Here is a 144179-nt window from a genome sequence, read left to right as displayed (position 1 = left end):
GTTTTTGAATTGACAGTTGCGTATTTTGTAATGAACGACTTTGGACTTTAGGAATGTGCATTAGCTTTGCAATAAGTCTTGTGTTTGCATCTTGAATTCCAAACAATCACCATGAGTGAATCTTTTTTATTGCATATTTGAAATGACTTTTGGTATCACGGAGGAATTGTGTTTGAGAATCTTAAACTATGTCACTCGAGGATCATTCCTCCTTTTCTCTTTTAATCTCTCAAGAACAAACGACTTCTTGCAGTATCGGTAACATACATAAACCAAAACCTTGCACCGACTCCTTAATATGAAGACCATAGCCATATGATTTGTGAACTAAACAATAAGTTGCTTCTTTGAACTGATGAAAGATGACCTCCATAAAACTTCCATACACAATGGGATAACCCTTGATACAAAACCAAGAAGAAGTATACGTCCTCTCGCAACCCTTGAGTTAACAAGAAGAAAGCCATATGATCCTTGAATCAAACTTAGTTCACTTACGCTTCCAACCATGTTCTTGATTGATGAGAAATGCACTCAATGTATGCAGAAGGCAAAAACCCTAATTCATGAGATCCCCATTTGGAACAACGTCAAGCTCAAGTACAAGGGATTAGAAACCCCTAATTTCAATAATTCTTGATCCCATGCTTCTTATTGATTAATGAATGTATGATCTATGTCAGATGACCTAATGGAAGTATGTATGTGAATGTAAAGCCTGAACCAGATGAAAGTGAAAGAGTAGGACAAATTTGGGGTATGACAGCTGCCCCTATTTAATCGTCTTAAACCTGAAGGTGAGATTGGCGCTAGCCTTTCGAACATTCGAGGTAGAAGAAGATTAAATATCAAAGTACCAGAAATTTGTCCTGAAGAGAAGATGGTGTAAGTGTTATCTTTATTTTCTTTATTTTGATATCTGCTGGGGAAAGAGAAATTTATTGTTTTTTCTTATGGAAATATTTACAGTGAGTAATTGGAAGAACGGTGATAGCTTGTAACGTAGCCACAGTGCCAATACAAGGTTCTTAATGAAAATGATTGTTGTATGAAACTTTGATCGGAAAATACGGGTTTGATGGAAAGGTAGGACCTACGATCCACAAGAATGAAAAAGATGAGGATAAGGTTGACAGACCTACGATCCATAAGGAATGAAAAAGACGAGGATAAGGTTGACAGACCTACGATCCACGGGAAATGAAAAAGATGAGGATAAGGTCAACGGACCTACGATCCACAGGAAATGAAAAAGATGAGGATAAGGTCAACGGACCTACGATCCACAGGAAATGAAAAAGATGAGGATAAGGTCAACGGACCTACGATCCACAAGAAATGAAAAAGATGAGGATAAGGTCAACGGACCTACGATCCACAAGAAATGAAAAAGATGAGGATAAGGTCAACGGACCTACGATCCACAAGAATGAAAAAGATGAGGATAAGGTCAACGGACCTACGATCCACAGGAAATGAAAAAGATGAGGATAAGGCCAACGGACCTACGATCCACAGGAAATGAAAAAGATGAGGATAAGGTCAACGGACCTACGATCCACAGGAAATGAAAAAGATGAGGATAAGGTCAACGGACCTACGATCCACAGGAAATGAAAAAGATGAGGATAAGGTCAACGGACCTACGATCCACAAGAAATGAAAAAGATGAGGATAAGGTCAACGGACCTACGATCCACAAGAAATGAAAAAGATGAGGATAAGGTCAACGGACCTACGATCCACAAGAAATGAAAAAGATGAGGATAAGGTCAACGGACCTACGATCCACAAGAAATGAAAAAGATGAGGATAAGGTCAACGGACCTACGATCCACAGGAATGCAAGGGATGAGGATAAGGTCAACGGACCTACGATCCACAGGAATGAAAAGATGAGGATAAGGTCAACGGACCTACGATCCACAGGAATGAAAAGATGAGGATAAGGTCAACGGACCTACGATCCACAGGAATGCGAAGGATGGGGATAAGGTCAACGGACCTACGATCCACGAGAAACGAAAGAGGTGAGGATAAGGTCAACGGACCTATGATCCACAAGAATGCAAAAGATGAGGATAAGGTCAACGGACCTACGATCCACAAGAAGATTATTGAAAAGCACTTAGACTGGGGATTGGGGATTGGTAAAACCAAGTATCGGCACCATGGGTGGAGGAGATTTGTAAAGGAGTAGCAGATATCAATTGGAGTTTGTAAGGACATTTTATGTGGGGATGTATCATTGTCTTGATTGAGGGATGATTTACATTATCTGGCTTATGCTTTGTATGCACGTTTGACTTTTTCAATGGCGTAATGTTCCACTTTTGACGGGTATGCTACGCTTTTGAGGATGCAATGTTATATGCAGTGAACGCTATATGCAGAGTGCCAAATAAAGGCATTAGTGATGTAAACACCAGGGAGAATCCCCTTAGTGTTAAGGACCATGTGGAGGTGCCAATGGATATTGGACTTTGATTCGTAAGATGCACTTTTCTTTGACTTGAAGAATGATTTCTGACTTATCACCATGTGCCACTGCTTGAAGGATTTTCAGCTTGAGGAGATTCCCTCGATTCACCATGTTGGGAATGAGAAATCCAGATAAGGAGCCTTGATTAGGGAAGTAGGACAACTCTTAGGAGAAATAAACTCCTATGCTTGAGGAATGGAACAAACTCTCGGGAGAAATAAACTCCATGCTTGGGGAGAGACCAAGGTTCTAGGAGAAATAAACTCCTATGATTAGGGAGAGGACAATAAAACTCAGAAGATCGTGCCCCAAGTTTCATGACCCATGAAGGAAATTGCCTCAGTGGATCCTTGGAGAGATTTGTCGAATCTCGACGTAACTGCTCCAGATTGGTTGAACTTAAGAGAGACTCCTTGACTTGATTGCCCCAGATTGATCAAAGCTTGAAGAGATTTATCGACATGATTGCCCCAGATATGCTGAATTTGAGAGGTCAAACCTCGATTTAACTTCCCTTGATTAGGTACATCTTACTAGAATCCTCGAGCTTTCATTGTTTTGAAGTCAAACAAACATGGAAACAACTTTACCACGCTCAACGGAATCTTCAAACTCTTCCCCTCAGGGTAATCAAAGAATGCATCGACGGTTCATGCCCAACGGAGTTCTTTAGAGAATCTGCCCCTTGATGGTAGACATTTGAGATGATTAGCTTTTACTCCTTGGAGTTCTCAAGTCTCTTGCACTCTGACATGACCAAGTTACTCACTACTTCTCATCCTTGAAAATTTCCTTGATGTTAAGCACATACTTTGTATGCAAAAGAATGTTAATTCTAAGAATGATGATTCTAATGCAAAGCCTATGTTAGTCTTGAAGTTTAAAGAAACTTTTTATGAAATGAGATTGCGACCTCATGTGAATGGATCACTAGTTGACACAACCTCGATTTTTGCATATGGAAGATAAAGCAAGCATACGATACCAACATGGATATGAGTCTCGCTTCATTGGGAGTCAGTTGAACGCTATCTCATCGGAGTGTGTTTTCAAAATAAACCCTACTTCAATTAGGACTTTTAAGGGTTGTAACTTGGTCGGGTTCACGGTTTTTAGAAAACAAAGGATTTTTAGGCTCAAAATTATTTGTACCCACCCCCTTCGTGATGTTCTCCATTCCTATGTTCAATTAACTCGACACGAGTGTTCATCCCTCACAAGGAATTTGGAATGGTTGAGGAATCAATAAGGTTCTTTGGACATGGCGGTCGCTTACCTTTTATTCTCCTGATTCATTGTCACACGACTTTGTTCTTGCTTGGCAGTTTCATCGTCTTTTTTTTTTTGCTTATGCTTCTTTTGCCATTTTCTTTTCATTCTCCTTTTTTTTTTTGCCATATTATTTTTTCGCCATTTTTTTTTGAACAAGTCGTGTGATCTTGTGTTGCTTTTGATTCGGTTGGAGTGATTGCGACTGCCTGAGTCCTTGATTTGATGAAGGATTACCATTGTGGTATCATCATCTCTTGATCTCTTGATGGAATAAGGATAATCATTGCGGTTTTGACATTCCTCAACCTTTTGAAGGATAACCATTGTTGTGTCCTTAGATGCGTACCCTTTTGGTGAGTTTTGAACACTCGATCAAGTTAAATGAACACTACCCTGCCCCAAGGTTAGAATAAGGGTTTTTATGATTAGAAAAGAAACTCCTACTTCAAGGCTCGAAGGGGTTGACAAAGGTCTATCTCCCTTATATCTCCGGTGTTTGGGGATTTGAAATAATGCCTGTACATCCTCAGTAGGGTTTTTTATTCAAAAACACATGATTAGAGATTTTTGCGTTTTTATTTTTCATCATTCTCCCTCAGCTTTTGCCTAAGCAAGCAATTAATAAAGTTGGTATCGTAATGCCAAAACATTTTATGAGTGATAACGAATGGATTACTTCAAGACGAACATGAACAATGTATTATGATTTTCATTCAGAAATTAACAAGTTTTTACATGCTATAAATGCTTAAACAAACAATGAAATGTTACGAATGAGAATGCAATGAAGAACTGAATGGCTGCCATTGTTGAGGAGACTTGACTCCGTCTGGACTTGTTGATCTCGAATGCTTTCTGCAGTTCCTTCCAAACTCTTCAGATTACTTCAAAAGAGAACTCCAACGAAGTCACCCATGAGTCGTAAACTTTTGCTTTGCTTTAGGGATTCGAGCAATGCGAGTGATGCAATGCTCAAGATAAAAGTACGTCTTGCTTATCCCTCGTGCGGGAGCCCCAAGCAACTTCCACACATGTACAGGAGGTGATTACCAATTTAGCTTCAATATCCATCACTAGGAGTGAGAGTGGATGATCCTTGCATTTCTTGATATCAGGCATTAGGCACAAACCAACAACATCTGAATCAATGGCGTCACGACTTTTTATGGCTTCCAATATTTTCTCCAAGAGGTGGAACCTTTTGTCAAATTCAATACTTGGAAACTTGAAGACTTCAATGATGTGAATTCTCTTTACCAAGAACAAGAATCTCACCATCATTTCAAACATTCTGATTCATAAGACCTTCCCATGGGTGAGATTAACATTTGCATTTGGCCTCTGAGGAATCTGTCTCAAATCTTCTTGTCAAAGAGAAAAGGCTTGAATAACATCCATACACTGATTCACTTCAGTCTCCATTCATGTTCTTATCTCAGTCAAAACCCCACGGAGTTGTTCCATTGTTAACTTTTAAGCACATAGCGGTGAGAAGTCAATTTTGTTGTTGGAGTCGGAATTTGAGTAGAAAAGGCCCCCACAAGCTTCTGATAGAACCATGAGATGCATGATAGTATGAATGCATGTTTCATTTATGAGAGATCCTAAAGCTTTCCACACACTTTTGTTTTTTCTTTTTTTCCTTTTTTTTGAATCAAAGCCTCATTTTTTGTATAGAATATCTTTTCTATTTCCTTTTTCTTTTTCTTTTTTTTTTTAGAAATAGACTTTAGAATCCCCCACAAATGAAGTGGATAAAGCAATGATGTTATGCAATGCAAAGGCATGGGATCAAGGTCCATATAATCTTAGTAGCATATGTACAATCTCTGGATAACTGATGTAGAACCTCTGCATAGGTCAAACGTCTCAGGATCAAAGGTTCGACGCCTTCTTGAATACCAGAAGATCAAGCACCATGAGAACAGACCAAATAAAGGTCCGACCTCAAATATGAAGGAGCAATGGTATGTAGGAGCCAAGGTTTCCTGTCCCACCCCAATCTCACAGGTATGTAGTCTAGACACAGACAGGTGGTCCCTAATGGTCACTAGGGTCTACAGTTCCCATGGGGTACAAAGTGTTTGAGGCAACAAGCGTGCCAGACACAGTGTTCCATGAAAGAACCTCGCCCAGTTGTGGTACCCCAAGTCAATCTCAGCCATAGCAAGCGCTACGGGAGTCGACATGAGCATCCACGCTAATCCTATGTGTCACTTGGCCTGGGTAGTGGGCCTTTTACCTCATACAAACCCCCCACCTGCAAAACAGAACAGAAGACCCCAAGGAACACAGAATATAATCCATATGCATGATGTGCAAACAGAAATAAACATGATATGCAAGCAGAAAATAAACATGCAAACATATATACAAGATATAGACATAAAAACAAGTAAACACCCAGTAAATAAACAAACAAACGCAGGCTAGGATCGACTCACTAAGGATGGACCAGCAACAGGTCTAGCAACATCCCCAGCAGAGTCGCCAGCTGTCGCACGCTCGCGAAAAATGAACAGAGTCGCCACCAATATATTTATCCCACAAGGGAAAGGAATATCAGAAAACCTAACAAAGGAAGGAACAAGGTCTCGCGACCAGAGAATCAAGGTACGGGAGTCGGTTACGCAAGGGGAAGGTACTAGCACCCCTCGCGCCCATCGTACTCGATGGTATCCACCTATGTTTGTTTCTATCTAAAGGGTGTGTACTATGTCTATGTCTAAATGCGAAATGAATGCAAAATGAATACGGGGAAAAGAAGGAATATTTACAAGTGTGCTCGTTCAAGCCCCGCGACTTGATGCCTACGTATCCTTTTCAGGAATCAGAGCGCCGTAGTTCGGCTCCATAGTTTCTGTTTGTTTTTGTGTTTTTTAGTTGGGCGGCGTTAACGTTCGCGCTCTTGCACAAGGGGACAACCTAGGATGCAATGGAGCGGAAATAACGGTGCCCTTAAGAAAGCGAGAGAAGAGAGAGAGAGAGAGTTTGAGTGTTTCGAGGAAATCCCTTAAGCAAGGGAAACTCGAGTTACTCTTTGGTTTGTGTTTTTTAGAAGTTGGGAACTTACGCCTGAATGGAACCCTTAAGCAAGGGAGCTCCAAGCACTCGAACATCCCTTAAGCAAGGGAAGTTACAAGCTTCCATTCCCTTTTTATTAGTCAAAGTATTTATTAGTCATTTTTTATGAGTTTTCTTGGTGTTTTTTATGGGAAATTTATTCAAGCATTTATTAGATGTTTTATGGTTGTAAAAGAAAAAGAACTAACCTAAGTATGAAGGGAATTTCTACCTAATGTTATCATGGTTTCTACCTAAGGTTAGGAATAGAAGAACATGGAAATTAAAGCGCTAAGTGGAATATTGAAAATAGCATGAAAAAGAACAATTCAAAATATAGCACAAAAGTGAATTAAAAGTACTATTATTTTTATAGTTTTTATGAAAGAAATGAGTTCAAAAGATTAATGTCAAAATCTACTTATTATATGAGCCCTTTTTTAATATCATTTTTTATGAGTTATCAACCAATTAGAAATCAAGAAAAACTACCAATTAAAATTCTAATAAAATTCCTAAAAGTTAATTGAGTAGAAAAATGTTTTTTGTCATTTTTTATTTATTTAAGAAAATGCGAATTAATGTGCCAAAAAGAATTAGAGAAAATCAATTTTTATTATTTGAGAAGAAACTATTAACAGAGGGGGTGTCAATTGAATTTAAGGTGTGAAAAGTAATTGGGGCGCAGGCCCATGGAGGTTTTTTGTTGTTTCAGAAATCAATCTAACAAGTGATGTTGTGGGCCGTATGAGGGTGTAGTTAACAGAAGGCCCAAGAGGTTATTATAGCAAACAGAAAAAGAAAAGAAGAGGGTGTATGGGCCTCGCGGGGGTGTGAAATAGCAATTTCGTGGATGAAGCCCAATGGAGTATTGTTTGTTTGTTCAGCCAGCCAAAGCAAAAACGTGGTGTGATGGGTCTAGTGAGGGTGTGCGCCTAGCAGTGATTCGGGCCCAAGGATCCAACAGACTTTATTATCAATTCAATTAATCAGCAATTAGCCCTCACTAACAAAGTTAATCCAATTAACTACATCATTATATCCTAATTAATCTACATAATAATAATAGAACAAAAGAGGCGTTTAGGGTTAGAATTGTGACCTTTCGAGTTCCACACCGTCTTCCTCTCACTCGCGACCTCGTCTCTCCTTCTGTTCTCTCCCTTCTTCTCCGATCAACCAAAATCAAGCACCACCGTGAACCCTATCGGACCACCATAATGACCACCCCTATCGCCTCAACCTTTAGTCTTTTTCTGATTAGATTCGACTCTCCTCACTCGATCTCATCTTCCCGGTTTCAATAATCAATCATAGCAAACGCATAATCAGAACATGGCGGCAATAGGACTCACCGGAGTTTGCGAACGGAGATTGACAATCAATAACACCAGAGAGGAGGTCCCGATAAGCAATCTAAGGAGATAAACGCGGAGTTCGGCGAAGTTCTTCAGGTAACTTCTTAAATTCTCTCTTTCTTTCTTGTTCAACTCTTCTTCTCCTTTTTATTTTCTTGCTTGGTTTGCGAAATTCTGAATTGCCGAGAGAAGGTTAAAGATGATGCGTAGAGAAAGGTTCAGAGTTTGAGCTCCATTGATAAGAGCTTCAAATGTTGAAGCTCTATCAATGATGGATTCACGAGCTTTTGAGTGAGGGTGAGTGACTCGGAAGAGAGGAAGTTGTAGAGAGTCAGAATGAGAGTGAAGCAGAGTTGAAGATGATGAAGATTGTGGAGATTGAAGGAGGTGCAAGATGAAGGAGGATGGTAGCAATGGCGTGTGTGAGAGAATGATGAAGATGATGGTGGATGAAGGTGAAGAATGAAGCGTGTGTGTTGGTGAGGAGTGAAAAAATGGTTCAGGCCTTTGAATTATGGAGGGAAGGGAGATTATATAGGGATTAGGCTCGGGTGAGTTAGGTTTGGAGTGAGGTTTGGGAGGTGGTTACTTAGGTTCGGATTCAGTTAGGATAGACTCACTGAGTTAACTGACAGACTCAATTAGTTATGGTGAGTCGAATTCTGTTAGGGAACTGAGCCTATTAAATGATGCAGCAAGTTTGCTATTGAGTTGGATTGGGTTAATTCTATCAGGAGAAGTTAGGTTGGTTAACTCAGAACTGTTGTAGTGAAAACTGTTAGTTGAAGTGTTAGGGGAAGTTAGTTATTTCTGTTTCGGTGGTTGTGTGGCAGTTAGGAAGTTAGTTAGGTGTTGAGAGTTAATTATGTTGATTTAAATTCTGCAGGGGTGGTTGTTTCAGTTGGCGAATGGTGATAGGTTTCTGTTAGGAATTTTGTAACTGATTTTTCTGTTAGAAAGTTGGTTATTCTGTTACAAAATGGTGGTTACAGGTTAGGAAATTAGTTGAGGGTAGTTAAGGGATTGTTAGCCATTTGATTGAGGTTCTGTTAAGGATTTTGGAGGGTGTTACATTCAGCCGGCTGGAATGTATGGGCTTTTTGGTATTGATGGAGGGTTGTACAGTGTGAATACGATAGCTTGTAAGTGATTTTTGAATGCTGAACTGAATGATGTGGATTTAGAGTATCTGTTTGGAATATGAAGGTTATGGCATTGAATTTGTTGAAGTGTATATGTGCAGGGCTGTTTTCCTTTGGTGATAATTTTCTTGTTTGCAAAATCGGTTATGCAGAGCTGGTATAGGGTTTGTGATGCAGGGCTGAATGTATGTATTTGGTTTTGACTAGTTTTTGGGCTCTTGTATGCTTGCAGGTTATGACTTTGGTGGACAAGGAGCATAGGGCAGAATTGCTGCAAGTACTTCAAGCTTTTGACACGGTTTGTGGATGTCGGTTTGAACTAAATGTATGACTGATGGTTTCAATGTGAACCGAATCTAATCCATTAACACATGTGCGGGGCTGTAGCTTCCTTGGTGATGACGGGTGCTCGGAGTTAGAAGTGGGACTGTAGATTAAAGGCCGAGACCGAAATTGTTGCGAGGTGAATGATAGTCTTTTTCCTTTCTGGATTTGAAATTGATAGCCTGTGAACCTGTTGCGAAACTGCTTGAACATGTTGCGGTTTCCGTTTTTGTTTGTTGCAGGCGGAGTTTGTTATAGGTTCAGTTAGGAGGTTTAGGGAAGTGGTTGTTTCTGTTTGGTTATTGACAATTAGTAGTTTGAGAATTGGTTAGAGAGAATTTTAAACAGTTAGTTGGGTGGTTAAAGGTTAGTTATGTGCTGTTAGATGAAGTTATGGAATTCTGTTTGGGAACTGTTAAAAGGTTTAAGAGGTGAGTTATGGAAGATAAAAAGCGGTTAGGAAACAGTTAGAGATTATGTTGAATTTTGTTGCAATCCGGTTTTGTTAGTTATAACTGTTTGATGCTAAGACTGAGTATATACAGGGCTGAATTGTTAGAAGTTTCTTTTGAATCCTGTTAGGAGGTCAATTGGTTAAGATGAGATCGTTGGTTTTGAAGTGTGGGGCTGATATGTAGAACTGATATGTATTTGTTATTCTGAGCTTGCTTTACATTAGCCTTGCTGAGTAGTTTTCATGAGGAGGATGACATAATCGTAGTGCAGCCTTGAACTGATGCATCTGTCTTGTTTTTTTTAGTTGATGTGCTGCAAGTTTTATGGTATAGAGTTTGAATGCTTTCGCCTTTTCCTTTTTATGCAGATTGGTTTATGAGTTGCAGTTTACACGGCAGACTTAACATGGCACCAATGGAAATGATGGAGATCTTTTGATATCGGTTGGGCACGATTGGAAACATGAAGATGAAGTTTTGAAGAAACTTGGAGGTGACACAAAGATGGGATTGTCGAAGGGTCGGTTTGACCCAAAAGTCAACAGTTGACCAAAAGGCAACTATAGGCCAAATACTTGTTTTTGTGTGGTTTCCTTTGTAATGGGGTTTTTGTAATCTTATTTGGATTTGGAATTTGGATGGATAGTAATGTATATTTTTGTATGGAAATTGAATGATGTAATGGTTTTTGAATTGACAGTTGCGTATTTTGTAATGAACGACTTTGGACTTTAGGAATGTGCATTAGCTTTGCAATAAGTCTTGTGTTTGCATCTTGAATTCCAAACAATCACCATGAGTGAATCTTTTTTATTGCATATTTGAAATGACTTTTGGTATCACGGAGGAATTGTGTTTGAGAATCTTAAACTATGTCACTCGAGGATCATTCCTCCTTTTCTCTTTTAATCTCTCAAGAACAAACGACTTCTTGCAGTATCGGTAACATACATAAACCAAAACCTTGCACCGACTCCTTAATATGAAGACCATAGCCATATGATTTGTGAACTAAACAATAAGTTGCTTCTTTGAACTGATGAAAGATGACCTCCATAAAACTTCCATACACAATGGGATAACCCTTGATACAAAACCAAGAAGAAGTATACGTCCTCTCGCAACCCTTGAGTTAACAAGAAGAAAGCCATATGATCCTTGAATCAAACTTAGTTCACTTACGCTTCCAACCATGTTCTTGATTGATGAGAAATGCACTCAATGTATGCAGAAGGCAAAAACCCTAATTCATGAGATCCCCATTTGGAACAACGTCAAGCTCAAGTACAAGGGATTAGAAACCCCTAATTTCAATAATTCTTGATCCCATGCTTCTTATTGATTAATGAATGTATGATCTATGTCAGGTGACCTAATGGAAGTATGTATGTGAATGTAAAGCCTGAACCAGATGAAAGTGAAAGAGTAGGACAAATTTGGGGTATGACAGGTACCTCAGTACACAAGAATATCCAGAGGGGGCATCTACAATTGATAAGAAGACTCTGCGGAAATTGTCATCCAAGTTCTTTCTCAATGGTGATGTATTATACAAAATAAACTTTGATTCTATTTTGCTTAGATGCGTGGATCAACATGAAGTAGATAAAATCATGAAGGAGATACATGAGGGTTATTTTGGAATGCATTCTAGTGGACCTATCATGTCTAAGAAAATCCTGAGAGCGAGTTAGTTTTGGTCTACCATGTACGTTGATTGCTTTCATTATGACAGAACTTGCCACAAATGTCAGATTTATGCTGATAAAATGAAAGTAACTCATGCACCTATGAATGTCATGACTTCTCCTTAAACCTTTGCTATGTGGTGCATTGACATGATCGGCCGTATTAAACCAATTGTTTCTAATGGTCTTTGTTTCATTCTGCTTGCTATTGACTACTTCACCAAATGGGTAGAGGCTGTTTCGTATGCCAACGTCACCAAACAAGTGGTTTCCTGCTTTCTTAAGAACCAAATTGTTTGCCGATATGGAGTCCCTGAGAGGATCATTATTGATAATGGATCCAACCTCAACAAAAAGATTATAAATGTGTTATGTCAAAAAATCCAGCATCACAACTCTTCTCCTTATCTCTCAAAGATGAATGGCGCTGTTGAGGCAGCCAGTAAGAATATAAAGAAGAATGTAAAAAAGATTGTGGTAACATTCAAGGATTGGCATGAGATGTTTCCTATCGCTTTGTATGGTTATCGTACTTTGGTACGCACCTTAATAGGGGCAACCCCTTTCTCGCCTGTCTATGGAATGGAAGTAGTCATACCAGTCAAAGTAGAGATTCTTTCTCTAAGGGTTGTGATGAACGTCAAGCTCGACGAAGCTGAATGGGTTTAAACAAAGTTTGATCAATTAAACCTCATTAATGAGAAGAGGTTGACAACCATATGGCATGGACAATTATACCAGATGAGGATGAAAAAGGCTTTTGACTAAAAGGTTTTTCCTCAGAGCTTCCAAGTTGGAGACTTATTGTTGAAAAAGATCTTGTTGCCCAATAGTACTGATACCAGGGGAAAATGGGCACCAAACAATGAAGGATCGTACATTATGAAAAAGGTTTTATATGGTGGAGCCTTTCTACTTACAACCATAGATGATGAATATTTTCCACTCTCTATGCATTTAGACGCAGTTAAAAAATACTCCGCATAAAACAGATCTGCTAAGTTAACGACTTAGGCAGAAAATGGGCATCCTATGTTAGAACAAGATTTGTTCTGATCAATATTCTATGTTTTGATGATAACATTATATATGAATTTTGTATAAGACAATGTGGTACTCTAATCCTTTGCATTTTCCATTTCAGGCAATATATAAAGAGTATGCACAAAGCAGCGCTCAGAAGCACTGACTCAGAAGGTTCTAGATGGCTACATCAGAACATGCTCTGGAAAGACATCAGAAGATGGTCAAGCAGAATCAAAACATGAACTAAAAGCATCAGAAGAACGAAGTCAAAAGCAAAAGCACTGAAGTTCTGAATGGTATCACGCTCAAGCTCTTCAAAGTCAGAAGACAAGAAGATGCTCTGCACCAAGCTGTTGACTCTGAAATTCAAACGTTGTTATCTACAAATCTGAGTCTAGAAGAAAGTATAAGATGACAGGCTACTAAGTCTAATCTCTGACTGACAAAAGGAACGTTAGAAGCTACAAAAGGCAAAGTCAGAAAAAGCAGCAAAAGCATCGCTCGAGGTAGTTGACAAAAATGTGAAACATTAAATGCAGCGTTGTGCTTTTCACGTAAAGCATTAAATGCAATCCAACATTCATCTTCTCTCAACGCCTATAAATAGAAGTTTTGATCAGAAGCAAAGTAGAATACTTGTGCAATATACTAAAACGCTGTCAAATTCAAAACTCACGAACTTCATCTTCAACCTCACAATTTCTTGTAATATTTAGTGAGTGTTAAGCTTAGAACTTAAGAGAAATATCACAGTTGTGAATACAACTTTATTAGAAGCAAAACATACTCTTGTAAACGTTATTTTTACATTGATTGTAAAATGATTCCTAGAATGATCAAGTTGTGATCTGTAGACTCTAGAAGACTTAGAAGTTATCTAAGTGGAAAACCATTGTAATCAATTAGATTAGTGGATTAAATCCTCAGTTGAGGTAAATCACTCTAAGGGGGTGGACTGGAGTAATTTCGTTAACAACGAACCAGGATAAAAATATTTGTGTTCATTGTTTTTATCTTACAAGTTTTAAAGTCACACTTATTCAACCCCCCCCCCCCCCCCCCCCCCCCCCCCTTTCTAAGTGTTTTTCTATCCTTCATCCTAATAGATCACAAAAGGAAAAAATATGGGCAAAAATTAGGGATAAAAATAAAAAGAAGTAAACCCACTAAGTTGAAAATCTTAAAAAGGCTATTTAGGCAACAAAAAAAAAGGGTATCCCAGTGGACTGAAAATCCTAAAGGGTGGTCCAGGAAAAAGTTATGGATTTAAAGTGAATGACTGGGATCTGGGCGATCTGGGATCTAAACCCCCAAGCTAAATAGTTAGGAACCTAAAGGATAGGAATCAATCCAATCTCCCTCTTCTAGAAGCAAGATGTCGAAACTTTGAAGATATGGTGGTTATAGCAGAATTGGAACTCTTTAGAAAACCAGATTCCTTATTGTTATGTTGTATGTTTCTTTGTTATTTTTCGCAATTACCTCTTTTTAGGAATTGCTTCCTCATATGTAAATGCCTATTCACATGCCAAATTCAATAAATACTTTCCATCCAAAAGCTCTCTTTTTTACTTTTAATGCTTCGATTGAAAAAGTCTAGTATTTATTGATAATAACATTGCATCTAAGTTTTTTTTAGGTCTAACAAGAACATGTTTAAACATTTGAAATATACTTGGATTTTTTAGTGACTTTTTTTACTAACGCATTTGTTTGTGCCTGGGGCACGAATGTTGATTTGGCTATTTACGAGGACCGTCATAAAATTTATGTTCCCCACTGAGTTTGTAAATCCTTTTAGTCATTCTCCAACAGAGTATGCGGCACATTATTGTTTAACACATTGTTGGTGTTCTCCCCCAGCAAAAGCATTACTCATACATTCTTGCATGTAGTGACCATCATCACATTACAAACAACCAAAATTGTGTAGCATTTCCATTTTTATGGAGCATTATGAGATGGAAAATTCAAACATGCATCTGAAGCATAAGCCAATTTGTTCCTTCCCACAGAAAACAAATACATACATCATTTCAACTAGTGGAAGTATTACCCTTCAAACAAAGTTTTGTGCCCTCTCACCTCTATTTCCCCAGTCGGGTCTAGAGCATCCTCATTACCACTCCCCATCAGTATTTTACATAAAGTTTTCCCTAGCAGAGTATGTTATGGCCTCTATCCCCATTAGAGTCGTATACCTTTTGCTCTGTAAGTCGCATCATCCAACGTTTGATAATTATATACTTTATAAATCCATATCATTTGGCATCTATACCTTTCTGCTTTATAAGTCCATACTAGATGGTGTCTGTTATCAAATGGCTTCGTAAGTCCACATAAGTTGGCGTTTGTTCAACCTTTACTCTGTAGGTCCGTACCATATGGCACATGTTTATCCGCTTTACAAGTCCACCTTTGTTGGCGTCTGAGATACCTTTTGCTCCGTAAGTCCATACCAGATGGCGTGTGATATTTGTCCATTTTATAAGTCCATATTAGTTGGCGTCTGGGACACCTCTTTACTTTGTAAGTCCATATCATATGGATTCTGTCATTCTCCTTCTCTGTAAGTCCATATCAATTGGCGTTTGATCACCCTTTACTTTGTAAGTCCATGCTAGATGGCGCCTGTTATTTTGTTGTTCTTTAAAGTCCACTTTCAGTTGGTACCTTTTTCATATTAAATCCCCAGTTGGATCCTATCATTAGAGTTCAGTTCACTTGGGTAATATCAATACACCATCTCTTCTCCACAAAGTGCAAATTTTCTGGTTATTTTGGTATTTAATCCTCTTCCACATCGAACTTTAGAAAGGAGAAAGCCAATCTCACCTTCAGGTAAAAGATGATTGAATAAGCGCAAATGTTACACCTCAAAATTTACCCTTTTAATTTCAATCACAACTGACTTATGCTTCACATTCATCTGCATTTATCCATTAGTGCAATAACCTCACAATCATGCATAAAAGATATGTGATCACATTATATTTCTTGTGATTTGGGTGTTCCATTTAAAAAGGAGAGGACATGTCTGTCAAGGTTTGATTCATCATCATCAAAAGGATCAATCTCTCCTCAATGCTAAGGTTTAATCAATTATTTCACCAGATACTTCTATGGAATTAGGGTCTTGAAGCTATCAATACATCAAGTCATCATTGATGGGATTTAGGGTTCTTAAGCACCTCAAGATGCTCATTGCTCAAGCATGAAATAGTTAAACAGACAAAGCATATATTAAGGTAACTAAGATAGTCGTCATTAATGTCCTCGTGGGTATAAAATGTCTATTGGATATGAAAAGGAAAACATTTAAAGTTTCTTTCAATGTAAAGTTTCATTCAATGAAATTTATGTTTTCCTGTCATGAAGACTAACACAACCATCACAAAAAACTTTAAGGATAGAAAAAGTCTACACTTATATGATACTCCCTCTGTCCCAAATTATAAGAGAAATTCTCTTTTTTGATTCATTGAATAATTAATGTATATGGTCTATATGCAGACCAGATACATTAATTATTCAATGAATCTAAAAAGTGAATTTCTCTTATAATTTGGGACGGAGGGAGTAAGTTTTAACTAATGGTGGTGATGTAGAACTTGGTTAAATTCTATATCAATTTCTAAAGCATTGATGAATTAATCAGACAGAGTATACATTGGAGAACTAAGAGAGTAGTCATTAATGTCTTCGTGGATATAAAAAGGCATACCTTTAAAGTTTCCTAGAACATAGAGTTTATTAAATGATATAATGTTTTCGAGTCATGTAAAGACTAATATAACATTCACAAATGCCTTCGAGGATAGCAAAATTTAATGTGATATGATAGGCTTTAATTAGTGGTGGTGATGTAGAGCTTGGTTAAATGCTATATCAATTTCTAAAGCATTGAAAATTTATTAATGACAAATCATACATTATTGAAAATAAGAGAGTTGTCATTTATGTCCTTGTGGCTGTAAAAGGCCTACATTTAAATTTCATTAGAATGTATATTTTAATTAAATGATATAACGTTGCTGTGTCATGGAGGCCCGTAATTATATTTTTCTCTTGTTCTCTCTTTAGAATTATTTCTTTTTCACTTAAAGTTGCCTTAGTACTTTTGAGTGAAATTTTACTCGTGAAGAAGAGTTTGTAAGCGGTCATGCAGGTTGTTTAATTCTTAAGAGTGTGATAATCTTAAGAAATTTAGTTTGTTTTGTGAGATAAAGCACTCATAAAATATTTGCCTAGGTTTCTTAAGCTTTGCCCGAAAAAGCTCTTTTGTAAATTAAGAAAATCCTAAAAATCTCTAAATGGTTTGTTAGCTTAACTTAGGGTAAAAGCTCTCCTTAGTTGGGGATAATCCTGTAAAAATATCAATATCATATTGTATTAAGATTCGCGGGAATAACTTGTAAAAGCTCAAAAGTTTGTAGTAAAAATCTCAAGGAAGATCTCTTAGGGACAAGATTAGACCAACGGTCGGTCAAACCTAGATAACTCTCTAGTGCATTCTCTCTAACACTTACTCTTTTATATTTTATGTTATTTACTGTTTTTATTTCCACTACTATATAGTCTTAAGAAACTACTAACATAATTTCAAGTTTAATCGAGAAAATACAAAAGTAATCACGAATTTTAAATACCACAAATTCGTCCACCCTATGCTTGAAGTCATTTGTCCACAAATGGCATTAGAGCCTAATTTCTGTTAAAGACTAATCATCCCAAGAGACAAAATTACTTTAAGCTATTTACTAAACAAATCACAATTATTTAATCTAGAAGGGTATAGTTTGTGGAAAGAGAAAATAAAGTTTTTCATAGAAGGGGTGGATCGTGGTACTTGAAAGGTTATGAAGGAATGCTTGTTTGTTCCTACATACAAAGTTAATGGTGCTGTAAAAAAAACAAACATAAAAAGGATTGGACCAAATATGATAAAAAAAATGTGTTGTGCAGTTTGAAGGCGAAAGTTGTCATCACTACCACTCTAGGTTTTGATGAGTTTTTGCGAGTTGCTCACTATGAGACTGCAAATAAAATATGGTGTTGGAAGAGAATGTGATGTTAGAAAACATTCTAAATGGGGTGTGAATAAACTTTTAAAATTAAAACCAATTGATTCTTCAAATGAGAATAACCAGAGGTTTTTCTGAGTTTACGCGTGGAAGTTTATAAAGCTAAAATGTGAAATTATACTCATTTGACAATTATTTGCGTACCAACTCAATATTAATTTACAAATATCGCAATGTCTAAATGAATAAACACAACATATGCAATTGAACAAACTGAATAAGTCATGAGGTGTGGTTAAGTAAATTAATCAACAAGCGAATTCTAAAAGCAGAATATTTCTCAGATTTTAATCATTACTAAAGCTCTTGTTAGGTCTTCAATTCCAACAAAATCTAAGCTTATCAAATAAATCGCAATGAACGAATTTAAACCTAAGCATGCATGTTCTACAAAATTTAAATTCAAGAGTAAGGGATATAGAGATGACACTAGGATTTATAGTGGTTTGACTCTGTCGTCCTCGCGTGAGTCTAAGTCCACTTCTTCCAATAGTTTCCTTTTATTTAGACATATATCTCAAGAGTATATAATATGACCAATCTATAATAATGTTGAATAAAAATAAAAAATAGAATCTTTAATTTGGATCTTGACTTGTAAATCGCTTAATGCTAAACCCTTATCGCAACCTCTACTCGATCAACGCTTTGAATCTTCCAATATCACCAATCTGCTCTAAGCCTTCATGTGTAGCAATTAACCCTTTGATCCTACTGATTCCTTATGCATAAGTTGTTTGAAGATTTGAAAAGAACTTTGCCCTATTATGTAGCTTTCGACACAGTCACTACCAAGGAAATGTGGAGAGGAGAACCTCATTAATTTCACTGAAATTTGTCAGCACTAATGACAACAACCTCAATCTTGCAATAACCAGAAAATCTTTTACCCAATCTTCAACAGAGATTAGTTTCAAGACAACATCTCCTTCAATCAATTATCAATAACTCATGATCAAGATATGAAATTGAAACTGAGGTTGAAAATGAAAGAACTTCTAATGCAAGAGTTTTAAAAGAGGTGGTTGATTTTTCACAGAAGTTCACAAAAAAATTATGAAATTCCGCTCATAAAAAAGTGTTGACAAAATATTTTATGTGCTTCAGATTAAGCGCAAAAAGATTATAAAAAGTTAGTTAGATTCGAATCAAAGAAAATTTAGTTATGAGTCAAGTGAGCAAGTGAAGTGGAATAAATAAAAATTATATTTTTGACTCATTTTTCAGTTTATTTGAATCAAGCACAAAGTGTGATTCGAATCATGTACCCCGTGATTCGAATCATGTTAAAAATTTGATTCAAATCAAAGCACACCGAGAATCCTGAAAAAATTCTGAAAAAGGTGTCTGATTTGAATCATGTTGAAAGTTTGATTCGAATCAAACTGAGTAGAAGATCACAGGAAGAGTGTGATTTGCATCGTGTTGAAAATTTGATTTGAATCAATCAGCTAAAAAATTCTTGGAAAGAGTCTGTCCCATTTGATTCAACTCAGAAAGTATGTTTAATTCTTATGATTCGAATCAAACATGTAAAATCCCAAATTTTCAAGTTTTCAAAAGGCTTTTGAGATTTTAAATTATACTTTCTTCAAATATAAAACACATAATGTTCTTATTCCACCAACTCATGCAAATGATTAAGAACCTCATGATGAAGTTTGAATATTACCAATGATTTATACATGCTAAAAAGATCTACAAATCAATTTCAAACTTGATTCCCGATGTGCAATTTATGAGGGAGACTCAATAAAAGATAATAAATTAAAGCGATAAGACAAATAACAAAATAACAGTATCAGGGGTGCTCCCCCTACATAGGATAAGGACATGCAAACAACTCCCCCCAGGGATTTGCAACTACATATGGGACATCCTCCAAATTAACCATGAGGGAACTACTGAGGCAAAGATAGTAAGGTTAGCACATTAACTCATGAGTATGAACTCTTCAGAATGAAACCTGAAAGAAGCTTAATCAAATGCAAACACGGTTTATCCATATCATAGGTCATATCCAAAGTGATTGTGATTTGAACACACTTCATTTCATACTTCACTCATTCGTAAGTGAATAACATTCTCATTTTGCCAAAAAAAATGAGTCAAATTATATCCACAAATACATCTTTAATTACATGAAATATGGTCATGTTTGTTTATTTTATCAATTTATCTCATGATTCAACCAACTTGATACTCTCATGATTGTGCAGAACTAATTGAATGAAGATTCTGTTTCTTTTCATGTTTGTTGCAATTTATACACATAAAAAGAAAAGGATAACATGATTTTGCAATCACACTTCATTGCCGGGAAATTATAACATTAACATGGTTTTGCATATATCATGAACATTGAAAGATAACTGCTAGTACACAATTTATAAACTATCTCAGATTTTGGCCCATAGAGAAAAACAAAAACTCCTCCTGAATTATTATTAGTCAAATAAACAGAAGTTTACATGTGGTTGAATTCCTCGTACACAAAGATAATTCCATTAGCATTTGGAGCTTCATTCTTGTATCTACAAATTTCGCACATTGAATTGTCATTGTGTTCAGAACTCTTGAATTCTGGATTACATATTTTACAAATTGAAACTCCCAATTTACACGGCTGTAATTTCTAAGTGAGCATGTTGTAAGATGAGATAAAAAGCATCCTGGAACAATTTCTGGATCCTCCCACGTTTCGTCACAAAAATCTTTCAAAAACTCAACCTGATATACAATTGAAAAATTTTAAAAATATATAAAAGAGAACTAAAATAAATAAAAGTACCAATACTTACATTAGAAACATCATCAATAATAAGAGTTTGAAGCTTGGGGAAATTTTGAAGCAGTTTTATGAGCCAGGTCCATTTCAGCATCCGCATTTCCCACATAAAGTCGAATATAATCTCCATGCGAGTTAAATTGTGAAAAATGCAATCTACTATCGAGGGTTCATCCTACATGAGTTACAAAGACAATATGCATATGTCAGTAGTTCATCTGTGTGGACGTGTCAGTGTCTGGTACCTGAGATATGATATGATATCTGGAGTGATTGAATAAATGATGCATACCACTTCAAGACGGAGATGCTTGACATTATGAAGCCAATTAAGATTAATGTGTATATCAGAAATGTTAGCTCTGATTAAATTGGATAAGCCTGCAACTCCTCGACACCGGCGATCAAGTGTATTTACTATTAAATCCTTCACTTCCAGCTCTTCTAGAAAGGGACATCCAAAAAGAAGTTTGCAGAGAAAATCATGATTGCGGAACGTTACGTTTTCCAGGTGAAGAAATTTGAGCGAAGGAAGATAAACGAACGGAGTTTTATCGAATGTTATCGTCCTCAGTTTCAGAACTATCAACGTCTTCGCAGTGACGGAAGACGAAAACGAGTGACGGAGATCGATAGTTAGGTTTTGAACTTTCCTTTTAAGTGCCGAAGAAACGAAATTGTGGAAATCCTTTTTGGGATAGAGGCGGTGGCGGCATTTGAGGTGGAGAGAAAGGATTGGGAGAGAGGTATCACGATGAGATAAGAAGGAGTAGAAGAAATGGCGAAAGGATAGAGCGTGTGGGAATGTTTTGTCGTCGAAGTGGAGGAGGAGTTGCGAGAGGTAGAGAGGCTTCCATCGCTTTGAGAGGAGGGTTGTGACGGCGGCGTCTTTGATGGGGAGGAATGAGAGGATGTGGTGGAGAATTGAATCGGGGAGAGGGCTGATTCGATCTTTTTGCCGGGAGAGAGTGAGGCGTATCCGCTTGGATATTGCGGCGGTGATGAAGGAAGATTTAGGATTAGAGGAATCCATTGGCGATTGCGATTGGATGAAAGGCGGCTAGGCAAGGCCAAGGCTAAAAGTTTACTTGAGAGAAATTGGGAGTCAACTTGCTCAACTCGTTAACTTGTGTTGTGTGACTTAGTTTTTATAAATTTATAAATATGATTTTTTATTATAGTAATTTGATATATTTTTATGAGGTTAAAGGTAGTGCACTGTCATTCAGTAGAAACAAATCGTTTTGCCATGTCATATAATTTTTTTAAAAATTAAAGTCTGATTTATCCTGATTCATAGTTGTGATTGGTTGACAGTGTAAAACTTTTTCACACTGTCAGTGCATCACCCATTTTCTCTACTTTTATTTAGAATTTAAAGGTAATTCTGAGTAAACTAACTTTACACATACAACCAATCAAAATTCTTATACTTATTATGTCATAATAAATTTTTTAAATTAAAATTATGTTTTAATTGGATACATGATTAACAGTGTATTTTACAATGTCAATGCATATCCTTTTTCTCTTTTATTTAATCATTGAGTTTTAAAAAAAAATCAATTTATAAATTGATCGTACCTGATCAGAAGAATCGTCGTAGGCTGCTCGGACTGGATCTTCTAGGAAGGAGGAGGGGGGGTGTACCTGCAAGGTACTCCAATGCCAAAGTAAGTTGACGAGCAAAGGAGCGCAAGTACTAGCTAAGAGTGAGTAAGAATTGAATACCTGACCCTCTACTGAGAGAGGGTATTTATAGCCCCCAGCGCTGGGCCATGATCACGCTAGTGGACTGGATTTCCAGGCCCAACTAGGAGACTGCCAGGTTTCCTAGGCGGAAATATCGGAGGTGCGTGATGCCCTCTGTCCTGGTTAACCGCTCCGGAATCCCAGGGAGACGCGGTCTTATAAGGGCCACGTGGACTCCGTAGTATTCGGAGGATTGGGTGTGAAGGACCACTGCGCGGAGCAGGGTCCTCGGCAGACAAGTGCTCGTAGAAAGCTGTGTGCCGAGCATCCACCTGCTCGTGGAGAGCACTGTGCCGAGCACCAGCTAGAAGACGGAGAGCGGTGCCGGGCAAAGCCGAGACGAACATGAAGCATCCTCTGCCAGTAGCTTAGGTTGGTTTGGGCCTTTAAGCCTAATGGGTTGAAACTAGGTGGGCCGAATCTCGGCCCAGCCCAGAACAGGAGCCCCCCGAGTCAGAGTTCCGAGGAAGGAGCTTCGAGTTTTGCCTCTGTTGGCCGGCAGCCCCGAGCAGAGTCACCTCGCGGAGAAAGTCGGAAGGTCGCGCGTGGGGGGCACGCGCTGACGTGGCAGTGTAATGATTGCCTAGGGGTAGGAGGCGGCGCCTAGGGAATCTGTGTCAGCCGACGTGACGTTTCGTATTCCGGGCAAAATCTCCTATAAAAGGAACGAGGCTTCTCATTAGGGCATTTTTTCGCCTCTGTTCAAGTGCTCGGCGTCTGTGGTTGATCTTTAAATCTCTCATTCAAGAATTTCTTCCAGCAATCAAGTTTCCCCAACATCATGTCTGGATCAGGTACGACTGTGTTCTTACTGGACTTTGAATGATTTCCTGCATTTTTATGATAAATTTAGTAATGAGTTTATGCCGTTTTTTTGCCATCTAAGTCGGCATATTGCTGCGGAGTAGGGTATCTTCCTCGGGTTATTCATGCGATGCCCGGGGGGAACCAATGTAAACGTTAGATGATATTTGTTTTCCGCCCGGCTTTTTCATGTCTCAACTCGTCGTATTCATGGAACGGACGGCATGTTTAAGTTTCTAATCGGTTTATTCCTCAACGTTGCCGGCCTGATTGAGGCCAGTTTGAGTTTTGCCGAGGTGGACCCGAGCGTCTTGGCCGCTGTCTTGGTTGATTCATTGAAGGGGTTTGGTCGGTGGCTTGATTGCTTGCTGTTCCACCCTTTCACTTGCTTCGCGGTGGAAGGGTGGATTTGATGACCGGTCGAATTCATTTTTTCCTTCTGCGTGCAGGTGAATCAGGTTCGGGGTCTAGCTCGGAGTCAAGCTCAGAGTCTAGTTCGAGCTCGTGGGATGAGTCTCAAAAGACGAGTGCGAGCAGCTCCGAGGTCGAAGGGGTAGAGGCCGAGAGCGCACCTCTTTCAGTGATAGAAGAGGGTGACGATGAGGGGGTGTCCCCGGGGTCCGACGAGGAAGCTGGGTCTGATGAGGAAGCCGGGTCCGACGAGGGTGTCCCCGTGACCCCCTTGTTTGAGTATGACTTTGAAGTGGACCTAGATTGGGTGGCCGAGGAGCCCCAGCTGGAGGTATCGCGATACACCGAGTCGCTGTCCGGTGCGTTCCGTGAAGTTGGAGAGCGAGGGCCGAGCGATGAACTGAACTTTCAGGTGGTATGCCCGTCCGCCGACGAGCGCATTTGCTCTCACTTTCATGGAGATAGTTTCGCCATGTACGAGTATGTTTTTCGGGAGCTCGGATTTCGTCTGCCGTTCACCAGCTTCCAGGTTTCGCTTCTGGCTTGTCTTGCGCTGGCGCCGTCTCAACTACACCCGAACGCTTTTGCTTTTATGCGAGCCTTCGAAATTGTCTGTGAGTATCTGGGCATCGGGGCCACGACCGACCTGTTCTGCCGTTGTTTCAGAGTCCAACGGAAGGTGGCCGACGGGCGGTATGGCTGGGTTTCCTTCAAGAATGCCGACCGTAAGCTCTTCAAAATGTTTGTTGACTCGGTTAAGGACTTCAAAGACCGGTATTATGTCATCCGTCTGCGCAGCCGGGCAGCTTATACCTCGCTGTCGAAAATGGTGACAGTGCGTGGCGAGGACGGGGCCCCGAAGAGGGACGAGGAAGGGAATGTTCATACCAGACTCTGCAGTGTGTTCCCCTTTGTCTGGTGGAAGGCCCACTTCAGTTTTCCCCCCAAACATTATGCTCGGGAAGACGGGGACTTGGACGAGCAAGATGCAGCATCGTACCTTCGTCTTTGCCAGTGGGTGGACAGCTTCACCCTTAGTTCGTGGGTATCGAGGACCGGGGAACCTATTTGTGACGAGGATGGGGTCCCGATGACCGAAGCTAGAGCCATCAACACCCGGGCTCTTTTGATGTGCCGGTCGACGGCGGAAACGAAGGCGTTGTTAGGTGGACTTTTAGTCTTTATTTTGATTTTTCAGTTAATGTTCTTCGCTAACTGTTTGTTTTGTATTTCAGATGCTATGCCCGTGAAGGAGGACAAGGTCCTGAAGGCGGCCCAGGATGGAAGGAGGATCCGGGCGTTAAAAAACAAGAATCGGGGGGTGGGTTCAGGTGAGCATTCCGGCTCTGCTGGTTCTCCTCTGGTGATCCCGGAAGGGGGGACGCCGAAGAGGCAGCGTCGGTCGGAGATGTCCCGGGAAGATCCACCCATCACGGGAGCTGAGCGCGGATTTGTACTCCCTCCTTGTTTCAAAGAGGGTCAGTTTTTCGAGAAGTTTCCTCTATCCCTCTCCCCGGATGAGTCTCGCCGAGTTGAGGAGATGTCTTCCCCGGCCCGGCTAAAGCAGTTGGCCAGCGACAGCGCTGCTGTAATGAGGGTTGTCGGGATGGCTCAAATGTTTGCCCAAGGGGGTGCTGCTTCTGCTGAGGTCCTGCAGAAGGCGGAGGATGATAAGAAGGCCGCCGAGGAGGAAGCTGCCCGGCAAAGATCTCTTCGGGAGAAGATAAAGAAAAAGATGGAGGATCTTTTGAAGCAGAAAAACGAGGAGGTGGAAGAGGAGAAGAAGAAGGTCGCTGAACTCGAACAGGCTTGGGAGCCGACCGCCGAAGAATCCTCGGATGTGGCGGCCTTGAGGTCGAGGGCCGAGTTTGTCGAGAAGATTGACGACTTGAAGATCGAGCTTGCTGACATGGCCGAGGAGGGGTTCAAATGTGCCGTTCAGCAGTTGAAATTTTTGAATCCGGGCCTGAAGACGGACAACATTGGAGTGTCGAGCAGGATTATGGATGGCCAACTGATCCCCGGCACACCTGAAGACGATTGAGTTTTTAGGGCCTGCGCGTCCTTGTTTTCTCGGCCTGCGTGCCATTAATTTTATGGTGATTTGTTGGGCTGAAGCCCGGGATATTGGGGGCCTGCGTGCCCGTTTTTGGTTGTAATATTAGAACATCGTCGGCCAATTTGGTCGGCAGTAATGTCCATCAATTTTTCTATGTTTGTTTTAGCATTGTATGCTTTAAGTTATTTTCGCTGTATGTCCGTATATCGTCTTTGATTGTAGGCTATGCTCGTATGCTCCGAGGATATAATCCATACTTAGAATATTTTACAGCGTTTTGACCATGATCGTCCGTTCCGATTGCATGTTTTATACAGTATTTTATGGCGTTCGGTTGTGCTCGAATTTTCCGGGGACTTGCTCCAACACTTGATTGTTTTGATAGCAATATGCCGCAGTCGGGCATACCGGGGAGCTGCCTCAATATTTAGAATATCCGAGGGTTGTTGGTTATGCTCGGACATCCCGGGGGTATATTCTAATATTTGGAATATAATTGACAACAATGGAAATGTGCTCGGCCCTGGTTGGTTGCCCGGAGGTGTGGGGAACGATCCGGGGGCGCAGAGCAGGTGTGCGCTATTAGCGAGCGCGAGATCGCGGTTGCGGCCAAGCGTTCGCGGCGTGAACGATCCCATCGCGAGCTGGGGTTCTGCCATGCAGGTACTTCCACGGAGGATCTAGGTGTAAAACCCGCCGAGGGGCCGGTCCGTCCATCCGACGAGGGGGATCGACAGTTGCTGTCGTGGAATACTCACGTCCGTACCGACGACGTGGATCCGTGCCCGTCTGCTACCTGAGTTTGGGCCAGGTGCCGGGCGTTTTAGTTTATGTTTTAACTGTAATAACGTCTGAGTTTTTCGGCGTTCCAGGGTCGAGCAAGTTTTTCGCCGAGAAGATTCTCGAGATAGTAGGCGCCATTCTCGGTTTTGTCATAAACTCGGTATGGGCCTTCCCAGTTTGGGGCTAGTTTGCCTTCGCGCGAGTCTTTCATGTTTCTGCGGAGCACTAGGGCGCCGATTTCAAATTCGCGCTTTATAACTTTGGCGTTATGGCGAAGAGCTATTTGCTGTTTTAGTTTAGCTTCTCGGAGGGAGGATCCTGCTCGGATCTCCTCTACCATATCGAGTTCCTCCCTCATGGCCTCGTCGTTAAGTTCTTCCTCGAGGGGGGACTCGGTTCGCCGAGAAGGTTCTCGGATTTCCACGGGGATTACGGCTTCGGTGCCGTAGGTTAATCTGAAAGGAGTCTCGCCTGTGCTCGTATGGGGCGTCGTTCTATACGCCCAAAGTACACTATGTAGTTCTTCGACCCAGGCTTTTTTAGCTTCGCCGAGCCTCCTTTTCAGTCTTCGGAGGATGACTCGGTTGGCTGCCTCCGCCTGCCCGTTCGTTTGAGGATGTTCGACTGAGGTGAAGTGCTGTTTTGTGCCGAGCTTGGCCACGAATTCTTGGAATTTCCTGTCAGTGAATTGGGTGCCGTTGTCGGTGATTATAGCCTATGGTACTCCGAACCGAGCGAGTATGTTTCGTTTGTAGAAGCGTAGCACGTTTTGAGACGTGATCTTGGCGAGGGGTTCGGCCTCTATCCATTTCGTGAAGTAATCTACGGCGACCACCAGGTACTTATTCTGGTATGATCCGACCGGGAAAGGACCGAGGAGGTCCATTCCCCAGGTGGAGAAAGGCCAAGGAGAGGAGAGGGATTTAAGCTCGTTGGGGGGAGCTAGGTGCATGTCGGCATGCCGCTGACATCTGTCGCATTTTTGAACATGTTCTTTGGCGTCTTGCTGCATAGTCGGCCAATAGTAGCCGACTCTGAGGGCTTTCCTCGCCAGCGACCGGCCGCCGAGATGCTGGTCGTTGATCCCTTCATGAAGCTCTTGCAGTACTTCCAGTGCTTGCGAGCCGTCGATGCATTTAAGGAGGGGAACGGAGAAGCCCCGTCGATAGAGTTTATTTTCGATGACTGTGTACGAGCAGGCTCTCCTCTTAATGGCTGAGGCTTCCTTCGGGTCGTCGGGGAGCTCGCCGTTCGTGAGGTATTTGTACACCGGGGTCATCCAGCAATGGTCGTCTCCGATGGCAAACACTTGTACGGCTTGCGTGTTTTTGCCTATGCTTGGATCGGACAAGATTTCTTGTATCACCGACTTATTCCCTCCCTTCTTTCTCGTGCTCGCAAGCTTGGATAAAAGGTCGGCCCGCGAGTTGTGTTCTCGAGGGATGTGTGCGACGTCTGCCTTTGTGAATCCTTTCATTTTTTCTTTGACGAGCGATAGATACTCGGCTAGTGTGTCGTTTTTGGCCTGGTAATCGCCGCTAACTTGGGACGCGACCAGTTGAGAGTCGGTATAAATCATGACTTCCCGAGCGCCCACGTCCTCGGCGAGGCGCAGGCCTGCTAGGAGGGCTTCGTACTCGGCCTGGTTGTTCGATGTGGTGAAGGATAGAACTAAGGATACTTCGATGACGAGCCCCTCGTCGTTCTCCAAGATGATACCGGCTCCGCTGCCCGCGTGGCTTGAGGCGCCATCAACATAGATGGTCCACTTATTCTCGGTGGGTGTTGGGGAGTTGGAGATCGTCGTCATCTCGGCCACGAAGTCGGCGAGTGCTTGGGCTTTTAATGCTTTCCTGCCCTCGTATTGTATGTCGAATTCGGACAGTTCGAGGGACCATTTCAGCATTCTCCCGGCCATGTCTGGTCGGCGGAGAAGTTGCTTGATCGGTTGGTCTGTCCGGACGACGATAGTGTGGGCGAGGAAGTAGTACCTCAGTCTTCTGGCAGCCGTTATTAGGGCCAGTGCGATTTTTTCTATCTGTTGATAGCGGACTTCGGGCCCTTGTAGGGCTTTGCTAGTGAAGTACACTGGCTTCTGCCCGTCTTCCGTTTCTCGGACCAGGGCCGCGCTGGCCGCCTCGCCTGAAACGGCCAAGTAGAGATAGAGAACCTCGTTGCTGTCTGGTCGGGATAGCACCGGGGGTTTGGAGAGTACTTGTTTGAGGTGGGATAATGCTTGTTCGCATTCCTCGGTCCACTCGAAAGCTGCTTCCTTCCGAAGAAGCTTAAAGAATGGAAGTGCATGCTGGGCGGACTTCGCGACGAAGCGGGATAATGCCGTGAGCATTCCGTTTAGTACCTGGATGGATTTTTTATTGGTGGGGGTAGGGAGGTCTGAGAATGCTCGGCATTTATCAGGGTTGGCTTCTATTCCTCGTTCTGTTAAGTAGAAGCCGAGGAATTTGCCCGCCCGTACTCCGAAGGTGCACTTCTCTGGATTGAAGCGCATCCTGCAGGACCTGGCCTGCTCGAAGACCCGCTTGAGATGTAGCGTGTGGTCGGAGTCTTCTCGAGATTTGACGATCATGTCGTCCATATACACCTCGAGCGTGTCGCCGATTTCTCCTCGGAAGACCTTGTTCATCATCCGCTGGTAAGTTGCCCCGGCATTTTTGAGTCCGAAGGGCATTACGTTGAAGTAATAATTGCCCGATTCGGTCATGAAAGCCGTGCATTGCTTGTCGCATTTCGCCATGGGAATCTGGTTGTAACCAGAATAAGCGTCCATGAAGGACAACAGTTTATAGCCGGCCGAGTTGTCGACCAGTCTATCAATATTAGGTAAAGGGTAGGCGTCTTTTGGACATGCCCGGTTAACATCAGTATAATCAACACACATTCTCCATTTTCCATTAGATTTTTTAACAAGTACAACGTTTGAGAGCCAAGTTGAATACTTGGCCTCGGAAATAAAATTTGCCTCTAGGAGGTCTTTTACAGCTTTCTCGGCAGCCTCCGCTTTCTCGGGAGACTATCGACGCCTACGTTGTACTACGGCCTTGGCGGTTGGATTGATGGAGAGGTGGTGGCAGGCGACCTCAGGGTCGAGTCCGGGCATCTCTGCGGCGCTCCAGGCGAACAGGTCGGCATTGGCTCGAAGGCAGGCTACGAGTTGCTTCCTCGGCAGGTCAGGGATGCCTTTGCCGATCTTCACTGCTCTGTCGGGGTTGTCTCCCAGTGGGATCAGCTCGAAATCTCCGTCGGGGACAGGCCGGACGGGATGAGGGGCTTTTGATTGTGTTTCTTCCCCGGTCTTCAGTTCTTCTTGTGTGAACCTTGCATCGAGGTCGACTGAGCTGACGTTGGCCGTTGGAACCTGATCTTCCCGAGGATGCTTGTCTTCGGCTCTTGGTTTTTTGTTGGAGCTGGTCGGAGGGGCGATCAGCTCTAGTCCTTTGACGGATGCATCGAAGATCCTCCTCGCAGCTTCAATGTCGGCGTTGATGGTGGCCACTTTCCCTGTCCTCGTGTAGAACTTCATCTTCAGATGGACCGTGGAGGGCACGGCGGTTAGCTCGGCCAGTGTTGGGCGTCCGATGATGCAGTTGTACAATGTTTTGCAGTCGATTACCAAAAACCTGGTTTTGACTTGCCTGGACGCTTCCCCTTCCCCGAAGGTGACAATCAGCTCGACGTAGCCCCATGGTTTGGTGGTGGCTCCGTTAAAACCTTGGAGGTCGGAACCCACATAGGGAGTGAGGTGCAAGTCATCCAGCTGAAGTGTTTGGAAGAGGTGGGAGTACATGATGTCGACCGAACTACCTTCATCTACCAGGACCCGTCGAACATCGAAGTTTGCCATTCTGGCTCGGACGAGGAGGGGAATGGTGGCGTTTGGAGCTCCGTCGGGCAGTTCTTCGAGGTAGAAAGTGATTGGCTCTGACTTTCCTCGGAATTTCCGCAGAGTAGGGCCGAGATCGGCATTGGCGCTGAGCAGCTCGTCGAACTTTCTCTTGACTGAACTGACGGTGAGAGAGCCGGGGTCCCCGCCGTTGGAGATGACCATTGCGGTGGGGAAATGTTCCCAGGTGCTGAGGGCGGTCGTCACGCCGACTGAAGGGATGAAGTCTTCTGGTCGGGTTACGGACAGTGCGACTTGAAGCGGTCTGCTGTCTGGTGAGTTCCCCTCGTCAGAGTTTCGAGGGATGTCTCTTCTGGGGGGTTCTCCCTTCTTGGTGTATCTTGCCAGGTGGCCCTCTTTGATCAGGGTCTCTATGGCATCTTTGAGATTTATGCATTCGTCGGTCATATGCCCGTGACTCTTGTGGTACTTGCAGTATTTGGACTTGTCCGTCCCCGGTCTTGTAGGATTTGACTTCGGGGGTCTGATGTTGGATTTTTTGAACTCGGCGTTCTGGCAGTCGGCCAGGATTTTCTCCCGGGAGGTGTTCAAAGGAGTGTAGTCGTTGAAACGCCCTGCTGGTCCTCGCCGTTCTTTGACATCTCGGGACCTGTCGTCCCTTCTTTTGTCTTGTCCTCGGCGTGACCCCGGATCTTCGAGGTTTGAGCTGCGAGTGGCATCACTGCCCCTCGAGGCTTTGATCGCGGCTGCCTAGCCTTCCTCAAATCGATGAATGCCTTTGCTTTGCGGAGGAGGGCATTCATCGAGTGCACCTTCTCAATCTTAATGGCCTTCTTGAAGTCACTGCCGGGGAGAAGTCCTCGCTCCAAGATGTACCTCTTCATGTAGTCTTCTGTCTGCACTTGGACGGCCTCCTTGTTGAATCTTTCAAGGTAATCTCGAAGAGGTTCATTGGGTCCTTGTACTACGGCCTCGAGATTGGCTTCCGATTTCGGTTGTCGTCGGGAGGCTGTGAAGTGGCTCAAGAAGAGTTCTTTGAGCTCGGTCCAGGAATGGATGGAGTTCGAAGGGAGGTTCCTGTACCAATTCATCGCTCCCTTCCTGAGGGTGGTCGGGAAAATGCGGCACTTGATCGAGCCTCTGACGACGTGATAGTCCATGACCGCTTCGATGCTCCGAATATGGTCGTCGGGGTCAGTGGTTCCGTCGTATTGGTCCAATACTGGCGGTTTCTCCATCCCCCGAGGGAGGTGGGCTCTCCGGATACTGGCGGACAAGGGGCTGCGGAAGTCCTCCTCGTCGCTCGGTCCTGGTGAATGGTAGTGCCTGTTTCGTCGGGAATCCTCTTGGTTGTCACCCAACTCAGCTTTGGAGGGGCCCCGACGGCCCTGTTCGGGGGAGGGGCTTCTTTGTTCAGCGGTTTCAGGTTTCTGGTTCTTCCTGTTCTTTCTGTGTGGAGAACGGGAACGAGTCCTCCGGTGGCGATGTCTTCTCGGGGGAGACCTTGAAGAGGACGGGGAACGCCGACGGTATCTTCTCGGCGGTGAGCGCGAGGGGGAATAGGAGCGTGACCTGTAGCGCCTCCGTGGAGAGGGGCGACGTCGCCGCTGTCTTTCCAGTTCGTGAATTCGGTCGTCCTGAATTCTGAGGAGGCTGTTCGTCAATTGTATTTCTTTGAGCAGGCGGACGGTGATGGGGTCAGCATCCTCGGGAATGTTAAGCGGTTCCTCTTCTTCTCCATGACGGGCTCTCCGCCTCTCGGAGGTGTGGGTGAATGAGGAAGCATGTTGCCCGTCTCGGAGGTCGGTCTCATTCACATTCTGGGCATGTTCCGGCACGTTGGTCGTTCTGACCTGCTCGCCGTTCTGAACGTGCCCTTCTGGAGGAACATGGTCAACATTCTGGACCTGTTGTAGGACCTGCAACAGCTAAGTGTCCTGGGTTTCATGCCCGGACCTTTGTCGCCGACGATCCCCCCGACGATGATTAGCTAGCTCGCGGGAGGATTCCTCGATCAGCTCGTGAAGGAGGAAAGGGTCAGCGTTTGGGATGTTGTTGTTGTTGTCAGCCATGACGATCGGAGATGATTAGCTTTGATCTTTGTTCTTTAAAGATGGGGAAGCAAGTTTCCCACAGACGGCGCCACTGATCGTACCTGATCAGAAGAATCGTTGTAGGCTGCTCGGACTGGATCTTCTAGGAAGGAGGAGGGGGGGTGTACCTGCAAGGTACTCCAATGCCAAAGTAAGTTGACGAGCAAAGGAGCGCAAGTACTAGCTAAGAGTGAGTAAGAATTGAATACCTGACCCTCTACTGAGAGAGGGTATTTATAGCCCCCAGCGCTGGGCCATGATCACGCTAGTGGACTGGATTTCCAGGCCCAACTAGGAGACTGCCAGGTTTCCTAGGCGGAAATATCGGAGGTGCGTGATGCCCTCTGTCCTGGTTAACCGCTCCGGAATCCCAGGGAGACGCGGTCTTATAAGGGCCACGTGGACTCCGTAGTATTCGGAGGATTGGGTGTGAAGGACCACTGCGCGGAGCAGGGTCCTCGGCAGACAAGTGCTCGTAGAAAGCTGTGTGCCGAGCATCCACCTGCTCGTGGAGAGCACTGTGCCGAGCACCAGCTAGAAGACGGAGAGCGGTGTCGGGCAAAGCCGAGACGAACATGAAGCATCCTCTGCCAGTAGCTTAGGTTGGTTTGGGCCTTTAAGCCTAATGGGTTGAAACTAGGTGGGCCGAATCTCGGCCCAGCCCAGAACATAAATATTAATAATTTATTCATATTAATATTTTATAATTGAAATTTTGAATAGTATATATAAGTGTTTATCGTGAATTTTAGTATATACTCCCTCCGTTTTTTATTATAAGTCGTTTTGGGAAAAAAATTGTATTTAAATATATGTCGATTTACAATTCCAATGAATAATTAATGCTATTTTTCCTATTATATCCTTAAATATTTATTATTCTGTCTCCTTTCAATTATATAAATTTATCTTCCACATGTCATTAATGAAGGATAATTTTGTAAAAACCTTTATAATTTCTCATTTTCATACAATAATTATTATTTTTCTTAATCTGGGTGAAAAGTCTAAAACGACTTATAAAAAAACGGAGGGAGTAAGTGTTAATCTTTAAAAAATATTACTCGCAGGATTTTAATTAATATTAGAATATATGTGCATAAATTTTTAAAGTGTATTTAATTATTGAATCTAGGGTCGACTTTGGACTCGGATAATCAGGTCCACGATCCAAGATTTCAAAAATTAGAAGCCTCAAAATCATATATTTTTTAAATTACAATATATAGTAAGTAATAAATACAATGTTCGTTAGAAATTAGGCGTGGCTTGGGAATAGGGCTGGAAATGAGTCGAGTCGAGTCGAACTCGCCTTAGCTCAGTTTGACTTATTAAAAATTGGCCGAGTTCGAGTTCGAGTTTAAGACGAACTTAAATTCGAGTTTAAGACGAACATTTTTTTCAGCTCAAACTCGACTCATTAAGAATTGGCCGAGTTTGAGTTTGAGTTTATCACGAACATTTTTTCAGCTCAAACTCGACTTGTTAGAAGTTCACGAACGTCTCGGTTCAACTCGTTTATTTCACGAACTTAAAAGTAATTTTTTAAAGTCTACTTTTATATATATATATATATATATATATATATATATATATATATATATATTTGACATTTTAAATTAATATTTCTTAAATAAAAAATATAGAAATAAAATAAAAGTTATAAAATTGGAATTTATACATGTTAATTTTATTTGTATAATTATTTGTAGAAATATTTTTCTTACTTAAGAATATAAATGATCAGTTATAACTGTTAGATTAAAATAAAATATGATACTAAGATTTAGAGCAAATCTTCAAACCTACTCTTAAAGACAATATAATATATCTCATATATAATCGAGTTGACTCATAAACCTAATGAGTCGAGTTATGTATAGTTCAAGTTCAGCTCATTTAGTTAACGAACTTAGTTTTTAGCTCATACTCAGCTCATTTGGTTCATAAACCTAGTTCAACGATTTAATTTTCGAATCGAGTTGCGAACTATTTTTGAGTTAGTTTGGTTCATTGTCAGCCCTATTTGAAAACATGATGGTTGTGGGTCTGAGGCATTGCTTATTTTTCCAATTTTAGAATTTTATTTTACTAAAAAAACTTGTGCTAAGCTGTTTTTACAATTTTAGATTTTTATTTTACTAAAAAGACAACTTGTATGAATATAATTTCAAAAAATCGTATATATATTCCACGACCTTTTTAATTTTCAATAAATTTTAAATAATATATAAATTATATTTAATATATATTTAAAATAGTTATTAAATAATAAATTCATTTATTATTAAATTTATATAGTAATATATAATAGTGTGCGTGTGTGTGGTTTAGCGGTGAAACGCTTGGATCCGGAGAGTGTGCTCTTCTCAAGGTCTCAAGTTCAAATCTTGGATTTTTTTACCAGAATGCCACATATATGAGATTCAAATACCAGAATGCCACGAACTGGAAAAAAATACGAAAATGCCACACTTTCAGTTCACGTCCGGCCAGGCCTTGGACGGACTGGAAAAGAGGTTTTTTTGCTAGTTGGGGTCCGGCCAGGGGTGGGCCGGACGCTAACTAAGGCCTTTTTTTTTTGTTATTTTAATTGATTTAAAGAATTATTAATTACAATAATAGTTTTTTTTATTAAAAATAATGATTAAAATACAATAAAATATAATAAAAAACATTATAATATAATAAAAAAAATTATTTGCCAATATTTATTTTAATTGAATTTAAGGATTTATTAATTATAAAAATTGTTTTTTTATTATAATTAATGATTAAAGTATAATAAAATATAATAAAAAACATTAAAATATAATAAAAAAAATTTATTTGCCAATATTTATTTTATTCAATACATAAACGGGTACAAGGAAAAAAAGCCTATTTTTTCTTGGGCTTTGGTTGGACCATATGACCCATAGTGAGACATTTTTTTGGTTTCGGTGCTCTTGTACTCTTGCGTAACGGTTGGTCATTGTTTGGTGGAGGTTGCCTTTGTGGAGAATCGTCGCTTGAAAGATCATCGTTTTGATGCGACGGACCATCATCCATAAATCTAGCCAGTTGTTCTGGAGTTATTGTCGGTAAATTATCAAGGATTTCATCATCGGTGATGTCAACGAGTGGTTGATTTGAAGCCACAAAAGTTTGTGGCACTTGTGCTTGAATGTCTGGATAGTAGGCATTTGCGGTGTCAAATGTATATTGTGGTTGGGAGAGTGAAAGCGGTTGAGATTGGGAGTATGACAGGTCGAAGTCGGGTTGAGGGATTGGGGTGTTATGTAGCGGTGGTCGAAGTGTGGATTGTTGTTGATATTGTTCTTGGTGGTAGTAGTAGTTTGTTTGGGGGGTTGAGGTGTAAGGGCTTGGTGTGGCAAAAAACGTGTGTTGTTGTGTGGTTTGAGTGTGTTGGTATGTTTGTGGAAAGGAAGAAGTTTGTTGTTGGAATTGTGTTTGTTGGAATTGTGTTTGTTGGAATTGTGTTGTTGGTTGGAATTGTGGTGTTGGTTGAAATTGTGGTGTTGGTTGGAATTGTGGTGTTGGTTGGAATTGTGTGGTTGGTTGGAATGATTGTGGGATTTGTTGATGAAAGGTTGTTTGTGGGGTTGATGAAGAGGAGGCATAATGACGAGGGTCTGCCAAATACGTTTCTTTCGACAAATATATTAATGGAATATTTCTTAACCATTGCATATATTCATCGGTGTGGCGTAAAGTAGTACTCACCTCACCTGTCATTATTAAGTTTCTTCTAACTTTCCACTCGTTGTTCTCGTGAATGTTCAAATCTCGATAATTACAATCCTTTACATCATTCTTCGTTACCAAGTGATGATCTCCAAGACACCTCGGAGGTTGAGGGATGTTTTGAGTAAACCCAAATTGAAGCCTAACCCTGTCGGCGTGATGCATTTCCACAATATGAAAACAAATAATATATGTAGTTGCACTCCACGCTCGAGCTTCTCGTTGAGTGCCACGAGGATATTTTTCGTAAGGCCTCCACAAAAACTGTAAGACATAAATAAATATAAGAGTCGTATTCACGTAGATGAAAGATTTAATATATGGCTTGGATAAAAACTTACACCTCCTTGGACCATGTGATCCAAAATGAAACGATATCCATCAAGATAAGTATTTGGAGATGAGAAATACTCCATACCTCGTTGTGCAAATCTTGCATATTTAAAAAGTTCAATTAGAAATATGCGTTAATTTAGTAGAAAAATAAATATATAGAATAAAGAATTTACCTAGTGGCGTATGGATAGGATGGAGCAATTTCACTCATTGGAGCAAGTCGTGGAATGCGATAGTAGGTCCACACAGCGAGAATGAGTGAGCAGCCTGCGACACTCATGCATCCTACACGACATGCTTTGCACATCTCCCTGTAAAGGTAAGCCAAACACGCAGACCCTCAACTATATTTGCCACATTCATCAAAATCTTTGACAAATTTGAACCAAGAAGAATGCAACACATTATGAGATTTGTCAGGAAATAAAACTGCAATCATACTTAAGATATATAATTTTGCATGCAGTATATTTTCCTCCTCGATTTGTTGAGAATGTTGTTTTAACTCATTCAACTCATCGTGGATCCATCTCAATTTTACCGCACCCTTCACCCTATCACTAAAAGGTTCTATGCCTAAAGCATCGATACATGCATAATCAGGACCTTCGGTTTCACCTACTACAGCCCTCCCATCTATGCGGAGGCCAAACAACATATTTATATCCTCTAATGTGATTGTACATTCACCGGTTGGCAAATGAAACATGTGTGTCTCAGGCCTCCACCTCTCAAGCATCGCAATTACAAGTTTAGAATCAACACTTCTAAAGTTAATTTTGGAGACATGTCCAAAACCGGCTCTTTGCAAGTAAGGCTTGATAGCCTCACTTGGCTCCCTATCAAATATATGATTATGTAGTCTAAACCTTTTAGAATCATCCTATAAAAAAAATATATCGTTTTGTTAGTATACAAAAATAATAAACTGTGAAAATTACGTATAAGAAATACTAGTAACAAAACGTACCTATGCAGCCACGTTCTCCCTTGTTCCTCTATGATTATATCCCAAAGCAAGCAAACCAGACATGTTGTGCGATTGTGGTAGTGGTAAACAAATTGTGTGTTTCAGATGAATATGAACTTTAGAATTTGGAAGATGTGATGAGTTTGGAGTGATAATGAGAGGTTGAATTTATAGTCAAAGTGAATGCATTGTATAAACCATTGGACTAACAAGTGTAATGCATGCAAAGAAGGGGCATTCTATTATCCAACTTTATTAAAGATCTCTTGCATGCTTCTACTGGTTGATGGGATTGCACACTGGTTGATGGGACGCATGCATGCAGCATGCAACGAAAATTGTGCCTCCTTGTGGTCCGTCCCACCCTTGGACGGACGCCAACTATGCATTTTAGGGTTCGGCCAACCCTTGGACGGACGCCCTTGTGGTTCGGCCAGCCCCTGGTTGGACTGCAACGTGATTCGTCCTTTGACTGGACGGACTCCCTACGTGTCCATTTTTTGGTTGGCACAGTTTAAATACCACTTTGACTAAAACATATATAGCAACACACATTCAAATACAAAGAAAAATTATTTGTTCAGAGAAACATTGTATTAAAACTGAATGGCTCAGAGAAAGATTATTTGTTCAGTGCATTACAATGGTGTTATCAGTAACGATCTAACCAACGGTTTTTCGTTTAGCAATACCGAAACAAAACGTTTCAAAGTCCATTGTAGAGCCGATTTTATGCATTTGAAGGAACGGATCGAAACAAAATTGCAACTTCCTGTAAGTGAAATTATTTATCGACTTCCGTTGTTTAATGGAGACAGCGGTATCATTTTTTACGTCATGAAACCAATAGAGGACGACGATGGCGTTAAAGTGATGTTTGAATGTCACAATTCGTTTGCTCCTCTTGACGATATCGAGCTATATGTTCATATTGTTAGTCCTCCCATTAACCAATCGCAAGAGTCGCATTCGCATCAATACGGTATGAGCCAACCCACTGATGAAGAGCCAACACAAAACAACGAACCATTTATACCCGACGAACAAGTGGACGAGTACAGTGAAGATGAAATACAAGAAGTGCAATATGAAGATCTTTTTGGTGATGACAATGACCCTGATATTGTTGAGCCGTCGCAGCCTACAATTGCACGACCGATTAGCATGTACGCCCCACCGGATCACATGCGAAATATCTGTTTAGAAGAGGCACAGTCTGAATCAATATTTGGTTCGCACATAACAAACTATAGTCATGTTGATTTATATGAGGAAATGGAGTTTGAAGACAAGGAGGAGTGCGTTGCTGCTATACAACATTGGCATATCACCAATAATCTTGATTATTGGGTATACAAATCTGATACGAAGAGATATGTCATCAAATGCACAAATCCAACTTGCCAATTCAAATGTAGAGCATCAGTTCGCAAGAAGAATTCTAAGTGGATGATAGGTAAGTTGAGTGGACCACATGTCTGCACAACCCTTTCAATGTCGCAAGACCATAGACAACTTACCTCAGATATTGTCTCTCACTGCATCAGAGATCTGCTTAACACCGACCCATCAATTAAGGTAAAGCTCATAATTTCTCATATAACAGGAAAGTATGGTTATAATATATCTTACAGGAAAGCGTGGATTGCAAAGGTAAAGGCCATATAATCCTTGTATGGAAACTGGGAGACATCTTACAATGACCTTCCACGATGGTTACTGGTAATGAAAAGGTAATGAAAACATATCTGCCTGGAATGATAATAGACTTGGAAACGTTACCTGCATTTTCAAACGAAGGAAGCCAGTTGGGTGATAAGATGATATTCCATCGTCTATTTTGGGCTTTTCAACCATGCATCCATGGTTTTGCCTATTGCAAGCCAATTGTTCAAGTCGACGGAACATGGTTGTATGGAAGGTACAAAGGGACATTGTTTATGGTTGTGGCGCAGGATGGGAATGGTAACATTTTTCCAATTGCTTTCGCTATTGTCGAGGGTGAAACCAAGGATGCTTGGAGTTTTTTCCTTCGTAATCTAAGAAGCCACGTGACACCCCAACCCAATCTATGCCTAATATCAGACAGACATCCATCGATTAAAAGTGCCTATGATGATCCTGCAAATGGATGGCAAAATCCTCCGTCTTCACATGTCTATTGCATCAGGCATATCACGCAAAATTTTATGCGTGCGATTAGAGACAAGGAACTACGTAAAAAACTCGTCAACATGGGTAATAGTCTAATTGATCTTTGTGAAGTACATTTGTCAAATGATCTTTGTCGGTTTCTTGACATGTTTATTATTTGTAACAGGATATGCATTGACGGAGTCAACGTACAATTACTATAGAACCGAAATTCGTCAGACAAATAGAGATGCTTTGGAGTTGATTGAAAATATCCCCAGGGAGAAGTGGGCAAGGGCGTTTGATAGAGGGCAACGATGGGGACAGATGACGACTAACCTTGCAGAAGCAATGAACTCTGTGCTAAAGGCAATCAGAAATCTTCCAATAGCGTCTTTGTTTTCGGCCACATATTTTTGGATGAGAGCATTATTTGGTCAACGCGGACATGAATGGACAAAGAGGTTGACATCAGGCCAAACTTTTACAGACAAGTGTATCAAGGGGATGACTGAAGAAGTCAATAAAGCAAGCAGTCATAATGTTTACCAGTTTGACCGGGAGAGGTTCTATTTTATGGTGGCCGAAAGAATAAACCGCAACGATGGTCGACCAACTGGTACTTACGGTGTTGATATGCGAAAAAGAACATGTGATTGTGGAAAATTTCAAGCGTTCCATTTGCCTTGCTCACATGTGATTGCAGCATGTGAAAGTATACGCCAAGACTACACCATTCACATACCCGACGTGTTCAAGATACAGCATGTTTTTAAAGTCTACCAACAAAGCTTCCAGATCCTCCCACATCAAGACAATTGGTCGCAATATAGAGGGCCTACTCTTTGTCATGACGAAACTATGCGTAGGAAAAAAAGAGGCCGCCCTAACAGTACTCGGATTCGAACCGAAATGGACGACGTGGAAAAGGAAAAGAGAATGTGTGGGATATGTCGTGAAGTAGGCCATATCCGAAGTAAATGTCCAAATGTAGTAGGCCCGTCCAATAGGCCTACTTAATGTTTACTTCAACTAGCTTTATTTAATGTTTACTTCAACTAGCTTTATGAATGTAATATAATGTCTTTTTAATTGAGTTTGCAACCATCAATGACTAAAACAACATTTCACATTAAACATAACTAAAACAACATTTCACATTACTAAAACAACATTCAATGACATCGAAATAAAGACAGCCACAAATAAAACAACCACACAGGAAACACTTAAAACGACATCACAGGAAACAAATAAAACATATTCTAAGAGATTACAACCATCAACACAATATCATGTGGTCCTAGCATCATCATAAGGACACCAACATCATTTTTCACGGCTCTCCAAGAACGAGTTACTACTCCATTTGGGCCTTTCTCCGTGACCTGCCTTTCAATTTTCCTTATCTTTTCACCCTCAAGAATGTTTCCGTCTAACCATCCGATCAAGTGCCTCTGTAGATGCTCGAAAGTTTGGGTGTTCCATAGTTTGATCTTCAACGGAGCCTTTGTTGCTGAAAAAAATAATGTTGCATCTCTCTTCATAGGTGGAAACGTTGGAAGGGGTTCAGAAGACATCTCCAATAGTAACACTAAACCTTCAATTGTAACTGGTGTGAGTGGAAATGTGGTTGTACAGTCTTATTTATAGGCAAAAAAATAATAATAAAATATATGTCCTCGTTCATCTATTGGCCGAACCTACACATGCTCGTCCATCTATTGGCCGAACCTACACATGTTCGTCCAACCCGTGACTTACTCATATTTTTAATAATTAAAATAACATTTTTTATTTTTTATTATATTTTAATCATTATTTATAATAAAAAAACAATTTTCATGATTAATAAATCTTTAAATTCAATTAAAATAAATATTGGCAAATAATTTTTTTTAATTATATTATAATGTTTTTTATTATATTTTATTGTCTTTTAATCATTTTTAAAATAAAAAAACAATTTTTATAATTAATAAATTCTTTAAATCAATTAAAATAAAAAACAAAAAAAAAAGGCCCTAGTTTGCGTCCGGCCCACCCCTGGCCGGACCCCAACGTGCAGAAAAATACCTTTTCCAGTCCGTCCAAGGCCTGGCCGGACCTGTACTGGAAAGGTGGCATTCTGGTATTTTTTTTTCACTTTGTGGCATTCTGGTATTAAACTTCCATTTTTGTGGCATAGTGGTAAAAAAATCTCAAATCTTGCTAAATACAAATTGCTTTTTAAAAAAAAAAATAGTAACATAATACAATATCATTTGTTTCTAATTCTATTATTTTTTATTTTATTTTATTTTATAGGAAAATATATTATTAAATTTTATTTTTATAATAATAAATTAAAATTTAAAAAATACAATATTATTTTTTATTAAGTCAATATAGCTAAGTAGATAATAAATTAAAAGGTTAAGTATATTTTTTATCCCTATAAATAAGTACATATTTTAGTCCCTATAAAATTTGTATGCATGTAATTTTAATCGAAAATTTCTTTGCCAACCTCCCTACCTTCTAGTCCACCTCTGGTGAAAACCCCATACTACCCCTGACTTCGGAAATGCATTTCCGAAAATGCAAGAAAAAGGTGTTTTCGGAGATGCATCTCCGAAAACGCCTTTTTTCTTGAAAAAATTGTCTTATTTCGGAAGTTCATTTCCGAAAACAGTATTTCGGAAGTTCATTTCCGAAATGCTGCGCGTTATGCAGATTTATCAAAACACTCCCCCTCCCCCATTCATTTACCCTAACTCAAATAAAAAACAAGCAAAGGCGAAAATTTGTGCAAACACATTTCCAAGGCTGCATCAAGGCTCCAATCACATTGCTATACAACATTCAAAAGCCCACAAACCACTCAATTTGTAAGTTTTAAATTTGTTAGATCCATTATTCAAATGCATGTTATTTAGGGTTTCAATTGCATAAATGATATATGGACTGGTTGTTAGTAGTATTTAGGTTGTTTAGAAGCTTTTTGAATTGGTTTTATGTTTGATTTTGGGGTCTGCCATGGAAGTTGCAGAAAACTCCATCGCAGGGATGTTTCGGAAGTTCATTTCCGAAAACACCTCCATCCCAGTTTTCGGAAATGAACTTCCGAATTGTATCAAAAGTTCAAATTTTTTAGTTTTTTATTTTGTCTCGCATATTAATCGATTTCAATTGTTTACAGGAACATGTCAGACAACCAACCAGCACGCATCAGACAGGGTAGGGAGACCCAGACTGCGTCGGCTAGAGAGGGTAGGGAGTGTCCGTTTTAATTTGCAAGTACTTTATTTTTAACGCCTTTGTTTATTGTGCCTGTTTCTTTGAAGTTTGTGTGCATGCGTTCTGACTTCTTTGATGGCGTGTCGCTGGTTTCCAACGTCTTTGTTCAGGCGTTTTTGTCCCCTTTCTTCTTTTATAAAAGGAGGTCTCATGGACCTTTCTTTCTTCATTTTTACGCAGGAATGGGTGGCGCTAAGGGAAGAAAGGGTTCTTCAACCTCGTGCTCTCGCGGAGTGAAGGAGGTGAAGGAGAAGAAGAAGGTTTTGACTAGTTCTGCTTCTCGTCCCCTGGGGGTCCATGGCTCGGACGTGCAGGCTCAGTCTTCAGGCGTGAGAGTCATGATCAACGCTGATGGTTCTGAGACTGAGTGGGATGAGGATTGGTATAATTATCTTCATTCGGAGGAGTTCGCTCGTCGGGCAGAATAACGTGTTTTTGTTTTGTTTGATGTGTATTTTGTAACGCTCGTCGGGCAGAATAACGTGTTTTTGTTTTGTTTGACGTGTTTTGTTTTGTTTTGTTTTAATTTCGGATTGTATCTTTCGCACAGTGTTTTTGGATTGGATTTATCATCTTAGTATTTTCAGTTTATCTGTTGCTTATTTTTATTTGGCGTTTGCGGTTAATTAAAATGCGAGACAGTTTAAGAAAAAACATAAAAAAAAACACAGTTTCTGCATAATTCGGAAGTTCATTTCCGAATTCACCCCCATGAGGTGTTTTCGGAAGTTCATCTCCGAAGACACCCCCCATGAGGTGTTTTCGGAGATGCACTTCCGAATTGTGGAATTTTTTTTTATAAAAAAAGCGCTTCGGAAGTTCATTTCCGAAGCAGGGGTATTTTGGGATTTTCGCTGGGGGTGACCCCCATAGGGAGGTGGCTAAAGAAATTTTCTTTTAATCTATGCTATTTTTAAATATTTTGAAAACTGTTTAATTACCTTTAAAATTTTAAATTTTTGAATAATTTTTTTCATACGTTTTTAGAATATTATAAAATATTTCTTTATCAAATTATAGAATTTTTTATAATGATAAGAATTAAATATGAATTTTTTAAAATTTAAAAGATAATGATAAAAGTAATGCAAATCTCGACTTAGAAATCAAATTTTGAGTTTCTCTTTTTTCGAGGAATTTTTAATAACGTTCTAAACATGTCTGTAAAATAATCATTCAAAAATATACATCGATTTAACAATAGGAATTAAACTATGTGCATAATAATTTTATGGGGACCAAAATATGTGATTTTTTTAATAGGAACTAAAAATGATATTTGAGATATTTATAGAGATCAAAAACATATTTAACTCTAAATTAAATTATTAAAATAAATTTTTTTAAACAAATAAATTAGAGTTAATCTAATTTGATTTGATATAGTGTTAAATTTTATAATTTTTAGAATGAGAAAATGGGTAAAAAAGTTTTACATTATCAACCAATCACGATCATGTTAAGCGCCAAGTCATACTGTAAATTTTAAATTATTGATATGATATGGCAGAATAATATGTTTCTATTAGATGATAGTGTAAAACTTTTTTACACAATGCACTACCTTTTAACTCTTTTAAAATTAATTTGGCTTCCTTTATGCTTATATATATTTTAATAAAATCTTGAGGCTCTTACTGTTATGCTTTTATGCTTTGACGGGTTATATTTTTATTTTATAGTTTTATAAATTTAATGTATTAATTTTATTTTATATCTCCAATGAAAAATGATTTTTTAATATATTATTCTAAAATTGATAATGGATCATCAAGTCGAGCTTTGTTCTTGATGAATATTTATTATAATTTTTAAATGTTATTTCAATTTTTTGTAAAAATTATAATATTATTTATAATTAAATATTTTTTATTTTTGTTTTTGAATTTAGCCAACGAGTTCTGATTCATATAGTGATCCAATCAATCTGGTTTCGTGGTTCAGTCAAGTCTTTTTTCCACCAAGAATCGAACTCGGGTAATACCCGAACGATTCATCGTTAGTGGAAGCTTCTTTTCCTCTAGAGCCCAAGTACTTAGTTATTTATGATTAAATATTTAAAATTTTATAACACAACCATATCATTTATTATAAAAAAAATTATAATTAAATATAATTCATTATCATTTGTGGAAGTGAATCTTCAACAACTGTTTATGTGTAACACTCTCTAACTTAATATATTAATTTGATTTAATTGCATCAATGTCAATATAAAATTCACTTCTCCTTCCCCAATATGTTTTCACATTTTCACGCATCTATCTCTTTTTTAACTCTTCATCGTCCAACCTTTGTGTCTCATGTGCTAGCCACCGCACCGCCATCGTATCACGTCACCTCCATCTCCGGTGACAACCACAATCAAAGTCCTTCTTTTTGATTCTGATACAGTGACCTTCTCCTCTCTCTCTCTCTCTCTAAAACAAAAGGAAAAAATAAAATCCAAAAGAAAAGGAAAAATGAAAATTCAAGGTTGGTTGCTCAATTTTATTATTTGTCCATGGCCTCTAAAAATCCAGTATCAGCCCTAATTGTAAAAGATGTAAATTGACTCTAACTTTTTTCATATAACAAAGAAAGTAAATTTTCAAAATTGGTAAAGGATTTTGACACGGTCGAAATCTTTGTAAAAGGAATGTAAAAGAAAAGTCAAATTGCTCAAAAAGACCAGTAAATGTAAAGGAAAAACTTTGCTTTAATATGTAAAGAGTGGTGTTCAAAATCATACATACTCGCTTAATTGACTCGTTTATCACTTTTCGCTTGGGTACTTTTAGTATTTAAATTTTTGTAATGAATTTGGCACCCCTAAATCCTAACGGTAGAATTCTTATTTATATACAAGATTAACTGTTTGTAATGGCTCTCTCCTTAGAAATTGGCACGTATGTCGCTGCATGCTTCTCGTCTTTAGATTAGCTTCCACGTGTCTTCTTGACTTGGATAAGACAAAAAAATAGTTGCCTTGAACTTGCTATTTGCTCCAAGTGCTGATGTCGAAGTCTTAAGTATATAACTTTAAGAAAAAAATACTAAGTCCTAGCTTCAATTTCAGAGTAGTGACTTCGACCACTTGGGCTGAAATATCCATGTCGAAATACTCTTTACTTCGACTTCTTGGGCTAGAACGTTCATGTCCAAATACACCTCAAAAATATCAAAATTTCACTAGTATTTCTCTGAACTCCTTTCTTATACGTCGAGCTCAATGACATCAAAATTCCATGAAAACAAATTGCCCCACAAAAATTTCACTTTCGACTAACTAGAGATAAGGGCATTTTTTAATTTTCTCACCACTATTTCAAGTATTGCGTTGACGTAATTGTCATTATGACAATTTTATCTAGACGTCACCTCAAAACTTGCAGCCCCTAAAACTCATCATGGCTCCGCTTTCCCAGGACGACATGGGCCACAATGATCAACCATTTGATTCCACCATTACATAAAGACCATGTGTCTCTGAATTTGGAACCATTTGTCAAAAAAGGCAAACTGAAGAGTTTCTCTTTTCCAGTATAAATACTCTTGTTCCTCATTTCTTTTTCTTCTTTCAGCTTTCGATTTCTTCGAAACAAAGTCTCTTCTTCGAACGTCACTTTCATCATCTACATTAATGGCTTCTTCCACAAACCAACGAGTTCAAATAATTCCTAAGAATATTTTCCCTTTGCTGCCAAACTCAAGGCTCCTACTGTTGCTAGGAATCAAGAATGTGTTCCAGAAAAACCATTGCAGAAAGAAAAAGCTCCCATATGGAAATCCCATGTACTTATGCCTTTATCAATTTCAGGAAAAAATCACGCGCTTATGGGCCCACTCCCCAACCCTAATGTAAACATTGATAAACTAAAGGAATTTGTCCCCTCTTATCACCAAACCAAACTCATTGTTAGTATAAAAAACCATTGACTTAGATTACATGAGCGCTACTTTCTGTGTTTTTCGTTTTGTGCCTCCGACCAAGACAATAGAAGACTATATTACTTGGTTAGACAAGGTCGAAACCAAGAAGGCGCAAACCTGGAAAGACAGAGGAATCTACTAGTTAGTGTAACTATCGATGGTTGGCCTTCCATATTGTCAAAATATGTTATTCACATCATTGTATTTTTGCGAAAGCACAACGAACATATTCCAACTTCATTGTGGGATGGTCACACCCACCTTATTCGACATAGCAGCTACAGTCGTCCTTCGCCCAACTGGAGAAGTCTTCGAACCAACTGAGAGAGATGAAGACACTATTTATTTCAATAATAGGTTCTCTCTATGAGGCATTAAAATTGTTCTCTAAATCCATGAAGAAACTTAAACCTAGAGAAAATTTGTTGCTTGTTGGCCCTTATTGGTTACTTCAACTGTGGCTGATTGCCATGTTTGAACCTTCTCTACAAATCAACATACCCAATGATGAAGTCGGGGAAATCAAGAACATGAAGATTGAAGGTACTCGACTTGCCTTAATGACTCCAAACTGATACAGGGCATACGATGCAAAAAGCTTTCACACAATATTTCATGATGTTTGCCAAGTGTCATTCTTTTAATCCAACAATGGCTCCCTTTGCAAAGCGAAGCTATGGGCCAGAGTGATGCAAACGAAAATCTCTTGCTATTGCTACTGAATATGAGGCCGAATCCATTTAGATATGGGAAGACTTTCTCACCCCAAGACTCATGTCGGCAAGGCGTGAGAATAGTAAAGATGTCATGAAAATGGTTGGCTATCAACCCAACTTGGTATCTTTCCAGTTCGGGATTAGCCAACTTTTGTCTAAATCTTATTTTAGTCGAAAAGCAAGCTTTGTCTGTGCACCATCGAATTCACTAAAATGCAATATGCTGAGCGTTTGAATAGACAAGATGATGTGGGTGTTGAACTTCCACCATTCTTATTTCAATCATCCATAGAAATAGAAAAGCGTTGGTCAAGTTCCAACCCAAAAAGGATGCTTGGTAGAAAGAGTGGGATTTGGCAATTGCATCCAAGAGTCAGATTGAAGACTTAGAAAATACCTTCAAAAAGGAAGATGAAGAAATTAATCCTTATGATGCTAACATCCTCAAGTGGAAATAGCAAATAGAGGAATTGTAGTCAAAAGTGAAGAAGGCTTGAGATAGAAAGGCTGAACTCCGAAGCATTATTCAACATCAACTAGTTGATGAAGCTTTAAGTTGAGTTGAACACTTTGACAATGTTAAAAATTTCGATGCAGAGATTAAAGACATTACTTCCATCATTTCTCTGACTGAGCTTCGGCTAGAGGCAACAAAAGCTTAATATGAAAGACTCAAAGCTTATCTTCCTTTTTAAAACTTGTATTCTTGCTTTTAATTATGAATTTTGTCTTTCGATTGATACTATTTATTTTATAATTTTAAATATGCCTCTTGTGGCATTTTGATATTTGAGCTATAAAACCCTTAGTCTTTTTGACAATGTTAACAATTTGGATGCAGAGATTGCAGGCATTACTTCCACTATTTCTCTGACTGAGCTCCGACTAGAGGCAACAAAAGCTTAATATGAAAGACTCAAAGCTTATCTTCCTTTTTTAAAACTTGTAATCTTGATTTTAATTATGAACTTTATCTTTCAATTGATACTGTTTATTTTATAATTTAAATATGCCTCTTGTGGCATTTTGATATCCGGGTTAAAAAACCCTTAGTCTTTTTTTTATTGAAACATTATTTTCTATTTTTCCTTTATTTTTATTTTCTGCAACGCATGCTTGTATCTTTGAAAGTACTTACCATTTATTCGCAGGATTTGACCTTTAGGGGCTAAGTCTTTGACTTTATACGCATTCTTTGTAAATCCTTACATGATTTGGAATGGTCCTTCCCAATTTGAGGACCATTTTCACAGGGTTCGATCATTCTTATCCATAGGCAAAATGAATTTCCAAACCAAGTCTCCTACCAAAAAGGTTTTTGCTTTAACCTTTTTGCTATAAGCCTTAGCTACTCGTTCTTTATTTCGTATCAAAACGTCTAAAGCAACCAATCTTTCTTTGTCTAGGTTAACCATTTCATCCAACATCATAACCCAATAACAATCACTTGGTATTTTAGTTTGCCTTTGAATTCTGGATGATTGGAGGTATATTTCTACATGTAGCACTGCATCGTTTCCGTAAGTGAATCAAAATGGTGTGGAGTTACTCAACTATGTATGGGGATTTCGACATGCCAAAAGCACTTGGTCTAGTGTTTTATGCCAATTTTTTGGCTTCTTACCTATGTGTTTTTTGATCAAATGAATTATGACATTGTTGGCCACTTCGACCTGGCCATTGGCTTGAGCATAATAGGGTGTTGAAGTCAACAAATTAAATATTGTATCTGAGGCAAAATCTACCACCTTTCTATCTATAAACACTAAGCCTTGATCCGTGGTAATAGTCTCAGGATTCCCAAATCTATATATAATATGGTTTTGGATTAACTAATCACATCCTTTTGATCGACGTTGGGTAGAGGGATAGCTTATATCCATTTGGTGAAGTAATTTAATCCGACTAGGATATATTTATGCCCCTCATCGACAATGAAGGTTTAATCTCACTTATTATGTCTAAAGTCCATTCTCTAAAAGGAAATGACTTGATTATTAAGTGCAATTCACTTGCAGGCACATGCTAGATACCTGAAGACCTTTGACATTCTTGATAACCCTTGCAAAATCTATGCAGTCTTTCAGCATGGTTTTTCAGTACACGCCGAGTCGAAACAACAACCATTTCATTTTTTGGCTAGCTTGATGAGAGCCACATGATCCTCTATGAACTTCAGAATTGGCTTGATATGATTCTCTTTTGCCAAGACACTTAAGAAGAATTCTCTTATAGGTTTTCTTAAATAATTTTTTCCCAATAATCACATAGCTCAAGGCCCTATACTTAATATTTTGATATATCCTTCATGTTGGATTTTCCAAGTATTCGACAATTGGTCTTCGTCAATCATTATCTAACATTAAATCAATGACAAAAACTTCAAAACTTTCAAAATCATCAAAAATTTCAGAACTCTCAAGGTTTGGTATAACTCCAAACTCATTTTCCCCCTCCATCCCCCCAAGTTTTGACATTAATGATATCTCATGCTAGCAGTTAGTCGTAATCAGTTTATCCTTGACCTCAACCAACTCTTCCAGTCTCTATTTGGAGACTTTGTAGCCTGAATCAATTTGTGCTAAGTCATTCGCTTCCTGGTTCTCCAATCGAGGTACATGATCAATATCGACGAAGTGGAAGAGTTTTAGGAGGGTGTTTGCTTTGACGAAGTACATCATCAAGTTTTCCTTGATGCATTTATAATATTTTCTTAGTTGCTTCACCACCAATCCCGAGTCACCTTTTACCATTCAACGCTTTTCTAGATGTGTTTTTTTAAAGATTATTCGATGCTCTTTTGAATGTCTTTGATGATGTGTTCAAGATTTTATTCAATCTTTTCTGGATATCTCTGATGTTTGTTTCTCGTACATTTAATGCTTTTCTGGATGTGCTTGATTATTTTCTGAAGTTCATTCAATGCTTTTCTGGATGCCTTCGATGATTGTTCATGTTGCTTTCCAGAGTTTATTCAGTGCTTTTTTGAATATCTCTGATGATTATCACCTTTTACCCAACTGTCTCCTTCATTAAGTCTTTTACTCATTCCATTTATAGTTTGTCTCACGTGGCGCTATATTTCCCACAGAGATCTGAGTCTGTCTCATATCATATCATACACACAAAAATAAAAAAGGAGTTCATACATTCATATTATTATTAGGGCATCTTAGGTTAAAAATTGGTTTTTGTATGTATTTAAGTATATCTTATCTTGTCGAGACGAAGTTTTCAATTTTCATATCTCCTAATAGAAGAAACTTAAATACGTACAGCTGTTGCACCCTGATTTTTACCCTACGATTTCATCATATTTTTCATTATTATATTTTATCATATACTTTTCGTTTACTAATCCTTAAATTAAAATTGCAAAAATATGTCTTTTTCTCTTTTACCATATTTTTAGTTCTTATTCAAAAATCTTCTTAGAAATTATTATTAAAATTAAACTAATTATTAATATAAAATCATTTTTTTATTTTATTAAAATTTTCTTATTCTTATTTCATATTTTTATTTCATCTTGTTACTAACTATTTCTATTGTTGTTTTTTATTATTTTATAATACATCAAGTGGTCCCATGTATATTGTTTCATTACAACACTACATGCCAACAAAAAGAAGAAAAAAGATATATTCTTTCCAGGCGGTCTAGCGCATCAACACCACCATCCTCATAGTCATTGTACAACCTGCAAAAAAAAATCAGAAAAAAACAAAATTAGTACAGCCACTTTACCTCCCAACTACTCTGCTTAACTGTAACAAAAGTGCTGCTGTTTCATACACTAAAATAGCTAAAACAAAGCCTGCAATGTAAAAAGCAATAGTAAAACAGAGAAAGAGAATTGCAAAGCTGTACCTCAAAACTTACTAACCAAGTTTGTTGTTTGATCCTATCCAAGATGCCTTCTCTCCATCTATAAAGCAGACAATAGCAAAGTCAAATGAAGGAAGAAAAAACTCTGCCAAAATCATTGTCTCTTCCTCCAATTTTCCAAATCTTTATAACTGAAACCGAAACCTTCATACCAACATCATTCATCACTAAATCCAGCAAACAATCCCTCTTCAACATTACTCAACCTTACCTCCTCAAACCCATCCGCAAAACAATATTACAACATCAAGACACTTCAACTCACGGTATCACAGATCACAACGCAAACAGAAATTCATCAAATCACAGCAACAAGAAACTCAATCGGAGCATCCACTTGGAAAAAGCTTCAACTCGGTTTGGATCTTCTAAATTTATTGTGCTTGTGCTAATGTTCTATGCTTGATTTATTGCTTTCTGTGTATCCTTTGCTCCTAGGTTATGTTTACTTCAATTTTGACATTGGGCCGGGTTCCATTGTTTTAAGAGGCCCCAACGGATCTCCTTGTTATAAACCTTCTTCTCCATCGACACACCCCCTCCTGGGGAGGTTTTATTTGACTATGGGCCTGCATTTGAGCCCATTTTTTTTTATTATATCTTTTGTTCTCTTTATATATTACTCCTTTTGTTAGTTTATTTCTAGTTTTGCTTTAGTTCATATAATTTCAAGAATATTTTGTTTTATAATTTAATTATTATTCCAAATATTTTCATAAAAAATCCAAAAACATGTTCTTTTTAGATTAGATTTTATTTTTCATAATAAAAATCCTAAAAATATTAGATAGATGTACATGATAATATTAGTCTAATCCTTCAATCATAATATTAGGTAGATGGTACATAACAACATTAGGATAGTTTTTTCATTAGTTTTTTTTTCATTTCCATTCCTTCTTTTCTTTTTCAATCCTAAAACACTATAATCATAATTAAATAAAGTATTCAGATCCCCATCTTATGAGGGATCATCTGAGTACAATTTCCATTAAAAAAACATTAACACATTCAATTCTAAAAAAACACTCTAAATCTATTTGAATAATTAAAGAAAAACAGTCAAATTCCTCTATCCTATGAAGAATCATTTGACATACTTTATTCAAATAAAGCATTCAGATACCCACACCCTACGAGTGATCACTGGACATGCTTTCACCATAAATAACACCAACCAATTCAATTTTTCTTTTCCCTTTAAGAACATATTAATTCATTTCCACGACAATTGTTTAAGTCTCCAAAGGTCGAGCAACAGTGGAATGCGACGTTTAACACCGTTCAATTAAAAAACACAAAACACATCAAAACTTATAAGCCCAACTAGGACTGCTCTGATTCCTTAAAAGGGATATGTAGGCATTAGTCGAGGGGCCTAAACGAGCACAATCTTGTAAATATTTTTTTCTTTTTCCCGTGTTTCTTTTCTCTTCCTTTTTTGTGTGTTTCCCTTTAGCTTTTAGCTTTAGACTTTTAGATAACATCCATAGATTAGATTAACAAGAGCAAATCCCGTCGAGTGCGACAGACGTGAGGGGTGCTAATACCTCGCCCCTTGCGTAAGCGACATCCTTACCTTTTCTCTTGGTCGAAAGACCTTTGTTTATTTCCCTTTAGGTTTTACTCGATGTTTTCCTTTTCCATCTCTTGGGATAAATAAACAATCGATGACGACTTCATTGATTCATGATGATTTCGATCTGGTTGTTTCACACACAAAAAGGAAGAAATGGATGGCTATTGTAGCAGATCTAGAATACGGTTTTCCACCCGGTCTGAGAGGAAAAGTTCTTCGTCCATGTTGCTAAATGTGTTTCTATATTGCTATATTTGTGATTTATATTACTAGATTTGTATTAGTTTGTGATTTATATTACTAGATTTGTATTAATTTGTGATTTATATTATTAGATTTATATTAATATGTGATTTATATTATTAGATTTGTATTAACCTGTGATTTATATTACTAGATCTGTATTGATCTGTGATCTATTTTTTCTGTCGCTAAATTAAATCTGATGTTTTGTATTTAATTATGGTAGGCTTTGGTGGATGCAAATTGCAGCCTTGAGCCAATTAATGGGGCAATTAGATGTGTGATCTAATTATGCTAAATAAGAACTTTTTACATTATGCTAAATTAGATCTACTAGATGTGTGATCTGTGCTTCCATATTGCTGGATTAATTCTAAAATCTATATTAGTCTATGACCTGTTTTAATTTTCTCTACTACTTGTAGCTCAAATGGCGGTCTCTTTTGAATAATGATCCAGGTTTGTCAATTCTTTTGGGAACCATCTCTTGAGGTGGAAATTATGTTGGGCCTTCATGTTGCACCTGGACCGATTGTCCTTGTTGGTAATGAAGTCCCTTGGTGGTAATCCTGGTAATGAAGTCCCGACTGGTTATCCTACTGTCCCCCTGCTAGTAATCCTACTGGTAACCCTCTCGTCCCTCTGGTAGTAAGTAGGATTACTAGGGGTTACCAGCAGAGGAAAAAGTTGGATTATCTGGGGTTGCCAGTAGGGGACAGTAGGATTACAAGTAGGGACAACCGGTCCAGGTGCAGCACGAAAGCCCAACATCACCTCCGCCTCAACAGATGGCTCCGCAGAAGAAATGACAGACCTGGATCACTGTTTAGAAGAGACCGCCATTTGAGTTGCAAGTAGCAGAGAAAATTAAAACAGGTTACAGACCAATATAGATTTCTGAGTTAATCCTGTAATATAGAATCACACATCTAGTAGATCTAATTAAGCACAATGTAACTAATTAAGCACAATGTAAAAATTTCTGAAGCACAATTACATCACACATCTAATTGCCCCAATAATTGTCTCAAGGTTTGAATTTGAATCCACCAAAACTTACCATAATCAAATACAAAACATTAGATTTAATTTACCGACAGAAAAAATAGATCACAAATTAATACAGATATAGTAATATAAATCATAAATTAATACAAATCTAATAATATAAATCACATTTGTCAAAAAATAAATAAATAATATAAATCACATATTAATACATATATAGTAATATACATCTAACAAGTCACGGATCTAGTAATATAAATCACAGATTAATACACAGATCTAATAATATACATCTAACAGATCACAGATCTAATAATATAAGTGCATGTTTGGTTTGGCTTTTGAAAAGGCCAAATGCAATTTTTGAGGTGTAGAATCAATTCTGGACAATTTTAAGATGTTTGGTTTGACAAAAGTAGAATTGATTCTGTCTCCAAAATTGATTCTACTTGAAGCTAGAATTTGTAGCTTCTGCCTCCAGAATTGAGTCTAGATAATTTTTACACTGTAATTTATTACTCAACTCACTTTTACAAAAATGTATCCAAACATAAATCAATTCTGCTAAACTCAATTCTGCTAGAATTAATTCTATCAAACTCAATTCTACTCGAATCAATTCTGTCCACCGCCAATCCAAACACACCCTAAATCAGATTAATACAAATCTAGTAATATAAATCACAGATTAATACATATCTAGTAATATAAATCACAAATCACAGATATAGTAATATAAATTATATTAATACAGATCTAGTAATATAGATCACAGATATAGCAAAAAAGAAGCAGATTTAGCAACATACTGTCATACCCCAAAATTTGCCCATCCTATTCTAACATTTAACTTTTTATTTTTATTTTATTTATTTATTTTGGTTTTATGAGAGTTTGGTTTAATTTTACTAACACTAGCCTTTTTAAATAGCTTGTTTAAAATATTTGTTTAGTTTAAAATAAGTTTATCTTTACTAATCTAAATTCATTTATATAATTGTTTGTTTTAAATTATTTTTAAGTTTAGTAATTATTAGTTTGATAATATTTTTATTTCTTATTTTTATAGTTATTATTTCTACTTTTACTTAGAATAGAGTTACCTTATTGTTATTATTTTTAGATTCATATTATCATTATATACTATTATTATTATACTATGTTTTTTTTATTATTTTTTATTTGTCCATTATAATTATGTTTAGTCATTAGGAATATCAAGAGTTTTTATTGTCATTAAATCAAAATGAAAGAGAGGCAAATGGTAACGTGAAAAGGACCAAGAAACATCCAAACATGCCAAAATCAAAACCTGCATCTTCAACTTCTTCAAATTCAATCATTCTAAAAATGCAATAAATCTCAATCAAATTTTAATCTGATTCAATCAAGGATTATTGGGGAAAAAACCTAAATGGACATTATAAAAGCATAGGATTTACACAGTCACAGGGGATTTTTGGGCAGCCCTAAAGATCGTGTTCAAGCTCTAAAAAATCAAAGAAAAAGAGTAACTCGGTTCTGGAATTGGAGGCTGGTTCAAGAAAAAGAGTTTCTCTGAAGCGATTCCAATCATCACTATCGTCCAAGGCCTTCAGAAGCGTGAGGATTCGTTCATGGTTTGCTAGTTTCTTTTCAAATTCGGGTTACATGATTCCCACGCTTTTGATGTGATTTGATTACGTATTTGTGTTCATAGTGATATCTGAAAGCGATCTGGATAGTTCAATTTGGTTTTTAAGGCAGGTACAGGATTCCACCATTGTTAGGGTTCCAAGCTCTGAATTGGGGTTTTCTATATTAAAGGGAATTGGACCAAACTAGTGATGCCATCATATTCGGACCATGATTTGGAGTCGATCTATGTTATCATATTCTGTTTATTCATCGTACTTCTTCAAATCATGAAAATTTATAATTTCTCCTCTGTTATTTGATTTTTCCTCTGTTACTATGGGTAATATTTTATTTTAATTAAAAAATATCTCTTTAAAAGACATACTGATGAACACGATAATTTGAATAGTTTCAAATTCTCTTATGTATAAGTTGTTTCTTGGAAAATATCTTATTTGTTTGCTTAATTTCTCATGATTTGTCTGCAATATATTAACTATATTTTATTTACTTTATATTCGGCAGAGATCAAATCTAGATATCAATGCATAAATGTGACTTCTGGTTGCAAATCTCACGATGTTTTCTTATGAATCAAGGGAAATTCATTTTAGGTGTGTACAATATTCTTTTGAATGTTATTTTTATTACAATATACGAATTATATAGAAACTATAAAAAAATTATTGTTTTAATTGCATATTTACAATCAATATTTATATATAGCAAAAAAAATTGTTAAATATGCAATAATTTCTAATTAAAAAATGAGAATATTTTAAATTGTAATTAAGCTATATTTCTGAGAAGAATAAAGAAAATTTATCATTTTAAATGTATATTTATGAATGATTGATATTCAAAGCATTTTCGATATTGAAATAGAATTTTTTTTATGATCAACATTTAAAATAATTTTCTAAAATGATCGATAAATTTAGTTTATTTCATGGTCATTCAATAAACTTATCCGACATTATAATTTTAGTAGTAAATTATTTTAATTAAAAGATATACATTAATAATTATAATGGTCAAGAATGAAAACACATTAGAATTATTAATGGTTTTTAATTTTATGCTACTTTTATATTTATAAATAAAAAATAAGAAATAATTGTAAATTATAGTTATTATTAATAAAAGTACCTCCTATAAATATACCTTGAATAATTGAATTTTATAACTTCTCTTTTCACTTGAAGAAATTAAACATGAAAAATATATTTTCACAAATGTATTATTTTTTTATTCTTATTACATTTTAGAAATAAATGTGTGTGACACACCAATACCCCTACGAATGCACGGGTATCCTGACCAAAATTATTGATAAAAGTAAATTATATTTTAAAAAATTAGAAAAGGAAATTTTTTTAATCATAAAGTTTCGTAGTGAATTTTTATTCATTTCTGGTTATTATTATTATTATTATTATTATTATTATTATTATTATTATTATTTTGAATTTGAACGGTTACATGTTTATTATTTTTCTTGAGTTTTAACCGAAAATGTTTGTTCTATTTTTTTTATGTGTAATTTGAAGGGAAGAACAAACAAGTCTTATGGGTGTTGTCCAATGTGTGGATGCAAAGGAGTATACTATACTGTCTAGAAAATTGTATTATTATTTGTGAGTTCCAAGAGTAATAGATGCAAAGGAGCATACTATACTGTCTTGAAAATTGTATTATTTTTTGTGAGTTCCAAGAGTAATAGATGAGACGAGACATTATTATAATTATATTGTAAGTAAGTTTATCAACTTTTCATAATAAGTTTGCACGAGACTAAAAGTGTTTACGTTTATTTTTTGGTTAAAAACATTAATGAGATATCAATGCAATTATTTTTCAATTACTCTTTTTTTTTGTGCATTTAAAATATTGATTGAATTATAATGTTAACTAAATCATTATTACTGTTAAAATATTGATTCAATTACTCATTTTCAAGTTTAACGTTTGTGCATACTTTTTAAAAAATTTTGGTTTTAAATTTCTTCCTATTTTCTATTGGTTAAAAAATTTAAATTTTTTAGATCTCATTTTTTAATTATTTTTTAAACTTTTTTTCTTTCTAAAATAATATTTTTTGTTGTTTTTAAAATGGTTTGAAAATTTTGATTTTGATTATTTTTTATTTACCTTATTTATTGCCTTTATTTTTCTTATGTTATTTCTATTTTTGATTTCTACCGATCAAATCTTTTTAAATCTATTCATTTGTCTAATCACCTATATATTTTCATCATCTTTTCTTTTCTCCTTCCCAATGTCATACTGCAATTTTCAACCACTCTTCTGCTATCAAATCATTTCATTTATCCTCTTCTCTCTCCTACCATTTAATTATTCTGCAAACAAATTCAAATACCCTTCTTCTATCATCAATTTCTTCATGAGACTCCATAATCTTCTTCCTAATATCTAACTTGATTTATTATTTTAATGGTCACTTAATTATTATCATTGCATTTTCTTTATTTGATGGCTTAAAGGGACAAATACAACATATTCATATAATTAAAAGATAAATTTATTAATAATTATATGTTTACAACAAATATTTACGATTTCAAAAGGGAGAAAACTACTTATGAATTATATATAATAAAGATGCCTTTTCATATATTATATTTTTAAAAAATTAAAGTACTACATATAATTTATATATTTTACGTTTTGAATCAATTAAATATTACATTAATTATTCCATTATTCAGTATTATTATTAATTATGTTGTTCATTATTTATTACTATTGTTCACTACTCTTTATGGAGATTTATGGTGGACTATTATTTTTAATTAGCTAATAAAATTTTGTGATTTGATTATTGATGAATAAAATATCATATATTATTAAACAAAAAATATTGTGTTATTTACTTACATACATTTTTTTAATAGAAATATTAAGTATTATAAGACAAATGTGTGCATAATTGTTTTTGTTATAAATAAAAGATAATAATGATATTGGTTAATAAATAATTTGGCTAATTTGTTAGATAGAAAGTGTAGGATAAAAATGTAATAATAGGTAATCATGACATTGTCATGGTATAACCACATCAATATTTTATTTTTAATATCTTTTTAAACCTACTTATAACAACGACAGTCTATAATATAGCTTTTATGTCATATCTTTAACTTTTTTATCTTCATAATAATATTTTAATATATTTTTTTTATTATAATATTATTAAGAATAAAAAATTACTAAAATAAAATAGATATACAATGTTAATTTCTTTTTAATTTACCCAAGACACAAACATAACCTCTCAAATTATATCCATTTCTTCGGTTACCATGATATGAAACAATCAAACCACAATAATCTATACTTTTTTTAACAAGTCATATTTTTTTCCACCAAGGCAATTAAAATTGTTATAATCTTATCAATTAACGTTACATACCGGGTTAGCATTTTCAAACAAATTCATACATAACATCTCTCGTGCATTTCTTAAATTATAGGCATGTAATGCTATCAGCAATGTGTTTCCGGCACAGTTGAACAATTAAATGACTCCACATACAAATATTATATAATTGTTTTATTAAATTTAAAATTTCGATGTTGGAAATAGTATTTTACTAAGATAATAATTTTTATTTTTTATAACACCAAATTAAAATAATTATAACGAGAACGTGATATGACTGTTTAAAATATTGAATATTAATGGGACTGTCAAATTATTGATCAAAATATTAAACATTAATGGGAACATGAAGTTTTTGATTAAATTTTTTTTTCACGGGTACCAGATATTTTTCTATACATTCAATTATTATTTTTTCACGGGTACCAGACATTTTTCTATACTTTTAATTATTATTTTTTCACGGGTATCAGACATTTTTCTCTACATTTAATTATTATTTTTTCACGGGTACAAGACATTTTTCTATATATTTAATTATTATATTTTTCACGGGTAACCAAATATTTTTCTATTAAAAAATATACATCCGAAATAAATGCGCGTCCCGTACCAGAACCCGTGCGAACGCATAGGATTACATAATATGTGCTATATAGGATTACATAATATGCGCCACATAGAATATTATGTATCTGTTAAGTACAAACTGAATCTTTCTTCCAGTTCTGCAGGCGCGATGTCATGAGTTGATGTCATGACATTCCATCATAATTTTTTTTAGCTTTTATTTTTTATTATATTTTTTTATCTTCTATTATTCACATATATTATATTAAAAAATTTTATTGATCTAAATGTTTTTACGGGTACCAGACATTTTTCTATACATTTAATTAATTTTTTTTACGGGTACCAGACATTTTTCTATTAAAAAATATACATTTGAAACAATGCGCGTCCCGTACCAGAACCCGTGCGTCCGCACGGGTTTGTTACTAGTTGTCATTAAATCAAAATGAAAGAGAGGCAAATGGTAACGTGAAAAGGACCAAGAAACATCCAAACATGCCAAAATCAAAACCTGCATCTTCAACTTCTTCAAATTCAATCATTCTAAAAATGCTACAAATCTCAATCAAATTTTAATCTGATTCAATCAAGGATTATTGGGGAAAAAACCTAAATGGACATTATAAAAGCATAGGATTTACACAGTCACAGGGGATTTTTGGGCAGCCCTAAAGATCGTGTTCAAGCTCTAAAAAATCAAAGAAAAAGAGTAACTCGGTTCTGGAATTGGAGGCTGGTTCAAGAAAAAGAGTTTCTCTGAAGCGATTCCAATCATCACTATCGTCCAAGGCCTTCAGAAGCGTGAGGATTCGTTCATGGTTTGCTAGTTTCTTTTCAAATTCGGGTTACATGATTCCCACGCTTTTGATGTGATTTGATTACGTATTTGTGTTCATAGTGATATCTGAAAGCGATCTGGATAGTTCAATTTGGTTTTTAAGGCAGGTACAGGATTCCACCATTGTTAGGGTTCCAAGCTCTGAATTGGGGTTTTCTAAATTAAAGGGAATTGGACCAAACTAGTGATGCCATCATATTCGGACCATGATTTGGAGTCGATCTATGTTATCATATTCTGTTTATTCATCGTACTTTATGAGATAGATTTCTGCAGGGGGGAAAGTGCAGAACCGCGACGAGGAAGAAGAAGCTTGGCTGGGCGCGCAAGCTTTATTTGAATTTTTCTGCATTCGTATATTATGTTCAGCGTTGGTATTTTTATCATCAGATGGACACTGGCATATTAAGTCTCTTATATGCAGAGACGTGGGTTCGATTCCCGTCTCAAGCATTATTTTTAACAAAACAATTCTGCAGATCCAGTGGTGCTATCTCGCGAACAGCTATGGTGCAACCTCAGGGCTCTACCGTTGGATCTCCCTCAGCTCAGATCCAACGCATCTGAAAAGGAGGCGCATACTAACGGTAAGATATCAAACCAGGGTTGTACGCCATCTAAAACACACTAAACCACGAAACTACGGATTTTCATCTCTTCAATACTGCGATTTTCAAACTACGATAAGGTAATTCAAAATACCTTGCGAACTTCGCATATTCAAAACTACGATAGGCCATTCAAAAAGCCTTCAAACCATATCATATCAAATTCTAATTCTAAGGCGTACAACCCTATGCCCGAACTACGTTGACTCTGATTCTCCATAAGGAGATACGTAGGCACTTGGTAACAAGGCGAGTCCCCTTCCCCATAAATCTCATTTTTTTCCCTATTCATTTCTTTAGCTATTAAACCTGAATATTTTAGCCATAAAATTTGACCTTAGATTCAAAGCCATAGGAAAGGGTTGAGGGTGCCTAACACCTTCCCTCGACCTGATTATAATAATCTTACCCGTTCTCTTAATTGCATAAGGTTTCCTATTCGCCTTGGTAGAATAGGTGGCAACTCTAAAAGTCTAATTTTTAGGGCAGGTTGCTACACATACACGAAGAACTTTTCATTTCAGACAGGGTGGAAAACCGTATTTTGGATCCGCTACAATAGCCATCCATTTCTCCCTTTTTGTGTGATGCAAATAGATTCACTTCTTCAGATTGAGAATCATTTCTCAAACTGCATCATAAGAGGTTGTGCAAGAGGAGGTTGTGCAGGTTGTGCTACAGGAGATTGTGCAGATGGTTGTTCGTCAGCCATGTGGTTGAATGCTTAGGGTTTCGGGTTTCGAGAGTATATTTTGGGAAGAGGTTAAGATTAGGGTTACGGGTTTGAGTAAGATCGTGGATGTGACCCGACAAAGGAATTTCATATCTTCAGTCAAACTCATCAGGAGGAACCTGCAATGGAATTCATATGGAGGAACCTGCAAGGGCAAAAGTGAAAAGTAAAATACTTTTAAGAGAGGAGTTTACCGATTTCTTAAGCAGTTCCAAATAAACTTTACTAGAAGGTTTATGTTAATATCTCTAGTGAACTGATTCCCAAGGCACTAATTCTGACGGTATAATGTCTAAGTTACATTTGAACTCAAGATCTTTAAGTTGAAAGGCACTTGAATTCTTGACCTAGCTTTTTTGGGTCTTATATATCTATCAAATAAGAAAACAAATGTACTTAAAAATACCAATTTTGCCCTTTGTTTAAAATTCTCCACATATTGTAACTAATTGTCTGCCTGGTCCAAGTATTACTACTACTTTGTTACTTTGTTGATGTTGTTGTTTTTCGCTAGCAATTTGGCCTTCATATGACGCTTAGGACTTCAAGTGAAACCAAACCACCACTTTATAACCTTCCCAATGCAAATATTTTTGAACTGGTTTCAGAAAAAGCAAACTCACTTCTGCCTCCATCCACTTCTTCTCCCAATAACTTCAACAATTTCTCTCTATCTCTCTCTATCTCTCTCTCTCTCTAACTTCTTTCGTCTTCCTCTTCATATTCTTCCTTCTCCCTCATCTTCTTCGTCTTCCTCAATGTTGTTTTGTTCTTTTGGTATCTCACTGAAGGAAGAGACACAAATGATCCCTCACCACTACAACACGCCATAGTCGATGCATCTCACAACTCTGAAAGGAATACGACAGTCGTCTTTGTCGTTGATATTTTGTTTTCGGTCACATCATCACCATCCTCTTGGTTGTTCGCTCACCACCCTTTATTACCGTCAATCACTGAAGCTCGTGTTTCAGATCAGGCAAGATCCATCGTGAACTACTCTTTTTTCTGCGAAACTGTTGCGGTTGTAACCCATCATCCAAAAACATCACAAACGTAAGGTATCTTATATTTTCCTTTTGTTCTTTGATGTTCTTTGTTGTTGTGGCTGCATGTTTTATATTTGTTGAAGGAAAAGTAGTGTTGTTATTGTTGAAGAAGAAATAGCTCCCTTGGTTTTTGTTTTTTTTGTCACTGTTTGTGATTTTCTATAATATATTTACGAGATTTGTTTCTGACTCGCTGGTAAATGTTTATCCTTGCAGTTATGGTCATGTGAAACCAGACATTGTTGCATATGGACAGGACATAATGGGATCAAAGATTAGTTCGGGCTGTAAAAGTTTATCAGGAACCAGTGTTGCAAGTCCGGTAGTTGCTGGTGTTGTATGTTTGCTTGTCAGTGTATGTTTTTTATATTATCAATCTTGGACACTCACTCTCCATAGAGCCCTTCGTAAAGTAAGTATATAATTCGTGTTGAAGCTGCGCAATTGTATGCATCCCTGCAGCCAAGGAGATGCTAAACTACTTAAATGTTAAGTCTAAACCTGGTTTCACTGCTCAAAAAATTATATTGACCGATGTAAGAGAAGAAACAATTGTTTATATCAATTTGTTTTTAAGAATGTTGTTTATACATTGGTTTTGTAGTGCTACAGCAGTGGCGTTTTGCGTCTATAGACAGGTTTTGGAAGTCCCAGTTTGAAGTCTTTTGAATGTGGAATATGTTGGTCACTAGAGTCCAATCTGTTGGTCTATTTTGGATGTGAATTGCCAATGTTTTAAGACTTAAATTCTGAAGTCATTTTGCCAATAAAACATAAATAAAGTACTTGGTGACAATTATTATTAATTGTATAAGGTTTGTCTAATGATGACGATGTAAAAAACGTGGTGGAATAAGAAATATCACTGTGAATGGAGTTATCTAATAACTGTGGGAAAAATTGTTGCTGCTACTACTAATTGTGAACTGCAAGATCTTTTTAACATTATTATACCAAATCAATTGGTCTTGCTAAATTCTATTCTTACATTCATTGAGAATAAATGATTTTGTTATCAAATCCTGATTATGTTTTGAAGGTATGGATTATCTTTTATTCTGTGCTATGGTTCTGTACAAATTGATAAATCGCTCGCCTTCTCCTTTGGGTGGAGGGATTTGTTAAAGTGTGATAATTCGGAGCAGGACTGGTTTAAAACAATGTTTACTGCAGGGTTCACAGCTTTGAACCATATTTCTACATGAGCTGCCCTCCTAGAATGGGACCAGATAATATCTCCCATTTTCATCAAATTCTCAAGGTATCTCGCTTAGTACTTGAAATTAATTGTTTTTAATCAAGAAAATGAATTCTTTATTTAGCTTTTTGAATTGCCTTAAATGTACTTACATTTACATCTTCTAATGCTTCAGACTAGGATGAGAGAAGCGGAAGCCAATAGAAATAACAATGTAGAAAAAAAATTCGTCGAGTTGACTGGAGTTATATAATAGCAAGTTTACTCGTCGAGTTGTTATGGTGTTGTGAGGGTTATGGACAAGGATTTTATCAGAGATTGTCACCAGATTGAAAAGTTCTACAAGCTTAAATTGCAACTTCCGACAACAGTCTGGACGTGAAGTCAACAGAGCAGTGCATCTTGTAGGTTTTTCTTTACAAAGAATTATATTTCTTAACAATTTTATTTGTAGCTTTATTTTAAACTTTCTTTCCTTATGTTCAATTGATTTCTGATTTTTATTACAGTTCAGCAGTTATGTTTGCGGCAGCGTTGCTTTTAAATGACTTAGTATCGTGCTTCAACCAATAGAATCATCATCGTGTAGCTGCATTGGCTGAACTCGGTGTTGGTTTCATGTTTTCCTATTTCAGACCTAAACTCGGTGTCTTTTTTGCATCGATTCGGTATCTTTCAGGTAAACACCAACTCATGTAATCAGTTCTGTTTTATATCAGAGCTGCTAAACTGAGTTTTTATATGTCAGTCATGTTGTTTTGTATTGCTTAGGCTATTAATAATTGCAAATAAGGTGCTTACTTTGCTATCAGGTTAGCTTCTTGTATTTCAATGTGTATACAGAATTACAGGCGAAATCCAACGAAACTCGGGCATATATCGACGCGGTTTGTGGGAATTCATCTCATGACAGCCAAGAAGCTACAACCTAAGTGTCTGCTACAAAGTCAAACACATCATTGACATTGGCCCGAAAAGAGGTGTTAGCTGCGGGAGCATTTCCATGCCAACATGACAGAAGCATTATAATATGCCGCCGCAGTCGTTAAGAGTAACAGTCTGAGTTCCACACTCGGAGCAGTTACAAATGCATTATAGCAGCAATACTTGAGCGGTTAAAGCATTTATCCGAGCACTACTAGAGATTGACCGACTTGAGGCTCTCGACAAAGTCTCCGGATTTGAAACGATGCCAAACACCGTGTCGTCGATACCACTAAAAGATAAGTTATTTTTTACTTATTCTGTTAACTAAATCAATTGACCATTGTCGTTCAATATGCACTGATAATATGTCAAACGATGTTGGATTGTATGCTAGCTTGTCAAAAGGAATTAAATACGTAATTCTGACATTTGTGTGAGAGGAGTACAAATTAAAAACGTATATGACGCGGATCAGAAGCAGGTGAGGCAATTATATGGTTCATGTTACATATTATTGGACTTACTGAAGTTGGATCCTTGAGGTAAAGAGCAACATGCTGCATTACAAACGGTGAAGCAGAGAACACGGTTTTATATTGCTCACGTAGTGTCTTTGTTTGATTCTGCCAAGACTTCTCCTTGAACAAGTTTATTAATTTAAATATTTGGACTATAACATGGCTTATGGCTAACAAACACTTCTATGTCATTGATGAGTGGTTATACTGAATATATCGGAGGCAAAAACAAAGTGCTCAAATCCATGAAAAATCACTTGGATAGCGACGTGGTCCGAGGAAGAACTCGTAAAAGCAGCACAAGTTCCATGCGGTGTTATATTGAGTAAACAAACATAAGATATCCTAACTTATTGACATATTTTGTATTGTCTGCATTACTTAATATATCTAACCATTTTTTCGATAAGAAAGTTTCCATCTCCCGGAGAATATTTTGTCGAGGAGTCAATCTTGTGAGACTGATTTCCCTCTAATATCATTTAAAATGTATTTTGGTTAAACAAATTATTATTTTTTTTATGAACTTTAGTACAATTAAACTATTCTTAATTTTTTATGATTTCACACAACATTACATAATGTTTATTTCTAAAAATGTATAATTGATATTAAGATGTTTGATTATTATTTTAAATATACCTTATGGCTAGATTTATAATAAAATTCATTTAAATTATCTATAGGAACAAACTTATTATTGATTCAAATATTTTTTTAAATATTGTCAAATAAATACAAATATTTATATGCGAGAAAAAATTGGATTGATTAAAATATTTGTATATATATGAAGAAAAAAAATAAACTCTTTTGATTAAGCAATTTTTTTTTTCATTTTACATTTTAGAAACAAATGCGCGTGACACACCAGTATGCACGGGTATCCCACTAATATTCTTATATAGAAAGAGTAATAAAATTCAAAATTTTGAAATTTTACTTAATCACAGAAACAAATTTATATCAAGATAAAATCTTGTTGGCATTTTCAATTATTTCATTAATTAATCTCATCAACAAAACAAAACAGGGTATAATCACCATTACAAATGCAATGCACACAGTACTTAGCCTCTTTATATGCATCAATATCAATACGTACATGTATAAAATTTGACAAAGTTGGTCCAAAGCTAAACTCTGTCATAAGGAATATATATTTAAAGAAACAGAGATATAGTAAATGGAATACAAAAGGCTTATCACCGCTATGAACCTCATGTTTTTTGGTCAATTTTCTGTCTCTGGAGCAACTACGCCACAAAAAATAAGAAAACCATAAGAAAAAACATCAAAACAAAGAAAATCTTGATCATCAGCCACCTATTAGAAGATATGCTATTCAGATACTTCAACAAAGCCCCTTGTGCCCCCTCTACATTCGTCAAAGTATCATCCATGTTCTCATCAATCCTGCAAATTAAGTTCCTCTGTCAGCCCACCAAAATCTCAATTGGCCAATATAAAAACAAAAATCAAGAGACAATTCAAATATTAGCAATCAAAATACTCATAAATTACATACCCAAAAAAATAGACATAAATGATCATTTTATCAATCAAAATACGCATGCAATTATTTGCATCAAATTTCTAGTTATAAATGAGCATCAAGGTTGTCAAACAAGCAAGTTCCAGCAAACCCGTCTTTAGATAATAGCTGATAATACCCTAATGTGGATAGTGGATAGACAAAGATGGTATGTTGGTGCGAGTATACTATAGGGTCAATAAGCCCAACACTCCCTTGCAACATAAGATTGATGATTATTATAGCTACCAATAAATTCCATTATCTTAACTTTTTACCATTTAAACTTATTCCTAAACATGCAAGTTATCTTGTATGAGATAGTATATTACTTTCCCGATTACTAACAACAACAACAAAGCCTTATCCCACTAAGTGGGGTCAGCTATATGGATCAACTTTGGCCATAATGTTTTAAAAAGGACCATGCAGACGACACATGTCATAGAGATTCGACAAAGTTTTACGTTGGCTGACGACTGCCTAACACAAACCTATCCTTTTATCCTGGCTTGGGACCGGCTATGTATAACAATTAGCAAAGCTAACCTAGGCCGGCTTTTTCACAATTACTACTTCAAGTAATTTATAAATTTAAGAGTGAAGAATCCTTGTGGCCCCTAAGAAAATTTGAGACTCAATTTGGTTCTTTACCCAAAAAAAAATATACAGTATGTAGTCCTTCACAAAATTAAACCAAAGGACACTGAACATCCATCGAAAAAATTGATTTTTTTTGCTGACATTTAATGTTCTCATCCACTGTGTCCATTAATTTGATCACCATGTTGCTTAAATGTCCACATCAACTCAAAAGCTTTTCACATTTTTTCCATTGGGATGCGGTTTTCCATCATGATTTGGTTTTCTAACATGAATAACATTGATGCGTCTTTAACCCAATCTATTCTCTGACTTCTTTATAAGATTTAATCTTCATAAGTTCATAATTACAAAATAGAAACAAATTTATATTCTCATAATCACATGTAAGGAATCTAAACACCTAAATGAAATTGTTCACAACTTTAAGATCGAAATAATTAATTCATGATAACTTACAAACTTTGAATCTGATCATGACAATCTTCTTAATAAAAGAACATTTTCAAACATGGATATTATCGAGTTAAGCAGTTCAAAGGCTTGAAAACATAGATTTAGAGACTTTAACGCCTTCTACTTATCAGTTCATCAAATTTTCTTAATAGGATTCAGACAAATTGACAAGCTGATTAAAAAACTGCATTCAGAATCAGGAAACCTAATCAAGATAAATCCAAGCATTTAAAAGGAAAAAGAAAAAAATTGCTACCTATGACTCTTCCACCAGTATCATTAAATCAATACTCACCAGTCATCAGAGATTCAATAAGGAAAAACACTAATTAGTTTACAATGTTATTCCTATGTATACCACATCCGTGGCAAGACCATTACATTTCTAAAGGAGCAAATAGGACCAATGAAGTAATTAAAGCAATAGGCAAAAGGGAAAATCATGTGTTTCAGGCATGTTATAAAACAAAGCACATATGAACAGCCACTCATTAGGAAGCAATATAGGTTTATAACCTTTTTCTCAATCTACTCACTTTTTAATTAACGGGTATCCGCTTGCAATTTACTACATTATAAAGTTCACATTGTAAATTAGAGGATGCTAAATTTTTATACAAACCATTTCTCAGCTCATTAGTAGCTAAATAAGCAATTTCACAGGCATCAAAACTTTATGGCTAACATGTAGTAAATAACTCAATTTTCCCTGAGGCGAGCAACCTTACGCGCAACCACATTTGCTTTTCCTCTTTAAGGCTCACCCAGTGTTTTATATTAGTTTAATTCTTGCGCAAGTAATTTCTTTCCTCAATCCTCAAAGAGTAGACAAACAAGCATTTCGAATAACATGGCATACCAAAAGACCACAAATTTATTGTTAATGAAGACAAAATGATCAAATCATCTTGCACAAATAACCGCAAATCAAAGCCATGGTTCTCTATACATATCAAAGCCCTAACTTAACTCAACTCTTAAGGTTAATAACAGCCACAGATTCATTAGGTAAAAAAATTACTTAAGATCAGAGCAAGTTTGTAGATAATAGTAACACACATCATAAATCGTGTTGGAATAAAATAATAAAGGACAATAGACAAGTTAGGCAAATAGAAAACCTGATGGCAATCTCTCCTTGCTGGGAGACAAGTGTTGCTAGTTGATTAAAGATGCTTCCGAGCTCGTGAATAGTAGACTCGACATTTTGAAGAGCTTCAGCCCTGCTTTGCATGTAAGTGTCCTGCAATGGAACTACCTGTTGTTGCTGTTGCTGCTGTTGTTGCAGCAATGGTTGACTCTCCCCATCCACTTGCTTCCTGTGGAATGTGGATGTGAAGACCGTGAAAAAATAAAATAAAATGTATGAAAGTAGAGTTGAAGATATAATTCAACCAAACTTGAAACAAACTCAAAATGCCAATATAACTAACTAATTATTAGTCTTTTGTATTAAATCATCAACCATATCAAACCATATAATAATAAATCAAAATCTATATTATATCACTTCCCTCTTTATTTAAAACCTTATCACTTTGAACATATACAAAGCTCGTGGTATGAAATTAATATCAGTACAATGGCTAGCTGTGACATAGTTTTTGAAAATTGAGTGATTCTTAGGATTGTCAATTGCAGACCTCGGAAAATAGCAGTTTTGTTCAAATTCTGTTACTCAACAATTCTATAGTGCCGCTATTTCACAATATTTTATACTAAATAGCATATTTCAAAACAAAAGCAAATTGTTGAAATTCCACTATGCAATTGTGCTATAGCCACTATTTAACAACACTTCATACAGCAATAAACATCCAAAAAGAATAAACCGATAAAAGGCGGGTGACCACACTATAGCATTTTACTCTATTCTACTTGATAAACCGAGTCACTTAGAATCTCTTGTTTCTTGGAACAAAATCTATGAACTTGATAATCTAATCAAGTATGACACAAGTTAATTTGATGAAAAGCAAAGTGATTCGAGTAATCTTATATGCTTAATTTGATAAACCGGGTCACTTAGAACCTCTTGTTTCTTAGAACAAAATCTATGCACTTGATAATCTAATCAAGTATGAAACAAGTTAATTTGACAGATAGCAAAGTGATTCAAGCTATCTTACATGCTTAACTAAAGTCTCTAACAGTACAATCAACCGAAGAAAAAGAGCATAACTTACCCACTAGCCCATGGAGGTGGTGCAGGAGCATTAGAACTACTAGCAGAAGACTTTGTAGCTAAAGGACGTTGACGGATGAAAGGATTTGCAGACTCCTTGGAAGCAGTGGACGAAAACAATTGTCTTCTACTCTCGTGCGTTTTCAAGTTCTTCATTAAAAAATTCAAAACCATCGTCAGCAACTACCATAGCACATACACACATTTACAAATCACAAAAAAAAAAACAATACCTCAGTTCTCATGGTGAGAACATCTTTAAACTCTTTAGTGGTGCTCATCAACCGCGTCTTTAAATCATCCACAACCGTCGTCGAATGACTAGTCGTATCTGTAGAAACATTCCCACTCTCATTTCTAGAATTGCTGACCAATTGAAGATCCACAACCGCAGAGTTAAGCGCGGTAATATCTTGTTTAATAACACTCGTTAGTTCCTGAATTTCCATAGTTGGATCATCAAAAACCGAAGTCCTTTTCGCCACTACAAATCAAAAAAAAAAACAAACATTAATCAGCATTAACAACACATGAATGAAGAATTGAATAAAAGTGAATATGAAATTACGAATAATTACATTTGGCGAGCTTGGAGAGTTTCTGAGAGGTTTGGTGAATTCCATATCCAATCTTGGAAGCTCTTCGATTAAACTCCGATTGAATTGCGACGGCAGATCGAGGATCGTCGGATCTGGAAGAGGAAGAAGAAGGAGAAGAGGAAGAAGGAGGATGATGAGTGCTAGTGGTGGCTCCGTTTGAGGTTGATGATAGAGATTTCTTCAATTTTTCTGCGACGGTGTGGAATTCATGTGTGCGATCTCGAAATGAGGATTGCGTTGATTTGAATTGCATCTTGGTGAGGGATCTGTGTTGGAACCCTAGATCTGATTGGAATTGGGGCACGTTTGGGGTTGGGTATAGGTTGGATTGGTTAAGGATGTGATGAAATGGTTCGAATGATTAGAAAGGGGGAGAAGGAAGAGGAGGTTTGTGAATTTGGGATTGGAAATTGGAAGATCCAGCTTTCATGTTGATTGTTACAACATAAAATCATATGCTTATGACTAGTCACCATGTGTTATATGAAAAGATTATTTACATTAACCATGAATCTTATTGTTTGTCTAAAAAAAGTTAATAATTTAATTAATTTTGTATTAGTAAAATCATAAGATTTTAATTTGTATGCAATTTCATTTCAACATGATTCATTTATGAATATGATTTGTTTTTACGGTTATAAACTTAATTCATTTCACTAGTAGTAAGATTTTAAATACATCTTGGTACATTAATAAAACAATGAAGACTAGTAAAAGATGGAGTCATATGTGCTAAACCAAGATCAACTTGTTTCCTAGCGGAAACATAAGAATTCTTAAACAAGATAGCTAGTAAGTGCTTACATTAACTAGTAATAGCACCATAATCTTTATTATTTGGATGTTGACTATTCACACTATCCACTACACTTTTAAGTTTTAACATCCATCTCAAAACCACACTATCAAAACCAAACTTATACACCCATTTGATAGATGTCAAAAGCCCTAAAACCCTTCCCTGCATCGACGTTTATACTAGGTGAATACTTCATCCTTTCTCTTCATTAGGTATTGTCCATATTAAAGAAGATCCCCAATAAAGGCTTCCAAGACTTTTACTTGAAATAAAGCTGGAACATCAACATGAAAGCTCAAGCTCTAAGATGAACTTGTGAGGGGGCAACTTTTAGATGGTTCATCATGGCCACCTCAAAGTCAGAGAAGGATAGACACACACCCTAACCTAGTGAAGAGACACTTATACAGGAGAACCGAGCGACACTCAAAAGCTCTACACATCCTCTCATCTGAACCTACTGGCAGAGTCTCCCAATTTGGTTTATTGCCTATTACGATGTTGGCTTGGGTTATAGCTTCGACAATGTTCAGGGTAGAAGGAGTCTTAACTCTTTCAACGACCACCCAATGGTAGCTATTTTCATTCGCTAACGCTATTAAGTTAAGACCTTTGCGAGCCAATACGCCGACTTCATAATGATCACTAGGATTAACCCAAGATACAATGTCATGTTTCCCTTCACATTTCAAGTGAAGAGAAAAATATGCATCACTAGGATCATAACCAATTGACTCTCGATATGTTTGAACAAAATGACCAACACGTTCCCTCCTTTGACAAGCCACCTCTATTTTTAACTCGACCAAGACAGGAGGGGGAATCGGTATCTCGTCAAGGTTTTTACCCACCGAATTCCACAAGAAACCGAGATTTTGAAGTATTCATAGAAATAGTGTTATTTGACAGAGATTCTCTAGACAAATCCTCTATCTTCGAATCATCATTCAATACAATGATTCTTGATTCAGAACCTTCACTAACAATGGAGAAGGAGTGCGACTCGGACTCCATTCCCCTTTTCGAAGATGAAGAAACACTACCCTCTGAGCCACTCTCGACGATAATAGGGTTACTACACATCGTAATAAAAATGCAATAAAAATTTGAGTAAAAGCTTAGAAGAAGATAAGGTACCTTCAAATAGGAAGGCAAAGACTCTAAAATGAGGAAGAGAGCTGAAATATCGAGGCTTTAATGTTTTAAAATTCTATATGTACGACAACGGTTACTCTGGAAAGTAATTGATATAAAAAAACAAAAACTCAAAGAGACAATGGAAACTCAATCTGCAAAAATGCTAAAATATTCCCCATGTCTTCTTGTGAGTGCAATATCATCGCTTAGATATTTTGAATGATGTCGAAACTAGGAATTATGTAGTATTTGTACATTGGACCTTATCTCTCACTATCTAGATTTCACTTTCATCTCAGGATATTTCAAGATCATGTCATAAGTATTTGGACTAGTTTAAAATGTTAAAAATATGCATTTTTGTGAAAAAACATCATGCTTGGAGTCAACTCACCCATGGTAGGGGTCGACTCTCACTAAAATATTTTTGAAAAATAACTCTCTGGTCAAAAAGAGTCGATACATAGCCTATTGGAGTTGATACACAACGCGAAGGAGTCGACTCCCTCGAGCTATAGGTCGACTCCCACTAAAAGTGTTTTCAAAAGCTTTTCTCTGCGAAGAAGGAGTTGACTATCGCATATTTGGATTCAATACACAACACGAATGAGTAAGCTCGAATCCCTCATGGCCATACAAAGATGAAAATGGTAAGGATGTTAATGTCAAAAGGTATAGAGGTATGATTGTATTTCTCTTATATCTTACAGTATCTAGGCCCAACATTATGTTTAGTGTGTGCATGTGCGCTAGATATTAACCTGCTCCTAAGGAATCTCATTTAAATATCGTAAAGCACATCCTTAGATATCTTCATGGTACTTCTAAGTATGGGATTTGGTATCCCAAAGGATGTGATTGCAATGCAGTTGGTTACGTCGATTTCGACTTTTCTGATTGCAAATCATATAAGAAGAGCAGTAGTGGAACTTACCACTTATTTTCAAATTCTTTAGTTAGTTGGCATAACAAGAATCAAGTTTATATTGCTTTGTCAACTGTTGAGGCGGAATACGTCACTGTGGGTAGTTGTTGTGCTCAAAATTTGTGGCTTAAACAACAATTACTTGATTTAGACATTAAACTTCAACGTATTCCCATAATGTGCGATAATACTAGTGCTATTACCTAACTAAAAATCATGTGTTACACTCGCGTACTAAACATATTGAGATACATAATCATTTCTTATGCGATCATGTTGAAAAAAAGGATGTCGTTTTTGAGCATGTTGATAGCAAAAATCAACTTGTGGATATTTTCACAAACCCTCTTGCGACCAAACCATTTTTCAATATTCGTCGAGAATTGGGAATTTTTGATACCTCAAAATTTTCCTAAATAGTTTGATGCATGCACTCTCTCTATAATTGTAACCTTTGTTTGAAATTTCTAGTTCATGTGAGTGCATCCTCCGTTTCTCATCCTATGAGGTAATATCGTTTCACTTATCCCTTTGTCCGTAGGTTTTATATATTGCATTGCTTATGTATGTCTCTTGAAACTTGGTTGTATGTTTATGTGATATAATTGATGTACGATGCAATCCCATGAATGTTCACTTCCAAAAAATTTGTTGATTAACCTTTGAGTGTTTTCAATCCATATGCTTATAGTGACTTCATGTTTTAATCATCACTTCCACATTTGCGAAAAGGGAGGGGACCAAAAAATCATAAGAAAAATAAAATTAAGGGTTTAAAAAGCTGAATTTCGAAATAGAAGAATCAAAAAGTTAAAAACATCTAAATGGAGGACCAAAAGTACATTCAAACCTATATTTTTTAACACTGGAGTACACTTATATAAAGAAAAAAAAGATATATAGACGTAGTGTTTATACTTAATATGGGAAAAGAAATCGAACGAAAATAAAAAAGAAACCAGACAAAAGATCCATAAGTCATACCTAACCAACTTGACGACCCAACACCCATCTCAGGCTAAACTAAAACTAGACAAATCAAATCTATCCCTAAAAATCTCATCTCAAATGATACAAGGTAGAATCTCACACAATATTGATGATATGTAATTCCATCGGAGAGAAGGAAAATTTAGCCATAAATTATTTGATTTAAAATTTAATTTTTTTAACAATTTGTCTTTAAATATAATACATTAACTATTTGAGTTAAATATCATAGTTAATAAGTATTTTTTATGAATAAATCATCATAAAATAGAATAAAAGAGACTTAATAAAAAAGAAAATAAATGACAAAATATATTCGATGAAATTATTCATGATTTCAAATAAATTTTGATAGAAATAATTGTATTATGAAAATATTTATTAGCTTTTAACATAAATAGTTAGTTTGCCCGAGAGGTTAAGGGGGAAGACTTAAGATCTTCTGCACATAAGTGCGCGTGGGTTCGAACCCCACAGCTAGCAATTTTGATAAAAATATATCTCACTTACATAGACACGATTTTGAAGCGGCTCAAGATTTTTTTCATTTTATTTTATGATCCTATGCTACTTTATTATGCTTTCCCCATAAAGTCATGATCTAGTTGAAATATACGTACGTAAATGCCACACTTTTGAAGCGGCTCAAGATTTTTTGCATTTTATTTTATGATCTTATGCTACTTTATTATGCTTTCTATTTTATGATACTATGTTGTTCTATTCTGACTTTCGTATACTTAATTTGCAATTATTTCATACTACTTTATCAGAATTGAATGCTCTATTTATGTGCATGCATTTTCACTTTAATGTCATTCTATGTGAGTGTTGTGATTGTTGATCAAAATTATCTACCAATCGTTAGTTGGTTCAGTGGTGATTGACGCTGAACTTGGTAGGGAGGACCGCGACTCGATCCCTGCAACTACGATCGAGAAGGGGCTGGAACCACTTGATGCCATAATTGACCCCCGAATCGGACTATACCGGTGGTGATAAACCAAAAAAAAAGATTACATGTAACGCCTCTGAGTGGTATAAGTTTCCTTGTGTGTTTTACGTTTTGTGGATTTTTTCTCTTTTTGATGTTGTCAAAGGAAGATACACATATTTAGGGGGAGATATGATCAGATATTACAAATACGTTGCACGTTTTTCCATCATCAAAAAGGGAGAGTATATGAATGCAATATCCTCGCTTAGATGTTTTGAATGATGTCAAAACTATGAATTATGTTGTATTTGTACATTGGACTTTATCTCTCTATGTCTAGGTTTCATTTTCATCTTAGGACACTTCTAGATCATGTCAGAAGTTTTTGGACTAGTTTAAAATGTCAAAAATATGCATTTTTGTGAAAAATCATGCTTGGAGTCGACTCACCCCATATTAGGAGTCAACTCTCATTGAAATTTTTTTGAAAAATAACTATCTAGTCAAAAGGAGTCGATATATAGCCTCTAGGAGTCGATACACGGCGTGAAGGAGTTGACTCTCTCGAGCTTTGGATCGACTCCCATTAAAAGCGTTTTCAAAAAAATTTCTCTACTAAGAAGGAGTCGACTCCCAAGCATTTGGAGTTGATACATAATACGAATGAGTCGAATTCCACTGTTGTGCTTCGACTCCTACGAAATCTATTTTTGAGAAATTCTTTTTTGTCCAAAAGGAGTCGACTCCTACCTCGAAAGGGTCGACTCCCTTGCCCTTAGGAGTCGACTCTCACTTCGAATGGATCGACTCCCACTGATCAAAATGTTCAATTTTGTAATTTTGCAAAACACACACACACACACACACACACACACACACACACACACACACACACACACACACACATATATATATATATATATATATATATATATATATATATATACTCATTCATGCATCATTTTTCACTATTGAAACCAAAAATATACACAAAATTGTTCATCATCTTCATTCCCTTAATGCATACATACAATAACTACACATAATCATTTTTGTTATGTGATCTTGAGATAGTTTGATAAGGTTCAATTAGGATTCGGTGTAATAAATTGGGTTGGAAATTCTGTTGGGGTTTCAAGATAAATCCATTGGGGTTTTCTTCCAAAATCAGGGATTGATTTGGGAGTTTTTCACAAGATTGCACAATTTGGATTCAGCTGAGTGAAGCCTTTGAAGAATAGGGGTTTTTGTCAAAGGAGTAAAGGTAACCGAAGGATCACTTTGGTAATCTTGGGTTACGATACATTAACAATTTGGATTCAGCAGAGTGAAAGCTTTGAAGAAAGGGTTCTGTTGAAACGGTAATCAGAGGATCAAATTGGAAGTATCGAATTACTTGATCGAGCTCAAAGAGCCGACACCTAGTTGAAATTCCCTTAAGGCCAAAACCTATATGAAACGGTTATGTCGAAGGAGCCGACACCTAGATGAATTTTCCTTAAAGCCGACCGCTATTATTGAAAGACTTCTCCAACACCAAACATGTCTGACGATTCTTTGGGGGAAATTATTCAGTGTCGGCCAAAGATGGACTTACCAGTCTGTGCCAATCAAGATCTAGGATCCACTGGTTTGCGCCGACCAAATACTTAACTCCATTAGTCCTCGTGAGTAAAGGTCCAAAGGCACGAAGCCCATTACCTAGCTTACTTCGCTTGACCCAAGATATAAATACCTTTATAAAGGGTTCTAATATACACAATCTTTAATCTCCATTTTCACTATCACCTATCTTGAACCCTAAACTGACGTCGACATTGGAGTGATGACCATGCATGTAACCCCCTAAGTCCACTGAGTCAAAGATAACAATATTATTTATCAGCGTCGTATCAGCATCGATACCTCTGATTCAAGGAGCACTGTGATCTCAACATTCGACCCATGGTGTCGCATCCGTGAAATGTATCTAAAACTCCGTTACACCGTAGGTTTTGCAATCATCATCATTTCTAGTTTCGCAACGAAAAAATTACTAATTTTCACTATACTAATTTTCAAATATGTTGGGATACAAAATTAGTAAAACCTAGCATTTTTAACATTTTACTTTTAATGAATAATATAGATAATGCATTCAATATATCTTATAAAAAATTCTTAGCAAATGTCAAAAATGTTATCAAAAAGGTTATCGATAATAGTTCCTTCGTCTCAAAAAATATCTCATCAACATTTTCTTTCTATCTCAAGTTTGATTAAGTATTGTATCTATAAATAAAACTTACTGAATTAATATTTAGAAATAACATGACATTAAATAACTGAATGATGAGTAATAGTTAACTATACTTATTTTATTTAATTTTTCAATTTATATTTCTACTAATTTAATTCAAGGGTCAAGAATGAAGAAAGTTTTAGATATTTAAAATTGGAAGGATCCAATTCCATATCTTTTATGCACCTTGTACTAAAAAAATGATCAATGACCCATTGAACAAGAAGGTTATCTATATAAACTAGAATCCATGATCATAAAAAGAACATGTTTTGTTAGAACCCATTATGTAAGAACATAGCAAACACCTTTGTTTTTGAGTAAAAAGAACAACTCTAATTATGGATCGATAGTGATATAAAAAGAATAACTCATAGTATACTTTAATTAAATACAATAGCACTAGAAAACCAATGCTTCATTTTCAAGTTAAAGATACTGTATTTGACGAATGCAATCCAAAGCCTTCAACACCGATTTTTTTTTTTTTTAGAAAAGCAAGTAATATTAATTAAATATTAAAAATGAAACAAAATAAAAAATTAAAATGAATTAATTATTTTGAAACAGTTTACTTTTATGAATATACTTTTATTTTGAGATAAATAATACAAAATATTAATAACTATTTTTGGTGACAATTTCCTTTTCCAAAAAAAAAAAATAGTTTAAAAAAATAAAAAACTCAATGTATTAGATTTTAAAATTTTGAATCTGTGTTATTAAAATTCAAAGCGTGTGAATTTTACACTAATCTTTAGGAATAATTCGTCCCCATCAATTAAAGTAGTGAATTTTTCAATATACCCCATGAATCTCTTAGACACTACGCGAAATTCTAAATTTGTCCACTGCTTCCGTAGATGCACATCCGAAAGCACCCTTATTTTGCAAAAAAATTGACTCCTTCCGTAGATGCATCTGCGGAACCGTTAAAAAACATAGTATAGTATAGTTAAATTCAACTTATTTCAGTTCAGCAATCCTTTCGTATATGCACATACGAAACGTGGTGAAAACAGAGTGTTTCGTAGATGCACCTACAGAACAGTCTGCTATATTTTCAAATCATGTTCATTTCACTTCAAATTCAATTTAAAGTAGTGCAATGTAAAGACAATAGTAGGTAGACCAAAAAAATACATCGTATAATGTCGTTCATAATGTCGAATACATCATCAAAATAACATACATAAATGAAATAAAAATACATATAAAAAATAACAGGCATCACTACTGTGTATGTCAGACATTATCTTGCGCCTCTCCTCTGCCTCTGGCCCCGCCTCCGCGTCCACCGCGCCCTCTGCTGGCTCTGCATCTAGCGCCAAGCTCAGAGGTGTAGTAGTAGATGGGGAAGAAAAGTCAAGTGGAACAGATGGAAAAGGTCCAGCTGGAGCGGGTGTATCAAATGGAGAAGGTCCTGCTGGAGCGGATGTATCAGGTGCATCTGCTGCAACGGCAGCTCCATCAGAGATCTGAGATACTACACACACTCGTCCGCACCCCACGAATGCATGTTGTGCAGTCCTCCCATGCATATCCCTATCTGGATCGTGGGCCATAATGTCTTCATTGTGATACAAATAACCTCCAGTTAAATATTGTGTATTTATAAATAAACAAGAAAAGAAAAACAAAAAATTACTCTCCCGTAGATGTATCTACGTAATAACCTTGATTTCAAAAAATTGTGGTGCTACCGTAGATGCATCTATGGAATGCCTTAAAGATCATCTCTTCCGTAGATGCATCTCCGGAGGTTTTTGAAACTCAGAAACTCAACAATGGCGGAAGTCCACTGTTCAAGAACTAAAAAACTTGATTTTTGTGGCTTGATCATGCGTTTTAAACATCAAACAACACCTACATTGTCTCTTAACTATAATTCTAAACATATTCAATCATTTATACACCTAAATATTGAATTCTAACTTGATTTTACAAATACTCAAAATAACTCGAATAATAAAAAATTTACCGATTAAATAGAGTTTTGAACTTGATGGAATGTGTTGATACTTGATGTTGACAATGTCGGCCGAACTCGGAAGAAAAAATGCAGTATTGGGGAAGTTTGATATTTGGGGTTGAGAGAGTTTGAGTGTTTGAAATGTGAAGAATGAGGGAGGGGAAGGATCTGACATGAGTTATAACGGCAAATGCTTCCGTAGATACATCTATGGAAACTTTCATATGTACATCTACGGAACAAATCAACATTAAAAATAAAAAAAAAAGAATTTCCGAAGATTCATCTGCGAAAGCTGTTGCCAATTCGGTGATATCTGAGAGATGTATAGGATAGGCTAAGAAATTCTTTTAAAGTATATTTCAAAATTGCTATCCATAATGATGCAGAATTGAATTAAAATGGTGTCTCTCTTACAATATAAACAATTGCTATCCATAATTGTTATGAATATGAAAATGGGTGCTACACCGTGCGATCGGGTTATCGAGTTTGGCGGAATGCTAAGAAGATACCTTCCAATCTTAATTCCGATGAAAATTGGAATAATATCTGGAGTATTAAAGTACCGGCTAGAGTGAAACATCTTTTGTGGAGAATCTGTCAGAATTGTCTACCTACCCGTATACGGCTCAGGCAACATCATGTTCAGTGCATATAAACATGTCCGTTTTGCAGTAATAACGACGAGGATGACTGACATGTGTTCTTTGGTTTTCATGCTACTTACAGTTGTTGGATCTCTGCAGGTTTGAGCAACATCATTGACCATAGAACTCATTATTTTCATGATATAAAATCGCTCATCCTTGATATTTGCAGCAAGGAAGATAGGAACACGGCGGGGAAAGTTGTTGTTACAATTGATGTTATGTGGAAAAATAGGAACAATCTTATTTGGAACAATGATCACGAAGATGGTTCCAAAATTGGGTGGCTTGCGTATCATAACTGACGTGAGTGGTTTTCGGCACAACATATCCCTATTAATAACAACGTGGAACAACACTCTCTCCATTGGTTTCCGCCACCTAACGGTTGGATTAAGTGTAATGTTGACGCAAGATTTAATAGCAATAGAGGCACGGCAAATAGAGGATGGTGTCTTAGAGATAATTTCGGTAACTTTATTACAGCAGGGACTGCGTGGGATTCAAGTAACCTTTCGGTTCTTGAGGCAGAAGCTTTAGCCCTCAAGGAAGCTATTCAAAGTGTTACTATGTTACATCTTGATCGGGTTATTTTTGAAAGTGACTCTATTAAAGTGATTCAAGCTTGTCAATCTATTACTGCAGGAAACTCTGAATTTTATTCTATAGTTAGCGATATTAAGTTGTTACTTCATAATTTTTCAACGCTCTCGTTAACAAAGGCGGCCAATTCTTGGGCTAGACGTAGTATTCTTCATGTAATTCCTCCTTGTATTGAACTTTTGACTATGAATGAGAAATCATAGTTTTGCTTTGTTCAAAAAAAAAAAATCAATTCAAGTTAAAATTTCAAAATTTCCAGTAAAAACACACATTTCGAAATTGCTGATAAAAAATTTTCATAAACTTTTTCTAAAATTTTTAAAATTTCCCATAAAAACGCATACATTTCAAAATTGTCAGTAAAAATTTCAGTACTTTTTCAAAATTTTAAGTAAAAACTAATGAAAATTTCGAAATTGATAACTTTAAGCAAGTGTATAATGATAAATGCATGAAATATGAAGGGTGAGGTGGCTAGTTAATTCCTCGGTTTTGAAATTCTTGAGCTAGTTAATCAATCTTAATAATAATGAAAACACCAAAACTTGTGAAATATTCTATTTGAATTCCCATGAAAAGCATTAAGAATGAATGCGTAGTATGTAACGGGTATACTTCATATTAATTTACTAATTTCTATGCCAGAACTATAAAATAAATAAACTAGTTAATGTCTTGTATTTAACAGCTTCATAGAGATAGCATTCATGTGTGGAGACCAGTCTGAAAAAAAAATTCTGTTTAAGAATCTTTTTTGACTAATTTCTGTTTAAAAATTAAATCCAAGTAAACATATCAGTATCACTAGTATTTAAGTAGCAAAATACATTCCAAAATTTGCCTTTATCTAGGCTTTAGGATAACAAGTGGTGCTCAACAATAAGAAAGCACCAGACATATTGATTTACATGGTTGTAATGTACACAACTATTTTTTTCTTCACTCAACTGATTTTTCTTTATATGTATATACACCAGCAAAAAGATATCATAAATATATCGCCTATTGAAAGCGCGTTTCTTAAACAACCTGGGATGAAATGTTTGCTGTAAGAAGTGTTCCACGAAAACCTTCCTCGGTATGCTGAAGTTCCATCTTATCACTGCAGAGCTCATCTGCAAAAGATGAATACAATTCATTTTTGACTTTATGTATCTTAGTATTTACTTGGGGGAAGATAAAAGATTGCATGTACTTCATAACGTCTACGGCAATAACATAAAGTGATTTTATCACCATTATGGTTCTATCAAATAGCTTACCAGCAATATCTCGATTCTCATGGATCTCAGAATCCCTCACTATAATCTGATCTCCGGCAAATATATTTGCATCTGCAAGGGTAGCAGTCTCATCTTCAATATCAATTATCCTATCAGCTTTATGTAGTATCTGGTTTTCCTTGACAACCTGGGCATACAACTATAATTGATGAGATTCATGAAACGAGATTTAGACATTATGATGCTTTGCACTCTAGCATAGCAATTCACTGATTATCATTAATGGTGAAGATGATTCCTTTCTAACACGAAATTTCACTTGACTGGCTATTATCAATAACAAAAACTATCTGATAAATGTGAAAGTAAACACCTACGACGTGTCAATTCATGTGTATACTAATATAACCTGTCAATTTTTGTAATGATATGCATGTAAAGCCGAAAGTGTTAAAGAGCTTGGTTATTTTAAATAGGAGTATGCGCTTGAGAAGACAATTAAAATGAACTAAGGCATATGTATACAACAGAGTTTACTTACCCCAAAAGATTCCCATATCATCATCTTCAACTGGTATAGTGATGTTGAAGCAGAAACTTTTAGACTAGCTGAATTCCCATTTTTAGTCTTCCGGGAGCGCTTGGAAACCCGCCGATCTGTTTCAGTTAATCCCTTTGAGGCCTCCAAGATTGATTTAGGTACCTCCTTACCACGTACAAGAATTACACTTATGTCCTCATTGCAATAGTTAAGTTTATGCATTAATTCACAGCTTTCTTTTTCGCCAATGCAACTTTCACAAACCTGGATATTGAAAGGAAAAGAAATAATAGTTGAAATGAAAGTTGATATATAGAATCCAATCAATGAGAGTCGAGAAGATTGTAATATTTAGTCAACTGAAAAAAAAAAACAGACGACTTTCAAACTTCAGTTACATTACTACATTATTCACCCGAGTTCAATAATTTGTCAGTCAAGTAAGATCCACAGACTGAGAATCACCTTTTTCAACATGAGATGCATTCATTAAGCAACATTTACCATAGAACCAAAATATGTATTGTGCATATGCTGAAAAAGAAAGAGGATGAAAAATAGAAAAACCGATGACACGGCTTTCAAAACTAAGTGCGGTACTATAAGACTCAATGTCTAAAAGAACAGTGCAAAAAAAGTAGGATGGGCCAGTAACATAACAGAGTTTTGGATTACCTTGGGACAAGTCTTGATCAAAATTTGTTCACTTCCAGTTCCATTTTCATTTTTCACTTTATCCCCTGTCTGTAACTGATCTTCGCATACCAACATCTTGTCACTGGACCCAGTCAAAAAGTTCTCTGAATAATTAATATGCTCAATTGTTGCCGATATCCCTTTGGTCTTGGTACCACCCCATTCTTCACAAAAGCATATCCAATCATTCTCCGGTATGATAGTTAAGCCACCTGCCTGTAACCCACAAAAGGGAAGTGGAAATTTGAGAGGCACCAAATTAACATAAAAGAACTAAAACTACACCCATCAACATGTGAAAATGAAGAAAGAAGAAACGAAGAGAAAGAGCAAATGGATATCAAGAATTCATAATTTACTTGTTTAATTTTTAGGGATTATAAGCATATACTAAAACAGGTGAACAAGTTTGCCATAGAGAAATTGACATGTGATTGCCTGCATTAACGTACAGATAATGAGTACAGAAAACTATTTCTTTTCTTTTCATAACCAACTTACAGAAGATTCTCTCTGGAATATAGCACCGCGTCTGAAAACCAGTTGAGGAGGTCTTTCAACAAGTTGAGAGTGCTGATACAACAGATACAAAATTCATCATAAATTGCTGGGGATCAAATCGTGAAGAAAGAATCAAATTGCTATATAGATATTAAATATGCACATACAATCATGTTTAGTTGATCAATAAGCTCTGCTACGTAAGTCACTAACACATGTGGGATAGGCTTGTTTGGTGGTGAAAATAGGATAAAGACAGTGAAAATTAAAGTAGAATAGGATATTGATGGGAGTCAAATCCAATAAACCACTTATTTGGATGTAAGGATGCATCAATGTAGAACTCTGCCACTGGACAGTAATCTAGAACCGTTAAGTATTTAATTATGCAGAACAATCATGTCTTTAATTTCGTAGAACAGTCAGCTAGCTGTTATGTATTATACATTACATAGGTCGAGGGTTGGGAGGCATCAATGGTGTGAATTTTGTAGTTTGGACCCTTAGTGTAGTTTATGTAAAATTTTGTGTTTAATCATAATATCTGTATGATATCAGCCTGATAAATTTCTTATCCTATCCAATAGATAATCCATCAGATCGAACATGTTATCCTATCTCGTTTGAGGTGGACCAGATAATGGTAGGAATTGATATAAATTATTTTCAAATGACAGCACTACCCTTATATTCAGTGGCAGTGGCCAGTGGGGAATGGTGTCAGGCGATGGTGGTGGGTGTTGACAAGCAGTGGTGGTGGAAAAAGGTGTTGGGGTGGCAATGATAGAGGATGCAAGGAGGTGGAGGGTATCACGCAGTGGTGGAGGTGTCAGATGCGCTGTAAGTAGTTGATGGTGGGTGGCACCGGGTGCCGTTCATGAAGGGATGGAGAGAAAAGAGAAGAGAAGGTCACAAACAAGAGGGAGAGGAGAAGAATATATCTATCTTATGATATTGATTTCTAACCTAGTCCTCGATTCCAGGTTATTTTTTAACAAGTGAGTAAGATAGATAGAATAAGTTAATAGGATAAGCTTATCCTATCATACAGCCTCCCCATACAATGGGTCAAAATTGGTATCCGATCTCCTCTTCATGATATACCTTTTCTAACAGTTGCATACAAAAATTTCATTTTAATTTTTCCAAATAGCAATCACAATCATTTGTGCAGTAGCTAAAGCAAATTAATCATGTAGCAACGACTAAAATGCAAAACGTCACCAAATTCCAGAGTAAAATAACAAATGTACCTTTTCACACATCAGTGAATCAATTACCCCGTCTAAAGTTTCAGGTATATCTGGATTCTTGAATGATGGACTGATGTAATTTCTCCATTTTGAAATCCATGAAGAAGGCAGCAAGAAATATTTACAATCCGCAGAGAGAGGCATACTTTTAGCATGGAATAATTTCTCATGATTCTGGCGCTGCTTTTGTTTAACTGACCTGCAGCATAAATGCAGAAATCACCTTAAACGGTGTCTATAAACAATATTAGCTCTATATCAATGGCAATTACAAATGAAATAACCTCAAAGAATCCTCCAAGCATGCTGCTTCAGATAATTCATTAATGCATTGGGAACACTCTGTAGAACCTGAAGGAAGAATCAGGCCACCTAAAGCATCATCAGGTTTTACAGAAATAGCATCTTCATATAAGAAGAGCCAAAAAGTCTCAGGAATAAGCACCCGTTTAGCACCAGGAGCTTGCTCAGGCATCAATAGACCATGTGGACAACTAATAGCCGCTGTTATTCCAGCATCAGCTTCAGATGGAGCATCAAGGACTTTTCTTTTCCACCACTGCTGCAACCTTCAAAAATTTCCTCATCAGCAAAACAACTTCTAAAAATATACTCATCGGTATAGTGAGATGGAAAAAAAAGGAAGGAAATTGAAATTAATCAGAACAGGTTGCAGAATTATTTATAACCAGGTCAGTTGGTCAAGATATTTAACTGTTCCCAAATACAGGAAATAGAACCACTTGTCCCATTCCTTATCATTTGAAGCATGAAGGCTGTGAGAGAAGATTTGTTGTCATACCATGGTCTGGATATGAAATACTTTCCATCTGGACAATTCCCATCAAGAACATCCCGTGCAAGTGACTTCAATGATTCTCTTCTACCCCGATAGGTGTCAGCTGATACCACTGTCTGAGCCCCGTGTATCAGACAATCCCGACAATGATCATCATGAGACAGTGTTGGCATCCCACCATACTGAATTTTGCAACCCAATAAAGGGAACATGTCATGAATAGTGTGTTAAGAAAATGGAATACATGAAGTAGCAATTAGAATCATGAATGTGGAGGAGATATACAAATAAAACAATCCACAAAAAAAAACATCAATGTTTAAATCTCTTTGAAGAGCATGAATTTCCTATCCTTTTTGTTAGATACTGATTCATTCAGACTAGTGCACTGCATTCTCCTAACAGAAACAAAACACTTCATCTTAATACTTCACAAAGACAAGTTCTCTTATATCAGGTTTCCATATGACTCCAATTTTCTTAATGACAAACACCATGAAGTAACAGGCAGTACTTCATGATTAAAACAAATTACTCCCTCAATTTCTTAAGTACTTTCACCTATAGACCATTACGTATGAAACAGCTCCACCTGATAAGTTTTTGCTTCATCTTTCCTATCAGTATTTTCTGACAACATGTAAAAATATGCTGAAAGATACATTGTCATGATAACTTGCACTAACTTTAGTTAAAATGGTTAAGTATAAATACATTAATAGAAATCCACAAACAATGAGTGACATAATACAAGAAGATGATTAATAATCCAAAGATATTAATCAAAGCAAACAAACTAAAGTGACCTTGGAAAACAACTTATCCCATGCTTTGGCAGACAGTCGCTTTATTGAGGTAACCTTTGAAACTGGGACTTTCCCATGTAAACATTGGATGACTGTGTTGTCAATAGAACTGCATATACATTGCAAAGTAAAAAACTTATAAATAACATCAATTCACCTTACACAAATAATTGACAAAAAGGAACCCTCAAGTTACGACAAGGAAATGATCTAGTCACAGGCTACTTAAAAAAACATTGAAGTGTTTGTGATCAATATAATATTGTACAAAAATATGTACTAACGTTGGAATAATGTTGTCAGCCCACTGGCGAAGCCAATCACTAGAAATCCAATAAAAAGGTCGCTCTAAAGGTGGAACAGGAGCTTCAGCCAACACAGATCGAACTTCTTGTCTCCTATCAGTAATACGATTCAGCTCTAACTCTTTCCCATGACTGTATTGTTGACAAGCATCAAGATATGAGGCATTAAAATTTTGAATTTCATCATAAAGATGAGAAGGAAGAGAAACATCGTCTCGTGCACTAGCTACAACGCCTTCTATTTCTCTATGGTTAGCTCCACAAACTATACCCCCATTTTCACTTATATTTTTTGTATGTTTAAGATGGTACATCAACATGTAAGCATCACAAGAAGAAAATGTTTCCATAAGTGAAGACTGTGAATGAGTGGTGTTTAAACCGTTTCCATTACATTCAGCTATCCTTGCTTCAGAACAGTCAGAGCGAGTTGCATCAGTTGCAACGGATTTAGTAGTAGAACTAGAAGATCCTTCGCCAAATGGATGGTTACCTAAATTAGTAACGTGTTCATCATCAAATTCCCACCACTGCCCCGTATTTTTGTCCTTGATGTGAGCGATGTAATGGCCACTATTAACACCGGATCCCTTGTGAATCAGTACAGCTGACAAGTCATACACCAAATCAAACTGAGATAACTCATACAGTCTATGCCGCATATCAAGTTGCACAGGAAATGAAAATGCAGAAGTAATTTTCTTTTTTGTAGTAGTCTGCAAACACAAATAGATAAATAGAGAAGCACACCTGTAAGAATACAAGTAGTGGTCCAGGAAATCAAACTTTACACCATATATGAAAGGGGTATATTACATTTTCCTCTCTTGAGAGTTGAACATTTTGTGAACTTGATTTCACTCAATTTGAAAACTCTTAATACTGGTTTCATAACTTCATCTAAAATTTTCATATCATCTTTTTAAGTCACAAAGTTGATAGTAGGGATTCAAAACTAGCTGATGATGATATTAAGAGCCTTGGAGATAAACAGCCCTAAAAGGCCTATTTGAATTAAATTAGACAAAGTATGCGCGCTGATTCGTCTGGTGATGAAAGTGTCATTTTCCAAAATAGAGGGTAGATGTGCAAAACAAGCATGGTTGTACTTTTACATTACTCAGTTGTGAAGCGAAGATAATCAATAGAAAGGCAATTTTTTAATCCATCTAATTTTTTCTTCATAGATTATTTATGGTGACGAGGAAGCCACATTACTTTTTATCTAATACTTATTCCTTTCTTTCTTATGATGAGTAAACAACAACATAAAGTATGCCACTAGTAGTATCCTTCCCATCATAATTATAACAAAATTATGAAAATTAATTATGAAGACAATCAGAATACCTTTGGAAGAAAGACACAACGTTTAAGTTGAAAATTAAGTACATCAGGTAGGGTACACAGCTTGATGCTGCGAGTAGCATCAACTCTTGTGTTGCATGACTCACAAAAATATTGATTGTCTCCATGAAGCTCTTCAACAGTTAGGTAATCATCCAGGCTCTCATCTAAACTTTTCAATCCCTTGACATTCAACTCCAACTCATAGAAATCTTCTGTTTTGGAAGAAGCTTCAGAATCTCTTCCACATTGTGAGCACCTGCATAATAAGTCATATAATTAGAAGAGATGTGTATTAGTCATATACATATAGATACTGCTGGTCACACATACATCTAATATATAAAAGTAGATTGTAAATAGAAAGATAATTTAGATCATTTTGACATAAATTACCATAGTTTTTTTTTAGTTCTGACCAGTTATGAAAAAAAAAGTCTAGTTCCATGAATTATATTTCAAAAATAAACAGTACTCAACATAGAATTGAAGCATTTAGCATCGTTATTATTACAAAATATAATCAAAATCGATGTTGGCAATATGAAAAATACTCCTCCTGAAAAAATATACTCAGTGCATATTATGGGGAAGATCTGACAACAGTAACCAAAGCCATATTATGGATCAGTAGCTCTGCATTATCGGTGATTGTTCTTTAGGCCTGTTTATGAATATTTCTTGCAGGTAGTAGTAGTAGTAGTAAGAGGGGTCAAATATTAATAAGAAGCTATAGGATATTTGAAAAATCTCTTAACAGGGTATAGAAACTACGAATATTATATGGATAATACGATTGTCTATTAGCTAAAAAGTTGCTCAGACTCAATGATTCATACGTTGTCACATGAGACACACTTCCGCGGAAAAGATCTTGAACTATTGTTCTAGCCTTCGGAACTTTGGAATGACTCAGACAACGCTCAAGCAACGACAGAAGCAACGTCAAAAACTCATGGCTATCCTGCTGAACTCCATTATCCAACTCCAGCGTCTTCACAAACGGAGAAGAATCTACAAAAGCCAATTTACTACCTTGCAACTGCGCAAAAAGTCTCGCTAATTGATCTAACACCGGTTGTCGCCTTAAAACATCCGGCTCCACAGAAAACATCCCTTCTCGGAATAACTTATTCATGTACAAACACTGCAGTATTCCATTCGCATAACACGTTGCCCCTAGATTCGTTAAACCTGCAGGCGAATCATCAGAAGCACGAAGATCCTTGTTCGGATCAGGGCCAAGACTTTCAACGAAATCCGACACCTTCTCCCATAAACCAGACTTCCTAGCTCCATTTAAAGGCGGAACCAATCCACAAAAGCAATTCGGATTATCTTTCGTATTGACACGGCAGCCGGAACAAACCGGTTTACAAATCATATACAGTTGATTAATATCATCCTCAGTAACCACACCGGTTTCGTGAATTTTCCTACACATTGAAATTGAACAACAATACATAAAAACAAGTAATAAAAAAAAACTACATTTCAATTCACATCACGTACTGATTAAAAAAACTGAAAGTACCTCCAAATTTCACTAGTGCAGACACCATCATCATCCTGTTTTAGTTTTTTATTTTTGCTCCGGGTGATCGGTCTACTCATACTACAATGATAAAATGATTATTCTGAGATATGAAATTAGGTGAATCAAAAGAAGAACCCTAGAATTTGTCGAGAGGAAAATGAACGAAATCAAAGGGATGTAGAGATGAGAAAACGCGAATATTTGAACAGAATTGGAAGGCATTACCTGATTGAATGAATGATAGTGGAGCAGAGAAATTGTTGTTGTGGTGTTTAGAGAGGAATTGAAGCTGGTTTCAGCTGGATAGAAAAGTGCTTTGAATTTTCTGGAAAAATTAGAAGCAAAGAATGAACAATAGTAACATTTTTATTATTATTATTATTATTATTATTATTATTATTATTATTATTATTATTATTATTATTATTATTATTTGGTAGTAATTCAGAATTACTGAATGAGTAATTTTGCAGAATTAGTACCTTTTTTAGGGGAGGGAGAAAAGGATAAATAAAATAAAGTAAGTGTTAGAGAGAGAAAAGAGAAAATAGAGAGGGATTTGTTTTGTTTGGTTGTTGGGATGGGGAATGTCATGTCACAACTGAAAAGGTATAATGGTTCAGTCACTCATACAACTCTTGTGTCAGATGGATGGATTTTTGTCAATAAATTATTAGAGATATTGATTTAAAAATTACAACAAAAAATCTATAATATAAATAGTTGTTGTTTTGTAAATAATAAAAAAATTATTTTATTAATTTAATCTAAATTAATAATTTGAGGATAATTTTTTTTTCAACTCATTTTTTACTTTTTATAATTTATTATTATTTTTAATAAATTATTAATCAAAATAATATAATAAAATATTTTTTGATAAAAAATTATTATGATCATTTTAAATGATTGTTAATGTATATTTAAAATAATATTTAATTTTAAAAAATTAACTTTAATAATTAAATATTAATAACAAAAAATATAATTAATAATATAAAAAAAGTTGTTGTTCTAGAATTAACAAAAATACTCTTTTGTTAACTTAGTTTAAATTAATAATTAGGGGACAAAAATGTCTTTATTTTTGGTTTTTTTTAACTCAATTTTCATTTTTCACTTTTCACTTTACAACTCACTTATTACTTTTTATAACTTTATTATTATTATTATTTCTAATAAATTATTAATCAAAATATTTTAATAAATAATTTTTTAATAAAAAGATATTATGATCATTTTAAATGATTGCTAATTTACATTTAAAATAGTATTTAATTTTTAAAAATTAACTTTAGTACTTGAATATTAATAACGAAAAAATATAATTTGAAATAATTTTTATTTTAAGATATAATATTTTTTAAGAAAATAATAAAAATTTTAGTTTTAAAAATATTATTTCAATTAAAATAAAATTAAAAACATACTTGAAAATGTGTGTTATTAGATAAAATAGAAATATGAATGTCATATCATTAACTTTAATTTATATGACTCAAAATATTATTATATTAATATATGTCATTAATGAAATTTATACAATTATGGTAGAAGGTTCTTACTTGGCTCAAAATGACACGTAGACCACTTGAGTGGGATCAAGTAGTGGATTGGATCACCAAAGCAACAAAACCAAAAGGCGTGCATAGGAAGACCTTGAAGCTAACTTTTGCGGAAACTATTCACGAGATTTGGCACGAGAGAAATGATAGGATTTTCAATGGTAGAAATCTTGATATGAGAATAGTTGACATAATTCTTTATAGTATTACAACTAGATATCGTATGTATAGAAAATTAAGCATGATAGAAATCTTAATATGAGAGTAGTTGACAGAATTCTTTATAGTATTACAACTAGATATCGTATGTATAGAAAATTAAGCATACATGTTTATGAGTATGCTTAATTAGACTTGCTCTGCCGGGACCCGTGAGTCAGTTGTACCTATTTGTTTTTTGGTAATAAAGTACTTAATTTCCAAAAATAAAATTATATAATAAAATATTAGAAAAATTATTTGTTATTGATGACATTTAACAAATATATGTTTTCAATATATATATATATATATATATATATATATATATATATATATATATATATATATATATATATAGAAAAAATGTATTACTTATTCAATTATAACATACAACTATTATTTATAGTCAAATTCTATTAGTATTAAATGATAACGTAAACAAAAATAATATTTGTATACGGAAAAAAATCTATTATTGATCTAAATATTTTTATATACGAAAAATGATATTTATGATCCCAAAAAAATTTATTCAAAAAAGGTATACGGGAAAAAAAATTGTATTGATCTAAATATTTTTATATATGAAAATTTACAATTGATTCCGATATTTTTATAAATGATACCTAAACATAAATAATATTTGTATATGAGAAAAATCTATTAATGATCTAAATATGTTTATATATGAAAAATGGTATTTGTGATCAAACAAATTTTGATTCAAAAATTGTATACGGCAAAAAATCTATTATTTATTTAAATATTTTTATATATGAAAATTTACTATTGATCCAAATACTTTTCTATATGATACCTAAACATAAATAATATTTGTATACGGAAAAAAATCTATTATTAATTTCAATATTTTTATATATGAAATAGGGTATTTATGATCCAAAAATGATATTTTTTTAAATGTAGAAAAAAATTACTTATTAGAGAGAAAAAATGATTCAAAAATTGTACACTAGAAAAAAATTATTATTGATTTAAATATTTTTATATACGAAAATTTACTATTGATCCATATGTTTTTCTAAATGATACCTAAACATAAATAGTATTTGTACACGGGAAAATATTTATTGCTAATTTAAATATTTTTATATACAAAAGATGGTATTTATGATCTAAAAATGGTATACGGAAAAAATTTATTTATTTAAATATTTTATATACAAAAAAATTTATTATTGATTTTTTTTTTAACATTCTATTTGAAATAAATATATTATCTAAACAAATACTAATAACAGACCAGAATCCGTGCGTATGCACGGATTTATTACTACTTTATATTAAAAATAATAGTGTTCCTATGTAAATTATATACATATATGATTAATAATTGTTTAAAGATATTGATTAATATTTAATGTATTATTGAATTTTTAAAAATCTAGTACCAATTATATGGATTTTTATTCGATATCAAAGTATATATTTGATGCATTTATACTGGATTTTTAAAAATTTGGTTTTTTTTCGAATTTTTTCAAATGTGTTAGTATTCATGAACTGACAGGAGCGGTTCCAAGGCCCAGCGAGTTCGGGGACGCGCCCGGACTCAATCCATATTTTCTTTGTACTCTTCTAATTTAATAGTCGATTTTAGACAAAATCAAGAGAAAAATTAAGGGTAACATTAGTAAAAATAGGATGTGAAAATTAAAACAGATGAATAATTAATAGTGTAAAATTTTTGTTCAAACTGTCTAAAAACTGTCTAAAATTTCTAGCTCTGCCACGGATAGCTGAAACTTTTTTTGACTTTTTATTCATACAGTGAAAATAAAAAATACTCTACTTAAATTGAAAAACTACAAGTTTGCACAACCTTAACAATTAGCCTCTTTGTTCTAGAACAGTTATGTTCCTCTTTCAAACTAAATTTTACAATTGGAAAAACTTAGCAATGCATCTCTCTCTCTTAATCGTTGCATATTGGTCCACCACCCATGTCGGTCGCCCCTTGCTACACAACACAACACTGTATTGCTTCTTCTTCATCCGAACAATCATTTGTACTTGCTTCTCTTTTTTTTTCTTTCATTTCAATGTATGATTTCATTTTACTTTGTTATGTTTTTTTACTGAAATTTTACTTTGTTCTTTAATTGTATTTTTTTAATACTGTTCAATTATTTTATATTCAATTTTAGTTGAACAAAATTCAACTTAAAGTGTATTTTTGTTAATTTATTTAATTGATTTTGCAGTACAAAAGTGATAATAAAAAGTAAAAAAAATTGATTTTTTTTTGTAAGAGGAAAGAAAGAAATGAAGAAAGTTTAACTTTTATATTTGAAACTCAAAGAGTTCTTGAGAATCCAAAAGTTAAAGAAAATGTTAATAGATCCTGAAAAATATCTTTTAATGTGAGAATATCCATTAAATCAAATGGATGAAATACGAAGAGCTTATTTTAAATGTGGTATGGTAAAGAAAACTATCAAAACTATTTTAATACACTTGGTTTAGTCTTTTTTCTTCATGGTTAGAATATTCATCTTTAAAAGACGTTGCTTATTTGTCATTATTTGTACATTGTCATTATTTGTTGTCCATGTGACATTATTTGGTGTTGTTGTGACTTATTTATATTTATGATGTTGTGAATTATTTTATTTTGTTGTGACTTTAACTCAACTTGACCTTGCATAGCATAACATGAACATAACTTAACATAAATCAACATAAGTTAACATGCTCGTTGACTTCGATAGAGATATCACAGGTGAGAAGAATGTGATGTTAAGGTTGCATGACAACAACAAGACCAATATTAAATTGTATGTAGAAGCAATAAGATAACTCATGTCAGGAATCTTCATGCATTTGTCACACCATTGAACACCAAGCTAGAGATTCATAATGAACTCCTAACTTCTGATATTATGTCATTGAATAACTTGAAATACAAATCATTATTGTGAAAAAATTCACCTTCTAACCTCATTTAAACAAAGGAGAATGACTCTTCACCCCATCCAAGTAAATATCCAAGAGTCCGAAAACCACAATTTTAATCATCCTTCATATCTACAATATATTCAATACAGTCATTCAAGAAAATAGGAAACTAAGACAAAAAGAGGTGTCTTGAAGACTTGCTAGACGATTGACTTGATGGAGCTTTAATAAGTGATCTCTTGGACATTTGACTTTCCTATAAGGCATAAACATACTTCCAATATGAATAATCATGATGCAAAATACTTTTTATCCCCTTTTTACTCTTTTTGACTCATTTTTTTGGCTTGTACTTCACTAGTAGCGAACACATAGAAGTTATATATGAATATGTAAATTTATGCACCTTTTCTCAAATAGCTCTTAGAACAATAATATCTAATGTGTTGAAATAATTTTTTAACTCCTCATATTCATCGTTTAAGTCCAGATGTGTCTCACTTTCTTCTTCAATGACTTCATATTCTTTAATGTGTAATTTCCTCCAAAACACATGAATGAATTCCAATGGAACGGGATCACCTTGTGTTTGAATATTTGCAAGTTTACATGCACAATCTAACACATGTATTATCCTAATTAAGCATCCACATGCAACGTTGTCAGTACCTACTATATTAACTCGTTCTAACTCTTTTGCAATGTAATGTTTACACTGAATTGATAAGAAGTCTTGCAATCTCGAATAAAAATGAGTGTTATGTCGATGCTAAATATTGACAATACTTTTTAGAAATGATTCTCTAATTGCACCTAACTGCAGCTTCCACGTGGTGTTGATTATCTCCCAACATCTACACAAATTTCTTATACTAGTATGCAATATGTTTTTGAGTCTTCAATTGGCATACTCAATCTTGTACAACAATATTATAGAAATATGTAATAAATAATTTAATTAATATTTACATAATAATATTAAACTCGCAATATTAAAAATGTACGTGTTTGTTGTCATGTTCCCTAAATGAGTGACTTGGTTAGTGCATGCAACAATAAATTTCTCCTTATATGGTGACAACCATGTTTGGTTAACATAATCAACAAAGCAATAGGTATCAGCACATACTAGCTCAAAATGTTACAAGTGTTAATCATACTCAAACATCCTATTTGAATATATGACTTTGTTCTATAGTTCCATCACATGCTTTTGTCTATTAACCTCAATGGCACTCATCAGGGAAAGTTTGCGATTAGTCACCTAGACCCTGGAAAACAACTTCTCAGATGTGAACAACTCTTTCAACTTCTCCAATTCCCATGTGAATTTTCCTCTTTTTCATGTTCAAAGTAAGAAAATTCAACAAAGAAAATCAATTTGGTTGACATTACACCAACAATCTCAAGTAGGGGTAGCCTATACTTGGTAGCCTATACTTGTTGATTTTATATGTGCAGACAAAGATTAAAACCATATGAAACATATTCAAAAGCTTAACAAAATCAAGATGTGTCCATAATATATCACCCACAACATACGAGTTATCCATATCTTTGGTACAACACATATATTTCGCATTATGAATTAAGGTCAACAAATGTTGTATTTTCGTAAATGGATCTCTACTGGTAGACCAATATGTCAATATTTCCTTACACACTTGCACCATATTTGTTAGACTATCAACATTCCTATATTTCAATGCACTCATTATAAACCTTGATGCCATGTGGTACTTTGTCATGTTATTCACAAATTGTTTTTCTTCGAGTTTTAGATGACCTAGTATGTCATGATCGTCTAAATCCTCAACTAGAGTAAGATTGTAAATACCACATATAACCTTTATGTTCCAATCACAACCACTTGGTACATATCTCAATCTAAAGGAGAATTGAAATCTTCTACTACAAGTAACCTCTGACTTTTCTTTCTTATTATAATTTCCTCCCTTCTCACAACTAAGAATCAATTTGTCCATCCCGCCTATTGCCTATTTGTTATATCAAAACGAATGGTAACCACAATAATAAAATGTTGTCTCCCAATAGATTTGTGCTATGATAACACTTTACTGAGTGAGTGAGTGAGAGAGAGAGAGAGAGCGCTTTTTCAATTAAAACAAAATAAATTACTCATAGATCTCATAACTCGATTAAAAAAATTCAAATTTCAAATGAAACATGTAAATAAAACATATTAAGCAAATTCAGTACATCGGATAGTTCAAAATATCTAGTATATTGAATTTTTTAAAATATCTAATAGGGGCAAAACATGTACCGATTTTTTTAATAAATTCAAAATAAAATTGCACAAGATTTTTAATTTACGCTAAATATTTAGTAAAAACTCAAACTTGCATCTTTCATGAATCATCGAATAGAAAAGATCTATTTAAAGTGATAAATGTAATTAATTTTTTAACTTTATTCCCTCTTCTGGCATCTTATATTATACCAAATTGTATTTATAATTTTATTTATTTGTATGAGTTTTAAGTTTCTTGCATATTTTTCCTTTTAAAATTTTAATTGCATAATTTAAATTACGTTTTCAAATCAATTTTTGGTGTGTCTGGTTTGACGTTTGAGTAGCCAAACGCACGTCTACTACTTCTTCCACAGTGATTTCCAACATCTATTATCTCTTTCATCGTAATTTCCAGAAATTACAAAACTAAACTTTCATGGTCACATAGAATTTCGCCGCACTTTTCCTTTACCTGCCGCCATTTGTTGCTTTGCTTTGGTAATGATAGCATTAGGAGCCTTTTTAATTTATTAAATAAAACAATTAAAAAAAATTAAATATACAATTTTAAAATAATACTTTTATATTAAATTTTTTAGTGTTATACCCGTTTAAAATACTTGTGTAGATGTAGCTTTAGAAAAAAAAAATTTGTTAAAAAAATACTTCCTAATATGTATCTCCAAAAGTAGGGGGCAATGCATATATGCAATTGCGCTAGGTGTCTAATATAGGGGTGGATTAAGAAATGGCCTTAATTAATATCTCAAAAGTATATCCTTTCCATCTTATGAATCAATTACTCATATTTTGAGTGTGAGACAATTCAATTAAACTAAATGCTGCCACTATTTAAAAATGGGGACAACTTCTCTACCCATCACAAAAAGATGGGTAGTGTACCTTCCACCAATCAAATGACACCATTTAATTTTTATGTATTTAATTATTTATTATATAGAATAATTGATTGATGTTTTCAATGCATTTTACACTAAAGGTAACCTTACCCAACTTTTTGAGTTGGGTAAATAAGAATTCACCTTTAAAAATATATATACATTTATACACCAAAATTCTTATGCTATTTTTCCGAGTGTCGCAACTCGCAACAACTATCGATCATGATAATTTGGAAGCTATAAACGGTCAATGCGAAGCAGCGAAGGTACGCACTGGACAATTCCAACGCGGAAACAAACACAGCCTTAAAAAAAATGGAGATATTATGGTAGGAAATAGGAATGCACAATATGGATATAACTCAGTTTTCAAAACTTCTCTCACGTTTTAAAGAATACCAAAAAGCCAAAATTGCCTTATCTCACAAGCAATCCATCTAATCTATGTATAACAAATCACAATATGTATCAAAGTATTTCAGCACTCTTCGTGTAGCAAAACCAACAAAGGAAACCAATTGCATAGTTTCTCCCCTTATAGTCAGCTCCTGCCATGGAACAAGGGGTAAAACATGACATTCCAACACCCAAATCACCAAAAGAAGCTGCTATTTCAATCAGTTTTCTCCTCTAAACTTGTCCTTTCTGATACTTCCTCAATCTCAGGGCTGCCGTTTACGGGACTATTGCCTGTGATTGTGCTCTCTGTAGCAGAAGCACTAGCATTTAAAACTGCGTCACTGTCGCCTGTTTGGGGAGAAGGAAGGCCCGAGGCGTGTTCATCCAATTGCACAGACCCCGCATTAGGGGAAGGAAGGCCAGAGATATGTCCGTCCAATTGCACAGAACCGTCCGCATTAGGGGAAGGAAGAGCCAATATACGTTCTTCCATTTGCACAGACCTCGAATTAGGGGAAGGAAGGCCGGAGACACCGTCCAATTGCTTTGGTTTGTTCAGCGCTTGGCAATGCGGGCAGTAATAAGTGATAAATGGGAAATCCTCCTTTCGAGCAAGACCTGAACATAAATAAATAGATAAAATAAAATACATTCTTCTTCGTTAATGTACTATTCATCAATGTTAATAACAATCATATGTTTTTCCTGCAATAAATGCAAAAGGGACAACAGCATAAACGATAAAACCCAGCCCCTTACCGTTATGCATGTGGCAGTTGCCGCATATGAGAGCATAAGATTGAGTTGGATCCTCACCCACAAGCAACGCTGCAATTCTTGCAATCCATCCTGCATCTTGTGGGTTTGAACTTTGAGGTTGATGTTCAACAACAACATGTTGATTATACTCAGACCCCGGGGTTTGATCGAATCCACCTGAACCTGAACCTACTAATTGTTGATCAGCAAAATTTGGTGAGGTTGTCCCTGTACCAGTGGATCTAGTTTGAGCTTGTTTCCGATTTCGAAGTCCAGAGGACTGCACAAGTTCAACATCATTGCTTTTCCCTGTTGAAGCACCGCTGCGATTGGAGTCCTCACCCATGTACCATTGCAAACCAGAATCTGCACCCAATTTAGACGCCAAAACAGTTGCAGCAGCTGCCTTTGCGGCTGGGTCTGGATCATATCTCTGTACATCATCACAGGTATAATAGTCAGCAATCGTAGAGCAGAAGTGAATATATACCATCAAAAGCTACTCTCTGTAACATAGTTTAAAGCACACGCATGGGCTTAATTCATAATGAATAATGGAAATTTGATTCAATTAGTCATGTTGTATGTTCAAATCATTGATTCTTCCATGTACAAAAAAAACCTAACTGAGAATTAGGAGGCCTGTCATCAAACTCTGATAAGATTCTGAAAATGAACTAATGTGTTGTGCCTATCAACTTAGATTTTCACATCATTGAACCTTCATAGACCACATTGTGTTCACCAAGTCTCAAATTTATTTTGTCTGCTCCAAACAGCATTAAAATTATGTAGCATATTGAAAACCATGTAACAATCCTTGTTCCTTGTTTCAATTCTTCAAACAATCACCTGAATAAGCTGTTGTGTGGAGTAATAGTTTGTTTTTTCTTTGAGCTCGTCAATTTTTGCTTGCCTTTCAGCTCGAAGCTTTTCAAGAACATTTTGGTCCCTTTGATCACCTACATACATAGTCACACATTATGAATTAAACCAACAAAATTAGGAAATTTTATTCGTCACTTATTGATGTTCAAATCATTACAGCCTTTATAACTTATTATTGATAGCAACAAATTTCTTTATCAAATTAAATGCTACTCCTTCAAGCAATTTTCTATACACACAAGTTTCATAAACTGTCTGTACATGATTGAATACCCTGGATTCATTGATTGATAGCATGAGGAAATTCTTTCATCAAAACTATTCATTTCAAGAAGTACTGAACTGCAGACTTTTCCGCTGGCTCTAACAATTATGAGGGCATTTCTCATAGTTAAGAAAACTGGCAGAAATTGTAATTGGCGATGAATTTATAACTCCTTGTGATTATAAAATGTTTAGTTTATATCATAAACAAGACCACTAGATGATATTAAAATTGAGAATGACGACATGAAAGTTAAGATTTCATTCACATATATGACAGCTGCAAACAAAGCAACACTAGAGTAAACTCAATCACAGTAGAACACACATCGTACATTTGAAGCCCTGATTGTGAAAGAAGAAATAAATGCTGAATAAAAGCTTCTAACACTTACACATTCTTGTGAAGCTGATAAATGCTGAATAAGCAGCAGTTGATAGTGCAGGCAAAAGAAACATTGGTAAAACCCGGATTGCCCTCATTTTCCAATCGATACCCACAGATCGTGTTGTCATAATAGCATAACCTACAGCAATGACCTGAAAGTTGAAACTATTTTCAGCAAAATCATATTTTTCATTACAACGAAAAAAAAGGCTACATTTTAGGGGCATGGCAGCAAGTCAGCAATTTACTTACTGATAGATACCAAATAATCATTTAATTAGCTATTCGATCAAAATCGATAACTAATATGAACTAGTAACTACTAACTAGTAACTAATATTAAACCAAATTGTTTGACTTGAGATCTTGAGATCTTTCTTAATAATAATTTCTCTTATAGTCTTTCTAGATCTTCCTCTTCCTCTAATTGTTTGACTTCTCTCCATATGATCTAGTCTCCTTACCACAGAATCTACAGGTCATCTCTCTACATGCCCAAACCACCAAAGTCTATTTTCCATCTTCTGGACTATAGGTGTTACCTCAACACTCTAATATTTTTACTAGATAAGTTAAAATTCTAGTTCCTACAAATAATTAAAGCAATAACTGAAAGTTTCCAAAAATGAAAGAAACCACTAAAATATATCATAATACCTCAAATATAATAGAAAATACAATGAGATTGCGGGACACGCGCCTCCTTGATCGCGATCTCCTGGCGACTTTAGCAATAATAGAAGCTTCCTCTTTAGAAATATGCTGAAGGCGTTTCTCAAAATCATCGCCGTGTAACCTAAAAAACCTAAAGAATCCAGTCCAAATTCGAGAAAAGAATCCTTTTCCCTTTTTCTTTTCATTCCCAGCAGCAGCAGTAGGACTTTTCTCTTTCTTTTCAACTTCCTCAACTGCTTTGTCATCCGTCATTATTCCCTCTTGTTTCCTAAAAACAAAAATTCTAACCGATCATCAATCACACTCACATACACAAAATCCACACAATTAGAAACCAAATTCAAAGGAATAAATACATGAATTAATGGATCCAATTACTAATTCAGTTAATAACAGATTCAGTTATGACTAACAGGAAACACGATAAATGTTAAAATTCAGTGAATCGGTAAATTGAATAATCAGAAAAGATGAATGAAATTGGAAAAGAAAAACGATGAAGAAATTGGAGAAATTAACCTCCTCCTTTGGTTGATTATGGTGTGGATGGTTGAGATCTGACGATTGAATATGGATAACCGGAGGAGGAAGCAATCGGTTTTTTCAGAGTTTCGAAACGCGGCGTAAACACGTGGCAGGGGATTGCAATTTGAAAACGAAGACTTGAATGCCACTCAATGTCAATAATCCAGATGAAAAGGAGAAAAAGAAAACCCATGCACCATATATTAATCATTGAGTAAATAGCATGTTATTATAACATCTTTCTTCAAGAAGTGTGTTTTTTTATTTATTTAATTCCTTTGATAATTTTTTCTTCAAAATAATAGTTTTCTAAAAAAAATTACTTAAATAACCATTATTTTATGTAGTAGTATTTTATTTTAAAATAATCAACCATTTTTTTTTCAATTTAGGATCCGTTTGGTTCAATCTAGGGGAAGGAATGGGAGAAATTTTTATTAAGGGGAGGGGAGATGAGGGGAAAGAAGGGGATGAATTTTAATTACATATATGTATGTTTGGTTCAAAATATGATGGGGAGAGGAGGGGAGGAATTTTATTTACAAATTTATATTTTTAATCTTATAATTTTATAATAAGATTCACGATATTTACCATTTATAATTTAAATACAAATTCTTTGATGAAAAAAATTTATAAAAACGTAACAGTTATAATATATAGTTTAACAAAAATTATCGAATAATAAAATCTAACAAAAATATTTGAAACAAAAATATTACAATAATTAAAAAGTAACATAAAAATATAAAAAATAAAATAAAAAATAATAATTATAATTATAATAAGGGTAAATATGTAGATATAATTATAACTAGTATGGAGCACCTCCCCTCCCCTCCGAATCTCCCCGAATCGGGGGAAACAAAAAGTGGCTCAGGAGGGAATTTGGTCCCCTCCATCTACCTCTCATCCCTCTTTTAAAATTTGAACCAAACACATAAACTATTAAAAATTCTCCCCTCCTCTTCCCTCCATTTACCTCCAACCAAACAGAGGCGGAGTCAATCTAATTGCCGGAAGCACTAAATAATTTAGAAGCGAAACCAATTGAATTGATGTCTCTTATAGGGCAAGTCAATTCAATTGTACAAGTTATAGGAGGAGGTATCAATTCATTTGGCGTCTAATATACATGCAACTTTTTTTATATTTTAAATATTATATTTTAAAAAGTATCTTTGCAGCTTGGTCAATCTTTGTAGGTTTTGCAGGCATGTGATCTACACCAAGCCAAGTTAATTGACGCTTCTTTTAAAGAGGAAATGCAAGAGCTAATTGGATTGAATTTTTTGTTGTTTTTATTCGTAGGCAGAGCCGGCTCAAACAATTCGGAAGCCCCGTATGAATTTTAAAATTGAACTAATAATAAATAGAAGTATATTTTTTAAAATCATAATACATATTATTTTTATAGATTGAACTTAAAGTTTTTTTCTCCATTCGTCATATTTTTTTTAATTTCATAATTTTGTTAAAGAGTATGATAAGCTTCATTTTATACATGTGCATGTAAAAATACAAAAAGAATGTTGTGTTTATAGAAGAGACAAATTGTTTACACATGTTTTTTAATTATGCTTGAATTTAAAAATATATGAAAAAAGAGAACATATTCATTGAAATTCGTTCCATGTGTTTTGTGTATCTCTTATTCTATGTGACCTTTGTTTTTCATTCCTATCTTTATCTCAACTCTAGGAAATTTATTTAACTTATATTTTACAATGTCTTATTTTCATATGTTATCCAAAATTAAATTAAATTTTGTGTTATATTAAATTTTCATTTTCATTTTTCTATTCATATTAAGTAAAATGATAAATAAATGAAAGAACATAACAAAGTTTATTTATTTTTACCCAAACCCAAACTACCACAAATGTGAGCTATGTTAATATAAATTATTAAGCCCCACATAGTCTATTGGTAAACATTGGAAATAAAGTTTTATTATAATAGTGTAAAGTGTAAACCAAGCTTTTAACATGCAACTATGTAGTGGCACGTTTTCGGATAGCAACAGCTAGTAATAAATTTGTTTATAATAGTAGAGTAGATCATAGTATTACTGTTAGTTAACAATTTGTAGAGGCCTTAAAAAGTGTGAGGCCTTGTGCTTTGGCACATGTTGCACAGTCACAGGGTCGGGCCTGTTCGTAAGTACCCCTAGCTGGCTATGCATAATTCATGTGTCAACTTTTGCATGCATGAGTAAAAGGAGTTGAATTGGTCTTGATGTTCATTTTTAGTAGCTAGCGCCGTTTGGAATGACTCATGAAGATATTATTCAGCTCTATTAAACATCTCTCAAACCAATTCCAGATCATTCTCATACAAAAAAACTCAAGCTATGTCTTTTGCACCCAAATACATTATGAATGCTCGCTACAATAAAGAGATATATGTCTCTGAAGTATCCAGATTTGGTTTATGAAATATTGATATTACCCAATTTTCAACCAATAGAAAATCAAATTTCTTGCATTTGAAACACAGAATAGAGTCAAAGTTAAGGTTCAGTCTTGTATCACAAATTATATATAAAAATCTTGTGTTTTTTTTAAAACAATCACTTTAAATTTTTCCAACTAAAAGTTCGAGAGGATGAAGATGTTGAAAATATATTTGTTAGTCACGAACATTTTGGATTCAACTATATTGTGTTGTATATTTTACTCCAATAATCTCACCAGTCCCAACAATCTTAGATTGTTGACCACTCTCTAATATTTGACCAAGCTGAAGCTGGAGATGAATCTGAAGCAGAAATCGACGTCGTTGACGATGAAGAAGAAGAAAATGAGACACATATCGATTATATATTAAACAACAACACTGAAGGTGACGATTAAGAGCCATTATCTTTAATTCATGTATATTATTCGCCTCAACACATGACAAACTTGAACTTGAATGAAGATGAGTCATCCTTAGATTTTTTTACGACCCATATATGCAGTCGGAGGGTGAGTTAAAAGTGGGAGATATGTTCCGCACAAAAGAAGACTTTGTGCGAGCTATAAAAAAGTTTCATAAAGAAAGAACAAAGAACAAGGAAGAAGAAGAACACAAGAATTGACTATAAATGTCATTCTTTCACTTTCTCTTAGAAAACAAGATTACAAGTTTACAAGAATAACAAATAACCTCTCTCACCATAAATTAGAATTTGCAGCATGCAATGATGAGAGACTAGTATGTTATTTATAATAAGACCTAACATACTAACTAATGGGTTTTTTCCACAAGGCCGATTACACAAGCTAACTTAATAAACAAGCTAACTTAACAAATTAGGGTTTAAACACTAAAACCTAATTTAACACGCTAACAACCCTAGCATCTTCGACACCTGCATGCTAGATCCATCTTCGACTACAACATGCACATTTCGACACCAACATGTGAACAACTTCCGACTTCATGCTTAACCCTGTCGAACTGTCAAACCAAGAAGCTACCCTTCGATCATACTAGAGTTTGATCCAATATCTCACACTTATGTTAATGGAAATAGAATACTCCATCAACTCTTTTGGTCGTTTCAACCAAGCATCAAAGGTTTTTTTTGTTCTACAAACCTATTATTCGAATTGATGAAACATGGTTGTACGGGAAATACAAGGGCACATTACTTATGAAAGTGGCACAAGACAAAAATAGTAATATTTTTCCCATTGCTTTCACTCGGTTGAAGGTGTTACTGGTGGTGATTGGAGTTTCTTTCTCAAGAATCTCATAACACATTGCTTTCCCATTATCTTGTTTTCAGATGCAACAATATATTTAATTTGTTAACAAAATCATAAAAGGTGAACAGGTGTAGTGGTAAAGTATTTACCTTGACAAGTCATGTGACCCCCTTTCGAATCCTGGCTTAAGTGAAAATTTTAAACTTTTTCTTGGAATTTTGATGACCTAGGAGATCAATGTATGCCAAGTCACATGCCACACCTACAACCAGGTGCCACTAGTGCAAAAATTGACGCCGTTTGTGAAAATTGGAGAAAATTGGACGGAAAGGACTAACGTAAACCTTTTTGAACAATTAAAGAACCACTTTGGAACTTTTTAAAGATAAGGGACCATAATGGACCCCGAGGTAAACTTAAGGGACTACTTGAGTGACTTTCACTACAAAATCGAAGACCTTCTAACAATGATTTCACTATTCATCATTTTTTCCTGCACGAAAAAATACTGATGATTATGGCATTTAATAAAATCGATGCACGCCCCGAAAAATATTGATGATTGTGCCATTTAATAAAATCGATGCACGCCTAATCTCTTGAAATGATGATTTCAAAAACTTTTTGGGAGTTAATTTTCCCTTTCTTAGGGGTGCTTCCCCACCATGTTAAAAAGTCACAACTGCCCCTAAAATTCAGAGATGCATCTCCGAACACACCTTTTTTATCTACTCCTCATCGTAAAATGACGTGCCACACTCATTTTTCCAAAATATAATTCGGAGATACATCTTCGTATCAACATTAAGGTGATTCCATAGATGCATCTCTGTAAAAATCCTTAATTCAAAATCCATTGAGTTTTACAGTGATGCATCTTTGGACGCGTTTTATTCATATGCCTGCGCCAGACCCTTCCTTCTTTCTTCTTAATTTGCTTCAAACTCACAAAAACCCTCATTTGAACTCTTTTGTTGTAAAGTCATTTTCAAACCCCATTTGAGCAAGTTTATTCAAGGTCACTCACTCCATTCTACTTCATTTGTTACAAAGTCACTCATTCCAACCAAACTTCTTCATCCACAACTAACTTGGTAAGTTTCTCATTTCATTTCTTTTTTTGAGATTTGAATGATGTTTTTGATAACATATATAGGTGGTTTAAGATGCATTAGATATTAGTAAATTCGAAATCGGTAGTTGGTATAGACATGCATTCCCATTTGATTGGAGTTTAGGGCATCTATGGGGTTTCTCCATTTCTACAAAATCGTGTCTTTATTCAAAGATGCATCTCCAGATTTTGTCTAAACTATTTTTCGAGATGTATCTTCGAATTTCCCCTGCCAACATTTTGATGTGATTTTCTAGATTTATTACATGTACAATAGATGAATACAATCATGATAGAATTAGGATCGATTGTGTGTCTCAATACGCGTCTGTGCGGTGTGAGAGGGCCAGGGTTAAGGCCACGAGTCGAGGCTACTGCTTCACAACCATCTACCTCAACTTCCTGGAGTCGTCTAACGCAGACATCTGCTGCATGAGACCACGTGTCTCCCTCTTATGAAGTCCCCGAAGCCTATGAAGCCAATCAAGAGAAACTCGCTGCTTGTACGAATGTTCTTGTAGATAGTTATCCATGAGGTCCATATGACATTTTCTTTCTTCATCTTTATGTAGACCATGCTTCGGGGCATGACTGAAAAAGAGAGGTATGTTTATTTATTTATTTATTTATTTTTGCATTATATCTATTTTATATTAATTAAATACATTTTTAGTCCCCTACTTAGATGATTTTTAACTTTTTATCTCTTTCATTTTAAAAATCAATTCTTTTATCCTTCAACTTTGCATCATATGAGATAAGTATTTCTCAACTTTTTTAAATTTAAAATAGGTCTTCTAAATTGTTTGTTTCTGGTGATTGTAAACATTCATAATTTCATCTGTCATTCTGACTTTTCATTTATCATTTGTATCAATTATTTGCCATGCAACGATATGCTATGAGTTTTCTTTTGTCAAAAAAAGGAAAGAATCCAAGAAAAACCTAAAAAATTTCGTATATGAAAATTCTCCATCGATCAATAACAACAACAAAAACTATAAGAGGTGGCAAAGCAAACTCAAATTTATCATATGATATCATTTTTTATTCTTTAATAATCCACTCTATAAAGAGGCAAAGCATAAGCTATCCTTCAACAACAAGAAAACTAATTCCTGTTCCATCTTCGATCATTTCTTCTTCTTGCTCCACCAAATGAAGTCTCCTCCTTATTCTGTCTCCCAGTAGTTCCAAACTTGAGAGGCACAATTTGACGAATGTATAAACTACCAGGAAAATTTCTTTTTTCTTTTGGAATTGTTAGTAACTGTGGCAACCAGTACGCAACATATTCACCTTCCGGGTCATATGTTTGTGCCTGCCAACAAGCATATAATAGTATCACAAAACTTACTGATTATTTCTGTTTCAAATCTTTGTTACAAAAGTAAATTGTGAACCTTCTCATAGCCACTTACCTGTTTCGGTATGCTGAAATACCGGTCTTCCCGAGGATCATTCCCAACTCCTGCAAGAGAGAGTGTGGATTATGATTTTCATTAGAAAAATCTACACAAGTTTCCAAATATTTACCTGATCCGTAAGTCCAGTTCCCATAATTAGAACAAGGGTCATAATCCAAAAGACACGTCTCAAACCATTCTGCGCCCATGCGCCAATCTATGCCCATGTCACGAACTAGGAAGGAACATACAATCTGTCAAAAAAGGTAATCATTTTTCATGTTTCAGATGCAAAAAGTGTATGCAGATTCGCATTAATTCAATGTGTCAATTGCTATACTGTAGAAACACATTAATGTACTACTTTGATTCACCTGCCGTCCACGATTTGACATGAAACCTGTAGTTGATAGTTCTTTCATGTTAGCATCTATCAGAGGATACCTGAAAATGTCATCTAAAGGTTTGAGGATTGGAAATCAAACATAATATCAAGAAATAGTATTGCATTAAAATAAACAAGAAATATCGGTAATAATGTGATAGACACTGTACCCTGTACAACCATCTCTCCAGGATTCAAATAATTTCTTGTCTTGGCTCCAATTACGCTGAACATTCCTCGGTCCACCTACAAAGAAAAAAAGAATACAAATAAGCAATCTGAACAAATTAGACTGAAATAAAACACCATAGGCGTCACAAAGACTTTGAACAATCCATACCTATATGGAAAAGTGAATTTCCATATTTGACAGATAGAAATCGAAAATAATCTCTCCATATCAACTCGAACAAAACCCTGTAAAAAAAAGAAGACGGTTTCAGAAGAAGACTTAAGCTTTACTACTCTAGATGTACTTAAAGCAAAATTGCAAAATGCAACTAGAGAAACAAGAATAATTTAAAAAGGGGCAATACGATAATTCCAATAAGATATATGATGGTGTAAATATATAACAATAAGAAGAAGAAAATGAATGTTACCAGTAGGTAGAACTATTTGCTTGTCTTTCATTCTCATATCTCTTCACCTATGATGCGCAGACCGATAAAAATTTGTCAAAACAACTTAGCTTTTTAATATCAAGTAATGCATAAATCAGAGAATGTAATCAAACTATAACCTCATCATGTATGAGACGAGGTGACAAGCTTCCTGATGCAAGCCATGGTGAGAATTTAGTAGAATAATCAGACCCTAACATCCCATTTCGGGTTTCTTTGTATACCTTGAGTAAATCCTACGCGTATGCAATATCAAGAATGAGTTAGATTTGGATCATGTTGTGAGCTTTGGCATGGCTTATGCCCTGAAATAATATAGTTTCTTTTGCTTTTCAAAAAAAAAAAAGAATGAGTTAGATTATTAAACAAAGGCCGACATTATTGCATCGAACTCATTATATTTTTAGGACTTGAGTAAGAATCACATCTTTACCTTCTTCCAAAAGTAGTCATATATTCTGCTCAATCCGGCAGTTTCACCCCCCACAAATTTCATCCCCTTGCTAACCTACATTAAGATTAAGCAAACATAAAGAGCAAACTCAATATTCCTTCATTGTTGAATCCAAAATACTATAGTCTCTTGCAGACATTTCCACAAATACTTATAAAAAAACCCACATTCTGTGAACAAAGTCCCAGCTGCTCCATTGAAGGAATACGTCCCCAATCCTCAACAGGGGGAGGTGGTCCAAGTGATGTTGGCAGTTTGATGGATGGGCGCACAGCACATTTGGCTTCGACAGTCTACAAGTTCAATCGCAGCACAAGTAGCGTTAGAACAGCAAACTCAGCACACAAAAACACAACGGTTGATCATGGAGTTGGGCCAATTGTGCCTACGAGGCTAACAGACGAGTGAACCAACCCCAGAGGGAAAATACTCTAGCTACGCCCGAGCAACATGCTACTTATTAGCAAATATTAGTCTTACTCAACAGGTAGCAACAAAAGGCATTTCCAATCAAATATACAAATCCACACACAAATCAATTGATAGATATACCATGCCTTACGAAATTGAGTATAAACATCCGGCAAACAAGTGACATCAAACGGAAGATCATCTCGGTGGTACAAGGTGGTTCCCCAAACAAACTGTAACTTAGGATGACTATTTGAAGTTCTTGCATCCCCAACAGATTCATCAGATGGTACCACCACTTGCTGAAGACATCTACTGACAGACCTTTCAACATTCAACTCCTCACTGCAAGTTTCTTTCTGTGCATAAACCTGACAATTTTACACTCATTAACAAACCAACCTTATACCTTCTTCAATTATCAAAAAAATCTGAAAACTCCATCAATATAACCTATATCATCAACATTTAAAATAAATAATCAAGCTCAATTACTAACTGTATGAGCTCCATAAGCTTTAGCTAGAGAAGGTAAAATATCCTCAGGCTTCCCAAGTTGAATAAGCAAATTAAGTCCCCGATTCATTAGATTCTTCCTCAAGTCAGCCAAACATTCTAGTACAAACTGTGCTCTCAATGCTGCACAAGGTCACATTCATATAGATGAACACTATATTATATTGCTATTGATATTGCTATCACATTAATCAAATTCAAATCCATAGCACAAAAAAATAAATACAAATAAGCTAAAAAACACTCGATTAGTGTTGGTGTTTGTGTGATTGCTTCAATAAAGAAATACGTAAAAGAATGTGAATGTAGCGAAGAATTGATATACCTCCGGTTTTTTGAAATCCGAAGTGGTAAGTGGTGGCAAAGAGTCGAGGATCGATACAATAAACAGGCAAGATAATTTGAGAAGAAAGCCAAGCTTTGTAGAGAGCTTCATTATCCAAAACTCTGAGATCGTTTCTAAACCAAACTATTGCTGTACCTTTACCACTCCTCTTGGTGCTATTGGAAGTGTATCTTTGAAATGTTAGGTTCGCGATACGTTCCATTTCGTTAGAGTCTTGCTCTGGTACGTGCTGCATTGAGGAAGAAGATGTTGCTGAGATAGTGGTGGTGGTGGAGTTCATGGTGATGGTTGAGAAATGATATCGTGTTGTTGGATTTGTGAGAAGTGATGAAAGAGATGATTTGGATGAAATGAATTTGGTGGTTGTTGGGGAAAGAAATGGGAGTATTGTGAAGAGGGAAATGGCCATGTGCGAGGGAAGAAGGTTGATTGGGTTTTTTCAGAGAAAGGTTTTGAGGAAGAAAGACACGTTAAGGAGTTTAAAGTGTGACACGTGGTGATGATGGATAGTGGTGATGTGGCTATGTATTGTCCTATTATTGTACTTACCCAATGTTTAGACTTTATAAATAGATAATAGTTTTTTTTTCCTCTCTATTTGAAACTAAAAATTAAAAAAATTAAAAGATAGTTAGATAAACATATTCTTAAATTAATTACTTAATTTACTTTACACATAAAATATTAGAAAATTTCTTTACCCACCTCCCTATGGGGGGTCACCCCCAGCGAAATTCCCAAACTACCCCTGCTTCGGAAATGAACTTCCGAAGCGCTTTTTTTTTAAAAAAATTTCCTTGATTCGGAAGTTCATCTCCGAAAACACCTCATAGGGGGTGCGTTCGGAGATGAACATCCGAAAACACCTCATGGGGGGTGAATTCGGAAGTTCATTTCCGAATTATGCAGAAACTGTATTTTTTTTTTTTATGTTTTTTCTTAAACGCAACCGCATTTTAATTAAACGTTACCGGCAAATAAAATAAACAATAGATAGACTGAAAACACTAATATGATAAATAAACAAAAAAAAATACTAATCCGATGAAAATAATATATACAAACCGAAACAAATAAAAATAGTGTGCTAAATATACAATCCGAAAACTAAAAATAAATAAATCCGACCACTACTGGGTGTGCCTAACCCTCTCACCCTGGGCCCTCCTCTGCCGCCTGTATGTCGCCGCACGGTCCGCATCAAGGACGATCATCTCCATCACCGCGACTGCCTCTGGATCGCCCCGCTCCACGATACCTCGATCCAACGCGTCCCGCCCAATCATCGATATCCGCTGACAAATCGGCATGAGATCAATGGCGTGATCATCCTCGGCCTGCTGGTTCTCCAGGATCTCCTCGTGTGCTGGCCTAGGAGCGTCGGGAACGTCGGGTCTCAAGAGAGGATGGGACACCCGGTAGAACCATGTGACGTACCCCTCCACACTGTGCCAGTCCTGGGTGACCCGCATGCGACGGTACTCCTCCGGTACCACATGATCCGCCCAATCGTCCCATATGGCAGTGAGCTGCACTCTGGTCACTGTGTCGGGAGCAGCCTCGAAGGGTGACCTGGGTATGATCTGCACGAATCCGAACTGACGCATGCACCGCTCCGGGAGATACCGAACCATGATGTCGGTCCCGCATGCCAACCAGTCTGAATATAGAGCAACCCCGTCGAAGGGGACAATCTGAGCGTAGTCGGCGAACGGCCTCCAGGTGACGTCGTCGTGCATCGTGCGGTCCAGGTACAGGCGGTATGGTCCCACCGCATCGTTCCCCCTCTGGAGAACGTATCTGGCGGCCATGGGCATGGGGTCCACATACTCAGGATTGATGTGGAAGCCGTGGATGCGGGAGAAGTAGGAGATGATCCAGCTCTGAAACAGAAACAAGATAATGTATTAAAATTAAATACGAAACATAAATAAATAAATAAATACGAGAATGTGTTAAAATCAAACGTACCGTAAGCAGAGTGCAGGATCCGACCAGCTGCCTCGTCCTCCAGTTGGAGGCCTCATTCAGCTTCTGGTAGAGATATGCCAGAGTAGCTGCCCCCCAGTTCCACTGGTGAACGGTATCCAGGTCCATGAAATAGCGGAGGTAGGTCACGTCGACATACCTGGCGCTCTTGTCCACAAAGCATGCAACGCCTACCACATGCATGTACCAGCACCGGAGAGCGCAGTCGCGGTGATAGTGTGTGAACAACTCGTTATCGTCCTGCTCGGCCTCGGCCGCCGCGTCCAGGTGGTACTCAAAATAGATCTTCAGTGTAGTGAACCGGACATGAGGCCCATAAGTCGTGGCGCACTCAAAGTGAGCAACCTCCTCCTCCATGCCCAGATAGAGCGTCATCCACTCAATGGCCTCCACCCTCTGGATCTTGGAGTGGGTCAACAGTGGCCCCCTAATCGGCAGGTGGAGAAGACACTGCACGTCGTGCAAGGTGATCGTCATCTCCCCAACCGGCAGGTGGAAAGATGACGTCTCCTTGTGCCAGTGCTCCACAAATGCCCCCTGCATGCCGGTGCTGATGGTGGTGTACCCGGTCATGCAGAGCCCGCTGAGCCCTGAACCTCGCACGTGGTCGTTAAACCACTGAGCTGCTGGTTTAAACAGACCGAAAATCTTCCTGGAGTGGTTCACCATTTTCAATGGCTCTCTCTCCTGTTATAAAAAAAAACAAATAAGCGAGAAATAAACGGTAAAATTATAAAAAATGGTGACAAATAAACGGCTAAGTTAAAAAAAATACCTCTCCCTCCCAGATCCGCCGAGCGACGTGATCCTGGTAGTGAATCAGTAGGGAAGTGTCAAAAGGCCCTCCCGGATAGCTATCCACCTCCTGCTCCTCCTCCTCCCCGACTGGAGGGTCAACATCCGGTATGACATCCTCCTCCTCCTCCTCATCATCATCCTCCTCCTCTCGCTGGCGGGAAGAAGATACCCGAGCCAGCCTACTCCTATAGCCTGAAGGAGATGAACTCTCCACCAAGTCCTGCTGAACGCGCACACGGCGTCCCTGGCCCCGCCCGCGTGTCGACGCCAGCTGCGCCGCCGCCCGCTCGCGTCTAGCCGACGCAGTCTGGGACTCCCTGCCCTGTCTGATGCGTGCTGGCTGGTTCCCTGTCATGTTCCTGTAAACAATCGAAATCGAAATCGATTAATATGCGAGACAAATGAAAAAACAAAAAAAAAATTGCACTTCTGATACAGTTCGGAAGTTCATTTCCGAAACTGGGATGGAGGTGTTTTCGGAAATGAACTTCCGAAACCCCCTGCGCAGAGCTTTTCTGCAACCTTCAATGGCAGACCCCAAAATCAAAATTCAAACCTATGTATACACATTCTAAACATCCTAAATATCAGTATAAACCTAACCTAATACATTTTTTTGCTATTTGTAAACACCCTAATATACATTATAATCATAGATCTTAAATCAAAATGCTTACCTATTGAATAGATTGGAGGACTTTAGAATGTAATAGAGCAAGTAGATGGAGCCTTTGAGGTAGCTTGGAACTGGTTTGCACAAAAATCTCTTTGGGGTTGAGTTTGAAGAAGATTAGGGTAAATGATTTGGGGGAGGGGGCTGTTTTGCTTAATCTGCAAAACGCGCAGTATTTCGGAAATGAACTTCCGAAATGCTGTTTTCGGAAATGAACTTCCGAAATAAGTCAAATTTTTTTTAAAAAAAGGCGCTTTGGGAGATGCATCTCCGAAAACACCTTTTTCTTGCATTTCGGAAGTTCATTTCCGAAGTCAAGGGTAGTTTGGGTTTTTCACCAGAGGTGAGCTAGAAGGTTGGGAGGTTGGCAAAGAAATTTTCAAATATTATTCTCTTCATCCCAAAATAAGTTAGTTGCTACTTTCACACAATTAAAAAATATAATAAATAAAAGAAAATGATAATTTTACCAAATTATCCTTATTTGTTATTTGTGTATTCTTTTTATTATTAATGTAATTTGAGAGAAATAATAAATTAAGAGTATTAATGAGAGGATATAACTGGAAAATAAAAGTTAAAATTGCATTGAAAACTAAAAGCGACACCTATTTTTGGACAAATAATTTTTGAAAATGTGACATTTATTTTAGGACAAAAGAAATATAATTAAAGAGGAAATTAAAAGTTATACAAGATGTGCTTTCATTTTATTATGAGATATGAGATTTGTTCCTCTAACTTAATACAAATGCTTTTTGATGTAGTAGACATACATCACTACATCACTTTCTAACATCACTACATCACTTTCTGCATCATTTGTCACAACAGATATCATCAAAGACACACAAGATATAAAATTCATTAAATGGATCATTGTCCAATATGTCATTCACTTTTGATTTAACTTCTTTGATCATATATATTACTACTCGACTTTAATCTTTGACAACCAATCATTATTGTTATCTTTTGCACATGGCTATTCACAAAGTTTTACATTGAGAATCAATTTAAGTTATTGCAATCTCTGTGAGATTGATACTCTTACTTTTACATCACTTGCTATTATTTGATTGTGTATACTTGCACAAATAAATATCACAACAAGTTTTTGCCACCGTTGTCGGTATTTGTGTCAATAACACTTTAATTCTCTAGATTTTTTTAAAAGTATAAGTTTTTGACGTTTTCTATCTTCTGGTGATACGATAGGTGCGTGGTTTTCTGCATGCACAGGTTGTTCACCCTAGTATACAAAGAAGACCTTGAACTTGAGAGAACATTCAAATTACTAAGAATATTTTAAACTACTAGTCACTTACCAGAAAGCCCTCTTCATGCTTATTTGTTTGAAGTATTTTAAGAACACTTTGAAGAACCACAACTAGAGCAAGAAGGAGTCGTGACAGAAAATGACATAATTGACATTACAAATGATAGATCAAGAAACATTATGGATTATGATGTGTTTGATCTCAATGCCATGAACATAGGAATCTTACGACCAGAGATAATAGTGGCACAGTTGGAGTTCAAACCTGTTATGTTCCAAATGCTACAAGTTATTAGTCAATACTCAAGAGCTGCTGTCGGAGATTGACATCTACATTTGAGTCAACTTTTGGAGGTTGCCAGTAATTTCAAAATTCCTAGGATTACGGATGATGTTTTTAGATTGAGGTTTTTTCCATATTAAGAAAGAGATAGAGAAAAAAGTGGGCTCAATTCCTTAGAACCTAATTCCTTTGCCACATGGAATGCCTTGGCTAAAAAACTTTTAGCTAAGTATTTTTCTCCTGTTAAAAATGCAAGAATCAGAAATGAAATCACTTAATTTAGACAATGAAAGGATGAGTCTTTGTTTAATGTTGGGGAAATATTCAAGGAATAGTTGAGGCAATGTTGACACCGTGGGATCCCAATTTGTATTCAATTGGAGTCATTTTATAATAAATTGGTACCATCATCAAGAAACATGTTGGATGCATTTCCTGGTGGTGCATTGTTATATAAGTTATATGAAGAAGGGTACAAATTGATTAAGAGAAATATTGCCAAAACCTACTAATGACCAGTTACTAGATAAGCCACTAGATAGTCGTCCCAAAGAAGGCGGTTGGTGTACACGAAGTCACTGAGACCATAACCTTAGTTGCTTAAGTGGGTAAATACACCAAATGATGTGCCTGTTGCCTAGCCAATCAAAATTATAATTGTTGCTAATGCAATTGCTTATATTTATTGTTGGGGGAGCTTACTTGTTTGAAGAAAGTTGAACAAATCTTGTTTATTGAATTATGTGGGTGAAAACAAATACAACAACCCCTACAATAACACATACATCCCTGAATGGCATGATCATCCAAACTTCTCATGGAGTAACGCCCAAAATTAACTAAAACCTCAAGCACCACAAATTCCTCAGGCTTTTCTACACCAAATCATGCAGTGGCTACACAAAGAAACAACCATCTAGAGAATATTTTGAAGTCCTTTATACAAGAAACAATGAGTCAGTTTCAAGCTCATAGTGTAAGTATAAAAAAGATAGAAAATCAAGTTGGGCATATTGCTTATGCACTTAGATCAAGACCAAGTTCCATTAAAAAACCAACATATACCTCTAGTACTAAGAGCGTTGAAACATGCAATGTTATTTCATTGAGGGGTGGAAAGAAGTATGAAAGACCAAGTCAACAAACAATTGAATAACCAAGGGAAGATCTGAAAACGTTTGATACATCAGCAGAAGACAACTTAACACCTTCAATAATAACTCCTTTGGTTGAAGCAAGAACAAAGGGTCTGCATGCTACACAACCCAATCTAAATACTTCAGGAACAACTTGTACAACAACATAACTCTCTCATGATACGTCAAAAAATCAACACAACACCCATATTTATGCAAGAGACCACCTCCACCTTTTCCCCAAATAATCATAATGGAAAAATAAGAACCATAATTTGGCATATTCAAAGAGATTTTGAAGCAGCATCACATCAACCTACCTCTGATTGAGACAATTCAACAAATGTTAAATTACTCTAAGTTCATGAAAGATGTGTTGACAAAGAGAAAAAAATGGGAGAATTTGCTACTGTGACATTAACCCAAGAATGTAGTCAATTTGTTCAAGGAAAGCTACCACCCAAGTCGAAAGGTTTAGGGAGTTTCACCATACCTTGAAATATAGGAGATTCATTTTGTGGAAGAGCATTATGTGATCTTGGAGAAAGTATTAATCTCTTGCACTTATCTATCTTAAAAAAGTTAGGCATTGGAGCTGTAAGGCTAACAACTATTACACTTCAAATGGTTGATCGAAGCATTTGCTAATATCAAGGAAAGATTGAAGATGTGCTAGTGAGAGTTGATAAATTTGTATTTCCTGCTGATTTTATAATCATGGATTTCAACACTGATGAAGATACCCTTATTCTCTTAGGAAGACCATTCCTTCTAATAGGAAGAACCTAGATAGATGTTGAAAAAGGAGAACTCACTATGAGGGTAAATAGAAAACAAATGGTATCCAATGTCCTTAATGCATTGAAATATCCTGAAGAAAATATAGTTGATTGCTCATTAATCTCTAGTTGGGATTCCCTTGTTTACAAGAAGGTCATAAAGAGTATGGATAAGTTGGAACAAGAATTAAGTCAAGAAGACAAAGCTGCATTGGTAACGGAAGGTGTCATAAGTGGATCTTTCCTCCCAATAGATGGAAGGAGGGAACACTTTGAGAATCTGGAAAGTACAACTAAATTGGTGGAACACAATGTCCCATCCACAGAGAAACCATCTGAATTGGTATTGAAAGAGCTCTCTTTCCATTTGCAATATGCCCATCTAGAGGAAGGATAAAAGTTGCCTGGGATTATTGCTACTAATCTGTCTGATGAGCAAAAATGTCAACTTCTAGCACTTCTATAAAAAGCACAAAAGGGCTATTGCTTGGAATTTTTTTTGACATAAAGGGGACCAACCGTGTAATTTGTATGCATAGATTGTTGTTGGAAGAGAATGCTAAGAATAGTGTATAAATCCAAAGAAGAATGAATCCTATCATGAAAGATGTAGTAAAGAATGAGATTATCAAATAGTTAGTTGTAGTAATTATCTACCCTATATCTGATAGTGTGTGGGTGAGCCCTATCCTATGTATCCCAAAGAAAGGTGGCGTGACTCTGATTAGAAATGAGAAGAATGAACTAATTTCTTCAAGAGTTGTTACTGGTTGGAGAATATGCATGGGTTACAGGAAGTTAAATAAGGCTAATAGGAAAGACCATTTCCCTCTTCCAATAATTAATTAAATGCTAGATAGGCTGACTAGAAAGGAGTTTTATTGTTTCCTTGATGGAAACTCATGCTATAATTAGATAGAAATACCCCCTAAATACTAAGAGAAGACAACTTTTACACGTCTCTATGAAACCTTTGCCTTTAGAAGGATTCCATTTGGATCATGTAATGCTCCAACAACATTCCAAAGATGTATGATGGCTATCTTCTATGATCTTATTAAATGCTTCATGGAAGTGTTTGTGGATTATTTTTCACTATTTAGGGAATCATTCAAAAGATGCTTTGATCCTAAAGTTGGTACTCACAAGATGTGAAGAAAGCAAATTGGTGATAAATTGAAAAAAATGTCATTTCATGGTTAAAGAATGAGTAGTTCTAGGGCATAGAATTTCAAAGGTAGGAATGGAGGTAGACCAAGCCAATATTTAAGTAATTGAAAAGTTACCTCCATCCTACATCAAAGGAATAAGAAACTTTCTTGGTCATGATGGCTTCTATAGGAGATTCATAAAATGTTTTTCAAAAATCTTAAAGCCTTTATGTCAATTACTACAGTATTATGTGCCACATGTCTTCAGTGTTAAATGTGACCAAGCTTTCAAGGCTTTGATATTCGCACCGATTGTAAAGGCACCTGACCGGACCAAACTATTCGAGCTCATATGTGATGCAGGTGACTTTTCCATCGGGGTTGCTCTGGGGAAAAGGCATGATAAAGTGTTTTACACCATTTATTATGCTAGTATGACACTGATATAGACAGTGCAGTTCCTACTGTTCCAGCTAAAGGCATTGACATATGGTTTCAGGGTAACATCATCAGCTCTGCCTCTGCCATTAGAGATAGCGTAGTGGAGGTTTAACACCATGTGCATTGTGAGGATTGTTACTTGGAGTGGTACCTTACTGTATCACACTCTCATATCATCCTACCTTTTGAGCATACAAACGATATTGTGCCTTCCGATGTTAGGGGACATGTCAGTGACATGCCACCGTCTCCACCTGGTGTTAATGACCAACAACGCCTGTAGATGATCGCTATTATTATGGATAACCTCATGGTTTGGTAAACCCATATGATGATATTTTTACCATATTATCGCAGGCAGCACACATAGCCCGTGGGGGACCTAGTTATTTATTTGATTTTATATTTGTATATTTTGTGACTCAGACTATTTAGCACCGCACTTTTGTTACATAATATTTTGTCAATTACATGTTTGGAAGATGAACATAAATTAACACACATTACAACCAACATAAATTAACAATAATAAACAAAAAAATCTAGACACTACCAAATAATTCTGGATGTATCAACATCTTGATTATATCGTCGAGGGATCTTGAAATTATCGCATCAAATTCGATTAGTCCCTTAGTTAGCCTACGGTGAAATGTTCTCCATATAACCTTCAAATCTTCATTAGTCTTCAACTCAATAAGGTTGTATTCCACCTTTTCATTAGTATCAATTCAGTATGCACGAAACTCAATCTTACTCACCTTTCTGTACCCTCTGGAAGTCGAAACTCTATTGGAGACTTCACCCTGTTGAAGTACACTTCTGCTTTACACAAAAACTAAGGCATTGTAAGATATTTTTCTTAACAACACATGACCCCTATTTAAATAACTTTAAATTTATTTTGGACCACATAAAATAATTGGTGCAATCACAGCCATATAAAACTATCGGCAAAATCTCAACCTCTCAATTTTCACTCTTTTAAAACTACCAAAATTTTCACTCATGAACAAAAATTCTAGTAAGTTAGAAATGTTTGAAATTTCGGTACATGGCAAACTATAGAGATCTTTTTATTTTAAACAAAAAATCCAGTAAAAATAGAAACTTTAAAAAATACCGGTAATTTCTTTAACAAGTTATGTGTCAGATTTTTCAATTTGATCTACCAAATATGTTTTCCAAATAAGATATCATCAAAACTATAACACCAAGGACGCATGCTCCATTATAAGGAGGTGGAAAATAGAAAAATGGAAGTCTAAAAAGTAAAAGTAAAAATACCATTTATCCTAACAAAACCATCCGGGAGCCGTTCGTCCCAGTTGTTTCTAGAAAATTCGCCAACTTTCTTACTTCTCCTATCTCCCTCTCCGGTAGATACACTATTTAACACACTCTTCCCAATCATCACATACAAATCAATCACTACCTATTAATCCCTAACATTTCCACTTCGTAAACTAGCGTTCTGGTTCAGATTCATATGTCTCCTTACGACGGCGTCGTGATCGGAAAATTGCGACTGAAGGGAAAACCACTGGCAGTAAAAAACAACATAATCAAAAAGAAGAAGAAACACCGTTACTCGTCAGAGTATAATTCAGGTGAACATTAAACTTTTTTTATCCGTTGAATTTTGCATTTTCTTCTTCAATTGGCATGTCTTAGATGATCTGAATTAATGGTTCTTCAGAAGGTAACATGAACGAGGGTGAGAAGTACGAAGGAGAAGGAAACAACGCAGGATGTGACTGTGATGATGATCGGTTAACTCCGGCCGAGAGACGGTTTCTGCAACAGACGGAGAAACTTGAACGTCAAAGGGTGGGAAAGATGGCGAAGATATCTCATAGAGATAGAATTGAGAGGTTTAATCAATATCTGGCTAATCTTACTGATCATTATGATATTCCAAAAGTGGGGCCTGGTTAATACAACCACTTTGTTTTTGAAATTTTTGATTTGTAAAAGCAATGCTCCTAGATGATGTTGATTTTTTTCTTCAAGGAAACAACAATTTGCATTCTCTTTCATTTTCTTCATTTTCTAGAGTTTCAGAGACAACAAATTGCATTCAAATTTCTTATCATATAAAGTGTTTTTAGAGCTAATCATCTTTATTTTCTATTGGCAGTTTTTTTTTTTTTTTTTTTATAGGATTTAATGAAAATACACCTTAGTGAATATTTTTTTTAGAATTTAAGTAGGTTTTAAGGGTTATAATGTACGGATTGTGTAAATTTTTACATGTCGTGCACTATATAATTATTTTTTTAGAGAAAAGAAGTCATGCACTAATATTGTAAAATAGTTTTACACCTTCAACAAATCACAATTATGCATCTAATTACATTCCACTTTTATTTTAAATTTTTTAATGATATAGGATTTTGTTAATTTTAATTTTTTTTAATAATATAGCATTTTGTTAATTTTTTATTGGTTGAACGTATAAAATAACTTTACTGACAGAGTGTATAAATATTATTTTTGTATAGTACCAAGGTTTGTCTGATTATACTAGCGACCTTGATTTTGAAAATTGTGATAGATGAAACTACCATAATTTTTATATTTAGACCGCCATAGTTTACATGTTATATTTGTTGCATTTGTTTGAATAATAGTATATAGATAAATTTCTCACTAAATCAATAATCATGTTTAGAATTATAGTTAATTTTTATTTTATGAACATATTTTAATCGAGATACTTACTGTAATAAGCTTACAAATAATAAATATTAACCACAATGATGGGATAAAATGCTTCCATTTATAACTAATTAATTTGATGTATGGAAATATTTGACAATGATAAAAAAAACAACATTTAGAGAAAAATAATCAATATATTTTGTATTGTAGACAGTTGGGCGTGTGAGTGAGGTGGCAAGAACTCCGTAGTTTACATAAATCTCATAATTTTGTTATGATTCTGATCAGTTATTCATTATTACTCACTTTCACACTATACTTGCATTTGCATCACCATAGATCAATGTTTAACAAATTATTCATTGTTATTGTTATTGTTATTCTAATATGAATGAATGATTCGTGATTCATGATTCAACGATGATAGGGTTAAGAAAATACTCAACAAAGAGACCTCCTACGTTTATCATTACATTGGCTTCTGTGGTTTGTTTTGTTATGATTGTTACAGCTTACATCTATTCTACACCAACAACACCATCCCATCCCGAAAAATGTAGTTTCTATTCGTCCGAAGGTTGTCGTACGCGTGATCTGTTTCCAAATGCTTATTTTTCTCGAGAATTAACCGATCAAGAGATCGAATCTCGTGTTGTTGTTAAAGAGTTACTCAACTTTGTTCCTCTTCAAACTACGACGCCTAAAGTTGCTTTCATGTTCATGACTCCCGGTTCATTGCCTTTTGAGAAACTCTGGCACCTCTTCTTTCAAGTAAGTCTTTATATATGAATCGCGCACACAAACACTGAATTAAAGTGATTGAATATAAATACATGTGTCTGTGTTGTGATGTGTCTGATATCTGATACGTACACCTGACACGTCTTTGATTAAAAATGTAGGCATCTGTAAATAAAACATATATAATTACCGGTTAGGAGATTTTTATAGATGGGGATTTATTTTGAGAATGAGTCCGGAGCCAAATTCTTGTAACTGAAATTTAATTCATGCTAATTTGATATTTACTCATACCAAAATGTAGGGGCATGAAGGAAAATTTTCAATTTATGTACATGCATCCAAGGAAAAACCAAGACATATCAGTAGATATTTTGTTGGTCGAGAAATTCACAGCGAACCGGTATGTATGATGGTGTATATGAAACTCTTAGCCATATGACAAATTTGTTAACATAATATTAACTAATCTAAATTTTCTTAAAGGTGAGTTGGGGGAGTTTTGCGATGGTTGAAGCAGAAAGAAGACTTTTGGCAAACGCGCTTTTAGACCCTGATAATCAACATTTTGTTTTGTTGTCTGACAGGTAATTTTTCTTATCTGGTTTATCTTTAGCATAAACTCGTGTTTGGTTTGAGGATTTGATCGTATTCGATAACACCTTATTTTGTTTCAGCTGCGTACCTATTCGTCACTTCGAATTTGTCTACAGCTACTTATTGTATACAAATGTCAGCTTCATTGAATGGTAAGACATTAATATATATATATATATGCATTTATTCAAAGAATTTGTATTTGTTTTATGGAAATTCTGATTAAATTATTCTTCGTTCGCCTTTTCAAAAGCTTTCTTGATCCCGGTCCTCATGGAAATGGAAGATTTATCGAGCATATGTTGCCTGAAGTAGAACTGAAGGATTTCCGAAAGGGTTCGCAGGTATAGCTCATGTCATAGAAATTTAGGAATCAATTGAAACTTTAGTGGCATGTAGTTAATTTGGATTGTGTTTGTACTGCAGTGGTTCTCAATGAAGCGGCAGCACGCTGTTATCGTTATCGCAGACAGTCTCTACTACACAAAATTCAAGTATCACTGCAGGGTACTTCTGTGTTACTTGTTAACCAAGTTACAAAAGCAACGCTAATAATTTTTTTCTTTTTCTGTGTTACTTGTTAACCAAGTTACAAAAGCAACACTAATAACTTTTTTCTTTTATTCCAACCTCAAATCCATAATGAGTTTACATGTTTTATTTAACTTCAACAGCCAAATATGGAGGGCGGGCGCAACTGCTACTCGGACGAGCATTATTTCCCGACCTTTTTCCATGTCAGTGTACTACAATGTTCATCAATCTGATCTCTTCAAAATGGCAACGACGTTCCTATCTTTCGTTGCTAACTTACTCGTTATATGTTTAGATGCTTGATCCAGGCGGAATTTCAAATTGGTCGGTAACATACGTTGACTGGTCAGAAGGAAAATGGCATCCTAGATCATTCGGTGCTCGAGATGTTACTTATAACGTCCTCAAAGCCCTAACAGTACGCGATTCAAACTAAGATTTCTTTATCGATTTTTTCTCTTCTAATATCTAATGACATGATTTCATTCATTCATTGCAGTCCTTTGATCAAAGTCCACATATTACAAGTGAACCAAAGGTATAAAATGATACTACTTAACTATGTTTTTGAATCGAAGGAATAAACTATTTTTGAACTCGATTTTCGTATGCTTTTCAGAGAACAGTATTGATGACACCTTGCATATGGAATGGATCAAAGCAGCCTTGTTATTTATTTGCCAGGAAGTTTTATCCAGATGCCTTGGAAAGATTGATGTACCTTTTCTCTAATTCTACTGCAATGTAAACTATTTTCGATTCATCGTCATTTTTCGATAATCAACACCTTATGCTATGATCCTTAGCCTCATCTTGGCTCTTGCACACAACATTAGTCCCACATTCCAGAGGCAAATGGATAGAATTCTATGGGAAGACAGAGAAATTGATTCATATTTTCAAACATTTCAATTGGTTGGACCTTGAAAGATGAATAGTTTGATGCATTTTAGTGATTGTTTGTTTAGCAGCATTGTGGATTTTTGTGTTGGATGGGAAATAACTAAGAAGTGAAATACATATGTCATGAACTGAAGTATCAGGTAACATAGGGTGGAAATTAGATTATTTATTCATGCAAATCCATACATGATTTTCAAATTTGTGCTTCTTCAAATTAACTTCCTTAAAAGCTTAGATCTTATTTATATGCTTTACAATTGATAATCATTTTTAATATAAATTTTCACTGCACTTTTTCTGCAGTAAAGCCAAATATCATATGTGTATAAGTGTAGAAACTATTTTACATCTCAACTCAAGTATCTTTTAAGAGAAAAAGCTAATTCAAGTGCTTGCAATCGGTGATTGTGGGGTTGTAATTGATTATACCCTTTTGATAGAATCAAACAAAATTATTTTGTAAACAGTTACATCTTCGATATAACCGGTTATAGTTGAAACAAAATTTAGACATAATCGTTCTGTAAACAGTTACAACTTTATGTTAGTATTCAATTTTTTTCAGTTTGTTAATTGTAACTCAATAATTGTATTTTGTATAAAGATCATAAAGTATCTCACTAAAGAGTGATGCTAATCATAAATTATCTCTCTCATTCTCTCATTATCTCCCTCAAAGAGTGATGCTAATCATAAATTATCTCTCTCATTCTCTCATTATCTCCCTCTCCAGACTCAGTTATTCACCAATCTTATAGTTTCAAGTTCCAACATTTGGCATCAAGAGAATGACTCGATCCATCAAACACTTAGTATGCAAACATGACTTTTGTTTTCAATGAAAGAATCCATGCAAATTTACCTATCCTTGATGCAAAGAATTATAACAAACGGTGCAAATAAATGAAGGTATTGTTTGGCTACTCGTGATGTGATCAAGAACGGTGTGAATCCTCTTGTTGAAGGTGCTACTCTAGAGCAAAGAGTGTCAAATAAGGAAGAAAAGAAGAAAGACTACAAAGCACTATTTTTAATCCATCAATATGTTAATACAGACAACATTGAGAAAGATGGTGATTGGGAATCATCCAAGCCATCGTGGGAGATTCTTGAGAAGGCGTATGCGGGAGTTGACAAGATGTGTGGAGAAACGATTACAGAACAATATGTTGTTACGAAAATCTTGTGTTCCTTGACGACAAGATTCGATAACATAGTTATAGCAATTAAGGAATAGAATGATCTTGCAGACGATAAGCAAAGAGGAGTTGCAAAGCTCTCTTGAAGCACATGAGTAGAGAATTGAGGAAATGAATGTTGACAAAATAAAGGAGAAGATCACTTTTCAAGTCTGTTTCAATGAGAGAGACAAGAAGGCGAAGGAAAAGTGGTCCATGAGAAAAAGTAGAGGAAAATTTCAGAATTTTAGTGGAAGAGAATCCCAAAGTTCCAAAAATTCAACATTCCAAAAAGGTGAAAACTGTGGCAATAGGGTTGCTGGATCAAACAACTCTATAGGTGGCAATGTTAGAGGTAGAAGTGGAAGAAGGAAGGTGGACAAGAGCAACGTGCGTTGCTATAATTGTCAAAAGCTTGGCCATTTTGCAAGAGAGTGCAATGCCAACAAAAAATTACATCAAGAGTTTGATGATGAGAACACACTCAAGTTGATGATCACTGAAGGAGAATGCAGTAGTAGCGGAGTTTCAACCAGCTGCAACGCGTTACAACAGGATTGAAGAGAAGGTTGTAACCGGTTACGTATATGTTGTAACTAGTTACATGCAGAAAAAGCGCCATGGTGATTACGAAAGAGGCATTACAGTGCAACGATCAATGGTATTTGGACTATGAATGTTCAATGCATATGGCAAGAAGGAAAGATTGGTTTGTCACAATCAATTGTGCCATGAAGAGCAAGGTGAAGTTCATGAATAATACCACTCTTACGGCGGAAGGGATTTGTGACGTATTGATTGAGATAAGGGATGGTAGACATTCTTTGATAAAGGATGTGTTGTATATTCCCAGAATCAAGAGTTATCTTCTGAGTATTGATCAATTACTTGAGAAGAGTTACAATATTCATATGGAGAACAAGGCGCTACACATTATGGGCACAAATAAATTTTTGGTCCTAAAGACTCCTATGGCTCATAATAGAACTTTCAATTTTGAGTTGAAGGTTATAGAGCATACGTGTCTTGCTACAGTGGCTAGTCGAGAAGATTCGATATGGCATTTAGGCTTGAGAGTCTTAATTTCCGAGATCTCAATGCTTTGCAAAAGAAAGAATGAAATAGTGACCAAACTGCCATTAATCAACATACCATTTGAGATTTGTGAAAAATGTGTACAAGCAAAGTAACATAAAATAAAATTCAACAAGGATACAAGTTGTAGAACCAAGTGTCACCTTGAGATGGTGTATTCGAATATGTGTAGAACGATGCAAGTTGATTCAATTGGTGGAAATAGATATTTTGTGACACTCATTGTTGATTATAGTAGAAAACTATGGATGCACCTAATCAAGAGAAAGGATGAGGTACTTGAAATGTTTAAGAAAATTAAGTCCATGGTTGAAAGGCAAAGCGATCATAAACTCAATGTTCTCAAAACAGGTGGTGGAGGCGGATATGTTTCAAATGACTTTGAGAGGTTTTGTGATCAGGAAGGAATATTACCGTAAGTAGTATCGCCTTATACACCCCAGCAAAACGGTGTTTCCGAAATTAAGAATCGATTGATTACGAACACGGTGAGAAACATGTTAAAAGGGAAGAACCTGCCGAAAGAATTATGGGGAGAAGCGGTGTCCACAATTGCATATTTGTTGAATGATGTCCAACCAAGAAGCTAGGAAAGATCATACCGGAATAAGCCTGGTCTAGATTGAAACCAAACATGAGTCACTTGAGAGTGATTGGCTCGTTGGCGAATCGACATGTGTCAGATCAATTTAGAAAGAAGCTAGATGACAAGGGAGAGCATATGATTCTTGTAAGGTATCACTCTATTGGTGGTTACAAGTTGTATGATGCAGTAAACAAAAGAACCGTAATTAGCATAAACATTGTTTTCAAAGAAATCAAGAAGTTGCAACATCCTGTAACTGGTTACCAACAGATTGTAAACGGTTACAACAATGAGAATTGTGTTCTTGGAGTGCTGGAAGGTACATAATCAACCCCTGTTGAACCCGAATGGAAGATAATGTGTGGAGATCAACAAGACAACGTGGTTTTCCTATAAGACTCCTAGATTGTGAGTTGTTCTAAGACATTGGGGATGTCTATCTGAGACCAGGCCTTGTAGGCTAAATGAAAAGAAATTGGACTCCCAAACAGTGAGCAACTACTTTATTGGTTATTTTGAAAGATCTAGGGGCTATAAATTTTACGATCCCAAATTAAACTCAATTTTTTATATGGAAATAACCAAATTTCTTTGAGGATATTGAGTTTAGGGAGAATACTAAGGTTAGAGACTTTGTTTTAGAGGAAGAATCAATAACAATTTCAGAACCAATTCATATAGTTACTTTTTATCAAGCAAGTATGGAACCTGCACAAGACATTGTTGAATTTCCTCCTACTCAAGATGATTTGGTAATTCATAAAGAACAAACTCAAAATCCTCAAAAGCAAGTGTTACAAGAACCAATACCTTTGCGAAGATCCACTAGAGAAAGGAGAAATGTTATTTCAAATGATAACATAGTCTTTCTCCAAAAACACGAGGAAATTAATGGTATGATGGAAGATGATCCAATAAAATTCCGTCAAGCTAGGCAGGATTCCAATTCAGAAAAGTGGATTAAAGCAGTGTGGGAGGAGTATAAGTCCATGCAAGACAATAAGGTTCGGGAACTTGTCCCGTTACCAGAAGGTGTGAAACCCATTGGTTGCAAATGCATTCTTATGACCAAGTGGGATTCTAACGGTAATGTGGAGAGGTATAAGGCTCGTATTGTGGCTAAGGGTTATACTAAAAAAGAAGGGATTGACTTTAAAGAGACTTTCTCTCATATTTCATTAAAATAATATTTTAGGACAATCATGGCTCTTGTTGCACATTATGATTTGGAACCCCATAAAATTGATGTCAAGACGATATTCCTCAATGGCAACATTGATGAAACGGTCTATAAGGTGCAACCACAAAACTTTATGTTGGGAGAATAAAAAAGTATGGTTTTTAAATTTGACAGAATACATTTATGGACTAAAGTGGGCGTCTCGTCAGAGGTACCACATGTTTTATGAAGTAATTCTCTCATTTGGTTTTGAAGTGAATGTTGTTGAAGATTGTGTGTATCACAAATTCAATGGGAACAAGTACATATTCTTGATCTTGTATGTTGATGAGATACTGCTTGCCGCCAATGATATAGGCATGATGCAAGAAGCTAATAAATTCCTATCAAGAAAATTCAAGATGAAAGATATTGGTGACACATCCTTTGCATTAAGAATTCAGATACACCGAGACTGATCTCAAGACATTGTTGAATTTCTTCCTACTCAAGATGAGTTGATAAGGGAGACAAATTTAGTCTTAATCAATGCCCAAAAGAAAACTTAGAAATTCAGAAAATGCAAAAGATTCCTTATGCGTCAGTTATATGCCCAAGTTTATACGCGTTCGGATATTGAGTCCATAGTTAGGGTGTCAGGCAGACATTTGAGCAATCCAAGAATAGATCATTGGAAAGCAGCCAAAATGGTTTTGAGGTATTTAACGAGAACAAAAAATTATATGCTCACACATGGGAGGTCAGACCAGTTAGAAATCACTAGATACTCTGACTCATATTTTTCTGGATGTCGAGATTATAAAAGATCCATTTCAGGCTATATCTACATGTTGGCTGGTGGTGCAGTTTCTTGACGCAGTGCCAAGCAAATTCTTATAGCTTCGTCCACTGATCGGTCACGATTCTCACTATGTCTTTGTCACTTTCCTGATGATAATCCAGGTATTCTGCACTGTTTAATGTCATAGTATAGTCTTTTTAATCTGTTTAAGCAAGTTTGTTTGTTTTTGCAAGTTTTATCCGTTTGTTAGTTTTCGAGTTTATTTTCCCATTTTATGCGTTGGTTTGGTTGTTCAATGGTACTTCAGATCTAGGAAATTCGTTACGCGAACCTGTGCAAGGAGTGTCGGACGTAAAGAGCAAAAGAAAGAAGAAAAGAGAAGATCAGCAGTGCAACACGGGCGCCCGTGTTGAGGAACACGACCCGTGTTGCTGGGCAGTCAAGAAAAGAAGAAGTGGAGAAAGCAGTGGTGCAACACGGGCACCCGTGTTGCTTAACACGACCCGTGTTGCTGTTACTGAGCGCAAGTTGTTTCTTTGATGGATCCAGAGGACCAACACGGGCACCCGTGTTGCCCAACACGACCCGTGTTGGCTGGTTACGCAGATTTTCATGTTTTTATGATTTTCACTCAAAAAGTGATCCAGAAGGGCGTTTTGGACTTTACGACTTAAAAAGAAGGGTTTGCAATATATAGTGAGGAATTGAGAAGAGAAGTGGTATCTTGACACAACCAAAGGAATTGAATCTGAAGCAGAGCAACGTATGAGATTATTGGAGAAGAGAGATCATTCATGAGCAAGAGCAATTGAAGATCACAAATTCCCCGATTATCTGTAATGTTTAACTTTGATATTTTTGAATTTCTTTTGAACAATATGAGTAGCTAAACCCCCCAATGCTAGGGGGGTGTCCCTGATTTGGTTTGTAATGACTTTTGATATTCTGATCTGATCAACTTCATGTTTATGTTATTCAATTCAATTTTATACTGTTCTTAATGCCTTCTTTATCGGACCAATAAAGATTGTTCTGTGATTAACAAGTTGCTGGCTCGCAATTGTTAAGGTTTGTATTAAATTGAACCATAGTAGATATCACCTAGGACTAGGGATACCCTATGGTCACTATGAATTCTTGATGGAAAACAAGCTTGGTTTTATCTGTTCTCTCTAAGGACTTAGGTTTGTAGATGAAAAACCAAAGGTTTGCCCAATAAGGATTTAGGGGCAAACACTCTAAAGAGGTAGTAATTGAATACCATGAACTTATTGAAAAGATCTCAAATAAGGATTCAGAGTTATTACAGAGCAAATTATACACCTTGCCTTGGCATTCACTCATATTAGTGAAAAAGCTTAAATTTACTTTCCGCTATTTTTATTTTAAATTTAGAACTTATAAATCAATCCAAAACACCAGTTGCCTTTTTGTTTAATTGAATAATTATAAAACTTATATTCCAACGCAGTCCTCGTGATCGATACTTGGTTTTCAACCTTTTATTACTACTTCGTAAAAATAGTACACTTGCTATTTTTCCGATCAAGTTTTTGGCGCCGTTGCCGGGGACTGCCAAATATAAGTTAAATAATAATTTAATTGAATTTTTGTTGCTCTGCAACCAAAATTTTATTTTCTGTAATTTTCATTGCTCATACTAATATTCATCTAATCTTTGTATGCGAGGTAAGGCCTCAGCTGAACTTCTTTTTGACGCAGAACCAGAAAGATTATTTCGAGCAAGACGCCGAGAAGCTAAACAAAGAGAACTGGAAGCAAAAGAAGAACCGCTGATAGTTTCAGACCCAGAAACAGAGAAGACTCATTCAATACATTCTGAGCATTCAGATTCTGAACCTGAAACTATGGCCGAAGACCCACCTCCTGTGGAAAGGCTTTTGGGTGATTATGGAGGGGCAAATGCACCTCTTGGCCGGATGACAATTGTTAACCAACCGGTCAACGTTGCCCATTTTCAGCTACATCCGGCAACAATAAGACAACTTGAAAAGAAACCATTCTATGGAAGGATCAATGAAGATGCAAATAAGCACTTACAAAGGTTTCTTACTATGACAACATCATTGAAGATAGAGGGGCATTCTGAAGAAGCCAAGAAATTGGTGATGTTTCCATTTACATTATCAGACGATGCTGAAGAGTGGTTTTACTCTTTACCTGCTGGAAGTATCACAACTTGGCAACAAATGGAGACAACATTTCTGAATGAATATTTTCCAGCTTCTGTGTATATCCGCAAGAGATATGATATAGTTAATTTTAAACAGAAGGAAGGAGAATCACTTGGAGATGCTTACAAAAGATTCAAGCGGTTATTGGTTGCATGTCCTACTCATAACATGGATGCAACCGAGCAAATGCAGAATTTTGTGAATGGTCTTAAGCTTAAGACTAAACAACTCATTGACACAGCTGCTGGTGGTTCAACAAATTTTAAAACAGCCACTGAAATAAAGAAGATCATTGATGCTATTGCAGCAAACGAACACTTAGAGCTGTATGACCGCAGTGTAAATCAACCAGAAGGGTTAGTTGATTTGAAGTTGACAAATCAAGTTGTTAAGATGGAAGAGCAAATCGCAGCTGAAGTTGAGCGTAGAATGAAACAAATGGCTCTTGAAAAACAAACGGTGGCTCAAGTTCAGCCGGTTCAACCGAGTCAAGTAGTGAATTGTGAAATATGTGGTGGACCTCACTTTGCCGTGCATTGTGTGGCAACAGCCCAGCAGGTGGAAGAAATTAACTTTTTGAAACAGAACAACCCTTACTCAAATACTTACAATCCAGGATGGAAGAATCATCCGAATTTCTCCTGGAAAGATCAACAAGGGAACGTTCCAAAACAAGGGGCTGCTCCTTATCAAGGTATTCCACAACAACAGCAACAATATAGGCCACCACAACAACAACCTTATCAACAGCCGTATCAGCAACCTCAACAACAATTCCAGCAACAAGGGCAAAGAAAAGCAGATTGGGAGATCGCCATTGAAAAGATGGCTGCTCAAAGCTCCCAATTTCAAGAAGAAACAAGAAGTAATTTTCGGAATACAGGAGCATCAATTAAAAATCTTGAAATTCAAATGAGTCAAATAGCACAACAATTGGCAAGCCCTCAGAAACCTGGTGCTCTGCCTAGTGCCACAGTTACAAATCCCAAAGACCATAATAATGTGAGCGCTATAGTAACTAGAAGTGGTAAAGCGAAAGAGGTTGTTGAGGAGATTGCTAAAGAAGGAGAGCCATTGCTTGAAGTAGATGTAGAAATAAAAGAGAATGAAGCACAAGTTGAAGACTTAGGTGTGTTGGAACCAACAACTAAAGGGAAGACTAGTGAACAAAAACCGGAAATCAAATTACCCTTTCCAACAAGAAATAAGAAGAAAGGACAGCACGAGAAAAACTTTCAAAAATTCTTGGAAATGTTTAAGAAACTTGAGTTGAACATTCCATTCCTGGAGGCGTTAGAACAAATGCCTACCTATGCCAAGTTCATGAAAGATATCATCTCCAAGAAAAGGACAACCGATTGTGATCCGATTATTCTAACTGAAACTTGTAGTGCTATTTTGCAGGGTATGAAGATTCCGGTGAAGAAGAAAGACCGAGGCTCTGTAACTATTCCTTGTACTATTGGGGATAGATCATTTAAAAAGGCTCTTATTGACTTAGGAGCAAGTGTTAGCCTTATGCCGCTGTCCATCTACAAGAGATTGGGAATTGGTAAAGTTCAAGATACAAGAATGACACTCCAATTTGCCGATCATTCCGTAAAAAGACCGTACGGGATAGTAGAAGATGTGCTTGTAAAAATAGACAAGTTTGTGTTTCCAGTAGATTTTGTAATTCTAGAGATGCCAGAAGATGAAGAAATCCCGATCATTCTGGGAAGACCATTCTTAGAGACCGGGAGATGTTTGATAGACATAGAAGAGGGCACGATGACCTTGAAGGTGTATGATGAAGAGTTAAAAATTGATGTGCGAAACACCATGAAATACAAAGATGATGTGGCTACTAGTCAACATATTGAGGTGATTGATCAAATTGTTCACAATGAGAATGCTTTGAAGTCACAACAATTACCTTTAGAAAGAGTGTTGAGTTTATCAATTTTCAACGAAACTGAAGAGGTTGACGAAGAAGAGATAGAAGTGTTGAATATGATGGAGGCAAAACCTTTCTTTAAAAGTTCTCGACAAAATCGGTGGGAGGATTTAAGGCAACCATTAGTAGAGGAAAAGAAAGAAGAACCAAAGAAGGGGGCTGAATTGAAACAATTACCGGAGAACCTAAAATATGTCTTCCTAGACACAGAAAGCAAATGTCCGGCTATCATAAGTTCACACCTTGAAGTTATCCAAGAGAACAAACTTGTTGAAGTTCTGAAAAAGTACAAAGGGGCCATGGGATGGTCTATTGACGATTTGAAAGGTATTAGTCCTACGGTTTGCATGCATAAAATTCTCATGGAGGACGATCACAAACCGGTAGTCCAACCTCAACGAAGGTTGAATCCAGCAATGAAGGAAGTAGTCAGAAAAGAAGTGGTGCAACTATTAGATGCGGGGATGATATACCCGATATCTGATAGTGCTTGGGTGAGTCCTGTACATGTAGTGCCGAAGAAGGGAGGAACCACGGTAATAAAAAATGAGAAAAATGAGTTAATCCCTACAAGGACAGTAACAGGATGGAGAGTTTGCATCGATTACAGAAGGCTGAATCTGGCGACAAGAAAGGACCACTTCCCGTTACCTTTCATAGACCAAATGCTAGAAAGGTTAGCGGGTCATGATTACTATTGTTTCCTCGATGGTTATTCGGGGTATAATCAAATAGCGGTCGCACCAGAAGATCAAGAAAAGACAGCTTTCACTTGCCCGTTTGGTATTTTTGCATATAGAAGGATGCCATTCGGGTTATGTAATGCTCCAGCTACTTTTCAAAGATGCATGCAAGCCATCTTTGATGATATGCTTGAAAAGCATATGGAAGTATTCATGGACGACTTCTCAGTTTTTGGTAAGTCTTTTGATAATTGTTTAACTAATCTTGCTCTTGTGTTAGAAAGATGTCAACAGACCAACTTGATCCTCAACTGGGAGAAGTGTCACTTTATGGTGCGTGAAGGTATAGTGTTGGGTCACAAAATTTCCCACAAAGGAATAGAAGTTGACCAAGCAAAAATAGAAGTCATATCAAAGCTACCGCCACCAATGAATGAGAAAGGTATTCGAAGTTTCTTAGGGCATGCGGGTTTCTACCGCAGGTTCATAAGAGATTTTTCTAAAATAGCTAAACCCTTAACTACTTTGTTGGTTAAGGACAGGGTTTTTAATTTTGATACAGAGTGTGCCGCAGCATTTGAAACAATTAAGAAAAAACTAGTGTCGGCACCAATTGTTGTGGCCCCAGATTGGTCTCTACCTTTCGAGATCATGTGTGATGCAAGTGACATTGCAGTAGGGGCGGTTCTAGGACAGCGTAGGGACAAATTGTTACATGTTATTTACTACGCTAGTCATGTTTTAAACCCTGCACAGATAAATTACGCAACAACTGAAAAAGAGTTGCTAGCTGTTGTTTATGCCTTTGATAAATTCAGGCAATATCTGTTGGGTACCAAAGTTATTGTTTACACTGACCATGCTGCTTTGAAGTATCTTTTTGCCAAACAGGATTCTAAGCCAAGGCTTCTGAGATGGATCTTACTCCTTCAGGAATTCGATGTGGAGATTCGTGATAAAAAGGGGTGTGAAAACACAGTCGCAGACCATCTTTCTCGAATGTCACCTATCGAGGAGACAGAGGAAAAACGCCCAATAAAGGATGAATTCGCAGATGAACATATCCTTGCTGTTGTTGGTGCACCTTGGTTTGCCGATTATGCAAATTATCTGGTAGGTGGGGTAATTCCAGAAGATTTTGATTATAACCGCAAGAAAAAGTTTCTTCATGATTGCAGGTTCTACTTATGGGATGACCCCTTCCTATACAAGAAAGGGATAGATGGGTTGGTCAGACGGTGCGTACCAGAGGAGGAACAAAGGGATGTACTAAAAGCATGCCATGACTCAGACTATGGGGGACACTTTAGTGGAGATAGAACTGCTGCGAAAGTCTTACAATCTGGGTTATACTGGCCGACCTTATTTAAGGATGCTCACCATGTTGTTCGAGAATGTGACAGATGTCAAAGAACAGGTAACATCTCAAAGCGAAATCAGATGCCTCAGAATGCTATGTTGGAAGTGGAACTGTTCGACTTATGGGGGATTGATTTTATGGGACCGTTCCCCCCATCCTTCGGGAAGAATTACATCTTGGTAGCAGTTGACTACGTATCAAAGTGGGTGGAAGCTGTAGCTTTACCCACCAATGATGCGAAAGTGGTGGTGACTTTTCTCAAGCATAACATCTTCTCTAGGTTTGGAGTACCCAGGGCACTAATTAGTGATGAAGGTACTCACTTCTTAAATAAACTAATGGAGAATTTGTTGAAAAAATACAATGTGAAACACAAGATCGCCACCCCGTATCATCCCCAAACAAGTGGGCAAGTCGAGGTTTCTAACAGGCAAATCAAACAAATTCTGGAAAAAACTGTTAGTGCCTCTCGCAAAGACTGGTCGACCAAGTTAGATGACGCTCTCTGGGCATACAGAACAGCGTACAAGACCCCGATAGGTATGTCTCCGTATCAATTGGTGTATGGAAAGGCATGCCACCTACCGCTTGAACTCGAACACAAAGCGTTTTGGGCCACTAAATTCCTAAACTGTGATTTTCTGAAAGCCGGTGAAGCTCGAACAACTCAACTTCACGAACTGGAAGAGTTCCGCAATCAAGCATACGAGAATGCCAAAATCTACAAGGAACAAACAAAAAGATGGCATGATCAGCGGATTCAGAAAAAGGAACTGCGGGAGGGTCAATTGGTATTGCTGTTTAATTCCAGGTTGAAACTTTTCCCTGGAAAGTTAAAGTCACGATGGTCAGGACCATTCCTAATTCACAAAGTATTCCCTCATGGAGCAATAGAATTAAAAAATCAAACCAACGGGGATACATTTAAAGTGAATGGACAGCGTGTGAAGCCGTATTATCAAGGACAAGAAAGTGGTCTGATTCACAGTGTTCGTCTTACAGGATAAGATGAACGATCGTCGAGCCAAGCGACGTTAAACGAAGCGCTTCCTGGGAGGCAACCCACGGATATTTCTAACGTATTCTCTTTGTGTTATTTTATGTGTGTTTTGTTTCTTTTTAATGTTTCAGGAAAAGCTGATCCTAGTGGTGGTCACAAGGGGAGGAAAAACAAGAAAAAAAAAAACTGAAGAAGAAATTTGTTGGAAAAGTGGAACCAGGGGTGCAACACGGGTGGCCGTGTTGTGGAACACGCGCCGTGTTGCCCCAGGCGAAATATGGGAAAAAAAGAAGAGAGAAAGGGTGAAAACAGTGGAGTAACACGGGTGGCCGTGTTACACAACATGGGCCGTGTTGCGTCCACTGGGAGCGAGCTGTTTTCAGAAGAAAAAAGAAATCAACAAAATCAGTGATGCAACACGGGTGGCCGTGTTGCCTGTGCGTGAAAAAATTTTCAAAAATTTTTATATGGGCCCATGGACCCCACCCATCCCACCTCTTTTCCATCCAATCAGCAACGAATTTCCCTCATTTACCCCTATTTTCAATTTATTTTCTTTCTCTTTCTCTCATAAACCTCCTTCTTCAACCTCTCTCTTCCACCAAAAAACCTAAACCTCCATTACAACCCTTCCATAAAGCTCCCACCTTCTTCCTCTACACCACTCTAAACCCCTATCAACCTTCACAAAAATCGTTCCACTCCTCATCCTCTCCAACCCTACGGTAGCTTTTTATCCTAATTCTTAAATTTTTCGTTTTGCAAATTTTTGTTTTTTGTAGGTACACATAATGCCACCAAAGAAAAGAACCAACACGGGTAAGCAAGTCGCCGAGGCTGCAGGCACTCGCAAAAGGCCGGTCCGCCAATCCAACCCGCATGACATTCTCTTTGAAGACCCTAAGCATCACCAAAGATATTTGAACCATGTCAAACGGAAGCTCATTCCCACCAGGTATATCTGTGAAAACACCATGAATACTCTTGGCATTAAAACTGATATTGATAGGCTATTTCATTCTGTGGGCATGCTGGAATTTATGTATATGGAGGCACCATCCTATGAACGCCTCACTCTTGAGTTTCTAAGCACCATAGAGTTTCATTTAGAAAGAAAGTGGAACGGGGCTATTAAGTATTTCTTTGGTACTCTTAAGTTCCGCTTGTTTAACCAAACCCATGAGTTAACAGTAGAGGAATTAGGGGGTATCCTCAAATTGCCCATCTATGGACCAGGGGCTGTTCCGGATGAATTCCCAGGACAACAATTTTGGGGCGATATCACAGGATTGGAGGCGTATGTCGCCGCGAGTGCTAAGTCCTCATGGATTCAGAATCCATGTATTCGCTATGCCCAGAAAGGCCTTGCATACACTGTATTTGGCCGGGGTGATAGTCATGGCGTTGCGACCATGAGGGAACTTTTTTTCCTCTATGCAATGCTTCATCAGGATGTGCTTAATGCCGCCGCGTTCGTGGCTGATTTTCTGGGCAAGGTAGGTCGGGCCTCGTCGGGTGGAATTTCTGTGGGTGGTCTTATCACCCAAATTGCGGTTCATTTTGGGTACAAAGAATTATTGGACACTGACACTCCTATTGCAGGTAAAACTAAGATTGATATGGAGTCTCTTATTCATCAATCCATGATTACTATTTCCAATGGTGGCTATTGGTTGACAAGCAGAAGTGGATTCTTGTTTGAATTACCTGACCCGGCAAAAGCCAGCCCGTTTAATCGTGCTAACTGGCTTTACTCTAATGTCGCTCCGGAAGGAGACGACCAAGATGTTGATTTTGATGCAGGTAATCAAGGAGATGACGACGACCCGACTCACCATCAGTTTCCACAGGAGCCCTCTCATTTTGATACTTATGGTTCAGGACCCTCTTCTATGGCTCCGAATCAATGGGAATGGGTCCAATCTGAAATTGGGCATCTGCGAACTGAGCAAACCCGGCAGGGAGAAGAGCAGACCCGTCAAGGAATAATGATCACTGATATGCACGAAATGATGCAACGCCTGATGTTGCAATTTCCACCCCCTCCTCAGTAGGTCCGGTATGTGCCTCTCATGCTTGTGCGAAAACATTGCGGACAATGTTTCGTTTAGGTGTGGGGGGAGCCTTTTATTGTTTTTCAGTATTTTCCTTTCATTTTCATTATTATTTCGTTTTTTTTTGTTATTTATTATTTTCTGTACTTTATGTTAGTTTGTGTGTTAGCTATGACATGTCAGTGCAGGATGTTGATATTGTTAGCAGGACAAGTGATGAGAACCTGAGATAGTGAACCGAAGTGCACCTCACAGTGATGAAAGGAACCCCAAAGAGTTGGTACTGTTGAGCTTAATGATCGGACGCACTTTCAAGCTTTGGACCGGACGATAGACCTGTAGAACTGATGAGGCGATAAGGTTGTACCACACAAGAAATGTTCCTGGATCCTGTAGGCATGACCAAACACGGTGAGGATTATAAAAGGCCAAATACAAAAATCATCATGAGAGTTGTCAGGTATGTCATCGTCACTTTTGGTTTGTGTAAGTATTTGTTGGAACTTCCTATGCACATGTCTACACACTGAGGCACTTGTTTGTTTTACACTTGAGCCTTTCAAGCTAACCTTTTCACGTTATCCCTTGTTCACCCCGTTTGAGCCATACATCCTTTTGTTTGTTTGATTACATGCATGAATTAACCAATAACCCAAACAGTTCCTCACCCTGCTTAGATAAGAGTTGTTATGGTTGCAAGCTGTGAAACAATTTAAGTTTGGGGTCGGTACACCGAAAGCAGAAAAGTAGGTAAGTGCAAAAGAACCAAAAAGAAAAAAAAAAAGAGAAAAAGAAATGATAAATACAAAAAGGGGCACTTACCTATAGGAGAATTTGATCTGATAATAAAAATGCGAAGGAAAAGAGATGCTCAAAGAAATACATGAGTAGTCAGTGAAGGATCTTAAGAAACGGTGCCCGACATTGGTAATTGTGAACTCCATACTAACACAGTGAGCGAGATAATAACTCTGATTCTAAGCCAAAAGCCACTAGTTCTCCCATTTGTTTGTTGATCCCACCTTGTCCCTTAGCCCCGTTACAACCGTAAAAGACCTCAAAAAGTGTGTTTCTTGTGTGTAGGAGATGAAGATAAATGTTATACAAACCTATGAGCTGACTTTGCATGCCTTGATCTTTGAGTGAAAACACTTTAACCCGAGAGTTTTGGTGAGAGTGTGAATAAGCTTACAGGTAAAGAAACATCTCATTGTGGAAGTAGGGCTGAATCGCTAAATTCAGGGAAGAAGGAATCAATCGAAAGGCCAACAAAAAGAAAGTTGCGAAAGATCTCAGCAGTACTGTGGTACGATATCTGCGGATAAATTGGGGGACCCCTGCTAGTTTCTCGAGCATCACTTGAGGACAAGCAATGAAGTAAGTTTGGGGTTGTGATCGGTCACGATTCTCACTATGTCTTTGTCACTTTCCTGATGATAATCCAGGTATTCTGCACTGTTTAATGTCATAGTATAGTCTTTTTAATCTGTTTAAGCAAGTTTGTTTGTTTTTGCAAGTTTTATCCGTTTGTTAGTTTTCGAGTTTATTTTCCCATTTTATGCGTTGGTTTGGTTGTTCAATGGTACTTCAGATCTAGGAAATTCGTTACGCGAACCTGTGCAAGGAGTGTCGGACGTAAAGAGCAAAAGAAAGAAGAAAAGAGAAGATCAGCAGTGCAACACGGGCGCCCGTGTTGAGGAACACGACCCGTGTTGCTGGGCAGTCAAGAAAAGAAGAAGTGGAGAAAGCAGTGGTGCAACACGGGCACCCGTGTTGCTTAACACGACCCGTGTTGCTGTTACTGAGCGCAAGTTGTTTCTTTGATGGATCCAGAGGACCAACACGGGCACCCGTGTTGCCCAACACGACCCGTGTTGGCTGGTTACGCAGATTTTCATGTTTTTATGATTTTCACTCAAAAAGTGATCCAGAAGGGCGTTTTGGACTTTACGACTTAAAAAGAAGGGTTTGCAATATATAGTGAGGAATTGAGAAGAGAAGTGGTATCTTGACACAACCAAAGGAATTGAATCTGAAGCAGAGCAACGTATGAGATTATTGGAGAAGAGAGATCATTCATGAGCAAGAGCAATTGAAGATCACAAATTCCCCGATTATCTGTAATGTTTAACTTTGATATTTTTGAATTTCTTTTGAACAATATGAGTAGCTAAACCCCCCAATGCTAGGGGGGTGTCCCTGATTTGGTTTGTAATGACTTTTGATATTCTGATCTGATCAACTTCATGTTTATGTTATTCAATTCAATTTTATACTGTTCTTAATGCCTTCTTTATCGGACCAATAAAGATTGTTCTGTGATTAACAAGTTGCTGGCTCGCAATTGTTAAGGTTTGTATTAAATTGAACCATAGTAGATATCACCTAGGACTAGGGATACCCTATGGTCACTATGAATTCTTGATGGAAAACAAGCTTGGTTTTATCTGTTCTCTCTAAGGACTTAGGTTTGTAGATGAAAAACCAAAGGTTTGCCCAATAAGGATTTAGGGGCAAACACTCTAAAGAGGTAGTAATTGAATACCATGAACTTATTGAAAAGATCTCAAATAAGGATTCAGAGTTATTACAGAGCAAATTATACACCTTGCCTTGGCATTCACTCATATTAGTGAAAAAGCTTAAATTTACTTTCCGCTATTTTTATTTTAAATTTAGAACTTATAAATCAATCCAAAACACCAGTTGCCTTTTTGTTTAATTGAATAATTATAAAACTTATATTCCAACGCAGTCCTCGTGATCGATACTTGGTTTTCAACCTTTTATTACTACTTCGTAAAAATAGTACACTTGCTATTTTTCCGATCATCCACCATGGTAGCAAATTTTATAATACGTTGAGGTATCCAACCATGGGATTTGGTTGAGGAACCTTGTTACTTGGGTACAAATTATGGTAGGAATTGAAAGACCACCCGAGGTATCCAAGAATGCTGCTCCAACCCAAGAAAAATCGACAAAAATGCTAATGGGCAGGTTCAACGCCCCAACGGGCCCAACCGATGTCACTGGCGGGTTCATCTGGTTTTAAATAGGTGGAGTGGATACCCAATACTGGACCGCAGGTAGCCTGATCCTCCTGAATTCCATATGTGAAACGATGTAGTTTTCATAACTCAGGGGGTACTACTCAACAGTCTTCTCATTTCCCTCATTCACTTATTTCATTTCAACGCTCTTTATTTCACTTTCCTCCTCTGTCTCCAAGATGAAATGAAACCCTAACATAACCATAAACTCCACCGTTTCTCTTTTTCTTTCATCACTCACCATCGTTTCTCTTCTCCTCTTTGTCGTAAATTCATTTCCTAGATTTGTTTACTCCTCTCTCTCCCTCTCCTCATCCAAACCATAGCCTTAACCAAAGTATCATGTGGCGGCGTATGTCAAACCTTTTCCCTCTTTCTCTCTTCATTTTTTTTTCATGGAGTGTCTTATCCATAAAAACACAAAGAAAAGCAAGAAGTAGTAGTTATAATGGAAACAGATGTAAAGTGTTACCTATGAAATATTGTGAAATACTTCTTTGAAAACTACATTAGTTGTAGTTTTCAAACAATGCTTATCCTTGTCATGAATCAATATTTCAGACCATCTTTGCTTTTACTCTAGAAATTGCAACATAGAGATGTCCATGGTTAAAAACATCTTTCGGCAAGTATAGTCAAACATAGTCTAATGATTGACCTTGTGATGTGTTAATAGTCATAGAAAATTAGACAATAATGGGAAATTGTCTCCTTATCAATTTGAATGGCCAAGGTGATTGTGAAGGAGACATGAACATCCGCAAAATATAAATGATATTCCCAATATTTTTTTCCAAAAGTAATTTTATCTCGATCACGTTATTTGCAAGCTTTGTGACAGTGAGTCTTCTACTATTGTATAATCCTTCAGATTGATCTAAATTGCGCATCAACATAGTTGTGCCAATTTTCGACCTGATGAAATTATTTGACACCTATGATGCTTTAAGAGAATTTAAAAATTCAGGAGTTAAATGTTCAAATGCATCAAATTCAATAGATTCAAACATGTCGATTGAATCAAGACTTAAATATAAAACTAAGAACTAATATGAATCTTCAATAAATTTAGAAATTAATAAATTATAGATATGATATACTAACTTAACATGAGGAAATTGAGTAAAAAATAATAAAAAGTAATATGTGAGAGATAATCCTTAGAAACTTGGTAATTTTAAATTATAAATTTCTACAAATGTGATGAGTTACTACCCCTTGAGAAATTGAAGTGGAAAGATAAAATTTCTTGGCGAAAATAAATATTCTACCCCTTGCAAAATTTGGAACGTTGCGTTCTCAAGGAGTTATCCCTAACAACTTGTCAACCATCTGACTGTTTGACTTGAACATTCGTTGCATCTTTACCAAAGAACATTGTTTCCTTGATTTACCATTTTCATCCTACCAATTTCTATTTTTTATTTGTTTACTCATTCTCCAAACTATGAAGCCAAAACATAACTTTCATCATATTTTATTTTCTTTACCAAGGGAATTGACAATATACAGGTTATTAAAGTGTGTATATTTTAAAATTATTGTTAATTTTATTTAATGTTATAAATTTCTATAAATTAGTATATATGTTAATGTTAGTCCTAGAGTAAAATTCAAGTGTTTGTAAATTTGTTTGTTATGGCATTTTTAAATATCGAGTATAATAAATTTTAAATTTTAAATTTAAAATGATCTGTATATGAAATTAATAAATTTTAAATTTTAATTAAATTTCTCTGTTTATAATTGTAATTAGCACTAGTAAAGGACCCGTGCGCCCGCACGGGTCACGTAAAGTCGGTATAAATATTAAATAAATATAATATGGTTATGGTTAAAGTATTATATTAAAATATATATTAATTAAGCGAAATAATTTCTTCAATGATGATTATCATATCAATATTAATTTAATTTATCAATTTGTAGTTGTTTTAATTTATGTTGGATAAAAATTAAAATAATATTAGAGATAATTAATTATTATTGTTGATTACAATTTTAACTCTGAAAAA

At 36.2% G+C, this 144179-nt stretch overlaps 8 protein-coding genes, 2 long non-coding RNA genes and 2 other non-coding genes across 14 annotated transcripts; 6 read left to right on the top strand and 6 right to left on the bottom strand.

The window, feature by feature from the left end:
• Positions 1-20308: 20308 nt before the first annotated feature.
• Positions 20309-21801, bottom strand: LOC131655064 (putative F-box/FBD/LRR-repeat protein At5g62970). Its single transcript, XM_058924969.1, has 3 exons — positions 20975-21801; positions 20696-20857; positions 20309-20624 (listed from the first exon to the last, which is right to left on the bottom strand). Exons 1-3 carry the CDS (start codon positions 21713-21715, stop codon positions 20346-20348), a joined length of 1182 nt encoding a protein of 393 aa, XP_058780952.1. The 5' UTR covers positions 21716-21801; the 3' UTR covers positions 20309-20345.
• A 16304-nt stretch (positions 21802-38105) lies between these two features.
• On the top strand, positions 38106-39167 carry LOC131657671 (uncharacterized). Its single transcript, XM_058927039.1, has one exon. It carries the CDS (start codon positions 38106-38108, stop codon positions 39165-39167), a length of 1062 nt encoding a protein of 353 aa, XP_058783022.1.
• Positions 39168-39211: 44 nt separating this feature from the next.
• On the top strand, positions 39212-40652 carry LOC131657669 (uncharacterized). The gene is made up of 2 exons (XM_058927038.1): positions 39212-39737; positions 39820-40652. The coding sequence occupies exons 1-2, from the start codon at positions 39212-39214 to the stop codon at positions 40650-40652; spliced, it is 1359 nt and encodes a 452-aa protein (XP_058783021.1).
• Positions 40653-51655: 11003 nt separating this feature from the next.
• Positions 51656-57602, top strand: LOC131660546 (uncharacterized). The gene is made up of 3 exons (XR_009300963.1): positions 51656-51784; positions 56400-56488; positions 57425-57602. It is a non-coding gene; the product is annotated as an uncharacterized LOC131660546 (long non-coding RNA).
• Positions 57603-61656: 4054 nt separating this feature from the next.
• On the top strand, positions 61657-66177 carry LOC131660545 (uncharacterized). The gene is made up of 4 exons (XR_009300962.1): positions 61657-63090; positions 63295-64339; positions 64452-64680; positions 64786-66177. It is a non-coding gene; the product is annotated as an uncharacterized LOC131660545 (long non-coding RNA).
• Positions 66178-66767: 590 nt separating this feature from the next.
• On the bottom strand, positions 66768-71572 carry LOC131660544 (syntaxin-32-like). Its single transcript, XM_058929798.1, has 5 exons — positions 71078-71572; positions 70733-70983; positions 70501-70649; positions 69436-69633; positions 66768-67137 (listed from the first exon to the last, which is right to left on the bottom strand). The coding sequence occupies exons 1-5, from the start codon at positions 71349-71351 to the stop codon at positions 66978-66980; spliced, it is 1032 nt and encodes a 343-aa protein (XP_058785781.1). The 5' UTR covers positions 71352-71572; the 3' UTR covers positions 66768-66977.
• A 3780-nt stretch (positions 71573-75352) lies between these two features.
• Positions 75353-75435, top strand: TRNAL-UAA (transfer RNA leucine (anticodon UAA)). Its single transcript has one exon. It is a non-coding gene; the product is annotated as a tRNA-Leu (tRNA).
• A 6747-nt stretch (positions 75436-82182) lies between these two features.
• Positions 82183-90734, bottom strand: LOC131660543 (ubiquitin carboxyl-terminal hydrolase 26-like). The gene is made up of 14 exons (XM_058929797.1): positions 90629-90734; positions 90401-90481; positions 89706-90302; positions 88870-89125; positions 87499-88235; positions 87215-87323; positions 86412-86590; positions 85894-86178; positions 85610-85808; positions 84357-84428; positions 83835-84071; positions 83160-83423; positions 82658-82805; positions 82183-82510 (listed from the first exon to the last, which is right to left on the bottom strand). The coding sequence occupies exons 2-14, from the start codon at positions 90478-90480 to the stop codon at positions 82416-82418; spliced, it is 3258 nt and encodes a 1085-aa protein (XP_058785780.1). The 5' UTR covers position 90481; positions 90629-90734; the 3' UTR covers positions 82183-82415.
• A 7819-nt stretch (positions 90735-98553) lies between these two features.
• LOC131660542 (uncharacterized protein At2g24330-like) lies at positions 98554-102356 on the bottom strand. The gene is made up of 6 exons (XM_058929796.1): positions 102140-102356; positions 101603-101888; positions 100953-101097; positions 100258-100367; positions 99406-99838; positions 98554-99264 (listed from the first exon to the last, which is right to left on the bottom strand). The coding sequence occupies exons 2-6, from the start codon at positions 101870-101872 to the stop codon at positions 98861-98863; spliced, it is 1362 nt and encodes a 453-aa protein (XP_058785779.1). The 5' UTR covers positions 101873-101888; positions 102140-102356; the 3' UTR covers positions 98554-98860.
• A 5531-nt stretch (positions 102357-107887) lies between these two features.
• Positions 107888-111561, bottom strand: LOC131655063 (cryptochrome DASH, chloroplastic/mitochondrial-like). Its single transcript, XM_058924968.1, has 13 exons — positions 111075-111561; positions 110733-110872; positions 110380-110604; positions 109990-110115; positions 109802-109876; positions 109488-109604; positions 109348-109394; positions 109086-109162; positions 108916-108991; positions 108735-108804; positions 108491-108614; positions 108376-108425; positions 107888-108275 (listed from the first exon to the last, which is right to left on the bottom strand). Exons 1-13 carry the CDS (start codon positions 111502-111504, stop codon positions 108066-108068), a joined length of 1767 nt encoding a protein of 588 aa, XP_058780951.1. The 5' UTR covers positions 111505-111561; the 3' UTR covers positions 107888-108065.
• A 4810-nt stretch (positions 111562-116371) lies between these two features.
• LOC131593818 (small nucleolar RNA R71) lies at positions 116372-116478 on the bottom strand. Its single transcript, XR_009281197.1, has one exon. It is a non-coding gene; the product is annotated as a small nucleolar RNA R71 (small nucleolar RNA).
• A 4623-nt stretch (positions 116479-121101) lies between these two features.
• On the top strand, positions 121102-125518 carry LOC131660541 (glycosyltransferase BC10-like). 3 transcript variants are annotated; one of them, XM_058929795.1, is made up of 12 exons: positions 121102-121234; positions 121327-121498; positions 122800-123059; positions 123334-123432; positions 123516-123616; positions 123707-123778; positions 123880-123970; positions 124053-124133; positions 124301-124363; positions 124456-124578; positions 124660-124698; positions 124780-125518. In XM_058929795.1, the coding sequence occupies exons 3-12, from the start codon at positions 123003-123005 to the stop codon at positions 124906-124908; spliced, it is 855 nt and encodes a 284-aa protein (XP_058785778.1). In that variant the 5' UTR covers positions 121102-121234; positions 121327-121498; positions 122800-123002; the 3' UTR covers positions 124909-125518. The 3 variants fall into 3 exon arrangements, with proteins under 3 accessions (XP_058785778.1, XP_058785777.1, XP_058785776.1); XM_058929794.1 differs by having other exon boundaries at positions 122716-123059; positions 124780-125517; XM_058929793.1 differs by lacking the exons at positions 121102-121234; positions 121327-121498 and having other exon boundaries at positions 121583-123059; positions 124780-125517.
• The last annotated feature ends 18661 nt before the right edge of the window (positions 125519-144179 follow it).

This window comes from Vicia villosa, linkage group LG3 (genome assembly GCF_029867415.1).
Source record: "Vicia villosa cultivar HV-30 ecotype Madison, WI linkage group LG3, Vvil1.0, whole genome shotgun sequence".
NCBI lineage: Eukaryota > Viridiplantae > Streptophyta > Magnoliopsida > Fabales > Fabaceae > Vicia > Vicia villosa.
The sequence above is the reverse complement of the archived record's forward strand: the minus strand, read 5'-3'. Positions and strand labels throughout refer to the sequence as shown.

What these genes read in the sequence shown, in the direction of transcription:
- LOC131655064 (XM_058924969.1), bottom strand. Translation starts at nt 21,715, where the DNA reads ATGGATTCCTCTAATCCTAAATCTTCCTTCATCACCGCCGCAATATCC. An exon ending in AGCATCTCCGTCTTGAAGTG is followed by an intron (nt 20,858 to 20,974) that starts GTATGCATCATT and finishes TAACTCATGTAG; the next exon opens with GATGAACCCTCGATAGTAGA. An exon ending in TTATTGATGATGTTTCTAAT is followed by an intron (nt 20,625 to 20,695) that starts GTAAGTATTGGT and finishes ATTGTATATCAG; the next exon opens with GTTGAGTTTTTGAAAGATTT.
- LOC131657671 (XM_058927039.1), top strand. Translation starts at nt 38,106, where the DNA reads ATGGCTCAGAGAAAGATTATTTGTTCAGTGCATTACAATGGTGTTATC.
- LOC131657669 (XM_058927038.1), top strand. Translation starts at nt 39,212, where the DNA reads ATGGTTACTGGTAATGAAAAGGTAATGAAAACATATCTGCCTGGAATG. An exon ending in TAAAAAACTCGTCAACATGG is followed by an intron (nt 39,738 to 39,819) that starts GTAATAGTCTAA and finishes TATTTGTAACAG; the next exon opens with GATATGCATTGACGGAGTCA.
- LOC131660544 (XM_058929798.1), bottom strand. Translation starts at nt 71,351, where the DNA reads ATGCAATTCAAATCAACGCAATCCTCATTTCGAGATCGCACACATGAA. An exon ending in TTCTCACCATGAGAACTGAG is followed by an intron (nt 70,650 to 70,732) that starts GTATTGTTTTTT and finishes TTTTTAATGAAG; the next exon opens with AACTTGAAAACGCACGAGAG. An exon ending in CAAGGAGAGATTGCCATCAG is followed by an intron (nt 67,138 to 69,435) that starts GTTTTCTATTTG and finishes CTTAATTTGCAG; the next exon opens with GATTGATGAGAACATGGATG.
- LOC131660543 (XM_058929797.1), bottom strand. Translation starts at nt 90,480, where the DNA reads ATGAGTAGACCGATCACCCGGAGCAAAAATAAAAAACTAAAACAGGAT. An exon ending in GTTGTGTCTTTCTTCCAAAG is followed by an intron (nt 88,236 to 88,869) that starts GTATTCTGATTG and finishes TTGTGTTTGCAG; the next exon opens with ACTACTACAAAAAAGAAAAT. An exon ending in TGATATGGGAATCTTTTGGG is followed by an intron (nt 82,806 to 83,159) that starts GTAAGTAAACTC and finishes TTGTATGCCCAG; the next exon opens with GTTGTCAAGGAAAACCAGAT.
- LOC131660542 (XM_058929796.1), bottom strand. Translation starts at nt 101,872, where the DNA reads ATGACGGATGACAAAGCAGTTGAGGAAGTTGAAAAGAAAGAGAAAAGT. An exon ending in TATTTTCTATTATATTTGAG is followed by an intron (nt 101,098 to 101,602) that starts GTATTATGATAT and finishes TTCAACTTTCAG; the next exon opens with GTCATTGCTGTAGGTTATGC. An exon ending in CAACTGCCACATGCATAACG is followed by an intron (nt 99,265 to 99,405) that starts GTAAGGGGCTGG and finishes ATTTATGTTCAG; the next exon opens with GTCTTGCTCGAAAGGAGGAT.
- LOC131655063 (XM_058924968.1), bottom strand. Translation starts at nt 111,504, where the DNA reads ATGGCCATTTCCCTCTTCACAATACTCCCATTTCTTTCCCCAACAACC. An exon ending in TTTATACTCAATTTCGTAAG is followed by an intron (nt 110,116 to 110,379) that starts GCATGGTATATC and finishes TTGAACTTGTAG; the next exon opens with ACTGTCGAAGCCAAATGTGC. An exon ending in ATGACTACTTTTGGAAGAAG is followed by an intron (nt 109,605 to 109,801) that starts GTAAAGATGTGA and finishes GCATACGCGTAG; the next exon opens with GATTTACTCAAGGTATACAA.
- LOC131660541 (XM_058929793.1), top strand. Translation starts at nt 122,709, where the DNA reads ATGATAGGGTTAAGAAAATACTCAACAAAGAGACCTCCTACGTTTATC. An exon ending in AATGTCAGCTTCATTGAATG is followed by an intron (nt 123,779 to 123,879) that starts GTAAGACATTAA and finishes CCTTTTCAAAAG; the next exon opens with CTTTCTTGATCCCGGTCCTC. An exon ending in AATTCAAGTATCACTGCAGG is followed by an intron (nt 124,134 to 124,300) that starts GTACTTCTGTGT and finishes TAACTTCAACAG; the next exon opens with CCAAATATGGAGGGCGGGCG.